Source organism: Scaptodrosophila lebanonensis, unplaced genomic scaffold, assembly GCF_003285725.1.
Source record: "Scaptodrosophila lebanonensis strain 11010-0011.00,11010-0021.00 unplaced genomic scaffold, SlebRS2 tig00000024-arrow-pilon, whole genome shotgun sequence".
Classification (NCBI taxonomy): Eukaryota; Metazoa; Arthropoda; class Insecta; order Diptera; family Drosophilidae; genus Scaptodrosophila; species Scaptodrosophila lebanonensis.
Genome location: NW_022060538.1, coordinates 21,428,287 through 21,550,182, shown reverse-complemented (window position 1 = coordinate 21,550,182; position 121,896 = coordinate 21,428,287). Strand labels below are relative to the sequence as shown.

The window sequence follows — 121,896 nt, the reverse complement described above, 5'->3', positions numbered from 1 at the left end:
TTTATGCTCTGAATTAATTATGCACGTACGTCAGATGCTCGTTTGCCAGCCCCCTCGACGGCCGCGAGCCGCCTGTTTGTCTGGTTAGTTTGTGTTGGCGGCGCATTTAAAATAATTGCGCCAAGTTGTCTGGCACAGCCAGTGGAAGAACTCGGAATTCGTGTGAAAAGTTTACACTATGCTTTTGGCATAAGCTTATAATGGATTTGTCAGCGGGTTGTTGCTGCTTGCCTCTCTGTGGCGGCCCAGATGAGCCGCAGAGTTCGGTTGAAGAGCTTGCGGGCAAGTGGTTGGCAAAGTCGCGGCTTAGTCTCTCGGCCATAGAACAGAATTGCAGAGATTCTAGCCCACGAAGCTGAGAAAAGATGGCCTAAACGGCGCAAGGTTGCTTAAGTGCTGTCCAACATTAGAGCGATGAGAGAGAATGGTAAACGTTACTGCGAGTGAGTGGAGAAAACTATGCAATAATGTAAGCAACGCTTGAATTAACTTTCCATTTTGTGCAGGGAAGAGAATTCATTTCAAAACTCATCCAAAATGGTTATGATTTCAAATAAAAGCTTACGCTGATTTGAAAAATACTCCAAAAACGAAAGAAACAGCACAATTCAGTCCTCATCCTTAAATTACAAGGAATTAGGTTTTGTTTTGAGGGAACAAGTTGTTGGAAACAAATTTCTAAATGTTACTAAAAAATCATAAATATTAAGCAACTGTTCTCTGTTCTTTTTAATTCCAAACTCCTTTGTAGAGTCTCAGTTTTGTTTTTGGAAACAAATTTCTAAATGTTACTAAAAAATCATAAATATTAGGCGACTGTTCTCTGTTCATTCCAATTCCAAACCCCTTTTTATTCTGAGAGTCTTTCCTAATTTCTGGAACAGGAAACTTCCGTGGGACATCAGAAAAGGTCTTATACTGTATTCGCTGTTGGATAGATCTGATCGGATAGATCTAATCGGAAAAATCTAATCCATTTTTCAGCCACCCAGAAGAACAAGTTACTTTTTAATTAATTTATTTATTAAATAGATCAATAAGGTTACGAATATTAAGTTATATTTCAAACTTAAATAAAAGGAAGCCTCAAAAAAACCTATACAATAATATCTATTAATGCCCCCGACATGTTGGGGGAGTTTTAATTGCCATTTGGCTCGACCATATGCCACAATTCACAGCCAGATGTTGGCAGAGACCTAGAAAATTAAAAAAAAAAAAAAAAATAGTAAAGGAAACAACTTAAGAGCTACCTAGATGAAGTAAGGCAGAAAAAGAAAAATGAACAGAAAGAGAAAAGGAGAAGGAAAAGGAAGAAAAGGAGGAAAATCTACAACCTGGTGTGGGGAAAAATTTGATTGCCAGTCCTGCCAGCTCCTCTACCTCTTCACACACCACAAAAGACTTATCCAAACCTTTATATAAGCACTCTTTATTAAGATAGTTTAGGATCCAATTGGTTTGCTTGAAATACTCGAAAAGAAATGATTCGTTTCTTCTCCTAATATGATGATATAGTACGAGATTAGAAGCATTGAGGATTAAGTGCTGTATTTTAATTGAGTTTCAGACTCTCTCCATTTTAAAGTGTCTTCGCATTGAGTTCGTTGGTAGAACTACTTATTCCTAATTAAATAGGACAATATTTTATATTGGAATGTACAGTTTTCTTTTCGGAAACTGCAGAACAACTCTTCCACAACTATTTAGTGAAACTAATTATTTCTCAAGCACGGAATATTTATTTCATGAAGCTGGGAAGACAAATCAGCGTTAAGCGTCGCTTCATGCTCTGGGGCGGGTGTAGAACATTTGCATTATATGTAAGTCAGTGTCAAGATCCGAAAGAAGCCAGTAACCAGAGCGACTAATGGGGGGGACGAGGCCACAACGCCACCACCATTGCCGTCGCACCGTCTGGTGGCAGCGGCTGTCTGTTCCGTTTATTTACGCCACTGGCGAAACGTTGAAAGCAAATTGATATCATGTGGATTTAGCTTTCACTTTGTGGAATCAATAGGAGAAATCCTTTTTGGTAGCGCAAAGCACGAGGCACGCCTGGCACCGCCCCCTCAGCCCCTCCCAACGGCACTCGCGAAAACGCCCGCAACTCGAGTTAAGCCAAGGATAATGATTATGTTGCGCAACGAAAACATAGAGGTTGGGATGGCTGTTGCCGAGCTACACAGAGGAGGAGCAGAGGAGGCGAATGCTTTTGCATACCACACTGACTTGAAGCTGGCAAGTGCGTAGCTTACTTAGGAGGGCTTGTGATAGACAGGCAGACAGACAGACAGGCAGATAAACAGACAAGCGACTAGCGACGTGCCTTGAACAGCCATACAGCCATACTATAATGGACTCCGGCCAATACTGACGAAGATACTCGGAGGCATTGCAACTAATTGGGTTTCGTTTAACGTTCGACAATGGCTCAGACAAGACAACCACAAGGCAGCGCAGGCGGGTGCTGGGAGGAGCAGCAATTATGTGCGTCGATGTCGACGACGCTGTGTGCCACTTGATTGGAAAATCAAACTAATTAAAAGATTTCAATTAAATGCAGACAATCCAGCAAGTATCTATGTAGCTGTAATGGCTTAGATGCTGCTGGGGCAGTGGCAGTGCCATTAAAATGGCAAATCAATTTCAACAAATTTCATTTCAACGCTCTGCCCCGACAAGGGGGGCAAGGTGCGCTGAAGGCGTGCCACGCCCACACGCTTCCATTTCTGACATCATAAAACAGTTACATGCTGACAAATCTGTTAATTGAATTGAAAATCCAATTAAAACTTCAATTTTGCGAAAAAGTTGCGCTTTCAAAAGTTCAACAACATAAATGGCCAACATGTGGTTGCTTGTTTGCCAACTTGGCTGGCCATCGGGCAGAGCCCTGTTGAGTTGTGTTGACGCTTTTGTCAATAAACATAGTTAACGCTTCGTGCTTGGCTCTCGCTTTGGTCGAGCTTGTTGTTGGCCATTTCGAGTTCAAAGAGCGACACACTTTCCGATCAATTTGCTGACAAAGTGACTGAAAGGGTTTCTTATCCTTTCAAAACTGATTCGCCTTTTCATTTGCTATTCTTTTATTTAAATGAAGCAAGCACCGAGTTATAACAAATCGTGTTGGCTTCCACGATATCGGATTGCTATGGAGACTTATCTGAACCGCCTTTTGTAGCTTCTCTTCCCAGAAGATGGATGGATTCAAGGAGAAAGCTACACACAGCTTTAACTGAAGAGTTCAATCTTAAAATGTCTTCAAGTCTTATCAGCTTTTTTTCACTTTAATTATACTGTTATTTTAATAAATTACATAAATAAAACTTATAGTTAAATACAAATCGCCCTTTGTAGCTTATCTTCCCAGAAGATGGATGGATTCAAGGAAATCCTGTGTTTCATTTAATTCAATCTTAAAATGACCTTAAGAGAGATGAGACAGCTTTCGTTCACTTTAATTATATTGTTATTTCAATGAATTACATTAATTAAACTTAAAGCTAAATACAAATCGCCCTTTGTAGCTCCTCTTCCCAGAAGATGGATGGATTCAAGGAAATCCTGTGTGTCATTTAACTAAAGAATTGTATCTTAAAATGTCTTCAAGTCTTACCAGTTTTTTTTTTCACTTTAATTATATTGTTATTTCAATGAATACATTAATTAAACTTATAGCTAAATACACATACAAGTTAAAGTGAGAGTTAAGTCCTATTTACAATTCTACATTTATAATTTATATAAATCTGTTGGCAAGGTCAATAGTGTGTGACGTCCTTCTCATTAAACCTCCTCCTTTAATGCTTAACGTTTCAGTAGACAAAACATTTACATAGGTTCGAATTTAATGCACACTTCGAAACTTTCTTTAATTAAATCGTTGTCCTAATAGAATCCTGAAAGAACAAACAAGAACACTATTTACGAAGCTGTGATTATGATTGAAAACCTTTATTTAATAGAAATTAAAAATAATTGTGTGTTTGCAGCAACAAAATTCAATTTTGACTCAAACACTTTAGAAAGCATTGAAAGTGTCTGTAACATCAATCGAATCATCAATCAATTATATTGCCAGCTTTTTATTGCCTTGCCTTCATTCAATGAATGAAAAGTTTGTTCTCAATATTGCACGCAACTCCATTAAATAGTCGTTAAATCAATCACTTGCGTGCACAGACATCGTGTTTGAAGAATATTTAATGAGGCAGCTTTAAAGTTGACAAATTTGCTAATTAGAGTAGAGGTCCTTTGAAGGACCCTCCTCCCCCCTCCACAAGTGCAGGCGAAATAGTCAAAGCGAAACCGCAAACTAACTCTTCTCCCGGCTCTGTTTTGACAAACCGCAGTGGCTGCAAGCGCCGCCCACTGCCCCAAAACTTGCAATGTATCTTTATAGTATATATAATGTATAGTATATACTATATAGTATATTGTATATATATACAGAGGTTAGGCAGCCCATTAAAAGTGCATTTAGTGAGAATTTATCTGCTTGTGGAAAGGCAGCAGCCGCAGGCGCATTCGCCACTCGGCACTCGACTACAAGTGTGCGTGCCCGTGCCTGTCTGGCTGCCCCGAATGTGCACTGCGGAACGCACCGGATCCGGAAATAAAATAATTTTGGTAGCACTCATCGCTTTTGCAACAACTGTGGCAGCAATAGAAACGGCAACAGCAACAGCAACAGCATCAGTGGCAGTGGCAGTGGCACTCGGACTGTGTTTGTTGTTTGGCTGGCAGCCGGGTCGGGGGGAAGCTCCGCTGCTAATGCAAATGTTTGGCTTTGTGTGCGTGCCTCTGTTTGCCGGCTCGTGTTTTTCGCATTTAGCCAAAACACTTTAACCGCATATTCACCTTGGGCCTCTGGGCCTCTGGGCCGCCTGCTCGTTTGTTGCCATTGAAATCGTCGTCATAGTCGTCGTCGCAGTCAGGCAGTCAGGCAGCCATGGGTGCCCCCTCCTCCGTGTTGCCAAAGGCTCGTAGACTGCCTTTGGCTGCTGAGCCGAAAAATGTTTCATTGCTTTGGCTCGGCCTCGGCCTCCCCTGCCTCTCCTGGCTCTCCAGCCCCAGACGTCGCCTCTTTTCATGCATGCATGGGTTTCTATTATATAGCATATCGTAATCTCACTTGAGCCAAAGGTTCTGTACGCGCCGACCCATACAGACACACAACAAACAAACAAACAGACGCACACATTCAAGTATACCCTTACATACATACACACATGTGTATCTATTTATGTCCAACACTTTGTAAATAGTCAGAGTGTTTATTACTCGGCGCCATGGCTCTGGAGTCTGCCTTTTACGAGCTTTACAATTTAGAAGGGAGAAGTTAGAAGTGGAAACGTGGGTGCCCCATCACTATTCCCAGTTGTAAATGCATTGTTACCGGAAAAGCTGACCTAGCACCGAAAGTTGTCTCATTGCAGGGAGGGGAAAACCCTTTACTCTGCCACTCAACTTCATTCGACTTCATTGCCATTAAAGTTCTGAAATGGGAAATTCATCTTCAATTAAATGCGGTTTCGTATTGTTTTTAGTCCACCTAAGAATAGCGAGCTCATCGAATATGAATCGAACAATTCTAGACTGATTAGCAATAACATTTTCATACTTGAACTCAGGTTAGATTAGACTACAAAGGCATCTCAACAGGATTCACTTATTTCAATCAGCTGACGTCGTTGAAAAAAAAAACATATGAAGTGGAAGAAAACAATAAATAATCAATTAGTTACTTTTAAACTTACCTTACTATTCGAACCGATCCTATTTGACTCTATACCGAAATATTTGGGTTTAGTTTTTTTTAGAAATACAGACAAATATTTCGTAGATAATTTTTTATAGCATTGCAAAATTTGTATATGCCTGCCTTTTGTTTTTGTCTAATGTGGTATCCAATTTTAATTAATCCAGAAATTATAAAGAAATATCTAATGGATATCCCCACAAAGACTCCTGCCGCAGTTTTGAAGATGGGGAAGGCATGGAAGGTATCCCACACCCTCTACGCGACTGCCTTGCACTTCTTAGAAAACGATTCTACGAAGACCTAGAAAGTCTGAAACTTGGAAACTGGTGCTCTTAATTTAATCCACAATATGGTTCCAAGATGTTGCGTAAAAGCCAATCGCCAAGCATAATCAGGCAGCACTATAGGCCTCTGGGTGGAGCCAGATATTGTCCTCTTATAAGATAATGTCTTGTGGAAGTCGAACCACAAGAAATCTCTATATATATAAAAAAGTTTGTCCTGACTGACTAACTGACTGACTGATTGGCAGTCAACGCACAGCCCATACGGTAAGAGCTAGGAAGGGGTTTTGGAAAATTCTAACTCTAAAGGGGGGAAAACGCGTTCCGACGTTTGTATGAAAAATCTACAATTTTCATCCGAATAACTTCAAACTTAGTTTGTATAATCTCATAAGGAATACAAGAAAAACTGTATACTTGGTTTATCGCTAGTAATAAATAAGTTCAAAGGTAGTAAGTATGCTTTCCCATATAGTCAGTTATTGCTTAAATATAAATACAATAGAATTTAATTTGAACGGGCATATGTATTTTCTCTTTCCACAACTTTGTTAGTAATGTAAAAAATAAAGGGGTAAAAGGAATGCAAATATAACGGGAATGAAAGTTTGCTGTTTAGCACGTCTTTTCTTTTTAATGTCGTGGGTTATTTCAATAGAAATCAGCAATATTGGGTTGTGGTTTTCAACATATAATTATTAATAATAGTTACCACTTCGATTTGGCAGTCAAGAACTGCTCTTCATTTCGTTTCAATGATGAAAGCACCATCATACAAAAATAACAAGTAATGCTCTTTTTCTCCGTAGCTGTAGCTTCCGAGTTGCTAGCCTCTGCCTGGCGATTAGTTTCCAAAGCAACCCTGCAATTTTGTCGCCTTTTCGGTTAATTAAAAGCCAACTGTCAAGGCGATCTCTCTGGCCCCAGAATGGCGAAGCAATTAGAGTGTGTTTGTATTTAATTTGTTTGAGTTTCTGCAGAAATAACAATGCCTTCCACTCATCTAAATGGGTAATCTCTATAGAAGTGTGCATACGAGTACAACTGTCTCCCAACTTTATTCGAATAGTCATCGTTATGCGCGGTGTTGGTTACAAATTTTCGAAAGCAAGGCTAGGAAGAACAGGACCGCCAACAACAAAAATAAAACAAACATTTTCTCTCACGAAATTTATCGTTTGCCTAAATTTGCTTTATTGCCAGGACACTGTTGTTGCTGTTTTCGCGGCCCAGCTAGACTTGTTTGTGGCAGAAGAAATGTATATACGTGTGTGTGTGTTTATGCTAGTAACGGAAGTGTAACTTTCGCTGTCAGGCCAACAACAACAACAACAAAAACATCAGAAACAGGAACAGGAGCAGCAACAACAACAACAACAACAGCAACACCGAAGACAGCACAAATGTGGCGAGCAAAGTTTTCCATTATTCAATTTTGCTAATGAAACTGAAAATTCATTTTACCACATTAACAAACACAGAGGCGGGCCGTGGCGACTGGTGGCGGGGCTGGGCAGGACGAAATGGGAGACGCGACTGCCGACAGGCAGGACATGTGTGCGTGCCACATCCTACTGTTGATGTTTAAGTTGTTGTTGTTGCTATACCCTGTAGTAGAAAAGGACTATGCGGTACATGGGTTTCTTGTCTGTATTCGGAACTGAGATATACAACAGTTTATAAAACCACCAATACCATAGGGTCCTAGATACTTTGTTAACCCATGGGTGAAATATTTTCCCGGTTTCTCTCAATCGAGCTCTGTTGCTCGGAAGTAGTAATGTGCTGTACATCGGTGTTTAGTTTGTATTTGGAAAACAATTAGAGATATACAAACAACACCCTAGGGTCCTAGATGCTTTGTTAACCCATGGGTGACAAATTTCTCCAGTTTCTTTTTATACTTTGGTGCTCGGACTATCAGCAACTACCAATGGCCAATGGTTTTGGAATTGTAGACAACGAGCTGAGAACCTTTCAGAATGCTTTGTTCAAAGCACATTATCCCCTTTGATCGAGCAAATCTTCATCGGGTTGCATTAACTCTAAAACTATTCTTCTCTATTGTTTTCTTCAATATTCTGTGAGTCGAGACATAGCTAAGTATTCCCTTTAGTTTTTAGTTCGCTATTATCTTTTCTCTCATCATTTTTTAGCACAGGGGTAGCTAAGACTCCAAGTACAATGCACACATTCGTTGCAGAGGGTATTGGACCTTCGAGTTCATTCAGCTCTAGTGTTCTCAGCTGTTGTTGTTGTTGCTGCTAGTCCTGCCATAGCTGTTGTCGTCAATGTTATAAAACGCGAAAATTTATATTTGGGGCCTGAGGACGACGCCACCCTTGCAGCAAATGTGTGGCATTTTAATAATTAAGCATATTTCGAGGCGTTTTCATGTCCGTTTGCCACGACGACTGGTGTGGAGTGGAGTGGAATGGAGTGGGTATCGCCCTTCAGCGAGTGGCTGGCTAGCTGGCTGGCTTGGTCTGGCCCGACTTGTTTGTTTTATGTTGCAACATTTGGCAGGAGGCAGCGTGCCAATGTCCGTTATAAATTATGAGCCTAACTGTGCTTTTACGAGTAGTTCATTTGCTTGGCAGGCAGCTCCCACACCCCACACTCCACACTCCACAGTGCCCAGTCCCCTAGTCAAGATTTATGCACGGCTCTTAGGTTTACGGGAAATTTTTATTGCTTTCATCAATTGTCGAGTTCAGGAATAGGCGGCCATTATTAAATAGGACGCGCTTTAGGTTGGAAAACGAAAGTGATTTGCATTCCATTTAAAATTGAATGCAATGTGATCCACTTGAATCGAATGTGTATTCTTTGATTGGGTCTGTGTGCGTGTTTGTGCGTGTCCTAGTCGTCGTCTTCATCCTCGTCGTCGTTGTCGTTGTCATCATCATCGTCTGGGTCCTCGTCATCTTCGTCGTCGACATCGCTGCAACTGCTTCCGCTATTGAACTGTCTTGTCCCGCCCAGTTCGTCGTCGTCCGCAGCTTCCTCGCCACCACCCACAACGAATTCCATGTCCGCTTGCGCATCCTCCACTACCCCTAAGCAGTCGCCATCAGCATCGATCTCGACATGATCCCCATTGCCCAACTCATGTCTGAGGAGGCAGTTGCCGTTGGGCACCCGAAGCTGCCCCAACGAACAGAGGGTGTTGTCGGCATCCTTGAGTGGCTCCGGTCCCGGGGTAGATGGACGACCACTCGACTTGGGGGTCTTGTCCTCGCCCGCCGCATTGCGTGGATTGTTCGACATGTCCTTCTGGCCTGTGGCCTGGCCCTGGCTGGTGCGAGTGCCCGGCATCAGGAGCGGCAACAGATTTGGTTCTATGCTGCGCTCATACTCTGTAAAATTGAAGAGCGGTGGCAGCGGGCGTCCGTTGGGGAGCGTTTGGTGCGGGTCTTGACGCAGTTCGTCAAAGAAGGGATGTGCGCAGGCCATGAGGGGTGAGATACGCGAATTGGGCGTATATACGAGCAGCTTCGACACAAGATCTATGGCCTCGGAGGGGGTGCGTATGCGGAAGACTTTGGCCCAGGGATGCGGCTTCAGTTGGGGCAGCTTGAATTGCTTGTAGTTGGGATTCATCTCGCGCAGCTGCTCATTGGTCGGTGTTCCCATGACCTTCACAATCTCTACGATCTGATCGACGCCCGAGTCGCCCGGAAATAAGAGCTGTCCAAGCAGCAGTTCAGCGAGCACACAGCCGGCGCTCCACATGTCTATTTTGGTTGTGTAATTGGTCGCCCCAAAGATGAGCTCGGGGGCGCGGTAATAGCGCGAGCATATGTAGGACACATTTGGCTCTCCACCGATCAGCTGCTTGGCGCTGCCGAAGTCGCACAGCTTGAGAATCGCGGACTCCGTGTCCAGAAGCAGGTTCTGCGGCTTGATATCCCGATGACAATACCCGAAACTGTGGATATAGGCCATGCTCCGGAAGAGCTGATAAATGTAGAGACGGACGAAGTTGATCGGCAGCGTCTGCTTGGCCCGCGCATATTGACGCTCGATCTTGTAGAGCGTGTCCGGAATGAACTCCATGACCAGGTTGAGGTAGACCTCGTCGCGCTTCTCGCCGCTCGAGTAGAAGAAGTACTTGAGGGTCACTATGTTGCAGTGCTTGAGCTTGCGCATGATCTGTAGCTCGCGGTTCTTGAAGCGGCGATCTTGGAGCACCTTCTTGATGGCCACTTGGTCGTTGCTGGGCAACATTTTGGCCTGGAAAACAACGCCGAAGCTGCCGTTGCCGATTACCTTGCTGTCCGTGTAGCTTATCTCGATCATGATGTCTGGACCATATCCGGCAGTGGCCACCACCGTGGTCACTTTGTTGTTGTTCAACGAGCTTTGGTTCTTGTTGGTGCTCATCGTGCTCGCACGGGGTTGCGGTCTGAAGTGTGGTTGGTGTTTGGTGTGCGGTGGTTGGTGTGTGTTTTATGTTTTTTGGGATATTTTTTTAAAAACAGCTTAAAGAGAAATATCGTGTGCGAGAAACTGACGTTACTGTGTCAAACCGAATCACAGGTCTACTAAGTACACTCGTATTCCGGCTCTTAATTTCGTGCTTGACTTCCTTGCTTGCTTTCCTCGCTTGCTTTTATTTTCTCAACGTCTCTGCTGAATGAAACCTCAAAGCTTGCTGCTCGCTGCTTGCTGCTTGCTGCCCGAACGTTCAAATTTCCATTGCTGCCACATCGAGTGTCAGCTGCCAGGGTTGTTGTGCTTCCCAACAAATGCTACAGTCACTCCTTGACTTTGTCTACAACCCTACTAATATACACGTAACAGGCTACTAAGTGATCGCTATCGCAGCTGACAATATCAATTCGATATATGGATGTAATCGATCAATCGATCAAATTTGTGAACTAGATCCGTGAACTCGCAGGTCGCATGCCAAGCTACTTCAAGTATAGTGCATATAATATTAAGGGATAAATTTCAGCTATAGAACTTGGCCGTGAGATCATTAATACATCAAATATTCAAAATAATTGTTGGCTAATGATTTGTGCTGCTTTGTGTGTCTTACGCCTGCTTTGGCTAATATTTAAACTAAATTTGAAATCAAATCAAATAGGCCTAAAGCTTCTTAGCTCGTTAAAAAAAAAAAAATTGATTATAAGCTTTATTTTTAACAACAAACTTATTGCATTGTCTTTATTCCGGCTCGAGTTTTATTTTATTATTATTATTAATCAAATAGGCCTATAGCTTCTTAGCTCGTTCACAAAAGAATTGATATTATTTTTAACAACAACCTTATTGCGTTGTCTTTATTCCGACTCGAGTTTTTTTTTATTATAATTATTAATTGTCGTTGAGCACACTTTGCTTAAGGCTTACGATTTTGGTAATCTAGCTGCTCTTGGCGTGAAGGACTTGCAAGGACTCGCTTTGGCTGGTTGTTGTCGGCTTATCGGCTAAAACTTTGACATCTGTTATGACTATTCATGACACACACAGACACACCCGTTGCAGCGACCCACACCAGTTAGAATGCGGTGTAGTGTACATTGTTTCGCACACTCTCAAGAGCAGACTCGAATCTGAATCTGAATCCGAATCTCAATCGCAATCACAATCGCAATACCAAGTTTGGCTGCAAAGTTTTGGGGTGCTCAGAGCTTTTGTCTCCCCGTCGTTGGGCCTGTTGGCATCGTCCTTTTGTCTTGGCCCAGTGCTTATCGGCCGTGTTGTGCCTTTTGTTATGCTTGTTACTTTTTGTTACACTCCGAAGTGGAAAGTGGCCCTGGGGTGGCATTTTTGGATAACCCAACAAGAAGCCGGGGTCAAACAATTGCTGCTGCTGCTCGAGAAGAAGGGAGAAAGAAATTGGACAGCCACTGACAATTTGCTTTGTAATTTTGTATAAAATGTTTTTATTTCGAGTTTATTCTTTATGTATATAGTACATTCAATATCATATATATATTAGATATATAAAAGTGACACCCATTGTAAAATCTTGTTAGACATATTCTTGAGTATGTATTTATGCGTGTGTTGTATAAATGTTTTGAGTTACACAGATATTCAAATATGCACGCATGTCTCTATGTACGAGTATGTATGTATATATATATATATCGTGTATGCACTAAAAATCGTTTAAGCTTACAAAGAGTGGAGTATGTGTGTATACATACTTATATGTATGTTATTGGTAATTTATTGCATAACACGCACACACACTCATGTTTGTTTATTTATTCATACTTGTAAAATGCTAAAATTTTCAATTCAAACATTGAAAAAACCACAATAAAAATTGCTATGCTTGCATAATAATATTAAGTTTCATAAAGTGGCAGTGTTTGTTTAAGTTCTTCCTTTTATTTGCATTGGACAATAAAATACAAATGCACACCCACACACACGCACGCAGGGTGGAGACACATACGTATGCATGCATGTATGTGTATATTTATTTACATATTGCGTATAACTAAAAAGTAAATAGATAGATACAGTCGTTACCATTAAATTAGTTGTAAACGCTTAAACTAAATTAGGCTTAAAATATGTATAGCTGCCGCATATATGTATTGTGTGTGTTGGTGTGTGTGTGTGTGTGTGTGTGTGTGTGAGGGTATCATTGTGTGCCTGCCTGCTCCTTACATAAATATTATTGAAATTGCTGGACGTTGTTGGCATAAGTAAGTGAGTATGTGTGTGTGTGTGTATGTAAATATGTATGCAATTTATTTTTATAGCTATGCTTCTATGTATGTATGCTTGTATGTACGAGTATGTATGTATGTTTGTTTTTCTATTAAAATTTCTATTTCTATATAACACACGCTACTAAAGTTATTTGGCTTTGTTTAGTTGTTGCTGTTGCTGTTGTTGTTTTTCATGATTTCTGTTTCCATTACTACTCTCCATTCCATATCATTCCATTTCGTTTCGTTTCGATTCGTTGTGGTCAACGCTGCAGTAAACTAGAAATTTTTACATGCGCCCGAAAGCATGCAACATTGTTTTTATGTTGGCTGCATGCTCGACTCGGCTTTTGGGGTTATTATTTAAATGCGTATCAAATTGGTTCTTAGTAGTTAATAAAAAAGTATATTTAATTTACTCGGCCGCAGCACGCGCGCTCTCACACGCACACGCACACACACACAAAGACACAGTCAAGGCAGCATAACAATAAAATTTTATATTTATCGCTGACGATTTCCTTAGGCCGGAAGCATAGCCTGCCAGTCTGACTGACTGTCTGCATGTGCGTGTCTGTATCTGTCTCTGGGGGTGTGTGTGTGTGTGTGTGTGTGTGTGTGAGTCTGCGTATAAGCATAAATATTGCGCTTCAGTGTGCGTGTGTTCGTCTAAGACGCCCGCTGGATGTTTGTTTGTCTGTTTGTCTGCAGCGCATATTTTAATAAATTTTATGTCGTTGAAATGCGCGCCGCTTATCATTAACGCACAATTTATTTTTGCTTTTATGCTTGCCTACGTTTGTTTTCGTTGTTGTTGTTGTTGTTGCTGTTGTTGCCTCGCCGTTTTTATCTGTGAATTACGTTACATTATGTGCGTTTGTGTTTGTGTGTGTGTGTGTGTGTGTGATTGTGTGAGTGTTTGCTTTTTGGCTTTTTGATTATTTGCTGTTCGTTCGCTGCTGCTGCTGTTGCTGCTTCTGCTTCCTTCACATCCTTAACTTATTTCGTTTTTCGTTTAAGACAGTTTGAATTTTTAAAGTGTTTCTGTTCATTTTTGTTTTTCTGTGTTTTTTGCTTAGCTAATTAGATTTTCGTCAATTTGATCTTTTGCTTATGCTGCTGTTGCTCTTGCTGTTGTTCCTCTTTTTATATGTACACTGTAGTTCGTTATCTATTTACATGTGGCATAATGTGCATTTAACTTGCAAAATGGGGGCCCGCAAACAAGCGAGTTGCTCCGAAACTTTTCCACAACTTGCCCGGCAGTCTAGTTGGCGGCTTTTAAATGTTGTTTATTGTTGATGTTGATGTTCGGCTGCGGAGCTACGTGTGCATGCGTGCATGCATATACATAAATACATGTGTATATATGTATACATATATATATGTGTGTATGTGTGTGTGTGTGTGTGTGTGTGAATAGACACGTATAGCTTGCTTTTGTGCGCGTGTAGTTTAGTTTAACTTTACACTTTACACGCATGCAGCCCGAGTAGTTTTGTTTGCTTACAACCAAGCCTGCTGTTGTTCATAGAGTTGCTGATGCTGTTGTTGTTGTTGCTGCTGCTGCTGTTGTTGCTGCTGCAGCCAAAGTTTGCAGAATGCTGTTGGCGGCGGTGCCGAGGCACACACGGAGGCGACTGCGTCGTCTACGGAGTAAGCGGGCCTTGGCTATTGCAAATTAAATTTAGCTAATTCTCACAATTCTGTGCTCATTTCGCTTACTATTGCGCTCTGTTGTTGTTGTTGTTTGTTGTTGCATTTGTTCGTTGGTTGGTTGGTTGGTTGGTTGGTGGTGTTGTCGTTGCAGTTGTGTGGTGGCATGAAAAGAGAAAAAGGGCACACACATATGTTAGAAATGTACAAAGGAAAGTTTTGTTTATTGGCTGCAACTTAGTTTTATAAAATGCGTGTGTATGCGCGTCGTGTATATTGAGCTAAGCAAGGCGCGTGTGTGTGTTATGTGGGTGTGTTAGTTTTCTACAGTTCAAATGCGTTAGTGCTACGCTGCGTATGCGTAATGTGCGATATACTTATTGGTGCATTTACATACTAAATAAAGCTTTAAACGAATATAAATAAACCTGTTTCCATTTCCAAGAACTTTTTATTAATTAAACGCAAGCGTTGGCTGCTTAAGCTGAATTTTGTGTTCAAAGGTAGTTCAAAGGACTAAACATAATTTTAAAGCTTAACTGAACTTAATAGACAAAGACACTTGCCTGTGAAATATATTGTTCTGAACAATTAACCAGCTAAACGACCCAAAATAATTAGTGTAATAAAGTTTGTAAGCCAAATCTTTAAATTTTCTAGGGTTTTACTTTTAGACACCACCTTTACCTTAATCAAGTTTTTCAATATTTATTATCCAAGCAATGTTTATAATGCGATGAATTATCAAATAGAAAAGTTTAATTCTAAAGGAAAAAATGCTATAAGTTGTCTATAAGTTGTTGAATTTTAATCTTATTCTATTTATTAACCAAACCACGTTGGATTATCGAATAAATTGAAAGAAATAATCAAATTGAAAAGCTAAACACAATATTGAGATTTGTTACAACTTTACCGCTTTTGCTTTTATTTGGCAGAATAAAAATCAAAAACTTCATAACTGTGCGAATGTCCGCAAAAGAATGTTTTTGCGAATAGTCGGTGGAATAGGTGGGTCAAGAATTTCGAAATTTACTTTTAATTGTATTGTTCTACATTTTACTCATTTTTTCCAAATGAACATATAAAGTAAAACAGAACGGAGCACCCAAATATTATCTACTCTTAATTTTAAATCAACTTTTTTTCCAGCAACTCCTTTCTCTTTCAAATAGACTGTGGATATGGAAACATTATACATATTATTGTGCATTAGCATCCTTAAAAATAAGCTCCTACAAAGTAAAAATGTAATATGTACTCTAGTTTTGAAATCCAGACCAACTGCCAATTCGAAAAAGGCGGAGGTTGATTAAAAAACAGCAATTAAAATTTCCCACAAAGTCCAATGTTAAATGCAAATAATAATGATATTTACGAAAAGTGTCATATTGTGTAAAGGGGAATAGCATTTGGTTGGTTTTCGAAGCCTGCAAAGGAATTATTGCTGATTGATATCTGTCAATGGGCTTAAGCGCTACGCTGCGTATGCGTAATATTTGACATATTGCCACGCATAAGTAGAGAACATGAAATGAAAAAACAATAACAGAGCGCTCGTATCGTTCATAAAGGAAATAAAAAATATGAAAACTTTATGCCCGCCGGCCATAAAAGTGCGGCCGGACGCCAACAGACGCCATCACTAAGCCGTTAAAATATCCCATTTGTACGAAGGGGCTTCTCGTACTCGAACATGTACATACAAACATACATACTTGTATGTATGTATGTATGCATGTATGTATTTGTATATTTGGTTGTTACTCTGTCGCTGTCGTTGTTCATGGTCGGGCACAATTTGATGGCAGAAGCCAAATTGAATTTATAGTTATGCGACAGTTATGGCGCCACTACACAAATAATTACTTAATTTAATCATAAAAAACAACAACAGAACACAAGAGAAGAGAACAGAAGAGAATGGATGGGGCGGATGGAGTGTCCAAGAGTTTTCATATAGCCATTCATAAGCTTATCTCTTGAAAAATGTGAGCCAAATTTACGAGTGCGTGGCGGCACTTTCAACATTTTCAGCACTTTTTTCTCTGGCTGTGCGAAAAATGCGTAAACTTTTTGTGGGACCTTTTTGTTGTTGTTGTTGTTGTTGTTGTTGTTGTTGTTGTAAGCTTGCCCCTTTGCGTGCGGCGATGCGTTGCCAATGAGTTCAGTCAGCTAGCCAGTTAGCCAGTCAGCCACTCAGTCTGACAGGCAGGCCAGGCAATGCGGGAGGGGAAGAGGGAGGGGGAGGGGGAAGGGATATTCTGACAATACAAGGTCGAACGCGCAGCCTTTCCTCGGCTTGCTTTTGTTTATTTTGTGGAACATTTAGAGCGCAAAGTACTTCTGTGATATGAAATGTTCGCCTTACTTCCATTTTGCGCCTTCTCCTCGTTGCTCGCTTTATTCTTTTTTATTTTGCCTCGTTTTTTGTTTTTGTTGGTCTGCTTTTCCTGTGGAAATTTGTATTTATGTTTGTTGCGTGCGTTGAAAAGTGTGCGAAAAGGGGCGGAGGGGTGTGTTGGCTGGGTTTGGGGTTTGGGGAAAAATATCATTGCCGGCTCGCACTCAGCACACGCTGACGTCGTATATTTTAATGTTGTTGCTTTGTGTTTTTCTATGGCCGTCATATTTTCATCTGTATGTGTGTGTGTGTGTGTTTATGTTTTTCGTAATTTCGTTGTTGTCTATGTGTTTGTTTGTGTGTGTGTGTTGAAAATTATGTATATTTTTAGCACTTTCGCTTGTTTTGTTTTCGCTTATCGAGTTTGAAGGTCATTTGCTTAGGTTGGGTCGAACAATATACGAGTACAAAGAGACAGACGAGCGAACGAAAGGTCCCAAATGGCTGCAGACAAACACACACACACACACACACACACTCACGCACACACATGAATGCCATGTGTATCATATTTTCATATACGAGCGAGCATGTTTGTTGGCTGTAGTTAATTTTTTGTGAAATTGCCATTTTGTTGCTTCAATGGTTGCGTGCAATGCGGCGTATGAGTAATTTTTGTTGCCAACCAAGCAGAGGCACAAATATAAAGCAGCCTTTTGGGCGCGCTAATGAGGCGCCCAAAACGAAATGTGTCATCAAGTCCAAAAGAGCAAGCAGCACAATTCGCAGACCCGAAAAACATATACACATGCTTTAAAGTCAATTTGTGAACATACATATATATATTCTCTATATATTCTGGGTCCTGGCATTAAGCTATTCGTTTGTGAATGGGCTGTCGAATTTCCCAGGCGCCCGGCATTTTCGTGCAATTGAAAAATTGCCCAATCGCGACACGGTGGAACACAAGCATTATTGTCTTCGGGCCTCTCCCCCCTCTCGCATTTCGCGGCGCATAAATATTTGTGTGCTTTTTGCTTTGTCGAGCGTGAAAACGGCAGCAAAGCAAACAAACTGACGGCGCGCACTCGAATCACATGTAAATCCCAAATAAAAGCAAGAATATTGAAATGAAAGCGAAAACGAAAGCGGAAGCGACTGCCTAGCCTTGTCGTCTATCTCGCATTGCTCGCATTGTTCTCATGGCCCGACTCCTTCCCGACTCCGACTAGCAATTGAAAATTGGCAGCTGGTAAAATGTTTTTCGACTTGCCCCTTGGATGGGGCATGAATGATATGCGGCAAAGGCTCCAAGTCGAAGGCGAAGTCGAAGCCTGTAGGGATCGTAATGCGAAGCGAAGGCCTAACGGGCACATTAATACATAATTTATAATGTTTTTATTTGATTGTGTTTTACTTTGCCTCGCTCTTAAAGGCAATGTGATGGAAATGGCAAAGGAGTCGCAGTCACAAAAACAATGCCAAGTGTCGGGGCTTTTCAATTTTTAAGCGACATTGACATTTCAGGGAATTGAGTTTAATTCTCCGGAATTGTTGTTTTCGAAAATACTGTCGAAACAAAGACAATGTGATATGGAATTTAGTTAATATTAATGAGGTGCTCTTAATCGAAAAAAATTGAGAATAGAAACACAAATATCGCATTTTAAATAAAAACGAATTGATGCGAATTTTTGTTTCTTTTTGTTAGAGTATAGCATAAATAGGGTATCTATGGAGTGCAAGCATTAACAGACGCAAATTAGAGTGTAAAGTAGATAAGATATAAGTATATAATATACAATGTAAATATACATTTTTTAATAATCACTTGTTAAGCGTACTGAGTACACTTGGTATTTAAATTTTTCATTTCTGAAATTTATGATTAGTTTTAAATTGTTTTGATTTTGGTTTTCAGAGATCTTTTAAAACCAATTGGACTGACAACCTTTGCTCTTCCTTAAATAAAATAAAGGCAAGAAAATGATGAAAACTGAGAACAAATTTTTATTTCAGTTGAAAGCAGAAATTTAGGACTCGAACTGCAATTGAACTGATTAATTGTAATGGGGATAGATGCACTCCCCATAGAACATATTTAAAGGATGCTTTTTCAAGTCTCTGTAATATAGATTATAGTCCCCAAAATAATGAGTTGCTTAGATATTGTACTTCAGTAATTGAAATATAATGATTATAAGAACTTAAATAAGAAACATCCAGAACTTAGATGGAGCGGAAAATTGTGGATATATTTCCACCTCCTGCAGGGCTCTACTTGCTTCTAGGTATGGACTAGATTGCTCTTGGGGTTGGGAACTCAAGGCCCATGCATTTATGTGTTTTGCAGACTACTGAACTAAATCGAACTGGCAGGAATTAGAAACTATGTCAAACATAAACTAAACTCAACTGAGTTTGTTTGTTGTTTTATTTTTTTTGCCCTACTGCAAGGCTCAATGCGCTGTTCAGCTACAATATGGAGTCTCGGCAATAGGGCAGAGACAATGCTAGTTTGTTGTATGTGGCTGTAGTGGCATGCAGGGGGGGTTTAACAAAAAGAAGAAGAAGAACAAGAGATTGACAACAAATGAAACTTGTTTACAATGCAGTACAAAACGGGCAGCTGGAATACAAGTAGATAATAAAGAACGCAACGGACGCAAAAGTTGCAGAATGGTAGAAGATACTGTTAGAAGGTAAAACGGAAAACAAACTTACCGGCGACTACTTTGTATAATTGGCGAAAGGATTATCTCTAAACTGGAGGAAATGTTTTGATTTTGTTGTAAATTCGAGTGCGTATTGGAAAGGCTGCGAATTGGATTCGAGTGCGGATTTGAGTTCGAATTGTTGGCAGCCGCTGATGTCGATACTGTCGATATTGCTGCTGCTAATGGTTGTGGCGGTTGTGTTGTTGTTGTTGGTGGTGGTGGTAGTGGTGGTGGTGGTGTTGATGATGTTGGTGGTGCGGGTGCAATATTGGAGGGGGCAGCAACTAGTACTAGTAGGGTATCGTTAGGCGCATTCGCATTCGCATTAACATTGGAGTTTTCATTCGGATTGGTATTTGCATTCAATGTGGGACAATTCAGCAGTTGTTCGTTTGCGGTAAATGTTGCTAGCTGGTGTTGTTGTTGCTGCTGTTGTTGCGGCTGCTGTTGACCGTTGTAGACATTCGCATTGCAATTATCGAGATTAATATTGGCTAAAGCGGAAATGGATGTGGTAGCATTTGCATTTGCATTCGAGTTCGAGTGCATTTTCAGAGCATTGCGCGACTGATTGTTGCTGCTGCTGCTGTTGCTGTTGTTGTTGCTGCTGCTGCTGGTGCCTATGTTGCTGATGATGCTGCTGATGTTGTTGTTGTTGTTGCCACTCTGATTGCCATTGTGGCCGCCTGCACTGCCCGTGGGCGACATCAAAGGCGCGTCGGCGTCAAACATGTCCTCGGCTTCTGCGGCCTCGTCATCATAAATGTCGTCGGTGTCTTCGGTTTCGTCATTAGTTGTATTTGCCTCATGTTGCAAGGCCTCCAGTGCGGCCATCGCCTCATCCTCGCTGCCTGACTGCGACGAATGCGTCGTCTGTGTAGTCGTCGGTTTATTTGGTTCATTGGTTGATTGGTTGGGGTTTTCGGTTGTTTGGTTGTTTGGTTGGTTGGTTGGTTGGTTTGAAAATACATACAAACAAGGTTTAGCTTTTTTGGGGGGGGCGGGGCTTGCTTGCACTTTCTTGCTACGACTTGCACAGGCAGGCAGACAGGCAGGCAGGCGGCAGGCACAAACACTTAACCAAACTAGGGTAGACTAGACTAGGACTTAACACTCATTAGGCACAATGGCACATGCAAGTTACTTACAACTACGCTTAAACACACAATATTGTTTTAGCCATAAAATATATTGTAATTACATTATCAACACAAACAATTTACTAACAACACACAAAAACATGCGACCACAGACTCTGCATACTTTGGCTTAATACCTATTTACCCATAGTTCACAGTTTCTCGTTTTTACCATTTTGCAATAACATTTCAATTGCAAAACACAACAATGGTTTATTTGTTTTCGCAAATTACGCTGCACGCACAAAAACAAAAGTTGCATGCGTTTTCCAATTAATCTAAAAATCAGCCACGACAATCAAAACAACGCGACACGCGCAAATAAATAAATCATTAGCCGGGAGGGGCCTCAAATTTTAATTACAATGAAATGCAATAACAGCCGCAATGGCGTACGCCTTTGTGCTGGTCAAAGGGAGGTGGCGGTGGGGGCGGTGTGGGGCGATGCGATGCGGTCCTGCAGGGCGTAATGGCTACAAAAGCTCGCTTGATTGCGCGCACAAAGGCCAAGGGCCAAACGGCTGGCAGGTTCCTGCCTCTGCCCCTGCCCCCGTCCCGGCCACCACACTCAGGTAGGGGCCTGAGAAATGGACCGAATGTTTGCCTCTCGGTTTATCGTGTTGATTGCATATGCAAAATGGCCGGAAGCGGAAGTTGCTGCTGCTGCTGCTCCTGCCGTTCAGAAACCAACCGGCAGGCATGCACTTTGAGTTTTGCGTAGCTGGATCTTTTTTGAAGCTCTAAGTCAACAGACATCGCCTGTCAGTGTGCTTATGAGTCTACAAGTGTGCGTGTGTGCGTGTGTGTGTGTGTGTGTGAGTCTCTCAATACACTTAAGAATTCATTCAATTTGGCGCAAGTCACGTTTGCAGCACGTTGCCTGCCATTATGATTGAGTTCTTAAGCAAAAATCACAAACAACACACAAGCGTTTCTAGCTTTGGCTTAAACAAGCAGCCCCAAAACAACAACAAACACCGACAGGTAAAGGCATATTGCAGGATAGTTATGTTCATTTGTAAATGAAATCAAAACGGCCTACAAGAAAGGCCCACAAACATCTCAAAATAACGGCAAGATTTTCCTACACACACACACACACTGTGGCAGTGTGATATTTTCACTATAAAGCGAGTAAAAAAAGCAAGCTCTAAGAGTAATTGACTTCAACAGTGCTCTTGAAAATTCCCCACAGTTCACTTTTATTTTTTTACTTTGAAACAACATGTGCTCGAAACGTGAACAAAATTTTGCAGCTCGAATTAAAAGGCGCTTTCAAACTGCCTTTTAAAATTATTTGTAAATTAGTTATTATTTTATTTGAATATCTTTAAGATAAATTCTCTAATTAATGGACAGTCTATTTCATCCCAACTCATTCACATGATATAAGAATTTGAAGGCTAGTAAGAATTTAAATTTCAATCTGAATCCAAGTCTTTTTCTCCAATATTGACTAGAAAATCGCCAGGATTGCTTGAATCTCACACCAGACTGGCACATTTCTAGGTAAAGTAGATGTGAGCGTACATTAGTTCAATGTATAAATGAATTATTATTTTATTTGAATATCTTTAAGATAAATTATCTAATTAATGGGCAGTATATTTCATCCTAACATACTCACTTGATATAAGCATTTGAAGACTAGTAAAAATTTAAATTTCAATCTGAAACCAAGTCTTTTTCTTTTATATAAACATTGTAAGTTGAAGAATAGTTGAGTGACTCTGACTAAAGAGACTTCATCAGTTCCGATCTTAATTCATTTCCTATGACACTGAACAAACTAGAATCATTTGCTTCTAATAAACCACTGTGCACCCTTCAAAATTGACCAGAAAATCGCCAGGATTGCTTGAATCTCACACCAGACTGGCACATTTCTATGTATCTACTCTACATAGACATTAGTTCAATGCGTGTGTGTGTGTGTTTGCCATCACTTAGGAATAAAGCCTGAACACTTATTGGCATATATAGCTTATGCTACATTTGCGCTCTAAGCTGAACTGAAACTTTGATACTGGCCGCATATTTTTGGCGCTTGTTTGGTTTTCTATTAATTAAAATTGCATTCAAGTTGAAAATCGTATTTGTTGCTCTATAAAGAGCTTATCTGGCAGCTTGTTTGTCTGGGTGTTCAGTCTGGTCCGCTTCCACTCTCGTAATGAACTTTGAATTGTGGCCTAATGGAAACACGTACGAGAACTTAAATAAACACACAACATTCTCAATATTCTCAACATTCTGAGCGTTCTGTGTGACTCAAAGAGGAAGATAGTCAAAGGACTATCGACTACTTGCCTTGGCTGCTTGTTTGATTTGTTGTTGGCTTGCTTGTTTGTTGTGTTGTTTGTTTGTTTGTTTATTTGTTTGTTCCTGCAGAATGGAATTTAATTAATTTTGTTTCAGTTTTTTCTTGTTTTGGGTAACGACAGCGCTTACTTTTAAGGGCGTGTGTCTGTTAATTAGGCACAAAGTCCTTGGGTAAACACACCCTCAACCCTCAATTCATAGATCAAATCGTCTGGCAAATTGCAGTCGCATGCACATACGTTTCATATATACAAGTAGGTACTGATTCATATGCGTATATATGTACTATATGTGTAGTATAACAAGATATACGCCCATATCATTAGGCAGAGAGCACTCGCCCACTCACTCCTTCAATGTCAGACCATCTGCATGACTGTCTGTCTGTCTGTCTGTCTGTCCGTTTGTCCCTCTGACTGTCACTAACAGGCGTGTCAACATAATTATTACCTATGTCTGCACATTTTATTTTATTTTGTTTTTTTTTTAAGAAAACATGCGGGTCCCCACTATACTCGCTACATATTTTTTTCCAAAGACTGCACACAAAAGCATTCCAAATGGAGTCTATGGAGCAGTTTGTCATGCACATGCATAAAATATTGTATTTTTGTCGAAAATAAAAAGGTATAAATGCAAAAATGACATATGCTGGACGCCGGCAGGGACAAAGCACCGTAGCTGGAGCTCTAAACGATTAGAGTTGCGAAGCAAACCAATCGGAAGAAGTGTGGCCTTCGGCTTGGCCGAATCACTGATCCGCTAGCTGTAATATATACATCATAATAATAATAATCATAATCATAGTAATAATTAACAATTTAGTTACAGAAATTTACCCAAGACTGAATATATTAAAGAGTACCCCGCTTTCGTTTTAATTAGTTAGTTATTCAGTTCCGATTTCAGCTTGTTTTAAAATCCGCCGATTAACAACTTGCAACTAAAAGAGCTCCAGTTCAAAAATCATTTTAAAATATAATATATATATAATATAATATAGTATAATATAATGTTAGAAACAACCGAAGAGGTTATAAATACTTTTTATATAGACTATTTTTTTCTTATTGGCGCAGAAATGCAGAAAAGGAAGCTAGTTGGAATCGCAGTTAGGAACTCTACAAGTTTCAATTCGAATAACTGAAGTTTCAAAATAACTTTAAAATATATAATTGAAACCTAAATGCTTTGTAACAGGAATCATTTTAGAAGCCACCCAACCAGTGAAAGATATTCTTCAAATCGCTTAATCTTCCTTATTGGATAATGATTGAGGAACGTTTTCGAAACCGTGACAGGAAAGCTTGTTCGAATGGTTGGTATTTATAATTGGCAGGACACTAGGCAGTTCGTCTATTAAAAATTGAATTTGAATTCACTTTGTCGGGCCAAATGGATTTCTGCTGGCTCTAGTCTCCTATCGCGTATTCTATGTATTTACACAGAAGAGAAATCCGACAATAGAATGAGTTGCCATTTATAAAACATGTTAAATAAAGTTGGAGTTGGCTGTCCATTGTCTGGCTTTGCATAATTAAAAGACCATGGAAATGGGAAAAAATATGAATTGTTAAATAAACTTTTTTGCTGCCCTTTTCCGCACTATTTGAAGCGCAAATGTTTTATGCCAACAAATCAATTGGCAATGGCATATGAAAACATACATAGAATGGTTTTCATTGTTTCTCCCATGCAGAGATTTAATAAAAAGTGTATTAAGAACAAATCAACGCTGTTGTTGCCTATGCTTTGTTTAAATATCGGCTAATGCTTTAAAATCTCAGGCTGGCTTTAAGGCAGGAGCCCCAAATGGCTGCTGAAGCGTTTGAAGCTTCAATTGTTGCCTGAGCCCGGGATGATGTTCCTTTTATTGTTTGCCAATTGTGTTAATCCAATATTTGTCAGTGTGTGTGTGTGTGTGCGTGTGTGTGTGTGTGTGGCAACCAGAAACAAGACACAGCTACATTGGACAATAACAATAACAACCAGGACAGCAATCGAAACTTTTGGCACATTAAATCAGCAAATTTATTGACTAAACTGCTCAGTGAGCCAAACGGCGACCGCGCCCCCAACCGCCCCTACTTAACTGTCAGTGTTTGTCTTTTGCCGTTGGCGCGCACTTTGCCACTTGGCCGGCCATCTCCAAGGATGCGTGTGTGCGTATGGCTGTGTCCTGATACTCGTATCTGGGTGGGTGTGCGTGTGAGTTCCTTGTGTGTCCCTTGCTGTGCTGTCATAATTTTTGATTTGCTTGTTTTATTTGATGTCCTCGACTGCTCGTGTTCTGTCCCGCAACGTTGGCGCAGTTAGCTGAGTTGCCAGGCGCCCCGCCCAACGCCGCCCAAGGTCTCGCCCCTCGTCCCCACAGTCCTTTCGTTCTAAGCTCGAGCTTAGGAAAAACAATTTTGCAAAATTTATTTTATAGCAAAATTATGCCAAACATTTTGGGAATGTTTCTGCTGCTATTCTAGCCGATGTTGTTGCTGTTCTTGCTTGTTTTTGGTCCACACACACACACACACGCACACACACACACACACACACACACACACAGATCTATGCAATATGTGTATGACTTGGTCTAATATTGTGACCCAGTCGCCTGTGTAGCTAAATTTATTTTAGAATTGTAAGTATTTTTCTTTGGGAAATGCTGAGCATGGCTGCGAAATTCTCTGCTTTATGCGTGCCTGCTTATATACGGATATATATACATATATATAAGTGTGTGTGTGTGTGTGTGTGTGTGTGGAAAACTTCTGTTGAAATTATTTGCTTGGCATTTCAGCGCACTCCTCTCCCTCGGGGCACTGCTAGAAACTTGTATAATGTAGCGCAAATAGTTGCTTATTATTTATGCTGTTTTATTGCCCTGCTTTGCTTCCTTCTCTCTGTTGGCATTGGCATTATGCCCTTTTGTTTGGCAATTTATTTGCCTGCTAAGCAAAAATTAGTTGGCGCATTTCGGCTGTTAATTAGGCATGCGTGAAATTGAGCAGCTCAAGATACTTTCATAAACTAACTCCAATGGCATCATAAAGTAACAGATACTGGATACAAATAATTTGATTTTGCTGCTCCCCATGCCTTTCCTGTTCTTCATTCCTATACTGTTTGATTCTTATCTTTTTAATTTCTCCCCCCATTTGATGTTAATCCATTGATTCCTAATTAATATTATTTTCAATATTCCTAATATTAATAATAGGTGCATAATTCGGATGCTATTTAATTTCTCCCCCCATTTGATGTTAATCCATTGATTCCTAATTAATATTATTTTCAATATTCCTAATGTTAATAATAGGTGCTATTTAATTTCCCCCCCCCCCCCCCCCCCCATTTGATGTTAATCCATTGATTCCTAATTAATATTATTTTCAATATTCCTAATATTAATAATAGGTGCATAGTTCAGTTGCTATTTAAGGAATTTATTGCAGCCTTGATTTCGGCAAGGGATTTTTAAAATAATTCATTGCTGATTGATATCAATCTAGGATCTTTTTTAGGGATTCACTTGGTCTGAAAAGATTTTAAGTTTCTTCTTTCTGCCTTTCTCAGATGGCTACGAATCGTATGTAGAATTTCTATCACTTGGTTTCCAAATCAATTTCTTTCAACTATGTTGTTGAGTGACTGTTTGCTACTCTTAATATTTTATTTAGCTTTTTTAAAACGTGCTTAAAGTTCCTCAACTGTAACAGAGTATCTTTCTATTGTTGATAATGTGCATATGATTTGTTATCTGTTGTTGAAGAATTCGACATGATTTGGGAATACAGAGGAGGAGTTGAACCAGCTGGGAGTTGAGAAGTTAAAGGTCATGTGTCAGCTACCCTCTTATGGTTTTGCGGGAAATATTTATATGGAAACATATAAAGCCAGTGAGCAGAAAAGTTAAGTTAATTAAATTCCAGTCTATGCGCCATGCAATCAAAAGCACAGCAAGCGAATTTGTATATGCCAATGAACAGACAGACAGACAGACGGACGGATATCCGGACAGACAGACAGGCAGACAGACAGACTGACAAGCAGTGTGGCGGTTCTTTTGAAGCCACACACACACATACACACACTTACAAAGAGCAGCACAAGTGTGTGTGTGTGTGTGTTGGCGTACAATGAGTCTTACAAAATAATCAACATAAAAGCTTCTTTTACTTATTTTATAAAATGCACTGAGCACGAAAGTCAAAAGAAGTGCTCTCGTATGTGTGCGGATTATGAAATTACAAAAATAAATAAATACATACATATAGTGTGCTATGGCATATAAAATAAAAACTGGCTGAAATATTTGCAAGAAAATTAAGAGCACGCCATGCATTGAGTGCAACACACAAAGAGGGGATCTTTTTCGACATATATACATACTATATATGTATATACAAGTACATACAGTAGATGGTAATGTAAATGACATGGCTAGGCACTTGGCCAAAAGACTGCGTAGCTGCTGGTAGCTGCTTGCTTTGCTAATAAAATGAAGTGGTTTATGCTGCGGGACTTAGCAGGCAGCCACCCGCAAAGTGCGATAATGCCAATAAAATACGGATTCAATTAAAGTGCCGCGACAACTGTGCAAGGCGACAGTGGGGGAGGCGACAGATTCGCACAGAAGCAGCGAGTTGCAAACCAAAGTAATTGAAAAAATTTAAGTTGGACACGACAAACAAACATAACAGAAGGAACACAACAAAGTTAAGGAACTAGCGATAAACATGCAACACAAAAAACACAAAACATAAAAAGGAGACGCGACGCATAACAAGACGACACACTGAGGTGAGTGGCATTGTGGACGGGGAACATAAAGAGACAAAAACAACATGCGACAGGTTTACGCAACATGCGAGGAGGCGCCGACTAGAGAGGAGCGATGTCTTTGTGGCCATTCCCATTTTCTTTTTTTTACTATTTACTTGTATTTTAAAATCCAACCATGATTGTTGCTGTCATTTGTAACTGTTAATGTGATGTCTAGAAATTAAGGAGGAAATTGCGATTCAACTAAAAAAGCTCCTAAACTTCCTCTTGACTTGCTCTTCAAATGACAAAAGTTTAAGAACACAAGTAGAAATTAAAATACTTGAGCACACTTTAAAGCGCTTCCTAATAAACTTTTCATCTTACAAGTACTATATATTACTGATATTCATCTCAGTCGAACTCGAGGGTTTGAGGCCACAATCGCAGGTTCGCTCATCCCTAGCCCATGGGCTGCAATAGTCGCCTCCTTGGGCCACACGTAAATCGTACTCACAGTTTGTTGCGTTGAGGTGACATTCGATGGCGCGACATTCTGGCCATGCTGTAGATAGACTAATGGGCCACCAGCCACTGAGGACTGAGGTTGTTGTGATTGGTGCTGATGCTGATGCTGATGCTGCTGCTGTTGCTGCTGGGATTTCGGTTGCTGCACAATTGGCGGTGAGCCTTTGCTACCGCCGTTGTCGAACTGATAGTACATGACATCGGTCGCAGGCGCCGTGCCGCCGTAAAGTGGCGGTGGATCGGCAGTCTGAGCGCCTGAAATGTGATACGCAGTAGGCTGTTGCTTCGGTGAGCCACTGCTGCTCGCCCCACCGCTGGCGCCGCCGCCGCCGCCGCCACCGCCACCGGCTCCGAGTCCAGCGCCCGCGCGCACAAATTCCGGCATCTGCGGCATCTTGTAGTTGTAGATGTAGGGACGCTCGTACTCGCCGCCATGGATGTAGGACAAAAAGAGATCCGACTTAGCTGGCTGCAGGCCATAGCCACCGCCGTGAATTGAGCGCTGGCCCAGCGCCCGACTGCTGCCCATATAGCCACTGGCAGAGCTGCCTGGTGCATAGGGAGCCGGATTCATGGGATAACAGCTGGCATTAGCCAATTGGCCGCCACTAAGCAGCTGCGTCTTGGTCAGGCTCTGGCCGGACAGACGACGCGTGGGGACGCCAATGTCTGACTTGGCATCACGTCTTTTGACATGCTGCGAGGAGCTGGGCGGACCCTGATAGTAGTAGGGGGTGGCCGGATTACTCGGCCACTCGACGAAGCTGCGCTTCCCAGCAGCTCCGCCACCGCCAGAACCAACACCAAAGAATGAGTTAGCATTAGTATTACCAGCACCAATGTTACCTGCACCGTTCGAGAGATTGCTGTTGCTGCTGGCAGCCGCAGAGCAGGTCGCCGACGCCGCCGACCCCGCTGTCGTTTTCCCCAATGCATTGTTCAGACTGAACTTATACTGATTATTCTCGAAGGTCGTGTAATTCAGAAGGCGATTGGCGGCGCTGGCGCCTCCGCTGCTGCCAGCGTTCGTGTTAGTAGCGGCGGAGTGGGAGGATGTGTGTCCAACTGAGCTGTGTACGGGCGCCAGGCTGCCGCTTTGGCTCTGGTTGGTGGACGAGGCGTATTTATAATTGGGTTTTTGATGTTGGTGCGCTTGTTGCTGTTGTTGTTGTTGTTGGCGTTGTGCAAATAGGGAGTTTTGGCGTTGCTGTTGCCTTTGTTGTTGTTGCTGATTACTCACAGTCTGCTGCATGAGGCTATTGTAGCCACCGCCACCTCCTGCTCCACTGCCAGTGCCGGCGGACTTCCGATGACTGCCACTGGAGGCGCCGGATGATTTGTTCGTTCCATAGCGTGTGCTGTCGCTAGATCTGTGAGATATAGAGAAAGAGATGGAAAATGGCCTTGGCCTGTGACAAAAATCCAAACTAGGCGGCATCTTACGCACCTCTCGGAGCTGTAGGCATAATCCTGGTCAGCACCCAGACCGGAGTCGGTGTGCTCGTGGGAAACTCGCAGTGCTGAGTTCTCCAATGGACTAAGGTTGGAGCCGGTGGGTGAGATGAAGTCACCCATACTCATGCTCGACATCATGCTACAAAACGAGTGAGAGAGTGTTTTATATAGTTAGAGTGAAGATAAATAATAATCTTGAATGCTTGTTCATATAAAGATCTTTCAAATCATCGTTCTTATGGTTTAGTGATCTGATTCGGTCTGTTCCCATAAATGATGCAGAAAAAAGAAGGAAAAAATTGTGATTGGAACAGATTCATCTAACCAAAAAGATTTCAGATTTGCCCCACCCTCTTCCCTTTAACACTAAGCTTCTAGGCCACTTACCGCACTAGTCCATTGTTGCGTTCGCACTCGCGCGAGGAAATGGTGCTAGCTGATCGTATCGAGCCATTCTTGGCTCCTCCACCGCCGCCACCATTGCCGTCATGTGGGTTCGAGCTTTGATAGTAAAGACTGCATAAGACAGCGGATTATGCGAAGCTAAGGAGAGATTTTTGGTCATCAACTTACCCTCGTATGCGATCTACGCGATTTTTGCCCTGTCCCGTACTGGCCGAACCACTACCATTAGTAATGGTGTTGCCCGACCCCGTGCTCTTAGCACCCACGCTACTCTTACTGTTGCTCTTGTGTATCTTGAGATTGGAATTCGAGCGCTTCGAATTAGTCTCCACCACTGTGTAGGGTATTTCGCGCAACTGATCCTCCGTCATGCCTGTAGTATCGACCAGATCGAATTGTAAATGCTTGGCCAGCTCGTAGTTCCACATGCGACTGCGCGACTCGGACGGTGACCTACGGATTACTCCCAAGCTATAACCAAAGCTCTGGACGACTACTGTTACGAGACTTACTTGTTCTTACGATGTCGGCGCGACTTGTGATGCGAATGTGTGTCCGAGTGGCTATCGTTGCTGTGAAGGCTGCGCGCTACCATGCTGCTCTTAGACACAGATGCTTGCTGCACCGAGCTCTGGCCCAGACTAGCCTCAGCCTGTCGACGCTGCACTTCGCGCCACTGCGAAGTGGAATCAATAAGCTCAGCGCTTCCGCTGCGCATGGACGAACTGCGATGTCCCGAATAGCTTCGACCGCGCGTGCTGTCGTGGTCCGAGCCACCACCGCCGGCTGAGTCGCGGCGATGCCGATGCGAGCGGCGATGCTTGCGGTGATGTGAGCGTCCGGAGCGACCAGAGCCCCGCGAGAGTTCGCTCTCATTGTCCGAGGTGCGACGATGACGATGCTTGTGTCTGCTAAACAGTGTTATGGGGTTACAAAAAAAGGGAGAAGGGTGTCGTTTGTAATCACAAGAATCGATCTTGGTTCGAAACCGATGTCGAGTTTGCTGTGTGGCGGACTTACCTTCGCGTCGAACGCGAGTCATTTGATGAATGGCTTTCAACGGAACTTGAACGATAGCGTTGTTGATGCGAGGCGGATGTGGAGGAGGCGCGCTGCTGTCTCTGTTGCGACTGATGGTGCGACGACGACGATGACTGCTGTTGCTGATGGCCATGATGATGATGATGATGATGATGCAGGCCGCCACCCGTGGTGCTGGCCGAACGCACCGAGCGCGGACTCGACGGATTGTGACCGAAGAGGGAGCGCTGCTGTGATCGCGGCCAAGGAGCGCTGCGCGTGCTGCGTGGCGAGTCAGGTGTCTGTAAATTGCTGCCATTGTTGTTGTAGCTGCTGGAGTTGTTATTCTGCTGCTGCGTCGTTGATGACGACGATTGCTGATGGTAGGGCCGCACGCCCAGACTGGTTGGTATGCTGTAAGTGGAGCGATAGGGGCTTTCGTAGTTGCTGCAATGGGAAGGGAAACAGAACAGAACAGAACAGTCCGTCAGCAATTGCAACGCTCTCGCATTATTTTGCCATAAATTTAAATTGCTTAACATAAACGTTGATTAAAGTCTGTGGCACTGGAAGCGATCCCAGCAGCGATCGCTGCCATTTAGGCTGTCGCAGTGTGCCACAAAGTTTGCGATCGCTTCCAGTGCGATCGCTCAAGGCCCGACGCCCCGACACCAACTGATCGACACAGACAAATAATGCGCGTGTGTAAAATTGAGTAATTGCCGCGTCGGCAATCAGCGGGCAATCATTTGGCTCTCAGGAGTCACTGACGTGCCAGGCGCGCCTTGTGATTTATGCTGCTGCCCGTTGTTTGTTGTGTTGTTGTTCCACTCGTACTCTTTTGTGGTGTAGTGCGGGCAACTTGATTGGCCTGTCCGGCTGCCACTACTGAGCCGGCTCGCACCATTGGCCCACAGTTCAGCTGATGCGCCTCGTATTGCTTTGGTTTCTTTGTTTGCAAATGATAAATGACGGCTGCTCTTCGCTATGTTCCTAAGCCTCGGAGGTGGACTGATTGGTCTGTTACACTGGCTTCTATTACCCCTTGAGTCGTGTAATTCATGCACAGCAGATTCTGAGCAGACGTCCGACGTGTCTTTGATGGATGCAGCAAGGCAGTGCCACTGTTGAGATTGATAGCAACTAGACTCTTGATGTTCCCAGGATTACAGTGAACATGAATAATGTTCAAGTGTGATCAACGCGATCAAAGGGAAGCAATACGAGTATAAACCTTTTTCGAAGAGCAATTGGATAGATTTTCGTATTAAGCTCAACTGAACATATATTAATTGTTGGCATTCTTTTCAATCAAGTTTTAATATACATTGAAAAAGTTCAACAAAAAAAATGCATTCTGTTAGGTCATGTAATCTCAATAAGCATTTAACTATGAACCAGTTCATTTATTTTCCAATTGCAATGCAAATATGTACATTACATTAAAATTCATATACATACATACTATATGTTATTGCTTATAGCTTTTGAATTAAAAGCTTACGGTTTGGACGTTCTATATGTCGTTGAGCGCAAAATTAAAAATGTGCACAAATCGTTTTTCAATTCCCAATTAAATACTTTTCGATTGACATACATACATAACAACCGTTAAGATCGGTGCAGCCAATCGTATGGCAGCACTGTTTTCTTAAGGTATGGGCAGCACTTCGGTAGGCGTCGATCAAAGCGTTAGTTGTTCGCAGTTAAGTTCTGCAATTCGCGATAATTGCATAGAAACAATGTGCGTGTCAATTGTTTAGAATACGAAGATAATGTGCAAAATTACTTTCAAGTTGTTGTACATGACCAATTGGTAGTGATTTGAGGCCCTAACGTACGCAAACACATACATATGTGCATACATACATACATTTGTGCGTGGCGCGGGAAAAAAACAAGAAGTGGCTGTGCGTTATTTTGTACGTTTTTAACGAATATCTCACATAATGCAGATTATACAAACAATGATGAATGTATTTTCAAGTGCAATGCACTGGTGCTTATAAGTATTTCTGTATATAATCGTACATAAAAACTTACATATGTATGTACATACATGTACACACAACCACATGTGTCCAAAGGAGCACCTCGCGCTCCAAAAAAAAAGGTGGTTGCTATAACCGGCAGTCGTTTGTTACAAGCAACACAATGTTGCAAAAATAAGTAATATACATATGTGAATACCGCGCAAAGAGCAATGATTTTCTTGGCAGTGATAATTACAATAATAATGAATCTAATAAGGAATCTATTTTCAAATGCAATGCACTGGTGGTTATGCGAATTTCATTAATTACTCATATATACGAACTTATATACATACATATCCAAAGGAGCATCTCGCGCTCTATAAAAAAGCTGGCTGCTATAACGGGCAGTCGTTTGTGACAAGCAACACAATTTTGCAAAAATAATGTATGTAAATACCGCACAAAGAGCAATGATTTTCTTGGCAGTGATAATTACAATAATAAGGAATCTATTTTCAAGTGCAATGCATTGGTTGCTTTAAGTATTTATATATATACTCGTACACACGAACTTAGATACAAAAGAGCACCACGCGCCTCGCGAAAAAAGCTGGCTGCTATAACGGACAGTCGTTTGTGACAAGCAACACAATTGTGCAAAAAAATATAAATACCGCGCCTAAAACCATTATTTTCTTGGCAGTGATTAGCAAAATAATTGCATAATAATGAATCTATTTTCAAGTGCAATGCACTGGTGGTGTTACTTATTTCTATACTCGTGCACACGAACTTACATACATGGATGTCCAAAGGAGCATCTCGCGCTCAATGAAAACAACTGGCTGCTACAACGGGCAGTCGTTTGTGACACTCTTGTGCAAAAATAATATAAATAACGCGCATAGAGCAATGATTTTCTTGGCAGTGATTAATTAAAAGACTAAAATCCTAGATCCATATTGCTGAATGAGTTAAATCAAGACTCATTGGCTAAGAGCGAATAACCGATAACAAATATGCCTTTGGGTTGGAAAGCACATACATAAATTGTAATAAGCTAAGGGTAAGCGTGTTTTATTTTTAATTGTTTATACTACATATTATATTCGAAATCCTCTAATCTATTCAATTTATTGAATTAAAACTTGAACCGATTTTATTTCACAAATTACGGCTCTTATACAAGTATACAAGTGGTTACCTATTCCTTTCTTTGTTAACTGCTAGATTGTGTAAGCAATACTGTGTGTTTTTTATACCCCATGAAGGAATTTCTTTTTATCGTATCGTTTGAATACATTTATAGATACTGAGCTAGTACACAGATGTTTTTGAATTCAGTTGTTTGAAAAATATCTAACAATAATAGCTTAACTACATCAGCATCTCATAATTTAATGTGACCTCTCACCTTCTGGAAAGATCTTTCCTTTGAGCTGCAAGTGTAAAAACGCTTGACTATAAGGTTCCAACTACTCTCCCAGAGTACGAGAATAGTAAAAAGTTAGTATACATATTATTCCCACACACTTAGCGAAGAAATTAACCTATTTATCATTCATTTAAGTAAAATGTATTAAAACAAAATAGTATATAATTCATTGAGAGACAATAAATAACCTGCTTGCATTATTGCCTCCATCGCAACGATTGTTTTACCCCAATAGATTTCCCCACCATAAATCTTTCATTCGTATGACTCAGTTGCCCTTCCTAGTTGTCCTTCAACATCCTCTAGCAGGGATCACAATTTCCGTTAGCTTTGTAAGTTGTTAGTGCCCCACAATATAATGGTCGATTTTTATTTGTCTATATAATTTGATGTTCAAAACCATAAAACATTTAATAAATACTGCGTCTAGACAATGTAACTGCCTTCAAATGGCAACTAAATGGATTTTGAACACGAAATCGACACAAAAGTACGGAAAACAAAAACCGAAAACCTCTCACATGCACTTCAACACTCAACAACAATACAATGACAAGGAAGCACGCGTTGCCAGCCTGTCAAACACAACGGAGATACACACACTCGCACACACCCACCTACATCCTGACACTCTTTCCTCTGGCGAGGACAGCATGATGAAGTGCTTTTGTGCAGTGTTTTTATATTGAAGTAAACGATACAATAAAGAGTTTTACTATTAAAAATACGCAGCACAGCAGCCAAAAAATGCCACTGCCTCGCATTCCCAGCCACCCAACCCCACTGCCCTTTTCCGGTGGGCTGCCAGACATTTGGCTTGCAGCGATCCCTCGTTGACTGGCCCTGTCGTTGCAATGCGGCATTCGCTTTTAGACTTCTGCCTAGTCCCGAAAAATAAAGCACCCGAAATGTGTTCAAAATTAAAAACAGATCAAAGGAAACGCAGACCCACATACAAGTACATATGTATATACGAGTACGTATGAGTCTAGTCTCTTGACACACGAGTGCACTGGCGGCGTAACTCTAAAAATTATTACTAGAAAAAAAAAAGAATAAGGAATTGTGTCCCAAAAAGGAGCAATAACTACGTCAAAGGAAGCGGAAACAGCAGCCAACACAAATACGAGTAGGTGGAAAAAATATGAGTGAGTGCTGGTGCTGGCCGCCGACCGGAGTTGGGTAAATCAAAACTTTTGTGCTTGAAATGAAAACAAATGATGGGCATTGGAATACTCACTTGGTGCTGGTCAGAGTGCTGCTGGTGTTGTTGGCATTGGAAACGTTGGCGTTGCCCGGCGCTGTTTGCTGTCTGCTGCTCATAACGCCGATCCCATTGCTGTTGCCATTGCCAATGCCAATGCCGTTGTTGCTGTTGCTGTTAAAAAAGTCATCAATCACGCGTCTGGGCTGGCGCTTGGAGGGCACACGCGTGAACGCAGGCGGCGCACGTCCAGCGGCAAGTGCATCCTTCTCCGTTTGCTTGTCCGTGCGACTGCTGCTCGGGCGGGACAGGCAAGAGCAAGAGCGATGGCGAGGGCGAGGGCATGGGCATGGACGAAGGGGGGCGTTATATAGTATGGTAGACATGCGAGCGAGGATTATCACAAGTTGTTGGCATTGGGGAACATAAAAGTAGGCATAAAGGCGTCCAAATATTAACAAAATAAGCGCAAAAAACGGAACGACAGCAGAAAAACAAAAGATGGCAAGCAAATATGGCTTGTTGGTAATAATGAACAGTGAACCATAAAAAGGTTGTAAAAACTTTCATTTGCTAGAAGCTCAGTGGGGCTGATGGTTCAAATTAAAAACGCAGCCCACGCGAACTTGTATTTTACTGCCTAGCAGTGGTGGTCGCATATCGTCCTATTCCAAATCTTCTAAAACTTGCACGCTTACATGTTTTTGCAAGCACGACACGATTTTCTTTTTGATATTTTCCAAAAATTGTCTTCAGAAACCCAAATATTTTGCATGAAACAATTTTCATTTTATATTATATTGCAAATTCATTTCACTAGAATAAACAATTTCGTGCCATTTCTCGTTTAATTAAAAAGCTTTAAATATAATAAAGGCACTATTGATAGGGTTATGTGTTTCTTTAGTAAAAATTGTTTAAAAAACAAAAAGCTGAAGCAAATGTTTCACAAGGCTTTGCAGCTTCTAATAGTTTTAAATTTAGAAATCTTTTTGCTTTTACAAAACACAACCCATTTGGAATGTTCGTCTGAGATTTATTTTCTTGCGTGTTTTAGCCGTGAAGAATATTTAGCTGGCTCTGATGCCCATCTCTATTGCTTGGAGCTGCTGCCCATAAAATGTGCACCCGCACATTTCCGAGAAAAATGTAGGCAGAAAACTTTGTTTTGGCCAGGAGGGGCAGAGAGGGGAGCAGCCATGGAGCTGTGGGGCTGTGGCACGCTAATAGTTTCGGTCAGTTATGGTTAGCCACGTGAACTCGATTTAGTTAAGTTGGCAGCTAGACAAGCTGGCAGGCTGCAGAAATGACGACGGCCCGCAAGAAAGTTTGCGCAGTAAATGGTCAGCCGCAGTTCACATGACGCCGCAAATGGCTGTCATAAACGAGGGCCAGCACCCAGGCTAGGGGCTAGAGCGGCCGCTTCAGCTCTAGCTCCAGCTCCAATTCCGACTACAGCTCTAGCTGGTGCCTAAAGGGGGGCCACATTCGTCATGCACAATTGCCTTGCATTTGGGGCTTAGGCGCATTTCACAAAAAGTCATTAGTGGCTGTGGCTTGCACTTGAGTTCGAAGCTCAGTCCGTGTGCTGCTTGTCCGTTTCGCATTCATGCGGACATTTTTATTGGACTTGCAATTAGTTGGGCAGCGCATAAACTTGATCTATGCAGACGGGACTTGCCGCTGCCTTCTCCTACTTCTCCTGCTCCGCCTTGGCAGTGGCTCTGCCTGTGGATGGGGATGTGGCTGCCACTGCACGTGTTGCGTTTAATGAGCTAATCAAATCGGGCCACATGAGCTGCGCTTGAAAAGGATTTCGAGTGCTGCTTGCCATTGAGTTTTGTTACGTTTTAATTGGCTGGACTTTGGGCGCAACGAATTGGCTGGCCAGACAGAAGAGGAAGAAGCAGAAGCGGCTAATAAATTCTACTCGCAAGTGTCTGACCCGTGTCTTTGGGTCTTCATGGTCAGGCAGTAGTAGCATCGATGTGGAGTTGGTTTATGGCTCTGGCTTTAATGTCTTAATATATGTAAGCAGTACCGACCTAAGCTCTTACAATGGACTGTCTGTCCACTTCGGTAGACAGACACACTCACAGGCACACACTCAGTCACACACCCACTCGGACTCAGGCTTCAGTGGACTTCCGACAGTTGTACTCACCTGTATCTGAAACGAGTGCCCAGCTGAAACAAATCACCTGCATGCGATTGCGAATTGGGCAGCGGTGCGACTCGCACCTGTCTGAAGAACGCATGATGCTCCACGCAGCAGCGCCAGAGATGCTTGCAGGCGGACTTGCGTGGCGTCTCGAAGCCATAAGTGCTGAGCTCATTCTGCAAAGGGCATGGAAATGGTTAAGTGTGTGATAAGCGCAAAAGTCAAGTCACGACGACGTCGACGACGACGAGGACAACAACAAAAGGAGCAGTTGCCAGTCAGCCATGCAGTCAGCCATCCATTCAGCGATGCCTTCAGAAACTTGAGGCAAATTGAGTGTGTTGGCTGCCACATGAATGCAAGCCAAAGTCGATGCCCGAATCTTCGCCTTGGCGTTCCTGTTCAGTTGAAAGTTTCTAACGCCCAGGCAAAGTAAAGTGTGAATTCTCGCGCGCTGCTGCTGCTGCCAAAAAAAATGTTGAGCTGAAGTTTTGCTTTTGTGCGACAACTTGCGAAACTTTCTTGATTATCCAAAGCGTTGACGTACAAAAAAGTATACAAGTTGCCAAGCTACTTATTGTCTAACGAGAGCCAGAGTCTCTAGTCAGGCTAGCTGCCACTTGATGTTGCTGACAGGCACGGCAGAACTTGCACAGTTCGTCTTGGTGCTCCAAAAAAAAAAAAAAAGAAATGAAATGGTGACTGTGGCAAAAATTGTGCGACAATGGCAAAAACTTGAGCGGTAGCGCCGAAATGAACTGTAAATTGTAAACGGGCACCCGGGAGAAATATTTATGGCAAGGGTCCTCGTTGTTGTCGCTATTGCTATCGCCATCGCCATAGCCGTCGTCCTCTTTGTCGCTATAAAAATTTACATTTTTATCGCTTATCCTGAGCATAAAATAGCGTCCTTTATAATAAACTTTGGCAATGCGCGGCCAATAGTAATGAGCCACCGTCGCCTTGTTGCGCAGCACAACAATCCCGCTCGGCGTCAGGCCCAGAAAGTACTCCACGCTGTCCTCGCCCTGTGAATGGAACACAAACAAAACAAAAGACAAGAACAGAAGCGGAAACTTGTAAGTAGAGGCGACAAACAACTAAATACAAGTAAGTAGATATGAACACTAATCGGCATAAGTATTTGGACAAAAGTAACTTTTTAAAATTGTTACATGATAACAAACTCTTTCTTAATTACTACCATAGACAAAGATAGGGTTAGTTGAGGTTACTTAATAATGTGTACAGCGAATTGTCGCAACTATTTTCATTTCTTATAACGATAATAACTTTTTGTGGGAATTTTGTTCTACTTGTATATTTTATGTGGTCTATAGCTTAAATCAAACTTAAGAGTTTATTTGCTACTAGTAAATAGTGAGGTAAATGAAAATGCATCGACTTTATTTTAGCAATTAATTTTTGTTAATCTCTACGATTGCATTTTGTTAAATGAAAAATTGCACCTAGTTCTGCGTCTATGGCGAAGGGTGCAGCCGAAAAGAATGTGCTTGACTGATATGGGAAAGGTAAGGGAAGATGTGACTAGGTTTATCGTTATGAAGTTACACTTTACTTAACAGTTGTTCAACATGGCTTAGTTTTTCAATATGCTGGCAGCTTTTAACTAATCCGTCTTAAAATGTATAGAATACTGAAAATGTACAATTTAATCCTTAGTACGGCATTCAAAGGTGAATAATAGCTGCCCAGCCTAGTCACGAACGGGTTCAGAATTATTCTCACATTGTGATTCTAACTTCTTCACTTTTGGCATTTAATTCTTTCTCGATAGGGTAACAAATGTCGCCACCTCGACTGACTGCATATTCTTAATTTAAATACAATTTAAGATTTTTATTGCTTTTGAAATGAATTCTGCAACTGGGTATATTGTTGCCAACAAAAGTCACTACAAACTAGTCTAATTTTGAATACAAAATAGCTTTAGTTTCTTGTCCTGGCTTCTTGTTCTAAAACTATATAAAATGTATTTATTGTTCGTTTTCAACTCGTTGGGGCTGCTTGTGGGAAATTTCTAGTATTCAGTGTATTCGACAGCATCTATTTCATAGAGTGGGGCATAATTTCTTTTGTTTTTTCGTCACTTGACCAAAAGTTTTTGCTGCCAGTGCCAAAAATTTGTTAACAAGCTGCTGGTGGCAAAAGTTTCTGGCCGGCCCGGCCATTAGCAACAGCAGTCAAGAAAATGGCGGAGCGTTTTATGGCCAAATGCTAACCCACTCGCCGTGCATTAAAAACGAGTGTAATTTTAGATGTTAATTAAATTTAACAGCAACAACAAAAAAAGAAAGAAGTAAAATAAGCGAAGCGAAGCAAAAGGGAGCCGCAATTGTACGCGAGTTTCCCGGCGCCCAGCCCCACGATTCCCAATGATTTGTGTCTATAAACATCGAGCCTGGCAGCCGACAGAGCAGGCGACGAAGTCGAAGTTCCGCACATACCACAGGCATGTAGTACGTGTACAAGGGTTCATGCTTCACACGCACACACGCACACGCACACAAATGGAAATACTTCGACACACATGTATACAAACACAGCTGGTGATTTATTGAGGTTTGATATCAAAGTAAAGGGCAATAAAAAATGCAAATGAAGTGCCAACTTACGCAGCACAAGCGCGCTGGCGGCTGAGCGAATGAGATAGACAGAGGGTGTGAGGAAGAGGGGCGCCATAGTTCAATGCACACACACACACGCACACATGCACACACGCAAAAGGCGTGGCACATGTTTTGGGTTAAATATGTGTGTGTGGCAGTAATCATTGCCTCGCTAGCTGAGCTCTGGGGTCGAAATGTAAGCAAATGATTTATAATATTTGCTATGAAATGAAATTAAACTTTTCCTTGACTGCCGATTCTGACCCCTTTTATGTGGGTGGTTGCATGCCGCATACGCGTCTATAGCCGGGGCAACCAACTGTGGCAACATAGCCGTCTGTTGTTGTTGCTGGGGTTGAAACATTATGAACTGATTTCCTAAAAAGTGTAAGTGACATGCATAGCTGAGCGATACCAGCTAGAAATTACATAGAAATTATTGGCCTTGAAATGTGAATCTGCTTTGATTTTGGGGAAACGCAGGCGACATTCCCGTCTTTGGCTCTTGGCCTTCGGGTTCTCTTAAGTCTGGAATAGAGTGGGCTTATGGCATTTTTAAATGACAGTCCCCTCTCCAATGTAATACACCTTTTTAAGAAAAATTCCATTTTTAAATTTTAAAATCAAGCTGGCTTGCGACGGTTTAAACTCTGATCGCTTGAGAATTTAAGAGCCTAACAGTCTTAAATTAAAATCTTTAGATGTAAGGCAGTAAGTACATAACATTAAATAGTAACTTATACTATAAATACCACAGTTTGTGTGTTTATGAAGTTAAATATTTTCCTATCAAGAGTTATAGAGATGCAGTTTAAAATTTTTAAACATTATTATAAAATCCAAAATCAGAAATGGACTAGAAATTGAATCCTAGTATCTAAATAGTATAATATTAGAAGAGATGCTGAAGGGATGGGTGTGTTTCTAAAGTCGACTAGGTTCTTAAATAAAGTGGCGAATGGAGTGAAACGCGAGATATTATTTATGGCTGTCAACACAAAAGATTATTTATGTTTGTGCTCCACTTTTTCAAATAATGGATTTTGTGCTTCGACTCTACATCTAAGCATAATGTATTTTAACGGTCGGGGTGGCTTTCAAATCTATGAACGACTCATTAAAATACTAACACTAAGTATAAATATACAGTATAGTCATAATCGCAAAACAAACAGAGACTATTCGAAAGTTTTATCTTAAGTTGAATTCTTAATTTGCTGCGATTTTTTTGAACTTACCAACACTGGATGCAAATCAACGCCATACATGTCGTGCCATTTGACTTTGTCCAAATAGTTGAGCTCGGCGCTGGCCGGCGACATTCCCTTGAGCTGTTGATGGAGTTCGGCCACGCGCGTTTCCAGCTCGCTGCTCTGATTGGGCAGCAGACGGAACTCAGAGACGTAGCCCTTGGAGTGCCGTCGCTGGTCGTAGTCGCCCAACTCGGCTGCAAAACGGAGTGATAAGAGATTGGAAGCGAGAAAAAAACGGCTGCAGATTCTTACATTGCACCACAAATGCGCCCAACTCGGCGGCCAGCTCGAAGGCCACAGGTAAACGTCCTTGGAGCACATCCTGCTTGACTTGCAGGAAAAGTTGATACCTACAAAATGTGACAATACATTAGCAGAGAGTTAGCGCGACAACAAGGGCAGCAACAACCGTAAACAAGGAGTGCAACAGCGTGGCAAATAAGTTAACAAGTTGGCAAACAAAATTTAAGCATAAAATTAGTTGATCCGGCTTCCAAGTTTGTCCTCAACACACACATTCACACACACACACACACATAGTTTGCATGCAAAACTGTTGACATTGCGCATACGATTTGCCAAGTACATTAGTCAAACAAATAAACAACAAGAACAGCAACAACGTCGCATCATATTTCACAATTATTTACGAACAAACTTGAAGCTTGAAGTTTGTGTTTGCATTTGCCCCTTCGGTCGGTCTGGTCAGGGACGTAAATCAGTGGTGAAGCTGTCCACACTTCGTACTCATAGTGACCCCTTGGCACTACTTACTTAGCTCTTGGGGCTGTTGAACTAGTTCATTTCTGATTACAAGTTATATTCCCTTTTTCTAATCCAGCCTGAGAACTTGATAAAAATTGAAGAACATTTGTGAATTTATCGAATTGTATTCCAATTTCTATGCGGGAGCGAAAGGATCTTCATATGAAGGTACGAAAATAATTCTCTTTGTATAAATCGGAACTGAAGCTTTTCCCGTGCGTGTGGAACTAGTTACAATGGACTGCCTAGCAGTTCCTAACTGAAACTTAAAGGTATTGCTGCATATATCATATGTCAATATTATGAGCCATCACCTCTGCTGTCCCTCAGGCCGTTCGTCATCGCTGGCAGCACACACAAATGTCCGGCAAAGTCAATTGCCGCAGACTTTGTATAGCTAAAATAACAAAATTCCTCAGCCGGAGTGCACTCCAATAACGCATAGACCCTGACCTCATCTCAGCCCCGCCAGCTCCTCGATAGTAGTCCTGCCAGAGTGCAGTTCATTGCATTTATATGCGCCAATATTAGCGCACATGTGATGCAGCCTGGGCGCTGATTTTGATGATGTTTGGCCAGCGACTGGCGATGCTATCCATCCCGACCCATCCTTCCCACATAATCCAATGTTCCCACTGCTGTTCTGGCCATATCGTCACTGTTGGGCATGATTATGGGCGCGGGCGACAAATGCGCGTGTCGATGTTAAAATGCAAATATTTGCTCACACAAAATGCTTTATAAATGCAGCAGACACCATTGCCATGAGAGCCGCGTCGCATCCACATACATATACTATACACATTCACATCCACATCAAAATCGACAGCGTAAGCTATAGCCATAGCCATAGCCATAGCTAACTGCATTATGAGCTATGTTTATACTTCGTAGAGCGCGACATTTGGTGCATGCAGTTTTTCTATCCTACGGGCATTTCAATTTTCGCGCTCTGTTTGGGCTTCATTAAGTGCAGGCAAACACACACACACACACACACACCCACACCTAAATATATACTAAGTATATACTATATATACAAGTAGATTGCAGCTGCAATGTTAGGGTCGGGGGTCATCAGCGCCGTCTCTGGGCCTCATTGAGTTATTTTAATTAATCGCATTCTGCTTGAAATGCACGCATAAATGCATTAATACATTATCCATTAGTTTGCGCTTGTTGTTGCTGCTATTGTTGTTGTTGCATGTCCGTAAAATGTACGCTGGACTAGCTTCATTTGTTGTTTATTGAATTACGTGCAACATTTAACAAATTAAATTGAACGCACATACTTAAAGCCCAGAGTCCCGCTAAGCCACTCACCTGGTAATTTCCTCAAGCAATTTGCACGGATCGGCGGCATAAAACTTGACACCGAAGTACAAGTTGTAGGGATCCGCTTTGGGCTTCAGCTGGCGTGAAATGCGTGAGGCAGGATCCAGCCAGTGCTGTCAATGGGAGAACAAACATGAACATGAATAAGGATAAGAATAAAGTTGAGTTTTAAAGCCATCGTGTTCTGCCTGATGAGCTACGCATTTTATGGCCGTCAGCTGCGGCCTGTCCTGGCACCAGGTGAGGCGAAAGCGCTCAGACTTTGAATTATAAGCGTTTGGCTTGTGTGTAGGTCTGTGCCACAAAAAGGCTTTTCAGCAGGCGCAAGGACATTAGTGCTTGGGGCGGCATAAAAGTGAATTTCAATGAAGGCGACAGAGACACAGCCCAGCCAGCAGTTGACTTCGTCCTGGCCCTGGCTATCCCCAGTCTTAAGGTCTCGGCCAAAGCGAAAACGAAATTGTTTAATTCGTTGCCTTTAAGCATCGACCGACCGACCGCCCAGTCCTTATTCCATCCTGAGTGTGTGCCAACTCTTTTGCCGCTTTGTCTTCATTTTTCCCGCTCAATGCGCCTCAATGAATTTCAATGAAAATGAAAATGAATTTCAAAAACCAATATGTTTGCACGAGCGAGGTCGGTCGAGCAATGCACATTGGTCGGATCTAAAATATATTCGTTCTTAATTCTAACAAAAATACCTACATACCCAAGTTCTATAAGTTTTCACTTTTTATCAAAAGCTGTGTCTACTAATAGGAACAACTAGGAAAATATCGTCCATAGATTTCAGATAATGGAAACTAAACAGTTCCTTGGCTATTCACTTAATTGGAGCTCCAAATAGATAATTGGCAAAGTTAATGTGCCAAAACAACTAGAAAAACATACAAATTATTTTATTTATTTATTTTTCGAGCCGCATCAGGTTACGATAAAATGAAACTGATTGAAATGTTGAAAACGTAATGTATCTGTGCTGGGCTGATTGGCAATTGGTTTGTGCCTTTAAACATATTCCTAACAACAGTAACGCTCGTTTTCTGTGCCAAATAAAATGTTAAGCTCGTTAAATGATAAATTTGCACAACAGTCTATATTTTAATACACCTTCTTATTCGTTTCCAAACTGAGTAGGACCATTAAAACTATATTATTATTAGTCAGTGAAGCTTGTCTACAAAAATCGGAATAAAAATGAAGCTAAGTCGTAGGTAGAGTCATATCATCATATTTGTAAATTGAAAGCTAAACCATTAATCTAAATTTTAAATTTAGAACAATCTAGGAAAATAATATTTTGGCGCTGACTGGCTATCTAGCTGCGGATTAATTTAGCTTCCTTAATCAATGTCCTTGCTAACATCGCTTTTCTACAAACAAGCACAATTTGTGTTGTGCCGAATTTGAATTGCAGCTGCTTTTCGGTTTCAAATATGAACTGTTGACCTTAGCACCCAATTAGCCGCCTCGTTGCGTCTATTAGGCGTGCTAAGAAAAATTTGTCTCTTTCCTAGAAAGAACAATCTTTTTGGAGTATCAGACTCATACTCATATAAATTAGATTGTACTTATCTAGATTGAAGTGGCTGTCTGAAATTTTTATTAAATACGAAGGCATTGCAAGCGAAATTCCATTTTAGTCTAATACCCATCGAAAAAGATTTGTGTTATTGCATGGCAACATTTTCCGAAACCAATACCAATGTGCAATATACGAGTATGTACTCGTGGAGATGGTGCCTGTTCGTCTGTCCGTTCGGCTGTGCACTTACCGTTTGATTCTCCTCGTCTATATAACGTATGCCAAAGTATGAAGTCTCGATTAAATTGAGCCTGGCAAAAACGACATCCAGCAGCGCTTGGCCTGGCAAATCATCCTGAAAATAGACAAGAAAATTGCTCTTAAAACAAAAAGTTACACTGAGAGATACACAGACAAGGATATAGATGGGGAAAGACGAGGGGCGAGTGTGAGGCAAAAGAAATCGCTGGCAAAGGCAAAGGAAAAGGCAATGGCCAGCCATTCAAAGGCAGAGCAAACACTGCCGGCAAACTGTTGCAAACTGCCGCCGACAATTCAACCGTTGAATGGCCTCGGCCTCGTCCCCGGCCTCTGCCTTCACGGCAGCTCGTCCTGATCGTCCTGCTTGGCTGGTGGCTGATGGCTGTTGCCTGTAGACTGCCGACTGCGGACTGTTGGGGGCCCGTTTGGCCGGCCGGCAAAAGTGAAAACTTGCCGCACAACGAAGCGACAATTATTCAATTGGAAAATTGTGCCTTTTCGTGTGTCCCTGTCTGTGTGGATGTGTACTTGTATGTGTATGTGTGTGTGTGTGTGTATTTGGGTGTTTCTGAGCGGCACTTAAAACGTTTTGATAAAATGAAACGCCAAAGCAAATACGAGTAACAAAATGTGCGCTAAATGCCACACCTACACATCCTTGTTTAAGGAGGGCGTGGGGCAGGAATTTATGGCAAATCGAAGTCCCAATCGCCCTCCATAAACGCCGTCCAATCAACAATTTTTGTGTGTAATTTAATTTGTGTTGCGTTTTAAATTTGCCACACTTTAAAATACCCAACAATTTTGTGTATCTGTATATATATGTGTGTGTGTTCTTTTTATTCTGCTGCCAATAATAAATTAAGTTTTTTCCCTCGAGGCCTCGTCTATGGCTGTTGTTTTTGTTGTTGTGGGGTTGCGCAAAGGTCGCCAGTTGAAACCGCAAACACCAAACTATGGCCCGGGGCGCACTATTGTTAAGTTTTTTTCCCGTTTTTTTCGATATACGGGTACATACATATATATGTATGTACTTTTTGACCATTCAGCAGCAAAGGAAAAACCGCAGCAACCCCCTTTGGCTGTGGGGCCGCATCTTCATTGTCTGGGCCGCGCCAGCTGCTATTCATGGGAGGCGCAGCTGGTCAACATGTTTGATTTTTGGCGCGCAGGCTATTATAGGCCAGACAGATGGAAAGATGGACAGCGATGGACTGGCATCCGGATTGTGAGTGGGGTTCTGTTTCAGTCGGACTTGCGATTTTTGTTGCGCTTTTTGCTTACAACGGCGCGCTGACCGCTGCTATGTTTTATTTATGGCATGGTATTCCACTTGCCACAACATCCCTTGGTGCCCTACACACACACACACTTATACACATCCCTATACATACATATACGAGAGTGTATGTAAGTATATGCGTCCCTTTGTATTGGCTTGTTTTATTGTTGTTGCGTAATAAACTTAATGGCCGACAAGTGTGAACAAAACTTGCATGTTCATGTATGTGTCTGCGTGTGTGTAGTCAGTAGTCAGTCAGCCTTGTGTTAAACTTTCTGCTGACCAACAAAGGATGAAAGCGAAACGACAGAGAAACAGACAGACGGAAAGACAGACAAATGAATGAACTAGCGAGCTGACAATGGACCGAGAGTAAGTTACGCTTGGGGACTCGAAGCCCTGGAAAATGTGATAATCTTTATATGACAGCCCGAGCACTTGCACGTGCATATTCAAAAGGTCGAGCCAATCCAGCTGACTCGGGAAAACACCGGCATTTTTGCATACTCGCATCCCTTGGGAGCAATAGATCCTTGCGCGCTCGACTCTCATAAGCCGTCAACGCCCCACCAACTAATTACAAAATAACATTCAGATGACATTAAAGTTGGCTGCTGTTGTTGCTGATGTCGCATGACACACTGACAACCGCATCGGAAATGTGTTGCAGTCATGTAGAAATTGCATTACAAATGACAGCAGCGTGCAAGGACATCACATAAAGCAATTAAACAATGGCTCGTAAAATTTTCAAAACGTGCTTTTGCCGTCATTCGTCTGTTCTCCTTAGTTGTTGCTGTTGTTGGTTGGTTCGTTGGCTGCTGGCTGCTGTCAATGCTTTTAACATTAATAGGTTTATGTAGAAAAGTGCATTTTAAAAATGCATGAAACTGCTGGCTGACTGCATATTTGATGTCCCAACGAATAGAAGACATCAACACACACACACATACTTAGCTCGAGTTGTAAATGGATCGCTAGCTGAGTGCATAGTTTGTAATAATTCAAAGCGACTACATTATGATATCATTCTCATACTAAGTGAGTGCGGTCACAGCTCTATCGTAGTTAAAGCAGCCAAGGGAATAATACTTGTAGTTCATTAAGAAAAGTGTTTTGTATCTGGCAAAGGCATTTTACATGAACTGCACATTACCAGCATGATATCTTTAAAATGAGTTCGGTATTATTAATCTAAAGATAATTTTTTGTCATGTTTAATATTAGCTATTACTGCTCCTTTTTGTGTAGTTTTGTACCCGAAAGATGTGAAGTAGATATCAGAAAGCAAAAAAAATATATTTCAGTATTATTTGTTTACCCTTAACTAATAAATTAATCTTCTAACCAGTTCCAATTATCTGCTATTTGGCGTAAACATCAAATAAAGCGAATTGAAAGACCTGGAAAGAACTTGCGAATGTCGAAACGAAATCAGAAATAGATGGGAACTGACCCAATAATATTTATGACGCAAGTAAAAAACAAAACTCATATTGAACGAAATTTAAGCTACAATCTCGTCTGGTAATAAAATTGTTTATTTAACATTCAGAATGTTTCCTATAATTATAACGGAATATAATCGACCTCAACCAAAGTGGATGAAAAGATTAAGCAGTTTTAGCTTAAACTGCAATGAATTGCATATTTTCTTAAATGCCAATAAAATCAAATTCTACACCATACTTGGGTGTGCTTTGAAGATTAATAAGTGAATCGAAGCGTGAAAGTTATTTTTTAAATAAACGCAAGTGTTTCAATTTAGAAAAGATAAGAAACGGTTCAGATAAATCAAATGAAAGATATTTATAAAAACATCCTACAGCTAGAGCAGAATCCAACCAACAGAATCTAAAGAAACTAGCTAAGAATTCTGCCCAACTTGTTCTTTAAATAAATGAACACCTCCCGAAGCAAGAAACGTCACTTAACTCTGATTTGGATAAATGTGCTCATTCTCTTGGACTGTTTAAAGTTGTGCCACAACGAAAAGGGAATATAATTAAAATAATGAAACAATGCTTCGAATATTAAGTCCGAAACGGAACCACAGATAAACAAACGTACTCTATTAAACTTTTTTATTTAGTTTCCTTTCTGAAATGGGTTTTTCGGCAAACACTGGAAACCCAAAATTCGCTGACTGCTTACACACGTAAAGGACATTTCCATTAGGGCTACACGAGCAAGAAAACCAATCGAGCTGCAACTGAAATCTAAATGAACTGCGTCTCTCCTTCCCCCACAGAGGCTAGACTGTATAAAAGCAAAGTTATGGCCAAAAATCAACGTCGATGTGTGCGTAAAATTGAGTTTCTCGATAATTAATCACACAAACCCAAACCCGGAAAGACTTTTGCAAACAAAAGTGTTTAGTCCCAAAAGGTTCGACGTGCAAGCGACCCCAACCAGACAGACGTACAAACAAACCGGGCACGCCCCTTTTTTTGCTGTTCGATGATACAATTGCTACCCCAAGCCCCCCTCACTTGGGTGCTCAGAGTTCAATAAATTACGACCGCCCCACGAAACCAATGACGTCGACATGTTGGGCATCAAAGGCTGCCCTGACAGCTACGAGACGGCGTAATAAGTTGGCCAAGTAAATGCTCAGCCTCAGTCTCAGTCTCAGCTCCAGACGAGGACTGTCGATGATTACGTTGATGCTAATGATGATTAGGCCTTTGGCTTAAATGTCTTAATCAAATTATGCTTACTTTGATGTTTCTGGGGTGGCTGACTAGCTGACTGGCTGACTGGTTGACTGGCTAAGGCTGCTAGAAGTTGCCGTTGACGTCGATGTCGAGGCAGTGAAGTGCGATATGAGGCGCCTCCAGCTCTATCATGCTATGCAACTTAATGAACTTACATTTTTAGCCCAGTTAGTAGTTAAGTTTGAGTTAGTTGCTGTACATATTCTGAGCGTTCTTTCTGTCAGCTGTCGGCAAAGAACTTTTCCATGAAACTTAATTAGTAACAGCAAAGTGGTAAACCGGAAAATATAGCACAAGTCGCACATGTGTGCCCCCGCCTCCGCGCCCGCCCCCGCCTTAATCCTCACCATCGTCTTTAGCTTCTACTTCCGCACACTCTCAGCCGCTGTTAAAGACACTTGCGTCTCAAGTCGACGGCGACGACACTTTTGGCGGCCTTTTCAAAGCGAAAATCCCAGCAGCGCCTTTGGGAACTTAATCAGCGCTATCGCCAGCTCAGACTACGTGACTAACCCACTTTTTCAGATTTTTGGCTGGGAATTGGGCGCCGTGTTGAAGCTGCGAGGCGTGCAAATCTGTACGCTCAAGATAACTGAAGTGCATGTCTGGCTTTAATATAATTAACCGATTTTTGTGTTAATAAATGTCATGCTCTAGAAACCACAAGAGAAATGCTAAACAGGCGGGCATAACACGCTTTTCTCTCAATCCTCACTCCGCACAGCCCTGACAGCGTTTCGGCTCTAAGCGCATCTCTTGTGCCATCTCCCTGCTCTCTGCTTACTTATGTCAGCTTATTTATTTTGCCATTTAGTGCCATTCCGTATTCTAGCTGTTGATTCTGCTGTTGTTGTTGCAGTTGCTGTTTTATCCGCTTGGCTTAAATGCGCTTCGCAGCATCTAATTTAAAACTGCATGGCAAACTTCTGTGCCAGAAATGTCAGCGCAACGCACACTCAAAGAAAAATACATAAAAAAATATTTGTCCTATAATAGCCATGAAATAATTGGAGAATGTTAAAATTCCGGGAAAGCTGTAGAAATATGTCCAATATTCTGTTGAATGCATTACCCATTGATGTACCTTTGAATCCATCTAATATTAATTAACTACACCTAATTCTGTTTTTACACGGTAGATTGTAAAAAAATATGTTGATCATATGCAAAAATATGTGATTGGTTCCTTATCTCTAAATAAATATATATGCAATTTTTAATTTTCAAACCGTGTTATATCAAAATCCTGTAAAAACAGAATTAGGTGTATTGAAATAACGCATTGTCGTTTCTTAATTATTCCAATTAATGGCCACAAATATTCTTGTTCAGGATGTCAAGACGGGTTGATAAAGTCACCCTGGTCTGGTCCTATTTTCTTTAATAGTTATACATTTTACAAATATTTAAAAATATATAAAAATAATGTATTAACTAATTTCGTAGGTAGGGATCAACAAATGAATTCATTAATTATTCAACAGCAATTACAATATTTCGTAATTTTTCGGGTTGATAAAGTCACCCTGGCCTGGGCCTTTTTTTAAAAAAGTTATAAATTTAACAAATATTTAAAAATATATAAAAATAATGTATTAACTAATTTCGAAGGTAGGGATCAACAAATGAATTCATTCATAATGTTTTTCGTTCAATTTCAAATGCATATATATTATTAAAATTTTTTGATAAATTTTAAATATATTTCCTGAGTGTATCCACAATGTTTTATCTCTTTTAATCTCGCCACCTCTCTCTCTCTCTTTCCCTGCTCCTCTCGCTATGTTTCTCTGACCACTCTTCTGACTGCATTGTGCGTCTAATTGCGCTGCTTGGCTTAAACGTGCGCTGACCTTTGACAAGATGCGCACTCACACACACAGACACACATACACACACATATAAAGCAGGCATTCGTTTATGTTTATAACGGCATTATGAGTTTTAGCTGTTGCCATTCGACAAAGGCGGCAGAGGGCACAGATAGAAAAAATGGAGAAAACAAACGGGGAAAACAAAACGCAGAGCTTTGCAATGTCACAGACAAAACGGCGACAAAATGAAAGAAAAGCTATGGCAGCAACATCGTGTTGTTGTCGTCGTCGTCGTCGTCGTTATGCAGAAACAAGCCAAAATGCTAAAGCACATTTGCTCATGGACATACACGGATCTATGGATATGGGTGTATGTGTGTGTTCATGTTCGTGTTCGTGTACATTTGCATGCTGCAATGCCTAACTGACTGACTGACTGACTGAATGCCACTTCAACGGCGCATCTTCGCCTAACAGGGAACAGGGAACAGAGAACAGAAAACAGAAAACTGAAAACACATTCTACAAACGAGATTTGCGTAATTCCTGCAGCAACGCAGCTTCGTTTGGCTTTCGTTGCTGTTGTTTGAATACATGGCAGCAGCAAAGGGTATTACGGGCTTATCCGGAGGCTTGCAACGCATAATATGAACAAGGCTGTTCTCCTAACAGGGCTTAGATTGTTGGCCTACTGAACTCTTATATCCGTTAAATGAAACAAAAAAAAATCAGTTTTGCTGAATGATTGTTGTTGAATTATAGCGCTTTAGACAAAAGAGTAAGTCGACATAATAGCTTTGGATAAGTAAATACTATTATTGCTGACAACCATTCAGAATTCAAATTTAATATTCCCTAATAAGTCAAAAATATTAGCAACAGTAAAAGTGATTTTCTTCTCTTCCTCACTCAGCTCAGTTAGTTTCTGACATATTCCTAACTACAAGTATACCTTCTTGATTTCATACCAGTGCAAGCTATGAATAGACTTTTTCTCAAATCAACAGATATATCCATACACTTTACTCGTTTTGAGGCCACTTTGAAGGGTATATGCGTTTCGTGCTGCCGTTTTCCTTTGCTTTTCCTTTGCTGTCATAAGAGATGCTGGAGCGCCCAGCTTGTCCCTGTCTGTTTAGTGGCATTTTATTTCGCCAAGTCAGGCCGTTCTCGACAATGCAGACGACCTGAGCTGCTGGAACAGACCGGCCTGCTGTTTCTACTGCAAATATGCATTATGGTTTCTGTTTGCTTGACTCATAGCGGCACTTTTTTTTGTCTCGGTTCTAGGCTATGTCACAGAGTCAGAGCTGGTCGTTGTCCAATGCCGGGCTGTATCACGACTGCTGATCTCTGCTCAGTGTTTGCCTGACCTGCTAATCAATATTCATGGTCTGTACCTTGAAATATTGCGCATGCAACCGTTTAGCTGTCGTTTCGAGAAGTTGCAGATGCAACATCGGAGGCAACAGCTTTCCGGTATGCGTTGCCTGACTAGCTACAACTTCCGTTGCCGTCAATGCCGCACCCTTCTGTTGCCTGTCAGCAAATAGTCAGACTCGCACTCGCACTTGGAGTCCGAGTCAGAGTCATTCACTTGCATTTTCCGCAGTCGCAGAAAGAAAAACACAAAGTTGGAAGACGCCAAGTTTGCGGGGAGGTAGAGAGGCAGAGAGGCGGACTTGAAGGCAGACAGATGGAGCTTTAGAGGCGGGGAGCAGACACGCAGCACAAATGTTAGATATCATTGTTTGGCTGGCAAATATTTTGCGCTTATCCTCAAACATAAAGAAAAAAGCCAGAGCTTGGCAGGCTCACCTTGAATTTCTTTGCACTGCAGTTGAGGCTGTGGCTGCCTTTTCTTCTTATTTTTGCTTTTGTCGTTGGTGTTGTTGTTGTGTTGCGCCATTCAAACGCTTGAGTAAACAAACGGCACATACAGAGACAAACACGCTTACACACAGACGACTTTTAGAAGAGATACAGAAACGTCGATATCGGACAGAGTGCAAAGAGTCCGGGCAGTGGTCCAGGCCAGAACGGAGCCGAGCCGAACCGAGCAGACTAAAGACCACCAAGTGAGTGAGTTATCTGATGGCCGTCAAGTTCGCCTCGATGCTGTCTGCTGTATTTGCGTTTAAAGTTTTTTGATTGAATTGTTGCAAATTGTTTGCAAATCTATTTCGTTTCCCCTTTTGCGCAACGTCAACAACAACAACATCAACGGCAATGGCAACAGCCACAGAAATATCAACAATTGCTTTTTGTCTTGTCTGCGTGTGTGCGCCTTGTGGCTTGGGTTTGGCATTTTGAGTTTTACAAATAGTCAAATAGACAGATAGACCGACTTAGCCATAGCCATAGCCATAGCCATACAGATGCCCATATCTGCATGTCCCCGTGCCCGCTCAGACTCGGCCCTGCGGCCAACATGACACTGAGTTATGGTTCTGACAGCTCCAAAGTCGCGCGGAGCACTGCGGTCTGCCTTTTGTTGGCCGCATTGGTCGAAACTCTTTGAGCGGCTTTCGGTGTTGTTTTTTCGTCTCCTCCTGCTTGTGTTCTGCACTTTTGGCTTGGGCTGTGGGCCGCACAAAAACGTTTGCTAATCCTATTAGACGGCAAAGCGCAACTTCAGCAACAGATAGAGTAATTACCCAAAAAGCGGATCGGCGTGGAGCAACAGAAATGCTTCGTTGACTTTTCACAACGGTTAAATGGTGAAGAGCGGCAGGCCTAACCCTTTTATTAATTATCCCTTTTTATTGAAAACTTTTTTCATCTGCTGCGCCCGTGTTATTTGCTTAACGCTTTGCTGATTTGGCAGCTGCCCGGCCCACCGTCCTTAAAGGGCTAACTGACTCCCCGACAGATGCCTTATTGAACGACAGACTCTAATTCGAACTCAGAGAAACATTTTTATTTCCGGTAGCGAAAGTCAACTTAAAGTTGTGATACAGGTGTGGGCGCTCAGCCCCAACCCCAAGCCCAGCTGTGGAAACGGGAACAAAAATCTAGACGCCAACTTTTATTTAGCCATTAAACACGCTTCATAGGATTTTCTTATTTTCATTATCAATTTGGACGCGCGGCAAGGCTGTAAAAAAGCTTTTAACTTAATTATGTTGGCCATAAACTGCAGGTTTATTTGGCCAGCAATGACGCGACACAGCGCCATGCCAATGCTTAGGCATGTCCAAGGTCTTAGCTAGGACAGTGGTAGGGCGAGGCATGGGCGGTGCTGGTCTGAGGGGGAAGGGGGAGTAGACTCTCTAGCAGCTTGGCGTGTGAACGCTTGGACCGCAGAGTCTAATTAAATGTCGCTCGGGGGTTTGGGGCCACAAAATGTGTACGACTTTGACGTTGTTGCTGTTGTTGTTGTTGTCGGTGTTGGATATTGTTAACGTTCACGTTGTCGTCGTCGAAATGCTGATGTTGTGATATTTCTGCTGGTATTATTTATAATTTTGCCGGGCAGCCTCGCGTTCAACTCAAGTGTTTGCCCGTGAAACACTTCAAAATAGCGCTTTTATTTTTCTTCGCTGTTGCCCTCGCTATTCGAGGGGGGAGAGAGTGTAAGGTGGTGGTTGGAAAGAGGGCAGGAGGGAGGGGTGGGGGGGGGTCGAATTGAGGTGTCGATTTTTGGCTTGTCATTGTGGCCAACTTCAAGTGCTGCCGCATATGATTTACATAAATTCTCAATTGAGAGTAGGGGCACCCTGTATTGACAGAATTAAGCGCAAGGCAAACAAAAAAGCGAAGCACAGAAACCCCCACACACACACACACACACGCACTCAAGTATAAACAATGAGCAAGTGGTCAGCATGAGCGGTTGGTCAGCTTAAGTATTTTAACCGTTAAGAAATAATTATATAACCTCTTGCTATGCCAGTAACAACAACAACAACAACAACAACAAAGCAACAATAACACTACAAAATGAGTTTGTACGGAACCCCATTTCGGTTGCCTTAAGTGCCGCATTTGAGGTTGTTGTCGAGTAGGCGGCAGCGTCGACGGCGGCAACGTCAACTGTGGCGACACTTGAAGTTATGAAGCTTTACCAGCTTTGCTGGCCACCACCATGTCGGCTAACCGCCTCTCCGCCTTTCCGCCCGCCCGCTAGCCACTGCCAGATGTCATTAGCATGTAAGCATGATAAATGACAAAAATGCGCGCTCATAAACTAGACAAAATGTTGTGTGTGCCTGCAATGGTGTGTGTGAGTGTGTGTGTGCGAGCATGTCTGAGCATGAAGTCGTCAAAATCATTTGTCACAGTTTTGCCAGTTCTTAAGCTTAAAAAACTGGCAACATTTTACTCGAGTGGGCTCGAATATTAAATACACTCGGAAAGGCGCCCTCTTACGTATAACTTATATATTTGTAATAAATTAAAAGTATAAGCACGAGTCTATTTAAGTGAAAAGAAGAAGGGCTGGAATCCTCCATAGGTTCACCTAAGTAGAAACATTTGAATATAACGAGAAAGCAGATAATTTAAATGAAAATGAAAAATCGTTTAAAACTTGCGCGAGACAAGCACTATAATTTTAGAGAGTACTTTTATTCGTTTCATTTCCACATTACTCTCATAATGGCATTTGATTGCAGGGTACACAATCATCATAAAACGGACTTGGTTTCGGTCATTTTTCAATGTATACTCTCGTACATGTATATTTTTGGACAGGCTGTTAGCCGTAGTGGAATTTAAAACATGTTACTTGAGCTGGGCCGGGGCAAGTTCCCTGTCAACGAAAGTTGACATGCAAGCAAAATCACTCATACGCAACGTGGGCTCAGCGATGCGCGCGCTCCACGCTATAAAATATCGATTACGACGACACGTTGAGGACACCAGCAATGCGCTCTGCATCCTCTGGCTGTCGATCTGCCTGTCTGTCTGTCTGTCTGTCTGTCTGTCTGTCTGTCTGTCTGCTTGTCTACCTCAGTCTGTTGCTGGTTTTTGTTGCCGCAATGAAATGCAAAACGAGTCAACCACAATGCCGACTTCATCGTCGCCGTCGCTGTCGCTATCGGTATCGCTGCTTTGGTCGCAGTCGCCATCGCTGCTGGCGTTCAGTGTCGTGTCATTAACGCGACAACGTCGCGCTTTTAGCTTTGGCTGCCACCAACAACAACGACGACAACTGGATTGAAGTACAACCTCGGCGGCATCTGCGGCTTTAAGTGCGTGCGTTTAGTGCCATCAGCAGCCGTCAAAATCAACACAGTCGACTATACGTACGAGTCTATAGGTATACTTGTACTATATAGTATAGCCGGACCGATGTTGATGGGCGCACTTTGACAGACAGTTAGGGCAGGAGCGCGTGTAAATAAAATTACGCTTTGGCTCGCGGGCAACTCGCGGCAGTTGCCACACGCATTTTTCGTTCAATTTTTTCGTTTTTTGTGTTTTTTTCTCCTTCTTCTTTTTGCATATCTTGTGCTCCGGCGGCGGCACTTTAAATTTTCATTCATGGCTGCCTCTTAGGTATTTGCTTTCAAGCGATGTGTGTGCCCGCGCGCTTTTATCAATCATATCATGCAGCTGGCTGGCAAATGGATGTCGTGAGCTCTGGTGGCCAATAATTACATGCGATAACTTGTCTAACAAAAGCCGCCACACACACACACACACACACAGATACACACAAACACATACATATACACACTGTCAAACAGCAACAAGGCGACACTCTCGCGCCATCAGCGCACTTGCCGCCTGTGCTGTGTTTGTTGTTGCTCTTATTGAAGGCACAGTAAAGACCCCACAAATGGACGTTACAGACTCCGAAATCAATTATATTTTGTGCCTAACCTGCGTACATTTTGAATTTTGTTTAGAAAGCTTAAATAACAAGGAAAGTATTGCAAAATCCAAAACTTATTAAAATCAAAGTTAACATATTACTTAATTCGCGATTTCCATATTGGAATAATTCAGAAGCCGCAAGACAACTCAGCTGAACCTGTTTCTAGTTCAAAAGAGAGTGTTAAAATATTCTTGGTGCGAGGTTTGCTAAACACTTTGCTCTTAAGAGAGTGTAAGAAATTAGGAGAAGACCTAACTTAGTTTTCTGAAGAAAATTGTGAAGACCCAACATATAGCCACCAATTGATCAGGCAATTTTCTGCCATTCTCTTATCAAAACACTTTTAGAACCAAATCAATGAAATACTGGAATGTTTTGAAAAATCAATGTAAAGAAAAGTGTATTGAGCGGAGCAGGATTGGTGGGAGGATAATAATACGCGACAAAGTTTTGTGGATGAATGAACAACGTCGATAGCTCGACTGCTTTATTTATATATAAATTCTTATCCTAGTTCTTATGCTATCGCCTACATACTATCATCGATTCCTTATCTTCTACCATGTGTGCGTACTTTATCAGGTAGCTCATGTTAGCCAGCCGCAGCATGCTCATCCAGCGCGGTGGCGAGCCTGAGCTAATGATTTGTGTACTTACACATCCTTATCTATTAAGCTGGCGCCTGCCAGCTACGAAAATGTTGGTGTTATGTTCGGCATCTAAGGCCGAACTCATTATTATCTGTATAAGAGAGCATGTCTGTTTATCGAGGTTTTATCTATAACAATATGATAATGTACCATTCGTGGTCTAGACAGAGCAAATCTAGCTTATCAATTAATTTACATTTACTTAGGATCTCGTTAGAATTGAACATGCTCCCCACCTTGAAAGGACTCCCTTTCAACTAGTATTGTTTCTTAAGTTTAATTTTAATTATACACGATTACATATATTTTCTTAGTTTTTAGGATAAACGTGGTAAGGCAAATGTTACGGGTAGAAATTGGGTAGAAAGTTGGCACATCTTTTTAAAGATGATAACGATCGCCACGATGAGACAAAATCCGACAATCCAGGAGGTGATGCTGATACCGTAAAGTGCCATTTGATGCGTATCGAGATGAATCGGGAAATCGAAGATTGTTTTGATCCTTGGGATATCGCGTACCTTATATGTTTTGATTTCACCCTCTACCTGCATATGGCTTATTTCAGGCAAATGGCTGGACAGATTTACTGTTGGTAGACGGAAGTTAACATCCATAGTAGTATCCTCGTATGCCCACAAGTTGGCTTCTTCAGTTTGTAGGAAGCATCCTGTATTAAGTTGAAGGATCCCTTGACCAAATATGGTGAGGCTTGTGATATTTTCCTTGCAATGCATTTCCGCTGTTATTTTATTTGGCAGTGAAAATATCCAGGAGTTAGCCTTGTGAAGTTGAGCCCAATAATTTCGCGGGTTCATCACGTTTACCTGGCAGGTAGGCGGTAGCGTTTTTGTTTTTTGTAAAAGTAATATGTCGCAATTTGTAGCAGCGTTAACGTTGTATATTGGGTGGATTTGCGGACATAATAGCAGCCTTTCCATCTTTTGGCAGTAATTCAGATTTCCTTCTGTTAGTCCATAGAAACTGGCTGAGTTGTCATCGACGAGTATTTGAGTAAATTCGGGCTGAATACTGACGAATTTTCCATCGTGTAATGTGGGATATGGATAGATTACATAAGCTCTCATTTTATTGTGATTTATTAATGGGATTCTTATGTTAAATAACAGTGAGGTACTTGTAGCCCTCGTCGTTATTTTTGCAATTTTACCCAGCTCGACGGGATCCGTATCTGGTAATTGGACGCCCTCAGGCATATTTAGAGCCATGACTTGAATCTGCTGCTCAAATTGCTTCAACGGCATCAAGCTCCCCAGAAAATTCCCCTTAGTGTTCCAGACTACTGCGATGATGTCCCGCTGCAACTCTTCGAAGGCATCCATTCCAATTGAAAAGCTTTCTAATGCGGAAAGAATGTTATCGTTGTCTAGTTTCTTATTTATAGCACTTGACAACGTATACATCGTGTTGTTAATAACTTTGAAATTGTCCCAAATGACTTCATTCTGTTTCCGCATAATGGTTATTGTAGAATCCTGCACTGATGACTGGTTACGAATTAGGTCCCGGAGATACTCCTCGTTGTCTCTGCTCTGGTTGATTTTGTTGAGCAATACGTCCGCATGGTCTTCATCCATTAATCCAAATACGGCGTGGAAAACGTTGCCCATGAAACTGAGCGGCGCTCGAGGTTGTCGTTCTTTCTTGCTCCTCTGATTTTGAACAATAATGTCATTATTTTGTTCTAGCCTATTGAATTTGTTTTCTAACAGCTTCATCGTTGAGTCTAGAGTTGTGTCTTTTTGAATCTTCTCCTTAAGATGTAGTAATACGGACCAAGATGCTTCTATTCGATGCTTAAATGCCCAATACTCATCCAGATTTGCGTGAATAATTATATTCCATGATGTCCGCGTTAATCCCACGTCGCCAACGTTCTCAAAAAATATCCCTGCCTTATTTTCTAAATATTCTATTTTTTGACTCTTAACATTGTTAAATATCGACAAAAATGTTAAAATATATAAAATTACATTCTTATTTTTTAACTTTACAGGCTTGGGTTTATACTGTTCATTTTCATAACTATTTTGTATTTTATTTGGGTTACTTGTTTGTATTGCGGTTGTAACTACCGCAGTTGACGAGTTATCCTCGTCTTCGGCAGGAAAAGGACAAACATTGTGCACCGACCTCAGCGATATTCCATTGCTTGTCCTTACTTCTACCATTCTACAAAGGCCATCTTTACCTACAATGGTCTTTGTGACCCTGCCCCTCTTCCAATGCATTTGGGCCAGATTTTCTTCATTTAATAATACAAGGGTTCCCGGTTTTAAATTTGGCATTACTTTATCCCACTTGTAACGCTTTTGCAATTCGGACAGATATTCTAACGACCACCTTTTCCAAAACTGTTCTTTGTTTTCTTGAACTGCCTTCCAGTGGTCTCGCAACCCTTTATAACTTTTACTGTCTACTGAGTCTACTATTGTAGAAAAAGACTCTCCCAATATAAAATGCCCTGGGGTTAGAACCTGAAGATCATTTGGATCTTCTGACAGCGGAGTTAATGGTCTTGAATTTAGTATCGCTTCTATTTCTATCATTAGTGTGGTCATTTCGTCAAAGGTCATTATTCCTTCTATAGAACGCGTAAAATGTTTTTTAACGGACTTCACGCATGCTTCCCAGAGTCCCCCAATGTGGGGAGATTTAGCAGGAATATTTACCCATTCAATTTGCCGCTCCACACAAAACTTGTCTATTGTATCTATCTGAATTTGGTCTTTGAATAATTTATATATTTCATTCAGACTATTTGCTGCGCCTATAAAATTCGTTCCATTATCGCAGTAAATTTTTTGTGGACAGCTCCTTCTACCTACAAATCTTTTCAGAGCCCCTATGAAGGCTGCAGAAGTCATATCTGACACAACTTCTAAATGCACTGCCTTCGTAGCAAAACAAACAAATACACACACATAGGCTTTGTCAACTCGTTTTCCTCTGATTTTATGATGAATGGCTATGGGCCCGAGAAAATCTATTCCAATATTCAAAAACGGACGTGTTCGAATTACTCGATCTTCGGGCAGGTTTCCCATAAACTGATGTATCTGTCTTGGGTGTGCCTTAAAACAGCGGATACAATTTTTTGTAATTTTGCTGACTATTTGCTTCCCTCTCAAGGGCCAAAACCGCTGCCTGATTATTGCAAGTAACCCTTGAGGTCCTATGTGCAAATGTTTTTTATGAAGTTTAGTTCCTAGGAGCTCCACCCATTTATCTGCATACGGCAACAGAACTGGATGCTTGGCTTCAAAACACAACTGCGAATTTTGAATTCGTCCCCCTACTCTTATTATCCCTTTGTTATCTACGAATGGAGCCAAGGACTTGATATTTGACTTTCCTGGCAACTCCTTTTTATTCTGCAGAAGAGATAACTCCTTTGGAAAGTGGTTTTTCTGCACAATTTTAATTATTAGTGTTAGCGCTTCCTTTTTATAGCTTATCCATGTTTTTACTTCTGTTTTTCTGCACTTCTCTGTAAACATTATTATCATTGCCAGCACATTTTGTAAAAAATCAAAGTTGTTTTTGTGGTTGATCTCATGAAATATGGATCCTGTTTTAACAAGTAACGCATTATATGTAATTTTTTTTATTTCCGGGATTTCCTTTAATGTAACTGAATTATGTCGAACCTGGTGATTATTACTTTTTAAAAATAATGGCCCTTGAAACCACAGCTGGTTTCCTATTAACTCCGATGGGTATTTACCTCTAGCCACGATGTCCGCTGGATTCTGCTCTGACTCAACAAACTGCCAACATGCAATTTTTGTTTCTGTTTGAATAAAGTTAACTCTATTTGCCACAAATGTTTTTAATGACGCTGGGTCAAGTTTTAACCAGCTAAGCACAATCTGTGAATCGCTGTAGTAGAAAATTTTGCTGAATTTGATTTTCAAACTATCTCTAACCTTTTTCGTTAACTCAACTAAAAGTACTGCGGCGCATAATTCAAGCCTTGGTATTGTTAAAAGTTTAATTGGCGCTACTCTGGATTTGGACGCGGCTATGTTAATTCTAATTTTATTGTTACAATCTATTGATTTAATATAGATTACTGCACCATATGCTTTCTCAGATGCATCACCGAAACCATGCAACTCTATTGTTTTGGCGTTGTTTCCAATTAACATTCTGGGTATTTTCATTTCATTTAGTATTGGGAGTTCTTTTTTTATTTTTTCCCATGCCTTTACACTTTCTTCTGAAGGCGCTTGGTCCCAGTCTAACTTGGATTTCCATAGATCTTGCATCAGAATTTTCGTTGTCACTGTCACTGGACTTATTAAACCTAAGGGATCAAATATTTTCGAAATGTCTGACAGAATGCTGCGTTTGGTTACCTTACTATCACATTCCCAGTTGCATTTAATCGAGAAGTCATCCGTTTCTGGTAACCAGGCAACTCCTAATGCTTTAATGGGATTAGCTTGCTCTATATTAAATTCTACTTTCATCCCTCTATCTGCTACTGACATTGATTTTAAAAGGTCTACGCTATTTGAACACCATTTCCTTAAATGAAATCCATCTTTTTTAAGAGTGCCAGTTATTTGTTTTTGTACTTCTTTTAGTTCTTTTATTGTATTTGCCCTAGTCATTAAATCGTCCATGTAGAAGTCATTTTCAATTGCTTCAGCCGCCTTAGCCCATTTATTTTTTATTTTTTCTGCGGATTTTTTCAAACATTTTACTGCTAAATATGGCGCAGCTTTTGTTCCATACGTTACTGTTTGCAAAGCGTATGTATTTAAAGGCATTCCCTGTTCCCATCTCCAATATATAAGCTGATACTTTTGATCCTCTGGCTTAATCCAAATTTGTCTATACATTTTTTCTATGTCTGCTGTAATGACATAAGTGTGTTTTCGGAATCGAAGTAATATGTTAAACAAATCTTCCTGCAGTCTTGGACCTGCATGCAATACGTCGTTTAATGCTATACCATTAGACGTTTTGCATGATGCATCAAACACGACTCTCAGCTTGGTAGTAGTGCTTTCCGGCCGTAAAATAGCGTGATGAGGGAGATAATATTTTGATTCCAACTTTTCCGCATTTGCAATTATCTTCATATGCCCTAATTCGATATATTCTTTTATGAAATTTGTGTATTGTTCCTTTAGGCTTGGGTCTTTATTGAATTTTCTTTCTAATGCCGAAAAACGTCTTTTTGCTTGAGATTCAGAATATCCTAAGTTTTTCGGTGTATTTTTAAATGGCAGAGCAACAATATATCGTCCATCCGCTCCTCTTGACACATTTTGTTCAAATTCCTGTTCACATTCTACCTCCTCCTTTGATAATGTAATGTTTTCTGTCATTTTTTCTTCAATTTCCCAAAACCTTTTAAGTTGATGTTCAATTCCAACTCCAGAATAGGTCACTACTCGACCTTCTTTTGAAGGACTCTCTAACTCTATTTTACCGTAAGCAGCCCAACCAAAAAGCGTTTCTCGTAAACGCAATCTTCCTTCGTTCAATTGAATCTTTCCGGATTTTTCCGTTTCATGCACCAGATCTATACCGAGAAGCATATCAATACCTTGTGGAATGTTGAACTGTGGATCCGCTAACTCTATGTGATGTTGAATATTTCCAATTTCAAACCTTTTCTTTGGCATATTAGATACAATTTTTTTACTAATTAATACCTCAATTTCGGTGTTGAATTCTGTGGTTTTCGATCTAATCTGAACACTCATACCTTCGTTTATTTGAGAAAAGTTATCTGAAAACCCTTCAATTGTTTCCTGTACCTTTTCTGCCTTTAATTTTAATTTTCGCTTAAACTCTGTAGTGATGAAATTTACTTCTGAGCCACTGTCTAATAATACTCTACAGTTTTGCCATTTGCCTTCTCCATCTAATACTTCAACGACTGCTGTTGATAGCAAAACACATTTTTTCTCCTTTTTGAAACATTTTGAGCTAGTCACTACTGAATTGTCTATGTGTAAAAGCATATGATGTGGACCGCTGCATGTGCGACAAACCCAATTACAGGTAGCAAAGGAATGTCCCATCTGCAAGCATTTTCCACAAATTTGGTTCTTTTTTATTATTTGCCATCTTTCTCTTATTGTTAGTTTTTTAAATTTCTGACACTTATATACGGGGTGACTATAATTGCATTCCAAAACACAAGTCTTTTTTTCTATTTTGTGATATAAACTTGGCTTTTCATTTTTATTCTTCTGCGCATTGCTGTTACCATCCATTTGGCAAGCTTCTAATGCAGAACATTCATGCTCTAAGAATTTTAACAGGGGGTCAATTTTTTGAACAGTTTTAGGGTTTTCCAGGGACTTTTCATATCTAGTTCTAAGATTTTCGTTCATTTTTTTTACTAGTAATGTGTTAAAAAGGCTTTGTAGGATGAGTTCTTCAGACAACTTCATTGCTTTTATAGCCTGAATATTTTTGTTAATTATGCATAAAAATTGCTTTACGCTGTTTACGGACTCACTAACCGAGGGAGCTTCAATTATGTTGTTCAAATAAATAGCCAATGTTGCTCTAGGGTTGGTAAACTTGCTATCTAACAGGGACCATGCTAAATCAAAATTGTTCTCTGTTGACGGCAAATTTTCTATTGTTGCTGCAGCATCGCCCTTTACTTTGGTTTTCAAGGCACACATTTTTTGTGTGTTCGAAATGTTTGCTGAGCCAATCAACTGCATAAAAAGTTCCTTGAACGTATTCCACTCTGTATAGCTTCCATAAAAACACGGTATTTCAATTTTTGGCAAGTCGAAGTTCATATTTTCCTTTTTTAATTCCGGATTCATATCCAATTCGTAATATTGGTCTGTTAACCTCTCAAACTTTTCTTCTAACTCTCCTATACCCCATTCATTTGAATATTGATAATAAAGATCATCTGCACGGGTTTTAGCTGTTTTGATTTCACTTAAATCTTTTCCATCATATCTTTTTAAGGACATCTTAAAACATTTTAATGCATGTTCTATCTTTCTAACAGCCGTACTTTTTGTATTATCTGGGCCTACTAATGACTGCGATTCTAGCAAATCAGCATTCCTATTTATCTGTTTATTCATTTGCCCCAATAATGAGTAAGTAACTGTAAAAAGTTCACTTACCTTTTCTCCAAATTTTTCTTTAAAATATGGTGATTTCAATATTGTCGCTGAAGGATTTTGCAGTCCGATTTTATTTGCCTCGAACTGGATCCTCAGCTCTTCTACCTTGCGGTTCCACTGGTCCAGCTGCTGACCCGATCCATCCCACTTTGCCGCTGCATTGTAAATGGCCTCCAAAACTCTTCCAATGCCCTCTTGCTCTTTTATTATTTGGGCTTCGTTTGCCATATTGATTTTTAGTGCAGTACTTTTAAATTTCCGCACAATATTTAATAATTTTATATTGGTATAAATGATTTTATTATTATTTTTATATATATATTTGGTTGCTGTTGGTACGGGTGCTGGGTGTTTAAGTCCACTATTTACTTTTTAGGGACACACGGCAGCACAACACAACACAACACTTTTTAATTTTTTGGCTGAAATTCGCACGGGTGCTGGGCTTATAAGTCCTTCTTTTGATTTTTAAGGACAATATAAATACACACCGCACAACACAACACAACACTTTTTAATTTTCTTTGAGAGCTGGATGTTTTAGTCCACTATTTTAATTTTTAGGGACACAACGCAGCACAACACAACATAACACTTTTTAATTTTCTTTGAGAGCTGGATGTTTTAGTCCACTATTTTTATTTTTAGGGACACAACGCAGCACTTCTTACACTTGTGTCCTTTTTATTTTTTAAGGACAATATATTAACACAGCACAACACAACACTATTTAACTCGCGTGTACTTTTCGAGGGGTCACCAATGTATTGAGCGGAGCAGGATTGGTGGGAGGATAATAATACGCGACAAAGTTTTGTGGATGAATGAACAACGTCGATAGCTCGACTGCTTTATTTATATATAAATTCTTATCCTAGTTCTTATGCTATCGCCTACATACTATCATCGATTCCTTATCTTCTACCATGTGTGCGTACTTTATCAGGTAGCTCATGTTAGCCAGCCGCAGCATGCTCATCCAGCGCGGTGGCGAGCCTGAGCTAATGATTTGTGTACTTACACATCCTTATCTATTAAGCTGGCGCCTGCCAGCTACGAAAATGTTGGTGTTATGTTCGGCATCTAAGGCCGAACTCATTATTATCTGTATAAGAGAGCATGTCTGTTTATCGAGGTTTTATCTATAACAATATGATAATGTACCATTCGTGGTCTAGACAGAGCAAATCTAGCTTATCAATTAATTTACATTTACTTAGGATCTCGTTAGAATTGAACAAAAAGCATTTATTTTATTTTCCTTTGCCATCTTCTTAAGTGAATTTTTGATTTCAAATGAAGGAAATAGCTTATAAGTGGTTCCCATTGACGCTCTTCTGTCTATGTTAGGTTCAAGAGTACTTTCATTCAAATGCAATTTAAAGGAATGTATGTGAGTCTTTTTAAAATGAAAACGCATATCTGGAGAGAATCCTGGATGGGAATCTTACTCAATTTTCGTGAGAAATTTCATAATATTCATAATAATAATTATAATAATCACAATCTGTGATGTGAGCTAATTGCCCCATGTGTTAAGATTTAAATACTAAATCAAATCGTATATAGTCAATTATTTCGTTGCTTATTAGAGATATATTATTAAAATTATTTTTTCTGGTGCCATAAGTAAAGATATTATTGGAAAATGCACAAATCGGATAACTTTGGAGAGCAAGATTTCACTCTCCCTGGCAGCTTTTCAGCTTATGTGGTATTTACTGTAATTGTTGTTTTAGTTGTTGTTGCTGCTGTCGCTGCAAGTTTAAACTCATTATTAATGACCCGAGGCGTGTGTGATGGCGATGGCGACGGCGGCAGTAACTTGGCAGCCTGTCCGCCCAAGTCGCCATTGTCAAATTGTGCCACGCCCCCTCGGTACCAGAGTACCAGAGTCTGGTTGCACTCAAACACATGTCTAATGTGCAATTTATGCATGCGCCGTTTTTGGCCAACGGGCAGCCAAAGCCATTCAGTCATTCACTCAGTCTGTCCGTCAATTCGTCGCTTGTTTGCAGTCGATTTAGCTTACATCGGCTTAAAGTCTCAGTCGACTAGGCTGATGCTGATGCAGCTATTGCTATTGCAGTGGCAGTTGCTGTTGTTGTTGTTGGTGTTTGTGTTTTTACTGACTGTTGGTGCATGTCCGTGTGCTGCGCTTGTAAAATTATTATAAATCTCTTGTTGATGAGCTGTGATTATTAGCATTTACTCGTACGTGCTCCAATTTGGGGCTGCAAAGGCATAAAAAGCGCAGCCATCGCAACATGCAAGTGTCATTAGGCAGTTCCGGGAAACGCTAACCAGCCGTCGAGTACTCCAGTTCAGCGATCAATCAGAGCGCTGCCGACCGTTCTGACCGCCTTTTACTGCGTCTGTTCTTGCATTTGTTATTGCTGCCGTGGGCGATTGCGCCGAACTGGTTATCATTCGCTTGGGTCAAGCTGGCGAGTGCATCTGCATCTGCATAAATTGCAGCAAGTGGGCCATATACTATAATTAACCACTGGCTATTTAAGTTGCTGCTAATTATGCTCCATAGACAATATAATTGGTTGACAGCTGCCTTCGACCATTAACGTCCGCACCTTAATGGCACGGACACAAAATAATTGCCATACTATCTACCAATAGCTTTGCCAATAACTACAAACAGCATCACGACTTTCAATCTGATGTGATTGGGAATCACAAAACACTGGACGCTACATATATATCAATCAATTAATTTAATAGTTTATGGTGTCTTAACGAACAAATTCTACACATACTACTTATTTAATACAGACTTCCAAATGATTAGAAATAACAGAAAATAAGATGTGCTTTTGTCGTATATACTTGTACCTTGATAGGATAAATTTTAAAATATAAAATAAAAATATAAAAATAAAAAGATAAGCTAATTAAGCTACTGGGCTCATACCCCATTTATAAGGGTTTTAATCCTTTTCTTTATAATTTTTAATAATTCTTCTAAAATTTTATTTATAATAATAATAATAGGAACAATAATTACAATCACATCTAATTCATGATTAGGAGCTTGAATAGGACTAGAAATATATTGAATATATTATATTTATTTCTTGGACTAGGTTTTTTCAAACTTTATTTTTGAAAATAATCGAAGCCATTTTGTCGGATGATTAGAATCGTTTGATAAAAATGATCTTTGACTATCACTTCTGAGTAGCAGAAGTTGCAATTATAAGCTTAAATATTTTGTGTGTTGGCCAAATTGATTTCAATAGTTTCAAAATTGAGAATTAGGGCCATTTTGTTAGAAATATAACGCATCCGCCATGTTGGCCAGTGGACTGCTTTTGAAACCTATTGGCATAAGCATATTTTTAATTGCATTTTCAATTGCGCCTGCTGCTCGCATTTACATTTCATGTCATATTGTTGGTTATTGTTGGCCAAAAGCATAATGAACTTACACAAGTATACACATATGAGTATGCACATTATTGTAGTTATTCCTGAATTATTTGTCAGACGAAAATTGCATGGGCTGTTTTTGGCAACCCCACAGTCAGTGTTCGGTTGGTTTGGCTTCCATTTTATGGTCTTTTAATACAATTCTATGTGCTCGCTCGATTTATGGTACGATAAAGCCAATTTGGCCTAGACATTTCATTTCAATATCTTGCCTTTTGACAAATAAAATATTTTTCAATTAAAAGCCAGAGCCAGAATATGGGTTTCTGAAATTACAATAAAACGTTTTCCGCTTCGGTTTCATTGAATATGAACTTTGGTTGGGGAAATTTTGTGCACACGTCGGCTGAAATGGCCAACACACACACACACACACACACACACACACAAACATACACGAGCACTACTTATGCAGAGGAAAAGAAAATCTGAACTATTTATTTGATTTGCCGTTCAACGACGCCAACTATGACAACGTGCGAAATCAGCACAAATTTCTATGCTAAGCACAAGTGGGCGGGTGAAGGCGAAGGAAGCGTGCGACGTGAACTGGAGTGGAGTGGAGGCTGCGATGCAGGGCGCCATTGCCTTTTTGTCATTGTCAAAGCAACGAGCAACCAACAACCGGCAGCCAGCAACGAGCACCGCCAAACGACGACGCTGACGACCCATTTAATTTGGTAAACGTGCGCAATTTTAAAGCAAGCGCCAAAACAGCCACAGAGCGGGGCAAGGAGTGCGGCAGCGAGCTCAGCCAAAGAGCCAAAGAGGTGCCAAAGAGCAGCAGGCAACATGTGACGTGTGAATGATGACACTTTGCATGTTTGCCAAGTCACAAGCTGCACTAAATATTGATGAGGGTGCCTGGTTATGTGTGTGTGTGTGTGTGTGTTTGTTGCCCAACGAGGATACAGAACAGACGACAGGCGACAGATGACACACGTTGAGGTTGGAACAGTCGGACGGGCAGGCAGGCAGACAGGCAGCCAGTCAGGCTGGCAGACAGTCAGTCGTACGTGCAAAGTATGCAACACTTTTAGTGAATTGACATAAATCACAGATGTGTGAGTGTGTGAGTATGTGTGTGTGTTTGTGTCTGTGCGGGCAGGCAACGAGTTTGGGTTTGTTGTTGTCGCCCGGCTGCTGCTGCTGTTGCTGCCTCGGCTGCTTATGCGGCTAATGTTGACACTAAAAGGCGCAAATGATGCCACAAATTTATGCTGTGACATGCGGCGCCATTTTTCAAGCACCGTCCGCCCTCACAACTCATAATCACAACATGGAGAACACAAATTTCGAATGCTAAATAAAATGGCGTGCCAGAACTTGAACAACTGTCATGTTTTGACCATGTAAGGTCATTAAAAGGAGTATTGCAAAAAAAGGATTTCATTGGGGGTGTTAAATTTTCGTTTACAAAAATAATTCCATTTGTAACAGAAGAGTGTTGGAAAACTTCATTCTTTTAGCACAATTCTAAGTATAAGTGTCTCTTATAGCAACACTAATAAAATGAAGTAAAAACAAAAAAGTTTAACACTTGCCTGAGTTACACAAACTTACTGTCGAATATATTTGTGCGAAAACTCGACCATCCACTATGTTTATCAAACATATGCTCATTATACTGTCAGGTCCGAAAACTTTATCGTACTTTACGAACTATCTCAGACTATCAAGTTACAAAACTATAACTCCCCTCATCTACTGCCTCCAAATCACATAATTATTCAACACTCTATATAAGACAACAGATTTCCTCTCTATACAGCCTCTTTATCGATAAAAAGAGCTTGTAATCTCGAAATTTGAATAAGTTACATCTTTTGTATATCTGTCTATCTAATAATATTATACTCCCAGGGAATAAAGTGACACCAAAATGTAAATTCATTTTTGAGAACAATTTGAAAGTTTAGTTAAGTTTATAATTGAAATAAATGAACCGTTTCTTGAGTTTACAATATTGTTCTAAAACAGACAATGTTTGTAACTTAGAGTGAACAGTTTGTACGAATCAGAATAGATATCAACAAATAACATATATGTATATCTAAACAAACATACCTCTATACAAACATCACATATTTTTAAGCCTCTATATCGATAAAGGGAGCTTGTAATCTCGAAGTTTGAATAAGTTACATCTTTTGAGTAAAGGCTTTTACAATTTGTATGTCTCTTCCACTTCTTAGTAAAGTTTATAATTGAAGTAAATGAACCGTTTCTTGAGTTTACGATATTGTTATAAGCCATACAATGTTGTGAACAGTTTGTACGAATCAGAATTGATATCAACTATGGTATTCCTAGCTTAAACAGACAAATGAGCTTTTAGGCATGGCCTTTCCAGCTGCTAATGGAGAGCATGAAAAGCAAGTAACTCACCTTGATCTCGTGTATGAACTCCGTCTCGTCCAGCAAATTGATGCGCACGGGCATTATCCGTGATGGTCGACAGAGGCAATTCATGCTGATGCGTTTGTAATTTATGTCGCTTTACTTTATTTTTTACTTTTTTGGGATTGCGTAATCGCGTGCGAGTGGGTTAGAGTTTAGTGAATCGCGTATACGCCACTTTGCACAACATCAACAGCATTTTTAAATGGCTTTTAACGCTTAATGCACCTGCCCAGTGTTTAGCTGTCATTGCTCAATTACGCAAACAACAAACATAGTCATTTGAGTTCGTTTTCACGACCATTGACGGACTTTATGAAGATGTTGGCGCTCAAGTTATTATTGTGCTTGCACTGCAAATAAAGAAAGAGAGGTGGTCTACATAAGTACTATACAGTATACGAGATGTAGAAAGCTGCAGCAATTAAAATGTCTACATAATTAATAAATAGTTTTGCCTTATCGTAGATGTAGATGCATATGCATATATGTACATATATGTGTGTCCATATAACCAGTAATTAACTGAAACTGCAATTGCAACTGGTTTGAATGGCAACAGCGGCGGCGTGTCAACAACCCGTCCAACAAACTGGCAGGCGGTACAGGTAGGCGTCGAACCTCTTGTTTAATAACTCTCTTTGTTTTGACTTGGTCTGCACACAACAACAACATAATTTAGCTGCTTAAAGTTGTCTTTTATCTCCCAGGCTGATCACAACAACAACAACAATAACAGCAGCAGCAGCAGTTGGAGCAGCAGCCAAGCGCAGAAATGACAACACAACTGTCAGCAATGTGGCAGTTACTGCTGCTGTTGCTGCTGCTGCTTCTTCTTCTTCTTCTTCTGCTGCTCCCCAGTTGGAAATTATCATTATAATTTTATAATTGCGGTTGTGCTCGTTGCGAGCGATAAGTTTTATATGCGCCGCAGCAGCGAAAACAACAAAAACAACAAAGTAAATAATTAAATTCTTCGCCGCTACACTGTTTGTCGTCAGCGCCAGCATTTCTGCTGCCACTGTACTCTATTAAGAGGATTAGTTGAGGGGCTTCTGTTTTAGTTTGTGTCTCTGTTTTGCCCAAAAGCAGATTAAGTCATTAGTATCTTAGACAAGTGACAGCAGCAGCAGCAATAGCAATAGCAATGCTGATGCGATGCTTTAAGTTTGCCTTTAACTTCAAGATAAAAGTGTACGCGTGTCTTCTGTTTCTGTCTCTGCTTCTGCGAGCTATGAAAGAAAACTATTTCACTTTGACGTGCAGCCTGTCATCAAAAAGAAAACATGTCATATTCGCACAGCCATCTGCTTTGCTTAGCAAAAAAAAAAAAAAAAAACAGCAACAAAAACAAAAAAAGAAAATAAATAGTGTGCATTCGCATAATGAATAGCAACCGAAGCAACAACAACCGCCGCTCTGCCAGCCACGACATGTTTACTTTTCACACATTTCGCACGCCCCCTGACGCCCGCCCGTCCGTCGTCAGCTGTTGATGCTTGCCTCCTCTATTTTGCATAGCTTTGGCTTGGCATTAGATAGTGCAGTTGCGCCTTCATACTCTACCCTTTGCGGAATGCAGAGTCTCACAATTGCCACAATGCTTGTAACATTCCCCGAATTCGCTGTCAAACCCATCTTACCCAACTCAACTTCAATTACAGTATAAATGTTTCGTTCAATTATCCTTCTTCAATGCAGCTCTTGAATGCTACTGAAAATTATTCAATGAAGCTCTTGAAATATTACTGAAAATTATGTGAAAAATTACCAATTTGTCACTAAAGGAAATGAAAGCCTTTGAATTTCCACTTGACTATTAAATTGGATTTAAACAACAAATCTCCGTCTCTTTCTGACTTACCTAATTTTTTACATCCTCTTACTTTTGTATTTAATAATTTACCATAAAGTTAGTCCGAAAATAGACGGATAGATCACCTTAGAAACAAGATCCTAAAGAAAACCTTCTCTTGTGTTAAGTTTTTAAACACTGCACCCCTAAAAATAGGTCTAGGGCCCAGTTCTCAAATAGAAGAATCTATTATCTACTATCCAAGCGTTTTCAATTTATTTATATATTTTAAATTAAAATAAAATACATGCATCTTTATTGTTCACAAATGTTGGTAAGCAAATTCTGTTCTCGTTTAGAAGCGAAAGAAAGATAATAAGAAATCGACAGACTCTCACAATTCCTTAATAAAATTATATGACAAGACATGTCCCTAAAGAGTATTGCTGTCTCGAATTTAAAGCAATCGGTTTTTTTTTTTGCTACACTTTTTGTTTTGGCATCTCTCCTTTATGGTGCAGTTTGGGTTGAGTTGGGGAGAGCAGGTGGCACATTTCGCAGTTGGCTCATTAGGAGCTGTAAGCCACATGCATATATTTCGCCTAATTAATGAAGTGCTCAAATGTTGTGGCACCTTCAGCAACAATCCTTTTCTGCAGACACACAAGACTGTCTTTAACTTGGTCACTCTGTCAGCGGCGTCAGAGAGTTGCGTCAATTAAAACTCAAAATACAAAATGCGCGCACACACACACACACACACACGAGTGTTGGCACTCGTATGAATGAATGGCAGCCACTATGAATGCACCACACATGTAATTTTAATTGCAACCAAACGCACGCACCACAAGTTCATTCAACTCCAAAGAAGCGCGACGCCGCTCCTGGAGACGGCGCTCTCGCAGCTGATGCTGATGACGATGACGTGGATGCTGGTGACGATGGAGAACATACGTCTGCCTGCCACCCACAGCAACAACAGCAACAACAATCTTGCCAGCGGAAATTACAATTTACATACATGTGTGCCTTTTGCAGAAACACATTTTTATATTTTAATTACTTTAATGCCGCTGCTCTGCATATAAACGAGTGCCTACATATGTAGGTGGATCATCCAGTCAGACCGAAAAGTGTCGCCTCCTGTGCTGAGCACAAATATATTTAGCATTGGTTAGATTTGCATACTATTTTATTTATTTATTTATTTAGTAAATCAACAAATAGTGCTGTCGATACAAATACAAAAACTATGATTTACAATGTAAATGTAAATTTTACATTATAGTATAATATTATAAAATAAAATAAGGATATTTAATAATACAACGTTATAATTTCAAATTAAAAGATAGGAAACCCTAAGAAAAACTATACAATACCGTCTACTAATGCCTCCTTTAATTAAAGAAACAAAAGAGTTATGTACGTAGACTCCTTCAATGGTTTTTAATTATTGGTGTGCATCCACTTTTTATCGTCAGTTTCCATTTCAATGTCGCCTCAATTTAAAAGGCTCTTGGACTAGTCCCAAAACTTTAAATTGTTGGAAAATGTTTTGTTAACTTCAGTATAAAATCTTTTTGACATAACTAGCCTACCTATCAAACGATTTTTAAGAGCGATTTTGTGATCTGCAAAATGCCCAAAAATACAAATATTTATGTTTTCAACAATATCCTTTTTGTTACCCTTTCTTGTGATTGAAGAAATTTTGAGAACATATCTAAAATATTTTGGAATAGAAAATAAAAAGTCGTTGTGCGTATGTCTACAATAATAATTTAAAGGAAATTCTATTGAAAAGAGATAGGAAATTAATATTTGAACATGCATTATCTTTTGAAGGAAATCATCAAGATGGCTGATAAAAATGTTGAAGCTTTTACGATTTCAGTTTGTTTGGGGTTCGATTATCCCTCCAGCTTGAGTGGCCTTACCTTTGAGTATTGTTTTATAGAAGAGTATTCTTTTGCGAGAACTGTACTCGAAAGAGAAGTGGTATTCGAAAATGTGAGATATCTGCTTATACCTTGAGCAAACTTGTTGACTTTAAAAACACAATGGCTATCACTAATCCGAAACAATCCTATATATACACACACACACACAGACATGAACACACATGGATATGCGATAGTGCTGATGATAAATATGACATTGATCGATTTTTGAGCAGCGAAGCTAAAGAAATTTATCGCTGTCGCATATTTATAGCATCATCATATCTTTATGTGACGTCGTTCGTTCGTTTCATCCTTGTCGTTGGGCTTGTTTACAGGACATCATCAGTGTGGCAGTGGCGGTGGTGTTGGTATTGGAAGTGGTAGTGGCATGGCCAACATCCTCATAATTTCTTGCCATGAAATTTATCACACAAAACCAGCAGCAGCAAAGTGTTTGGCATCAGCATGCGGCCTTTGGGGAGGGGGGGAGGGGCGTGATTTTTTGTTGGCCAACCCTCGAAAAAATTGTAGGAAAATATAATGTTGGCTTGATTTGTGATAGAGTGCGTGGCAGGGAGCTGGGGGCAGGGAGCAGGGAGCAGGCAGTAGGCAAACGGCAAAAGGCAGCAATCAGCAAACCGGGCGGTCTTGCTATTTATCTGGCACAGCAGCAGCCGCTTTCAATTTCGTGCGGATTTTACTACTTTTTTGCCTTTTCGTCGGCTTTATTATTAATACAACGCACACACACACACGCACACACACACATAATGCACACTCACAACCCACACAGAGTCGTAAACTGTGCTGCATTCATTTGCTTTCTGTGGGTATCAATAACTGAAAATGTCTCAAACAGCATTTTGTCATATTTCAATGAGCGCCTCGTCTGTTGACTCGGTCCTTCGTCTTCGTCTCCGTCTCCGTATCCTAGTCTTGGCTGGCAAGTACGAGTAGCAAAGCAAACTTGGAGCGCAAGCAAACAAACTTTTAGCACGGGCCACATGTACAAACATACACGGATCCACATCTACATCCACAACCACATCCACGTCGACATTGACTCGTCGAGGCCCCGACAGTTTAGGCAGACGTCTCTGCCAGCATTTGGAGCGTGTTCCAGGAAGTTTTCTTGCTAAACGAAATTATTTATTACTTTCGGCACAAATGGCTGGTAACGTTGTGGGAGCTGCTCTTGATGTTGATGCTGATGTTGTTGGTGTTGGTGTTGTTGCTGCCGCTGCTGTTGCTGTTGCTGTTGTTGGTAATGATGATGAAAAACGTGAAAGCATCGAAAAGTGCAAATGGCCAAAGGTGAGAGCAGAGGCAAAGAAGGATTACCTCTGCCTCTGCCGCTTCCCACTTTAATGATGATTAAATGCGCGCAGAGTTTTCTTTTAAGGGGAGGTGGGGGGCTGTATTTTTATGAGACCAGTGATTTGTTTCGGGCTGGCTGATTTGACTATGCCATGCTGTCCTGTCCTGTCCTGTGCTCTGCTCTTCTCTACTGTGCTGTGCTGACAGCCGGAGGAGTGCGGAATGCGGATTGCGGAGTGGGCAGCAGTCTCAAATGAGCTGGAAAATCAACTGAGCATGGTTATTTATTTGTGACATTTGCCACATAGCTGAGCATTGACGTGATAAGCACCAGAGATAGACTTTAAGCTGCCTGCCTGCCTGCCTGCCTGCCCTGCCTGCCCTGCCGACTAGCACATAAAGACGAGCTCTGTTCTGTTCCAGCAAAATTACTTAATACTGTCAGTTGGAGCTGCTGAACTGCTCGGGGCCACGAGGCCGTGCCATAACATTCGTTTTATACATTTCCACGCCAGCGCTAATTTCCAGGAATTGCTTATTGCTGACTGCACATGGCAGACAGCCGCCGGGTGCAATGTGCGTGGCTGCGGCTCCGACTGGGGCTGGCGCTGGGGCAGCGGCACGGACAGTGGGAGTAACACTGAAAGTACGAGGATTGAAGCGAGCACCGGGCAGGCATAAATTTCCAGCTTATGGCCCAGCAACAGCACAACAGCAACCACAATATAACATATGAGTATGCGGCATGCCAGAGCAGCCAAAGGCATCGTTGCATACCTTCGGCATTTGCAGCAATTAACACGGTCCACGTCGACGTGACGTGAGTTGCAGGTTGTGGTGGCGGCGGTGGCGGTGGCAGTGGCATGCCTTGGCGCCCACTTTGGCCCATCGCTGGCTTTTTTGGCACGTAATGAGCACGGACAGCCCCAGAGCCAGTCATTCAGCCCATCAGGCACACATGCAACTACCTCTAATTGCATTGACGCACTGCACTGACGTACACTGGGTATACGATAAGGGAGCTGAAATAACTCGCACAATGGATGGCATTTCAAGCCACTAATAATGCCTCAAATAATATGTTATTAAATTATATACTTGTGGCCTTCAGAAATGTTTCTCTTCACATATCCTTGATATCCATTCGAAGTGATTGAAATGGAATTTAATTTACTGAAGGATTTCCTTAAGGACAAATAACTTACAGAAAGTTCAACCCTTGAAGAAATTGATGTGCATTTATTTATTTTGTATATTGAAATAGTATCTGAGACTTTTGACTTTTATTTTATTTTCATTTTATTTTATCAAAATAGTGCAGCAATATTTCATGGAAAACCGAATCTTTTTTAGCAATTGTATAACATATATCTGTATCTATAATATCAAGTGCCAAAAAATATAATCTTGTTAATACTATACTGTGGACTAGCATGATGGAACGAGTCATTCTTTACATATCCATCCTTCTCTCTAACTCACAAGACTGAGAAATATTGTATAAATATTTGGTGTTATGAAACATTTAATATTTTTGAAGAATAGTCGATACACATATTAAAAAATTGAATCAATTCTCTTGTAAGATTCAATGAAGATTTTAATTGAAAACTGAAATCAAAACAAAGAGCTTTAGATCTGAATAGAATTTGTCTTAGCTTTATTAGATTATGTTCATCAGTTGCAGATCTGTTCTAGTAATTCGTTCGTCGATTGTCACTTTCCTGAAGGCTGTTTGGTTGTCATTTTTCTAGTGCAGTGTATTCCAGAGAAGGAAAGAGAAGCCATTTCTTTATCCCACAACAGTAATAAACTGTAGACAAGTGCGGACATGTTTGCATTATTGGGTTGCAGTTAATAATGCTTCGTTGGCATTCCGATGATTTCAACGATTTACTTGTATAGCGTAGCAAATATTTTGCTTTTGCACGCGCCAGAAATTCGTCTTGCGCCCAATTTGCGGGCCTTCCTCCTGGCTGCTGGCTGCTGACTGCTGTGGCTCTGGCAACCTGCTGACATGCCACCACCTAGCTCCAGTCTCGGTCTCAGTCTCGCTTCCAGTTCCCGCCCAGCCTCATGCCACGCCGCAACATCAACGTCAACCATCAACATTGTCGAGTGCAATGACACACAAGATTCTTGTCCCGTGTGTTGTATGAGTATTTATTTACAGTTGGCAACATTGGCGGCGGCTGCTGCTGCTGCTGCTTCTGCTTCTGTCTCTGCTGCTGCTGCTGCTACTGCAGTGACGATGACGCCAGTCTCCTGTGTGAGGGTGTGCGTGTGTGTGCGTTAATATTTAAGCGGTTGCATGGGAACTTGTTAACACCAACAAGCCAGCAGTGGAGAGCGCACTCCTCTGACAGTTGCGGGTGTTGGCAGCTGCATCTGCCGCAGTCAGCGCAGACGTTGACGTTCGGATGCTGCTTGCCGGCTGCTAGAGATGGGCATCGACCGTGTTCTTGTTTCTTATACCGATTCCGTGTATGGTCGTCTTGATTCAAAACAGAAAAAAAGCCTCAACATTCTCCGCATGATATGGAGTCTCAAAAGCCCCAGACTAGTACATTAATTTATAAGAAATCTTCTTGTCGTACTAGGAATTAATAAACAAACAAATAAAATAAAATATTTCATCAAAAAAAATTGTATGGTTATGCCCACCCATAACATTCATTTATTTCCATACGTTCAACCAATTTCTCGATATGTACTTAAATGTTTCATAAAGAGTTGATTGATTTTGTTGGAAAACGGCAAACTGGATGGGACCGAGGCAGAGATAGGACTCTCATACTTGTAGGGATATTAAGCTTTGGTCAGATATGCAAATAATTTGCACATCAATTCATCACAATTCACAAGCAAGTCTGGGATATAATGTTAATTCCACTGACACTGGCAAGTATTTAACACTAAAATAAAATGTTTTTTCCGGAAAACATCATTGAGATTTACTTTTCAAAGCGTTTTAGTGAAATAGCAGCCAATTTTTATGTCTGAACGTGTCATTAGGAATTACACTCACGCATTTTCGTTAGAAACGTTGCATTAAATTTTGAAATTCAATTATTTCAATCTATCTATTATTGAAGGGGCATGCAAATTAATATTCTTCTTATAGCCGTATTTTCAATAATTTTGTCAATCAAATCTGTGATATTGATCGCACGTGGGGGTTCCTGGCCGTGTTGTTGCAGCTCGAAATCAAAGTCCATGTCCAGCTCTAGCTGGTGGTTCGTGGTACGTGAGTGATTGTCAAGTGGTTGACGCTGCAGACAAATGAAATTCACTTAAAGAGCGCCACTGTCGCTGTCGCTGTGGCTGTTGCTGGCGTCGTCGTCGCCGCTGATGTCGCAGTCGACGTCGGGAGGCACGGCAGCCATGTCTAGGACAACTTGACTAGCGGTCTGGCTTGCCATATGGCCATGCAGCTTGTGTTTGTGAGGGGGCGTGCCTCTGCCTGTGCCTGTGCCTGCTGCTTGGTGTTGTTGTGGCGAAGGCGACGCGTCGTTGAAGTGCGCTGCATTGTGACTTGCACGTTTGGTATGCATTTTCATATTATTTTTATAAAAATTGCTTTCTTCTTCTGGCATTTTCTGGCTTGTGAAACTGTAAAACAGAATAAACTCATTCGTCATGTTGCGGAAAATGCATTATATTTTCTATTTTGCTTGGCATTTGCAACGCTGTTGCATGCGTGAAAATTACTTTGTTTTTAAAGATGATGATAACGATGATGATAATGTTGATGTCTATGTTGATGCGCGACGAGGCATGCTCAGAGACAAAGACACCCACTCACATAGAAACGCTCCCAAGCCCCAGCAGTCATGACAAAGAGTTGAAGCGCATGCCACAGTGGGGCTAGTCTAGATGGAGCAGCAATTACAATTCTTGTGACAGGCGTTTCATTTATAACTAAAAGGATTAACAAAACAATACCTTTTTTGAAACGAAAATAAACATACTTTCGATTCGTGCATTTTTATTATACATATGCGAAAAAACCGTTTAAAAAGATGTTTGAAAGTCTGCATATTTAATTTAACTTTGGTACATTTTAATCAGTGTTTTTCATCACCCTCTAGTTAACATCCCAATCGAAGAGACTTTTCTGTTTTTGTACATCTTAAGCCATAGAGAACCGAACTAGATATATCGTATTGTGAAATACATGCAACGTAATTAGTTTGTTAGATTAGAATGCATAAAGCTTCACTACCAATATTTTCATTAATATTTCAAAAACGAATTAATTACAGTTTATTATTAGGTAATTGAAAATAAAAGTAGAATCTTCATTAAGAAGTGCTGAGCTTACGATTACAGCTAAGCTTCCTATGAGACCGCAACAACAAACTCAATTATGTTGAGCATCTTAGACTTAAGCGAAGGGCTATTTTTATGCCCACAGCAACAACTAATCATGTAATTATAATTATTTCGTCACACTGTGCTCCATTGTACTTGGGTCCAAACAAGCAAACATTTTAAGGCACGCGCGTGTTCGACGCGTTTCCCATGTCATTAACTTTATGAGTGTTTAAATGTTTGAGTGCGAAACAAATGCCAGAGCCAAGGCTGCAGGAAGCAAGCGGCAGGATGTGGAATGCAGGCAACTAAAAAGCACTACGGAAGCTGCAATTTAAGCCTAAAATCGTAACCTCTTTTTAGCAGATTGGCAGTTTGCTGACCTGCCACTTGCCTCCATTTAAACGAATGAACAATTTAATTTGCAGGTGTTGCTGACTTACTTATACGTGCCAGTGGGGAAGGACACACGTTCGATTGACATTTACACAATGAACTTCTTCCTATCTAATACATACACTGTGTGAAAAATATTTGTGTGTGATGCTGTGTGTCTGGGTTTGTGGCAGCAATTCTCCAAAGTGTTTCACTTGCCGCCAAACAATAAACCTGATATTGTGCCTTAGAAACAACATAAATTTCCAGCCCGGTAACAAGGCTGACGATGTCGAAGACACCGGCAATGGCAGCCAACCAGCCGCACACGTGCTACAAATTTTATATGAGCGAACAATTTTCATGCAACAGCCACAATAGCAACAGCAGCAGGCAACATAACACCCAAAAAATAATATAAACGCACGACAGATAAAAGGAAATACACAACGGAGCGACTGACAGTCGGCGACTATGACTACGACTACGACTATGTAGGACTACCACTGTAGCTGTGGCTATGGCTGTGGCATTGGATGGGATTTGGAATGGGTGTGGGTATGGCTATGGGTATGGGAATGTGGCTGTGGCTGTAGATGGAAGCTGGCGGCAGTTTTATATATGCGTACAGGAAAAATGTCGTAAAAAAGTTTTACGATCAAACATTGCACTTTATGTGCTTTTATGTAAAATTACGTACAGCATTGGCAACATTGTCAGCAGAAGCTGTAAAAGTAGGAGAAGCGCAATATCAGGAACGACCCGAGCTGCACCTTGCCTTGCTCTGCCCTGTCATGCCTTGCCTTGCCTTGCCTTGCCGGAGCAATCAGGCAAAGATGCTGGGCTATGACTTGGAAGCCACTTGGAGGCCACCTTCTGACTTGAGCAATTTGCTTATTTGCCTACGCAAGATTAAACTTTCGGGCGACTTATATGCGTAATATATTTTTGGTGAGTGCAACTGGGCGTATGCTTAATATGCTCAGAGCATCCCTTAGAAGAGCAGTCGCAATTAGTTGGAGCGACTTTTATAGTGGAGGAGAACTCTCCTCTCCTCTCCCTTGACTTTAATGGCATAACTTTATGCGAGCCATCGCACATCGTTTTGCATTAAATTTTATCGCGGGAATTCACACGCGTTGCATTAACAACAATTTATGGCCAAAATGCTATTATCTCCAAGCAGCAGCAGCAGCAGCCAACAACAGGGCAACAACAAACTTTACTGGTCGAATCGAAGCTCCGCTCATAAATACACTCACTCACATATGTATCTGCACACTTACGCACATAAAATTTATGCCAAAAACGTTTATGGTTTACGCTCCTCTTTGACACAATTTTGCACGGCCATTAACACATTTATGCCGCCCTATTAGCAAGAAATCAAGTCTCTGGAGAGCGGCTGCCAAATGACAAAGCCCACTAAAAAGTGTCAAATGGCCCAGAATAGCGTCTGTGGCTCATTTGCACATTCATAAGCCAATTATTCAAATTTCTGGGTGCGCTGCCAACCACCTCAATTGGGTATTGTTATACAACAAATGATACATACATACAAGTATATATACTAGAATATGCATATATCGGTTATAGGAGTAACAGGTTTCGCTTCTTATTGACCCATTTGTGACAGAAAGCAAGGCGAGAAAAGTGTGTGAAAAGTTCACTGAACCAAACGGACCCAATTCCAAATACATAATCGCTCTATGCTTTCGCCGCAATTTGCATAATTAATGGGCAATGTAAACAATACCACGTTCTGTGGGCCAACATTGAGAACCAGCGGGCCTGTGGGTCACTGAGCCAGCCCTTCGACGATGCATTTCAGTGACGTTAACGCTTAACGCTTATTGTCACAGAAATCTGGGAAAAAAAATTAATACAGTAATGCTGCCGAGTAACGATGGAACGATTTAGAAAATGCACACATACAAACACTTCCATTTTAGTCAAAAATCACTTATATTGCTATACGTTTCTAACCACAAACCTAGGGGTATAGTTGGATAAATTTGTTTAAACATTGTTTGCCATTCTGAAGGGTATCAGCATTTCCTTGCTCTAATAATTATGAATTGTACAAACTTTAAATGCATTTCAGAAAATGCAATTAGTTCTGATTTCGAATGACTAAAACCCTAAAACCAAACAAAACGTTGGCTACCTTTTGCTTATTGCCTTTCAAAAATTAAAACAATCCAAGAGTTGCTGCCTCTTTTGTTTGGTTTATATCGAAAGAAAAGTTCAAGCGAGCCATAAACAAATTATAATTACGAATCTTGGAGTTCAGATTCTTTTCAGCTGTTCTTGTTTTTTCGATTTGGCCTTTCTGTGTAATTGGGCCAAGCATTAATTTATTAGATGCTTTTATTTGATAAAGGTTGAATTTAAGCAGTTTTGACAGAAGCTAACTGGTCTCTTTCTAAAAGCTGATGCAGAAATGATTAAACTGCCACGATTAGTGTTAACATAGTTTTAATGGGGCAGAGAACAGAAAAGAATATTATCTTAATATTTAAACTAACAAAAGTATTTCTACTTTTTTAAGGAAAAACATTTTAAAATTGTTAGTACGCATATATTTTAAGTTTTCTTATAAAGATGAAATTCATTCAAATTTGAGTCCACATCGAAAAGTGAACCTTCAGTGCATATTTAAAATATTTGTTTACAATTATGTATATAAAAAAAAATTATTATTTCAACAAAATATGTTTCAAATTTTCTTACTGTTTGTCTGCTGTTCGAACGCATTTTTAATTAAAGATGCTTAAAAAGCTGAACAACAGTATGATTAATGAATCGATTATGCAAATAGCTGAGCTTATCGAGTGTCCTCTGTTGCACACTTGGCGTATACTTTTTTATGCATTAGCAGCCATTTGTGCTGCATAAATCCAGCTTAAAATTCAAATGCTTTGCCATTTCTCTCCTTTTTCGAGTCTCTGAGTCGAGGTGGCTTTTTGCCGGTTTTTGCAACGTGCGAAGCATTTTTTGGACTCTTAACTATTTTTTTTTTTTTTTTCGCTAGAGTAGGAGCAACAACAACAGCAACGACAATACGGGACGGCTATGGGCCATAAAGTTTGTGGGCTTAGAGCAGTTTTAATTGGACACGTGAACGCTGTCAAAGCCAGATTAGAGTCTAGCTGAGCTGAGCAGAGCAGAACACAAGTTGCGGCTTTGTGCAGCTATAAAAGGTTGTCCCCTCCAACCAGTCAGATTGATAGGCTGCGATATGATTTTTGACAGTTGACAGCGGCTTATTATTTCGAGAATCTACTTTTTGGTCTTGCATAAGACGGAAATCTAACAAAACTCTTCAAACGATTTAAAAGGAAAACAGGAAATCGAGCATTAGGCATGCCATGTGCGTTGCTGTTCGTTCATTAGTCGGCAGTGGAAACAGTTAGGGCACCAGCTTAAAACTGCACTTCCGACTAACGGCAACAACAATGGGGCCTAGGCGTGCGTTTGTCTGTCCTGTCTGCCTGTCTATCTGTCTGTCTGTCTTTGCAGCTCCCTAGTTGCTTGCTGCTATCTTCAACGTTCCATCAACATTTTTAGTATGCCACGCAAAGCGCGCCGAGCAGAGGCAAAGTGTCTATGGGGAATCAGGTCAGCAGACAATGTCAGCAACATTTGCCACAAATTTGCATTGCATTAATTTAGAGGCTGTCGTGCGGCAACGTCAACATGCCTGCCAGACAGACCGCTATCCATCCGGACGGACAGCCATCAACAGACCGTGGCCCACGCGCTAGGTGCCAAAGTGACAGCCGCAGGCAATGGGACTGGGATTGGGATTGGCACTAGAGCTGAGCACGTGACAATAAATGATGTCACGATCACGCAAATTCACGAATCAAATGTATGCTGCCGTTCACTAAATTCAAGAAGTCTTTTATTTTTGATGGATTAGCAATTTTCCAAAGGATTCTGATTCTTAATTAAAACTTGTCGGCACTATGCGATTATCTAATTGCCTATACGAGTATTCAAATTCTGACAAATTCTGATTTCAATTTTGTGTCGAAGTCGAGTTAAGCCTGTGAGACTTTAGGAATAACAAATTCGTTCGCTACGTAACGAAATTTCTCTTTAAAAAATCGGAGAAATATCGTAGGTTTCCATAATTATTGTTTTGAAAATTCTTGAATAAGTTATCTGTTTCTCAAATACATTATGATTTGTGTTTGCAATAAAAGTGCTTCGCGAATTCTTTACGTTGATAGATCAAGCTTTAATACTTGATTTCATCTAAAGCCACCTTTAAGTAATTTATTCCTTTCTAATACTTTGTATCATCTGTGATAGGAGGTCATCAACTTTTTGTCGTTAAATGTACGTCCTTTCTTGGCCTTTCACGCACGCCTCTAGCCGGGTCTGCGGCAGAGAAAGAGAAAGAGAGAGAGAGAGAGAGAGAGAGGCTGAGGTGGCGACATTGGATTTGGGATTGGAATTGAGTTTAGGGACTATGACTGGACAGATGCTGAAGGAAGTGAACCGCACTGAAAACCTAATGAACACACAAAATATGGAGTGTATGGGCCAAACCGAAAGTGCTTGGCATTTACTTAACTCACTTCCCGGCTTAATTTGCGACCAGAAACCGTAATGGGTTAAATTTGGAAGCCGCATGACGCGAAAAATGTAGAGCAATGCTCAGTAGATTGGAGTTGGTTTTGCTTTTGGTTTTGGTTTCGATGTTCTTTACCTTTTGGCTTCCAAATATAAACAGCAAAGCTAAGCGTTGGTTGTTGGCTGTTGGCTGTTCTGTGTTATTTGTTGTTTGTTGCTGTTGTTGCGGTTCAACGGTTTCGTGGCACAGGCCCAGGAACAGGCCCAGACCTAGGCTCTGGCGCTATGCGATAATGAGCTGCGGCTGTGGTCTCTGGCTGGTTAGCTGACGACGTTCGATGAATGGGACGACGGCATTGCGGCAATTTGACGACGACTCAATTACAATTTGTTTGCCTTGTTGTTTGTGTTGCATTTGCCGTTGCCGTTGCCGTTGCCATTGCCGTTGACTGTTTTTTGCTGTTGCTGGTGGCGTTGCCAAGTCGTTGGCCCTGTGCTGTATGGGGCATGTGTTTGAGTTAAGCGTTCGTTTGCGGTTATTCAATACGCGCCAAAGTAGTTTGCTTTAAAAAGGAAGTGCTCTGCTGTGCAGTGTAAGTGAAACCAGTTAACCAACAGACCGACATACCGACAGACCAGCAGACTTGCTGCCTGATTGACACACTCAAAGTTGAAGTTGAAGCTGACGCTGACGCTGCAGTTCACTGTGCCGCTGCAACCACGGAGTGTAAATAATCAACTTACTTTGGCTGCCTCACTTTGCGGTTTTGCATGTTTTACTTAATTACTTATTTCAATTTTTATGCCGTTTGATGTGGCTCTGCTGTACGAGTATTGGTGTCATTTCCTTTGGCCGGCCTTTGAAGTGGGCGGCCGATATTGTCGAATGCTTCCTGTCTGCTCTGTCGCGTGCTTTTTTCCCTTTTTATGGACATAAATCAAAATGCAATTTGTCGTTTGTTGCTTCACTAGCTGCTGCCTCCTCCTCCTCCTCTTCCTCCTCTCCCGCCTGTCTTCTTCTGTGGCTCGGCAAAGGGCAAAAGCTAAAAACTAAACAAACTGCGGGCCACTAAATCACACAGACGACGCGAAGCGACGCGCACGATAAAAGCAACAGACTAGACAACATTTGCCCATGATGATGCTGATTATGATGTACCCTGTTTTCTCCTTCTTCTTCTTGTTGTTGTGGTTGTTGTTGCCATTATGGTTGCTCTGTAGGTAGGACTGTGTACGACTAGGGCAGAGCGTGATGGTCATAATTTATTGGCTGACAAAACAAATTCATTATGAAATGATAAGCGGCACAAAGACGAGGCACAAAGCCAAGAAATTGTCATGTCCGCTGATGACGAGGCGGCTGTGAAAAGTGGAAAGTGTCTGTTGGTAGCGGCCAACTAACGGCCCATTCCGACGGCCAACAAATGAAGCTGAACGTGAGGCCAGCCAGAAAAAAATAGTGGCACATGTAAAAAGGATGCGGATGCAGGCCCAAAAACTTCAATTACAAAGCGCGCGGCCATCAAACAATCAAGCAAAGGCCACGACTCCAGCTCCAGCCTCAGTCTAATGGGCAGAGCGTCAGCTTTCTAAGTACCCAACAATGACAGTTAACCATGGACGTGGCTGTGGCTATGACTGTGGCTATGACTATGGCAGTGGCAGTGGCAATGGCAGTGAATGTGGCTGCCAGCTTTGCAGCGGGCGCAACAGCTCATAAAATGCCGGAATGACATGAAGCTGACAGGTACATTTCGCTTGAGCAGTAAGCGGCAAGCTCAGGCGGCAGTCGAGGGACGACAGACGACAGTGGACAGATGAGCTAGACAGCAGGGTCTGCTCATTTTGCGGTGATTGCGGTTCCCTACATCGCCACATCTGCTGCACATCAACCAGAGATACTGAGGATGATGCTGAGACTGAGTCGGAGTCGGAGTCGAAGCCGGGCGGCATTACAAGCCTTAATAGACAAGCGCAGCAAGCGGTGAATAAGATTAATGAAGCCGTTTAAAACGCTTCGGTTGTTTATCATCAACGCTGCTGTTGCTCCTAATGCGCCCGCTGCCGTAACTCGTCTTAGCCATTAGTCGCTGTCTATGAACTCTGAGGATGCGGCCTGGGCATTGGGCACTGAACACTGAACACTGAGCACTGAGCATTGGGCAACAGGCTAATAGCTGACGTTGCTTATTAAGTCGCCATAAACCATAAGCTCACGTTCACACCACAGTGGAGCAAATCTAAAGCCGTTGTGGCCCAAATACCGAATAACTGACTCGCAAGATAAAGGCTCTATAAATTGCTATTATGTGCCGATTACTTCCTTAGATATCATATTATTTGGGTAGCTTTGATATCTAATTCAGGTTTAAATTTAAGTGTAGATGGAAAAGAAATAATAATACTTAGAGGTAATGGTAATAGCTAGCTACCAGTAGACAGTTACTAGTTGATGTAAGCTAATAATTTAGGAAGCTAGCAGTTAGTAGACAGAATAGTTGCTAAGATTATTACGATGATCTTGGTCATGATTTTTATGCAAAATAATATCAGAACATCTTTGCAACAAAAGCAACCGACGAGATGTAGATTTATAAAATGTGAAAATTCATAGCGAGACAATGCAATCTAAACAAGCATTTTAAAAGAACGAGTTCTTGGTGCTTTTATTAAAAGCTAAAGTTCCATGACATATTCTCTTGTGAAATATCTGAAGATTTCTCCAAGATTCTTAAGAAATTCATCAAAAAATATCAACTATCGTAAAAAAAAACTTACTATATCTAAATTCTTATAAAACATTCCAATAAACTTAGGACTATTGTTTCAATAAGTAAATAAGAATAGTATATTCTTTGCTTAGCAGAGGAATTACAGATACCTAAGAAAATAAATTATAAGGCTTGGAAATAAGTGCTTCGGTTACACAATTCGATGACCCGACTTTTGATAAGTATAGTGCGAATAATGCTCATATACTCCATCGTATGTTGTGTATAAAATATATATGTTTATTAAAGGCTATTCCGCCCATTGCTGCCATTCCATTGCCTGATAAATGATGGTGGGCGTGTGTACAGAAATTCGAGATTTGACGCATTTGCACGGCTGTGACAGCTCACAGTTGAGTTGCCGCCAAAAAGGGGTTTGGGTTCGGATTCGGGTTCAGGTTCTGGGCCGCCTTTGATTAGCCAGTGCCAGTGTGGAGCCATGAGAGGAGCTTCCTTGACATGCATGACCCACAAAGCTGCGAACATGGCATGCCAGGCCGCCCATTTCGTGCTGCTGTTGATGCGAGTTCAAATGCTCAAATGACATTACAGCCTATGCAATTAAAATTCTGAAATTGAGGCAACAACTGCCGGCTGTTGCCGACTGCTGCCGACTGGCTGTCTATCGGGCACACATCATTGGGCCGTGCTGATGAGGCGTGTAGCATTTTTATGGCCAAACACGTAGAGCAAACATTTTGCGCTTGACAATTTTTGCCAGCCAGTGACGGTCGTACCCTTTTTTTTTACGATTTTCTAGCCAGCAACAAAAAGACGTTGACGACAACGGCAATAGCAACAGCAAGAAGAGAGATGACGACGTCGAGTTCGACTTTAGTGCAATGGCCAGAAAGGCAGGTAGGCGTTTGGCCCCAGTTGAAGTCGTCTGGTACTTGTCGTATATTTTATTGGTCCTAGAGATCTTTTTGGAACGATAACAAGTTTGATTTGTACGGCAAGCGAAACGGGTTATGATTGACGGACTGACGGGCAACTTGGCACCGCTTTGCTGGCTGGCTGGCTGGCTGCCTGCTTCGTCGGTCGTCGCTTGGCGACATTGACAGGCGGATAAGCTGAACCAAGCCAAGCCAAACCGAACCGAACCGTACCTAACCGAACCAAGCTGAGCCAAGCTGGGACGGCGCACTGGGAGACGACAACGCCACTTGCACGTACATGTAATCCAACTGGCTGTCCGTCCATGCTATCGAATGTGCGTATGTGTGTGTGTGTAGTTTGTTATAAAATTAATGACCCTCATTTTGTATTCAAGTGTTATCGAAATGATTGCTGAACATTCTTGGCAGCAGGCCTATGAAAAATATGGGCTTGGTTTAATATGCTTACAATAAAATAAATTTCTTGCCTAGGCCTGATATTTTTTCTTCGATGTTTGTATTTTTTCCTCATATTTTGTTTACATGCGCACTCTTTGTAGTTGGTTATTTATTTGCTGGCTTGTTGTGATTTGGCAGCCAATTAAAATAAAATTATGCGCGCTTCATTAATTTGATTTATTTAACGCGCTGCTGTGACAGCGCACAAGGTCAACTTCAGCTTCAGATTCAGATTCAAGCTCAGTCGCAGACACGGTTCGATTGTTGGCCTCAAGTTTGCAGGGTGGCAATGCGTGGTAATAAGTGTATAGTGTGCTCTTAATTGTCAGGCATCGTATATCTTGGCTTGTGTACCACAAGGCGTATGAGTGCTGTCTGTCGCCCTGTTTGCCTGCCTGCCTGCCAGCCTAACAACCGTTTCGACACCTCATTTTTTTTCATGCACATTGCCGTTTGAAAAATCTCTTTCAACTCACACTCACGCTCGCACACCGACTGACTGGCTCACACACAGGCTGTGGCACTTGTTGAGGCGTATCCGAACGCAAGTTGGTCATGTAATTTGCTGCTAGATAAATGTCTTTGAGCTTATCACGATGTCTTAAACTGCCGAGCAGTCGAAGCTGTGGCTGTGTCTAAGGCTGTTGCTGCTGCTGCTGCCTTTCTTGCAGCTGTTGATGGGAATAATTTATGCCAAGTTTAGTGCAAGCTCACACGAAATTGTAAGCACGTGGGAGCGGGCAACCATCCCATGCAGCGGGCTGCTGCCGGCGGAGGGATGGGGCAGAGCTGCAAATGTGCAAGTGGCACGTTTACTTTCACAAGTCAGCACGTGAGCCCCAAGGCTGTGTGAATGGGAATATAAGTATGTGTGTGTATGACCTCATTTATGACCGCAATTCTGTCGACTGCACAAAAATCTGTAGCAACAACTCCCACAACCCGTTCATTCATTAGCAACAAATTGTGCCCGAATTGTGCATAAAATACAATTTTATGGCCGCCACACAAAACACAATCATTTCCTAAGTCCGCTAACATGCATCCACCTATTTACAAATTGATACCCCAGAGTATGTGGAATTGGCTCTGAACCTGGTGGCTACTAATATTAGGCGATCTACCATCATCAATTTCTGACCAATATTTAACGAAATGAAAAATTAATGTGGACTGGTCCAATGGCAAAATGTTGTGCTCCGATCTTTGGAGAGGCTGCTTGTAGTTTGATATAAACTTGATGTGCACATAGATGCGACAAGTCTACACGCCATGTTTGGGGACACTAGCTGTTATGCTTTAGAAGTTCTTGAGGTTCATACGGACGTACAGACGAACAAACGGTCAGACCAACAGAATAATATGCTTGCTTTTGTGTAATTGTTTTCAACAACAATCATCTACATCAAAAATCTCAAACAGCTATGAAGTCCATTATTCATTCTGCAGGAGTAGTCCATTATTCATTCATAGGAAGGAATAGCACCAGCAGTGGTGTGTTCACCACTTGTGGAACTGCAGGGTACACACTCTTGTTGCGATATGCATGTGTGAGCTTAGTAATTTTCATTAGTTTATTTGCTGTTTTTCGCGTGTTTTGGTTTTGGGTTCGCGTTTTTTGCTGGTCAAGTTGGCAATTTGGCAAAGCGTGAAATGGGTTTCAGGCCATAACACCGCACCAGATAGCCAAGCGACCAAAAAACGAAACGAAACAAAACCAAACCAAACAAAATAAAATGGTAGAACATGCCCGCCGACTCTCAATGAGTATGTAGGTGCAATGCTGCGCAATCAAAATGGCGGCAGTGCGGCCATAAATCTTGACAATGACTGCCCATTGCAGCATTGTGGTCGCTTTTGTTGCCTTTGTGGAATATAACTTCATTTGTGTGTCGAGATTTGCACCAGAAATGTCAGTGAGCAGCAAAGTCTTGAAGTGGAAACATTTCACAGTCTCTGCAGTGGCCGTGATTCATGCATGGGAGGCTTGGGCTTGGGCTTGGCCGTAAATCACAAAGGTACTACAAAAACTGAACGAAACGCCAACAGAATGAAATGCGCAAATGTCTGCCCATTTGCCCCGCCCCAACTCCTTCTGCATCGACTCCTTCACCCCCGTCCAACACCCCTGTCTCCCACAACATGCCACTTGCTCATTGCATGCACAACTCCAGTAAACGACGACTGTCGCATATTGACAAGCAACTGCTGACTGACTGCTGAGTGTCGTTTTGGGGCTGTTTGTTTGGCTAACGCACCTGTGCCCCAATAGTGAGCTAACAGGTAGCCAGACAGGGGAGGGGAGCGGGGGCGGGGTGGGGGCGACACAGCTCCAACCAGCATACCAACGAGCCAGCCAGCCCAACTCTGTGGCAGTGGCAGCTGCAGCACGTGCTTTATGTTAATTATTTGTTCGGAATATGGGCGTGTGTTGTGACTTTAATTGAAGCAGAAACAAAAAGAGTTGGGCTTAGATACGACTACGCGGCAATATAGTGGCCGTGCCAGAAAGGCCGCACACTCAATTAATCGTACATTATCTGAATTTCTTCACATTCGGTAGACAAAGCAGAGTCGTGGGTACATTATGGACCCATCTGAGTCGAGAATGATGTTACGACTTTGTAAATATGCCTGTGGAATATAAAGAATGCTTGAACAGCCTATACTTACATTCACTTTGTTATCTGTTTAAGCTTTATCTGAAATTAGAAAACAATTAAAATTTAAATTAGAAACGGATATGACATTTGACAAGTATTGTAATAAAACTAAGTATTTGAAGAGCGCTTTTTGAATGAAAGATTAGCAATTTCTAATACAATTATCATATAATGCACATAATTTGAAAAAAAAAAACCCACCTCACAGCTACCAAAAAGATGTCGAGAAACGACTACTACTTCAACCCAAAGGTGAAAAGTTTGTACTAGATGGAAATAAATAATAATCGGGTTAGGAAAACGTACTCAGAAAATGCAAATTATTGGTAAATGTGAAATTATGTAGTTAATATAATTAGCTCCAATTATTCATCAAATATTTCTGCGGCTTTATGGAGGCAGTAGGCGTCGAAGCCATCAGCTAAAAAGCTAATAGCTTTGTCCCTTGCAAATAAAACACTCTATTTTCTTTCAATTCTAAGACAATGTTTATAAGGCAAAGTTTTAAAATTTCGTTGTTAAATTGTTCAAAATAGAATGATTGCAATGAGAAAAGCTGTGAAGAGCACTTTAGAGTCGGCGTGCCTTGGAACCAGTTTCGTTGCTTGCGTTTGCTTTTTATTGCCGCGTTGCCAGAAAATCAGCTTTAATTTCAAATGCAGCTCTAAAAAGTCATTCAGAAACGCATGCACCGCAGTTTAATAAACTCAATTAATTGAGTGTGTAATAAATTTTTATGTATTTTATCTTGTTAAGTGCGCAACTACAAGTTCATTTGTATGTAATTGAACGCATGGCGGCGAACATGGCGTATGCGCAATGTCTCACTGCAAATTAACATCAACTGTCAGTCCGCACAAGCTATTGTCGCTGTTGTTGCTGTTGTTGTTGTTGTTGGCAGGCATGCTGATTAAAGTCAGAGTGTGCAACGAAGTGGGGAAGTGTTGTCAGCTTATGGGCAATAATGTGCAGCTCAGACCTTGCTGCCGAGACAGACCTTCTGAGCTACGACTCCAGTTGAGCGTCGGATCTTGGGCGAATTGGACACAGTGGTGGTCTTTGTCGCTCAACTGCCCCTAAACGAGTTCAAGTTTAGGCATTCAGCAGGCAGCAGTGGGGCAGGCAGCCGAGCATGTGGAGCGCATTTAAGCGCAGGCATAGCTTTTAATTAAAAGTAATGCGCGCCAGTTAGGCCAAATATTTTCCCCTTCTACTCTGGCCATTACGGCTCAGCTCTTTGCCATTTCTTCTACTTCTTCTAATGTCTTCTCCTGCCGCTGTCGCTGCTGCGTTCTTTCGTTTTGGGGTGGCGCACCCATCAGCCTTAGATTCTTTTCCCGCCGTTCTTTCACTCACGTTGCGGGTCGTGGAGGTTATTTATTTGATAGCCATGCCAAACAAGCCACCAAGCCACCAACCGACCAACCACCAACGGGCGCTGGCCAAAGCCATTTGGTCAAATGTTGCGGCCAAATCACAGCGGGCGGTGCGACGGGCAAGAAACAACAACAACAACAACAACAACAGCAATAACCGAAAATTCAAAAATGCCAAAAAACAAAAAAAAAACAGCACATTGATTGTTGTTAAAAACTGAAAGCCGTGCCTGAATTATGCGCAGAACAAAACTCAGCAGCCATCGTCGCGAGTTTAATGCTCGAAATATGCAAAATCATGAGTCTGCGTTGCTTTTAAATTGTATCATTAAAATGTGAGGCAGATATCGGGGGTCGCCGCGTGCGGCAGCAACACTTAAAAAGCAACAGAAACTACAGCAGCAGCAGCACCACCAGCAACCACAACAACAACACCAACAACAACAACATTGCGAACGGCACACAAATTGTAGAGAGAATTTGTATGTTTAATTTTTTTCCGGCTTGTTCATTACAAATTTTGATTGAACCCAGACGGATGCACGGACAGCAGAAATAAAGGGCGCGGGAACGAACTCTGTGGCGGATCAATCAATTTTTTCTCGGCTGCTAATAAATTTTTTGATATGTTGTACATGTAATAAAAAATTTTGAAAAACAAAAAAAACTCACAGCAAAAAGAAAACCACAATTGAACTATAAATAGAAAAAAATACAAAGTGCGGCTCTGGTAGCAAAAAATATATACATATATACGAGTATACTTGTATATTTGGGAGTTCAGTTTTTGGTCATGCTGTTAATTTAATTTATTTTGTGTGCTTAATTAACGATATGCCGGGTCAGCCAAACACTGATAGGCCACGTCTAGGCCCGCTGGCACCAGCAAATACCCACACAGAGCTGAACAAAGCCAATAGATGGGATTAGATTGAAATTACAACGAACATATGCCCACCTATTGTATTGGCCCTAATGATATGGCGATACCATAATTGAGTTATATTTTCAACCACACTATAGAGTAATTGAGAGCAGAAATACACTCAACAAAAAGACAAATGTTGCAAAACTAGTTTTAAAAACCAAATAGACCTTAGGATTTAAACTGTTCGTTTTATTCATCAAAGGATTTTGAAAGTCTTTTCTAAACTCGAATTACTTAATACTTTAAAAAAGAGCTTCTTGTTCTCGAACATGCTGATCATAAGAAGTCTTTTATGGATGGGATTTGCGACAGAGCTTACATTTTCTTTATAATGTTTTCTATTTGCATTTTTTTCTTATTTTAGAATGATGGCTTTTGGCAGTATCGTGGATAGGTTATTGGTTGTAGTGGAGTTGCGTTGTACAATCGGGGGCTGTTCCCTAGAGACAAGTAGTGGTGTTTAGATGCAGCTTACTCGTCACCAATTGCCAGGTGCCAATGGGCTGGTAGTTGTCACTTGGGGCGCAATGTTTTAGACTCGACACGCAATATGAACATTTGAATATACTGTGGGGTATATGGGTTTTCGAGAGTAGTACAAGTATGCCACGCTAATAGCATAAGTATGGAGAGGTCCGTTTTGCAGTCCTCTTTAGTTCAGTTTAAACAAGTAAAAAAGCTAAAGTCGGGTGTCCCGACTTTGAAATACTCTGTACATATGTTTACAATAATTATAGAAAATAAAAAAAATTAAGAAAATAAAAAAAAAATTTGATCGATTTTACCTCTCTCGGTATTCGAACTCACGTAAAGGGTGTATAATTGCACATTTACATAGCAATTGCGTCTGTGTGAGTGTATGTATGCCTATGCGCATCAATTCGTGTCTGTGTAAGCATTTTCGCAGTCAACCAAACAGCAACATCGACAACAGCCGCGGGCAGCGCTTGAGCAGCGCTGCAGCAGCAAATATATTTATGGCTATAACTTCTTGGTAAATCGGTAAATAATTACTAACTGGGGGTATTTGCAAAATTTTAGTTCGAAATTCCAAGAATTACGGGAGTTAGAGAAAATCGCATTTGCGGGGGAGAGGGGGGAGGGAGGGGAATTCCAAAATATACATTTTCTGCGTATTCACACAAGGCATCTTGGACTAAAATTTGGTGTGCCTAGGTCTTATAGTCTCCGAGATATAGGCGATTATACGAATGGAAAATCGGGAAAACCCCCATAGGGGGGAAGTGGGGGGGAAAATCAAAAAAATAAAACAAACTCGTATAGAATACACACATAACGCATCTTTGTGGAAAATTTGGTGTCTCTATCTCTTATAGTCTCTGAGATCCAGGTGTTCATACGGACGGACAGACAAACAGACAGGGCTAGATCGACTCGTCTTGTCACGCTGATCAATAATATATATACTTTGTGGGGTCTGCCACGCCTCCTTCTGCCTGTTACATTTTTCAGCTCCCGCAAACCTAATATACTCTTGTACATTTCATGTACAGAGTTTACATATGTATATGAGTATATGTGTGTATACCTGCTAGTTGTTGTTGTTGTTGCTGTTGCTGTTGTCGTTACGAGTGTTTTGTTATTGTTATGGCGTTTTATGCAAACGACAGTTGTTACAATTTATGGCCAGCACCACAAAAGCAAAACTGCAGCAATTTCGAAGACTGTTTCTTTCGTTTTATTTTTTATTTTTGCTCTCCTTTTTATGCGCAATGCAAATGGAAATTGTGCAAACAATCGCAAAAATAACAACGGCAACTGCAACAGCAATGGCAACGGCAACAACAACAACAACAGCAACAAGAGCAAGTCACATGCGATTCAAATTACTGATATTTCATTCGATGCATTTGACACTTTTGACGCGCAAGGCACACTATACATACATACATATATTCAAATATATATATTCATATTTTTATATATACAAGTATAGTACTAGTATACCCGTATATGTGCGAAGTCAAAACCGGAACCAAAAGGCAGTGCGGCGCGTTAAAAGCTCAACAAATGCCCCACAACACGCAACAGCAGAGAGGAGAAAAAAATCGACGCAATAACAAAAGTTGCCAGGTATTAGCAACTTTTATTGTTGTTGTTGCTGTTGCTGTTGTCGCCGTGGCAGTTTTTCACGCCGTTAAGTCATTCTTGAGATACTCGATGCTGATTTTATAGTCGAGTATGGCTGGCAGCATTGTTGTGTTTGTTGCTGTTGCTGTTGTTGCTGCTGCTGCTGAAGTCTGCCGCCTGCCGTTGCAATTGATTGCTTGAGTCATAGCCCCAACCACAACGGGCTTTGATTGCATTGTGCATTGGGGCAGCAGCAGCAGCAACAGCAACAACAACAACAACATGCATTTCGAACCATTTTAAGCGCGCAGTATGCTTGTCGCCAAACAGGGCAACCAGCAGCGCCAACAAATTGCCACTCCAAAGGTGTTTGGAGCTGTTGCTGCCGATTGCTTGCTGCTGTTGCTGTTGCTGTTGCTGCTGCTGCTGCTGTTTTGCCATGTGCCGCCACCGCCAGCGCCACCGTCTTCGTTGTCGTCATCGCCTTCGTTGTGGTCGTGCTGTTTGCTTTTGGTTATCGCTGACACAACAATGGCCCAAAACATATTTGTACGAAATTTGCAGCAGGCTGGCGCATTGCTGCTGCGACGTATACGTAATATTAGTTTGCTTTGCATTTAACTTCGGGTTGATTGAACCGTCAATACGGCCTGCGTCGAGGACAATGCGCTATAATTTGGTTAATTCTCTGCATGCCTCATTTATGATATCCATTTACCTAATTAAAATGCCTCCAGCCTAATTAAATACACATGTACGGCTCAGTGTAGTTCGCATTATAAATATTTAAAATGATTTGCTTGCCTAATGGCTAACGGAGAGCGTTGTCCTCTTGCTCGCAGGTAAATGACATTTAATTGGCCAGCTCGCCGACCAGAAATTGACCAATTGACATACATTTTTAAAAAGACCCAGCCATATGCAGAGTCGCACACAGCCATCGCACTTAGTGCGAAAGTAATTGCACTTCATTGGAAACAATTTATGTTGCAATTGAAGTGCCACACTCGCTCTCCATCTGCCACATGCCATCGCAAAATGAAAGCCACTCCCGAGTTGATTAAATATTTAGATGAGATGGGGGCACTTGGGAAAGGCGCGTCTTGATAGTGTTCCTGTAATTTATGATTTCTGCGCAACTCGCAAAAATTCGCAATAAAAATAGCGTCACGTTCTATGAGACGGCAAACTATAAAACGCTGCTCTACGACAAACAGACAGAGAGACAGACAGGCAGTCTAGTGAAAAAATAGAAAACAAAATCATAAAAATAATAAAAAATGCCGCTCTTTTCAACTTCTTTGTGCTTTGTGCTGCACAAAAAACAATTTTGCAATTTATTTCATTTAAGTCGTCATGCCCGGCAATTGTGTGAGCACAAACAGCACAAAATGAAACAAAAGCGAGCCAAGCGAGATTCGCAATTCAAAGCAGTCGAGAGATAAAGACGAGGAGGACGCGATAGAGGGGGGAAAGACAACTTTTTTATGACTTTAAATCTAACGGCAAGCCGAAACGACCAGCCGCACTTTTGACTCTAACGGTGGCGACTCAGACTCAGACTGAGACTGAGACTCGGACTCAGATTCAGATTCCGAAGTACACTCAGCTGCGGTGTCAAGGTTAAGCGTTTGTCGGCACGAGCGTGGCCAAAAATACTGAGAAATCGGGTCAAATGGGCGGTTGCGACTGCGGGGGGCACAAGTCGAGCCCAGGCAGGAATGGGGCAGGGGCAGGGACGGGGACGGGGGCAGTCGGGCAACAGCTGACAAATGTCTTTTAATAAATTTTGAAATTCAATTTTCGTGGCCATAAATGTTGCGTAATTTATATTCATTAGCAAATGAGCAAGGAATGCCAAATTTACAACACCTGCCCGCTCCTCGCCGCTCATCACACAGTGGTTTCGAGTCCGAGTCTAAGCGACACAAAAGCATCAATCAATTTTCAAATGTCAGTGAATTATACTAGAGATTTGGAGACTCACTGAACAACAGTGACTATTGGCTGTTGGATGATTGAAATTGATGGAGCTGATCGTCATTTTTCTAATCAGGCCCGTTCCTATTTCCGAATGCGATGCAAACCGAATTGACTGCATTTCCCAATAATTGCAAAATGAGCGAATTTTGGAAATTAATTTCTAGCTCGTAGGAGGGTGAACATTTCCTCAAACTTTCCATTATTTTAATATTCGGGTCTATTCTTTTTTTTGAATTCGGCACTAATTTGGTTGAAAATTCCGAAATATATTTGTAGGCAAAACTTCTCTCTCATATAATATTTAAAAATGTATTCTAAAACGTTCAAACAATCAAGGTATTTAGATTTTAAAAAATTTGATCGAATTTGAAAACGTCAAAAGCTCATATTTTATGATATTCATAATTAAATCATTACATATGAGTATTATCTTCAAGACTAGCAACAAATAACTTCAAACGTCTTCATAATTAATATTGGATAGATTTGGTCGTTATTGAATTCGAAATATTAGTAGACAGGTGCTGCTATTATTTATAATATCATTAGATCGAAAACAGCGGATTAAAAGTGGCGAAATTACTCCCTAAATTGTCTTCATTTAGGTTAATATTGGGCGGTGATAATATTTTGGAAATTTTTTTGAAATACATAAATAAATAGGTACGATTTTTTCAAAACATCCTATTTCTATGGCAGCTTTTATTGAGGAGTCTTTCATTTGAATACAAAATAGCAATAATTATAAGAGCACCTCAATGGGATAACACAGTCCAAGACGGGTTGGCACAGAAAAGATGATTTACAGGTTGCCGGAGAGGAGTGAGACGATGACGCCTGCTTTGCTTCATCTTCGAAATCGGAGTGTTTGAGAAGCTTCGAAGAAAGCGATCTCCAGATTAAGCATTCCCGCCTAATGGTTCTCAACAGAACAATAGCCATTCTTTCCATGAGTGACAAAAAGAGGAATGAAAAAATGAAAGTTGCAAGTAGACAAGCCAGAGTTTTGAAGGTTCCCAGAAAGTTGTCGTACACCATTTAGATTTATGATAAGTAAAATGTTGATACAACCACTGTGCCTCTAACGGTGCAATGGGATGGCAATGAGCCATAGACCGGCTCCATTAAATGGTCCAATAAAAATGATTGAACAAATCTTGTCCGACTTTGGATTTGTTTTGTGTGTGCGTTGATTGCTAATTTGAATTTATGTTGCCCGTAAAAAATTATAAACTCCGTCTGTCGTCTGGCCGTGGGTGGGCAGCAGAAATAAATCAAATCTGCCGCATAGATAACGGCCAAATGCTTTAAATAACAGCAACGAGGGCTGACTTCATTGGCCGAGCTGTCAATGTTTGTTTTGTTGCCCGCTTGCTGCTTGACTTCATCTGGAGAGGCAGTCCGCCCCTCATCATCCATCATCAATCATCGAGCTGAGGCTGCTGGCTGCTGACTGCCTGCCTAGCGTCCAGATGAATGTGTCTGAACGGGTCTCACCTTCCACTCGCATGAGGAAGAGGGTCGGTAGTAAGCCATGAAGTGCTGCTAATTGATATTTCATTATTGGGTTGCAGATGAGCCACTGGCCAACAGATTCTGACAGTTTCCTTAACAATTTGTACGCTTTACACTTTTAATTTCATGTCTGTGTGCGGAGCCGCAAGCGAAAGTATTTCGACGACTTGGAAGCGGTTGCGTTTTTCTTTTTCTTGGGAATTTGTTCGTGGCAAGCTGCGCTTATGAGGCAGCAGCGAAATGGCAAGCGCCATTAGCGATTTCAACAAAATAACTTAATGAGTTTTTGAGTAGCTGAGAAATTATTGATTGGCTTTTTGTGAGTGTTTGTTGGCTGACTTTTTGCTGTTCGCCACTGCAAGTTCGCCAAGCTCCGCTAAGCGCTAAGGTTTCTTTTTTGGGTTAGTATGTCTGCTTCAATTGGGTCAAGTTTCAAATACTTGCCGGCTTGTTCCGTTTCTTGTGGCACTTAAGTGTCATTAAGAGCTCTAATTTATGATACGAAACACTACGTATATATATATAGAAAAGTGAATGTGGGTTAGTTTTTTGAGGAGCTTTTGCGAGTGTGCTAGGATTGGATACTAGAAAATTACCTCAGAATGTTAACTGGTGTAAAAAAAAGTGCGGTTGACTTAAGCGGCAAATTGAACTCAAATCATTGCGCTGCTGTTTGTAACTATTTAAGAACTTTATAATATCAAATAAATATTTTTAAAAATATCGACAAATTGTTGTTAGTGCACTGCAAAATATTAAATGTGGCTCGACGATTGTGTCTGAGTGTTCATATATATTTAAATATTATGAAAATATTCAATAAATATATGTAAGGGGAACCTTTTCCTGAACTTCTTCAAGTTGTTTTCGTCGTCAAAGGACTATCATAGTTTTCAATTCTATTCCATTTTATTTTGTTAAACATCAATGCAGATTGTAAAATTTTGACAAATTAAAAAAAGAAATGTTATCATTAAGTAAAATAATTAGATCTGCCCAACTACCCATCAATGACTGGAATGTCTGCTTTTATCGTATATCCTGAAATGTCTATAAAGTTAATTACCACTATATACATCAGTATTATTACAGTCTATTCCAAATGACATTGGCCAACTAAGCAATGCTTGGTCGATTGTTCGATTCATAATTCTCATCACATGCGTGTATATTCCTAAATGTAAACATCAGACAAAGTTTGAAATAACATTTTCAGAGCTATACAAGCATTTGTTCTTGTTTCGAATCCGAAATTACATGCATTATCACAAATCTGAGAGAGACCCTATTTATAGTATCTAATGAGTTTCGGAACCTGCCCGCGTCGGTTCCAACAGCTATATAATGATACTCTAAGCACAACAGCTCTTCTCTTTCGATGTTTCGGGGAATTTTCGTTACATGTTCTGCACAATTTATGAGGAGCAGCCAATGCCCCTGTCCCATTTCACTTACATGGCTATAAAAACGAAAAACGAAAACGAAAAAACACAAACTTTTCCATTTAGTTAAAAGTCAATGCCGCATAATTTAACAGGAAATCATTAAGCGTGGCATGTTTAAAAATATTTCACGCGGGCAACGTGCAACGCGCATCGTGCAGCGTGCAGCGTGCAGCGAGCGGCGGCACAGACACTGTGGCATTTAAATGAAACGCGTCTAGAATTAGAACTGTAAACAACAACAACATGTGTTGAAATGCCTAATTGATTGACTTGACTTGACTTGACTTGATGGTGGTCGTTGCCAGCCGCCTCGCCTCGTCCCGTCCCGTCCCTTCCTTTCCTTCCCAGACGGCCACTAAATACACAAACACAGCAGACCAAGAGCGAAAAAAAGGCCAGTTGCCGGCCACCGCGTTGACTAGAAATTATGGCGTTGGCATTCAATCGGCTCGATTGAGCATTTGATTGATCTGCAGTGTGCGCTTGATGGATGGCCAACTGCCGATCAACTGTTTGTTAACCGCTGCTGGACCGACCTGTCTGGCCACTAGATTAGCGCGACGCATTCATTCATGCGCGGCGATCGCGGAAGAATGCAATTAAGACATTTTAATGATGCGCAAGTAGTGGTGTTTAGATGCAGCTTACTCGTCACCAATTGCCAGGTGCCAATGGGCTGGTAGTTGTCACTTGGGGCGCAATGTTTTAGACTCGACACGCAATATGAACATTTGAATATACTGTGGGGTATATGGGTTTTCGAGAGTAGTACAAGTATGCCACGCTAATAGCATAAGTATGGAGAGGTCCGTTTTGCAGTCCTCTTTAGTTCAGTTTAAACAAGTAAAAAAGCTAAAGTCGGGTGTCCCGACTTTGAAATACTCTGTACATATGTTTACAATAATTATAGAAAATAAAAAAAATTAAGAAAATAAAAAAAAAATTTGATCGATTTTACCTCTCTCGGTATTCGAACTCACGTAAAGGGTGTATAATTGCACATTTACATAGCAATTGCGTCTGTGTGAGTGTATGTATGCCTATGCGCATCAATTCGTGTCTGTGTAAGCATTTTCGCAGTCAACCAAACAGCAACATCGACAACAGCCGCGGGCAGCGCTTGAGCAGCGCTGCAGCAGCAAATATATTTATGGCTATAACTTCTTGGTAAATCGGTAAATAATTACTAACTGGGGGTATTTGCAAAATTTTAGTTCGAAATTCCAAGAATTACGGGAGTTAGAGAAAATCGCATTTGCGGGGGAGAGGGGGGAGGGAGGGGAATTCCAAAATATACATTTTCTGCGTATTCACACAAGGCATCTTGGACTAAAATTTGGTGTGCCTAGGTCTTATAGTCTCCGAGATATAGGCGATTATACGAATGGAAAATCGGGAAAACCCCCATAGGGGGGAAGTGGGGGGGAAAATCAAAAAAATAAAACAAACTCGTATAGAATACACACATAACGCATCTTTGTGGAAAATTTGGTGTCTCTATCTCTTATAGTCTCTGAGATCCAGGTGTTCATACGGACGGACAGACAAACAGACAGGGCTAGATCGACTCGTCTTGTCACGCTGATCAATAATATATATACTTTGTGGGGTCTGCCACGCCTCCTTCTGCCTGTTACATTTTTCAGCTCCCGCAAACCTAATATACTCTTGTACATTTCATGTACAGAGTTTACATATGTATATGAGTATATGTGTGTATACCTGCTAGTTGTTGTTGTTGTTGCTGTTGCTGTTGTCGTTACGAGTGTTTTGTTATTGTTATGGCGTTTTATGCAAACGACAGTTGTTACAATTTATGGCCAGCACCACAAAAGCAAAACTGCAGCAATTTCGAAGACTGTTTCTTTCGTTTTATTTTTTATTTTTGCTCTCCTTTTTATGCGCAATGCAAATGGAAATTGTGCAAACAATCGCAAAAATAACAACGGCAACTGCAACAGCAATGGCAACGGCAACAACAACAACAACAGCAACAAGAGCAAGTCACATGCGATTCAAATTACTGATATTTCATTCGATGCATTTGACACTTTTGACGCGCAAGGCACACTATACATACATACATATATTCAAATATATATATTCATATTTTTATATATACAAGTATAGTACTAGTATACCCGTATATGTGCGAAGTCAAAACCGGAACCAAAAGGCAGTGCGGCGCGTTAAAAGCTCAACAAATGCCCCACAACACGCAACAGCAGAGAGGAGAAAAAAATCGACGCAATAACAAAAGTTGCCAGGTATTAGCAACTTTTATTGTTGTTGTTGCTGTTGCTGTTGTCGCCGTGGCAGTTTTTCACGCCGTTAAGTCATTCTTGAGATACTCGATGCTGATTTTATAGTCGAGTATGGCTGGCAGCATTGTTGTGTTTGTTGCTGTTGCTGTTGTTGCTGCTGCTGCTGAAGTCTGCCGCCTGCCGTTGCAATTGATTGCTTGAGTCATAGCCCCAACCACAACGGGCTTTGATTGCATTGTGCATTGGGGCAGCAGCAGCAGCAACAGCAACAACAACAACAACATGCATTTCGAACCATTTTAAGCGCGCAGTATGCTTGTCGCCAAACAGGGCAACCAGCAGCGCCAACAAATTGCCACTCCAAAGGTGTTTGGAGCTGTTGCTGCCGATTGCTTGCTGCTGTTGCTGTTGCTGTTGCTGCTGCTGCTGCTGTTTTGCCATGTGCCGCCACCGCCAGCGCCACCGTCTTCGTTGTCGTCATCGCCTTCGTTGTGGTCGTGCTGTTTGCTTTTGGTTATCGCTGACACAACAATGGCCCAAAACATATTTGTACGAAATTTGCAGCAGGCTGGCGCATTGCTGCTGCGACGTATACGTAATATTAGTTTGCTTTGCATTTAACTTCGGGTTGATTGAACCGTCAATACGGCCTGCGTCGAGGACAATGCGCTATAATTTGGTTAATTCTCTGCATGCCTCATTTATGATATCCATTTACCTAATTAAAATGCCTCCAGCCTAATTAAATACACATGTACGGCTCAGTGTAGTTCGCATTATAAATATTTAAAATGATTTGCTTGCCTAATGGCTAACGGAGAGCGTTGTCCTCTTGCTCGCAGGTAAATGACATTTAATTGGCCAGCTCGCCGACCAGAAATTGACCAATTGACATACATTTTTAAAAAGACCCAGCCATATGCAGAGTCGCACACAGCCATCGCACTTAGTGCGAAAGTAATTGCACTTCATTGGAAACAATTTATGTTGCAATTGAAGTGCCACACTCGCTCTCCATCTGCCACATGCCATCGCAAAATGAAAGCCACTCCCGAGTTGATTAAATATTTAGATGAGATGGGGGCACTTGGGAAAGGCGCGTCTTGATAGTGTTCCTGTAATTTATGATTTCTGCGCAACTCGCAAAAATTCGCAATAAAAATAGCGTCACGTTCTATGAGACGGCAAACTATAAAACGCTGCTCTACGACAAACAGACAGAGAGACAGACAGGCAGTCTAGTGAAAAAATAGAAAACAAAATCATAAAAATAATAAAAAATGCCGCTCTTTTCAACTTCTTTGTGCTTTGTGCTGCACAAAAAACAATTTTGCAATTTATTTCATTTAAGTCGTCATGCCCGGCAATTGTGTGAGCACAAACAGCACAAAATGAAACAAAAGCGAGCCAAGCGAGATTCGCAATTCAAAGCAGTCGAGAGATAAAGACGAGGAGGACGCGATAGAGGGGGGAAAGACAACTTTTTTATGACTTTAAATCTAACGGCAAGCCGAAACGACCAGCCGCACTTTTGACTCTAACGGTGGCGACTCAGACTCAGACTGAGACTGAGACTCGGACTCAGATTCAGATTCCGAAGTACACTCAGCTGCGGTGTCAAGGTTAAGCGTTTGTCGGCACGAGCGTGGCCAAAAATACTGAGAAATCGGGTCAAATGGGCGGTTGCGACTGCGGGGGGCACAAGTCGAGCCCAGGCAGGAATGGGGCAGGGGCAGGGACGGGGACGGGGGCAGTCGGGCAACAGCTGACAAATGTCTTTTAATAAATTTTGAAATTCAATTTTCGTGGCCATAAATGTTGCGTAATTTATATTCATTAGCAAATGAGCAAGGAATGCCAAATTTACAACACCTGCCCGCTCCTCGCCGCTCATCACACAGTGGTTTCGAGTCCGAGTCTAAGCGACACAAAAGCATCAATCAATTTTCAAATGTCAGTGAATTATACTAGAGATTTGGAGACTCACTGAACAACAGTGACTATTGGCTGTTGGATGATTGAAATTGATGGAGCTGATCGTCATTTTTCTAATCAGGCCCGTTCCTATTTCCGAATGCGATGCAAACCGAATTGACTGCATTTCCCAATAATTGCAAAATGAGCGAATTTTGGAAATTAATTTCTAGCTCGTAGGAGGGTGAACATTTCCTCAAACTTTCCATTATTTTAATATTCGGGTCTATTCTTTTTTTTGAATTCGGCACTAATTTGGTTGAAAATTCCGAAATATATTTGTAGGCAAAACTTCTCTCTCATATAATATTTAAAAATGTATTCTAAAACGTTCAAACAATCAAGGTATTTAGATTTTAAAAAATTTGATCGAATTTGAAAACGTCAAAAGCTCATATTTTATGATATTCATAATTAAATCATTACATATGAGTATTATCTTCAAGACTAGCAACAAATAACTTCAAACGTCTTCATAATTAATATTGGATAGATTTGGTCGTTATTGAATTCGAAATATTAGTAGACAGGTGCTGCTATTATTTATAATATCATTAGATCGAAAACAGCGGATTAAAAGTGGCGAAATTACTCCCTAAATTGTCTTCATTTAGGTTAATATTGGGCGGTGATAATATTTTGGAAATTTTTTTGAAATACATAAATAAATAGGTACGATTTTTTCAAAACATCCTATTTCTATGGCAGCTTTTATTGAGGAGTCTTTCATTTGAATACAAAATAGCAATAATTATAAGAGCACCTCAATGGGATAACACAGTCCAAGACGGGTTGGCACAGAAAAGATGATTTACAGGTTGCCGGAGAGGAGTGAGACGATGACGCCTGCTTTGCTTCATCTTCGAAATCGGAGTGTTTGAGAAGCTTCGAAGAAAGCGATCTCCAGATTAAGCATTCCCGCCTAATGGTTCTCAACAGAACAATAGCCATTCTTTCCATGAGTGACAAAAAGAGGAATGAAAAAATGAAAGTTGCAAGTAGACAAGCCAGAGTTTTGAAGGTTCCCAGAAAGTTGTCGTACACCATTTAGATTTATGATAAGTAAAATGTTGATACAACCACTGTGCCTCTAACGGTGCAATGGGATGGCAATGAGCCATAGACCGGCTCCATTAAATGGTCCAATAAAAATGATTGAACAAATCTTGTCCGACTTTGGATTTGTTTTGTGTGTGCGTTGATTGCTAATTTGAATTTATGTTGCCCGTAAAAAATTATAAACTCCGTCTGTCGTCTGGCCGTGGGTGGGCAGCAGAAATAAATCAAATCTGCCGCATAGATAACGGCCAAATGCTTTAAATAACAGCAACGAGGGCTGACTTCATTGGCCGAGCTGTCAATGTTTGTTTTGTTGCCCGCTTGCTGCTTGACTTCATCTGGAGAGGCAGTCCGCCCCTCATCATCCATCATCAATCATCGAGCTGAGGCTGCTGGCTGCTGACTGCCTGCCTAGCGTCCAGATGAATGTGTCTGAACGGGTCTCACCTTCCACTCGCATGAGGAAGAGGGTCGGTAGTAAGCCATGAAGTGCTGCTAATTGATATTTCATTATTGGGTTGCAGATGAGCCACTGGCCAACAGATTCTGACAGTTTCCTTAACAATTTGTACGCTTTACACTTTTAATTTCATGTCTGTGTGCGGAGCCGCAAGCGAAAGTATTTCGACGACTTGGAAGCGGTTGCGTTTTTCTTTTTCTTGGGAATTTGTTCGTGGCAAGCTGCGCTTATGAGGCAGCAGCGAAATGGCAAGCGCCATTAGCGATTTCAACAAAATAACTTAATGAGTTTTTGAGTAGCTGAGAAATTATTGATTGGCTTTTTGTGAGTGTTTGTTGGCTGACTTTTTGCTGTTCGCCACTGCAAGTTCGCCAAGCTCCGCTAAGCGCTAAGGTTTCTTTTTTGGGTTAGTATGTCTGCTTCAATTGGGTCAAGTTTCAAATACTTGCCGGCTTGTTCCGTTTCTTGTGGCACTTAAGTGTCATTAAGAGCTCTAATTTATGATACGAAACACTACGTATATATATATAGAAAAGTGAATGTGGGTTAGTTTTTTGAGGAGCTTTTGCGAGTGTGCTAGGATTGGATACTAGAAAATTACCTCAGAATGTTAACTGGTGTAAAAAAAAGTGCGGTTGACTTAAGCGGCAAATTGAACTCAAATCATTGCGCTGCTGTTTGTAACTATTTAAGAACTTTATAATATCAAATAAATATTTTTAAAAATATCGACAAATTGTTGTTAGTGCACTGCAAAATATTAAATGTGGCTCGACGATTGTGTCTGAGTGTTCATATATATTTAAATATTATGAAAATATTCAATAAATATATGTAAGGGGAACCTTTTCCTGAACTTCTTCAAGTTGTTTTCGTCGTCAAAGGACTATCATAGTTTTCAATTCTATTCCATTTTATTTTGTTAAACATCAATGCAGATTGTAAAATTTTGACAAATTAAAAAAAGAAATGTTATCATTAAGTAAAATAATTAGATCTGCCCAACTACCCATCAATGACTGGAATGTCTGCTTTTATCGTATATCCTGAAATGTCTATAAAGTTAATTACCACTATATACATCAGTATTATTACAGTCTATTCCAAATGACATTGGCCAACTAAGCAATGCTTGGTCGATTGTTCGATTCATAATTCTCATCACATGCGTGTATATTCCTAAATGTAAACATCAGACAAAGTTTGAAATAACATTTTCAGAGCTATACAAGCATTTGTTCTTGTTTCGAATCCGAAATTACATGCATTATCACAAATCTGAGAGAGACCCTATTTATAGTATCTAATGAGTTTCGGAACCTGCCCGCGTCGGTTCCAACAGCTATATAATGATACTCTAAGCACAACAGCTCTTCTCTTTCGATGTTTCGGGGAATTTTCGTTACATGTTCTGCACAATTTATGAGGAGCAGCCAATGCCCCTGTCCCATTTCACTTACATGGCTATAAAAACGAAAAACGAAAACGAAAAAACACAAACTTTTCCATTTAGTTAAAAGTCAATGCCGCATAATTTAACAGGAAATCATTAAGCGTGGCATGTTTAAAAATATTTCACGCGGGCAACGTGCAACGCGCATCGTGCAGCGTGCAGCGTGCAGCGAGCGGCGGCACAGACACTGTGGCATTTAAATGAAACGCGTCTAGAATTAGAACTGTAAACAACAACAACATGTGTTGAAATGCCTAATTGATTGACTTGACTTGACTTGACTTGATGGTGGTCGTTGCCAGCCGCCTCGCCTCGTCCCGTCCCGTCCCTTCCTTTCCTTCCCAGACGGCCACTAAATACACAAACACAGCAGACCAAGAGCGAAAAAAAGGCCAGTTGCCGGCCACCGCGTTGACTAGAAATTATGGCGTTGGCATTCAATCGGCTCGATTGAGCATTTGATTGATCTGCAGTGTGCGCTTGATGGATGGCCAACTGCCGATCAACTGTTTGTTAACCGCTGCTGGACCGACCTGTCTGGCCACTAGATTAGCGCGACGCATTCATTCATGCGCGGCGATCGCGGAAGAATGCAATTAAGACATTTTAATGATGCGCCGCAGTCGGTAGTTGGCAGTCAGCAGTCGGCAGTTATTAAATCAATTCTTTGTTATGACGATGCTGCTGCTGCTGTTGCTACTGGTTGTGCCTAAATTTATTATTTAACTGCACATTGTTTGCCATATTTATTACTTTGCATAGTGCACTCAAGGCTTGCCAATTACAGTTAACACAGACAATGGCACATAAAACATTCTAACACCAATACTTGCCACTGAGTCTGAGGCTGTGGCTGCGACTGCGGCTCACTGGCTGACTGCCTGACTGGCTTTCTAGGCTCCAACGTTACATTCTATTCTGTTCTATTCTATTCTATTCTTGTGTTGGCTTTCAACTTTCCAATTGGCAATAAAGCATGCGAAACCAATAGCACGCTGCTCCTCCAGCTCCAGCTGCTGATGCTGCTGTTGCTGCCGAGTTGACCACAAAATGTTGATTACCGCCGCCAGATAGATAGACCTAAGCCGCAGCTAAAGCTGTAGTTGAAGCGGCATTTTCACGCGCCCTCAAAAAACAACAACAACAACAACAAAAACAAACAGAACAACGACAACGTTGTCGATGTGGATGTGGATGTGGATGTGGATGAGGATGATGACCGACTGGACCCGAACCGAACCAATGGACCACAATGGCGCAGAGGCGTTGTAAGAGCCAAAAAAGGTATAGCGCATGCAGTGGCCAAAAAGTGGAGACGAGCCGTGCAATGTTAAGAGTGAAAGAGGCTAACGGTATTCCAAGTTAACGAGCTAACGTAAATTAAGATCGCTTGTTCTTGGTAGCAACAACAGCCCCAACAACCAACAGCCAACAACCAACAGCCCGAGCAGCAGCAGCAGCAAGTTGTTCGAAGAACAAAACCCAAATGTGTTCTGCTACACAAAAAGTAAACAAAGGCGTCCAAAAAGAAACAACAGACCACCACACACACAATAAGCTTAAAAATGAGTCTTACGCGTTTGTTTTCTTTTTCTTCGTTTTCTTTTTTCGTCGTGTTTTTTTTTTTTTTTTTTTTTTTTTTGGGTAGCAGCATAGAAAAGCTGCCCAAAAAAGGCCAACAGCCATAGACAGAAAAAGCGCAGAGTTTTCCGCAGCAACGCCAACGCACAGAACGCACCACATGGAGCACAAGACACGCAAGTGCCTCCAACGGCCCCGCCCCCTCATCTAGAGACGAGTTGAAACGAGTGGGTAAATGGGCGGGAGAGTCTGGACGGACAGCGACCATGTGTGTGTTTGTGTGTGTCATGGGAACAGTGGGCAAGAAGTGATTGCAAGGCTATCTAGATCTTGGCCAGGCGACTGCAACTTTGTGTGATTCCGACATGCAGCATCCCACTGTGATAAAGTGCACTCAAACCCCCTCCCCCCTCCCCCGTCCCCCACTGCCTTGCCAGCACTGCCCATTGTCTTTAGCATAAATACAGAAAAGTCTTCATCAAGCGGGTGCAGCAACAGCCGCACATGAAAAACTGTAGACACACAAATAAAACCAACAGACACAACAAAATTTGAAACCAGAAGAAAAAAGTGCTCCAGATTCCCACCGAAGCTACAATGCTCTTTGCTGAAGCATGCAGAGCTTAAGCAATTAACTCGAAGAAGTTTTCAAATTGTTAAAATATTTAATATAAATATTAAACACTTTCTGATAACCTCTCTTTCCGATTATTTCTTCTAATATGAAGAAGAAAAAAATTAAACATTTGTAATGTAGATTACAAGCCACAAAAACAAAATTATTAAAAAATTTAATTAATTTAATTAATTTAATTAATTAAATTAAATATAAATATTAGGAGAATCTGGATACCAAGTTTGGTTATTCTACCTCTTATACTTTCTGAGATCCTTGCGTTCATACAGACAGACAGACAGACGGACATGGCTATATCGACTCGACTTGACATCCTGATCAAAAATATATACTTTGTGGGGTCTGCCACGCCTCCTTCTGTATGTTATCTACATTCGCATAAAACTAGTATAGCCTTTTACCCTTTGGGTACAGGCTATAAAAAGTGCTCCAGATTCCCACCGAAGCTAAAATTCTCTTTTAACGAAGCATGCAGAGCTTAAGCAAATAACCCGAAGTAGTTTTCAAATTTTATACATATATGTATATATATATACATGTAATATGAATATTTAACAGTTTCTGATAACCTGTTTTTCCGATTATTTCTTCTAATATGAAGAAGAAGAAAAAATTAAATATTTGAAATGTAGATTAATAGTTATTCGGCCATCAATAGTTTTACGTTATGCTTTGAAACTAGTGTGCATATTTCTCGGTATAGAAAAAATAATTTAACGACTTAAGTAATATTGAAATGCCTTTAAAAAAATATAGAAACGAAACTAAGCTTTAAATTTACAAAACCTTTTTCATGCATATTCTTCTAAAATTCTATATTTATTTTATACTTTCGCCGTCAGAAATTTGTGCATCTAAAGAACTTGGGAAAAAATATTTGTATCATCATTACTATAACCGTTCTTTAAATTTGATTAAAAATTCAGTTGTAGCGTCCGCTTTATATTTGTTAGGCTTAGTCGTTTCTCCAACTAAGTTTTCCTGGCCTTGCACACCTATAGTTATAATAAAACCCTCAGTAGGAGGAGCACCTCCAGTCTGAGAAAGAGTTACATATAGGCTTTGGAGGCAGTATCTCAGTTCAGTGCGATAGGAATAATAGACCCCAGGGGTCGCAGAGCCCCCAACAAATACTTATTAATAACTAGCCACTAAAGAAATCTCGCATCGCAATTGAATAGCGTTGGGGAGGTGGGGAGATGGGGAATATTAAATACCCTATGTGGTCTGTACTCCATGCGTTGCAACCTGTCATTATAAAAGCAGCACAATGCGCCATTGTGAGGGTATAGAATAGAAATAAAGACTACAAATCGATTTCACCCAGTTCTTTTACATGTACGAGCATTTTCTCGACAGCCTTTGTTGCTGGTCGCTGGCTCGCTCGCTCGCATTCTCGTTCTTTGGCGTTTGACTTCCAAAGCCATAAAAACTTCAATGAGCATGAAAATATTCTGTCATCCGATGCTCAGATGCTGATGATGGTGCCGATGTCGACGGCACACAAATCCCACTGTTGACTTTTCGTCATAGTCATTGCGAACGTCATTATCGTCAACGGCTAGAGCGGCAACATCGTTATCATCATCGACACAATCCTCCATCATCGGCATGGCGCGTCCATTTCGCGTGTTTTGCATTTTTTCTCTCTCTATTTTTTTCTTCAACATTTTCTGTTCTGTGGCAGAGATCGCGTGCAACATTTATTTAGTTTTGTTGTTATTATTATTGTTGTTGTTGCTGTTGGTCGGCCGGTCGGTCGGTCGGTCATAAAAGTTTTGCTCTTTATGACTTACTTTGAAAAACTGGCAGTCATTGCGGAAATAGACTTAATGATCAATTAGCTTTGATCTGGGCTGTTGACGACGTTAGGGTCGGGTCCGTTAGCTTCCGACCAGGGAGTGTTGTGGTGCGACAGCAATCGCTGGGAATGGGGAATCGTATCGCGCAATGGCAGCCAATCTAACTGCTGCCTTTGTGTGTGCATGGGTATATATATACTATATATAATTAACTAAAGTCTAATTGGGCCGCTAGTAGGGGCATAAAGTGTGTATTTTAAGGCCATTACAGATCGCTTCCTGTGCGACTGAATGCTGAATGCGCCGCATCTTCACAGCCTTGTAACGCTTAACGCTTACATAAGACATGCCACAGATGACAATCACGATCACGATGATCACAACGATGATGATGGTGATGATGATGATGATGACGAGCAAAGAGTTTGTCTAGAGGAAGAAGTTGCCGTATGATTGCGCAAGCGGCACATAACTCCAGAGTCCACTCACACTCCAGCAGCAGCACTTTAATTGGAAATTGCTGCCTGCCCCGTTCAGGTAAAAGCGCAGCTCGCCTAGTTGTTGCTGTTGTTGCTGTTGCAGCAGCAGCAGCAGCAACATCAGCAGCAGCCGCAGCAGCAACATCAAGTGTTCTAGTTACGTGGCTGTCGTTGCTTTCAATCTTTTGGCGCATTGCTGGCAATTGCATCACGCAAAGGCGACTACGACTACGACTAGGAAGGTGATGATGCGAGCAACATGGTTGCCAGGCTACTTTCTAAAGCAACGCAGCAACAACAATTTAGCATTGCTGCTGCTTCTTCTCCATAGTGCCTACGTTTCAGTTGGTTAGTGTGCAGATTTTGCTTTTTCCTCTCCACAGATATATTTCTTTTTTCGTTTGCTGCTAGCTGCTCCCGCTATAGCCCAACTAACTGTCCAACTTCTCAGCTGCATTTTGTGAACTGGGAAACTGGTGCAAGCCACCGTCTTTCCACAGTTGCTGCTGCTGTTGCTGCTGCTTATGTTCTATTCTTTTTCTCCTCATTTTTTGCGCTGCTGCAAATTTGCAGTTAGTTTTACGGTTTCAGTGTGCGCGCCAGTTTGCAGGCAGCATGTTCAGCTGAGCTCAGAAAAAAGTTCTACATTGCACCGATTTTGTTGGACCATGTATGACATTAGTTTCATTCTTCTCTGCCTCTGAGCTAAATTGGAAATTAACGGCAACTAGTCGCATCGTCTAGAGTGCGGCCGACAAGCCCTTTGTTTGTTCCAACCACAGTAGAGCTTCTCTCTGGCAGATTCACACCTGACGCTCAAAATCTAGCCAACAATTGCCCCAGTTAGTCACAATCCGATTGCATTTCAACTAAATGAGATGCAAATTGGTGGAATGGTTTGTCGAATTGTGATTGTTGCATAAACAATTTTTTATTTATAAAATATAAATTAGATTCAAAGCAGATTAAATCATACAACATGAAATAGAGAGCCCCTAAAATAAACATAATTAAATCTTGCATTTATCTTTTTCAATTTTATTTTTCACAATCTTACGAAATATTTGTATGTAAGAAAGACATTAAGTTTTCTTTACACAAACAGCTGAACGATTGCTGTTTGCATAAATGTAAGCAAATCAACAAAAAATCCAGAAAGCGAAAGTCGGTAATGATGGAAAAAACGAGCTAATTAGTGGGGTAAAAAACGGGCAATCACGACGCAACTCAACAGCAATTATATTTAACATGAAATTGTTTAATATCGAAAGAAAAATAGTGCAAACAAGGTTACACAAATGGAAGAAAAATTAGCGTTAAATGAGCGTTATTCGTTATTTCGAGAAGTGTTCTCTTGCTTCTAAATTTTTGTATTTTTTTTGGGAAAATATATATTTTACTTTTGGAAAAACATTTGAGAGTCTTTATAAAACCTCATCATCTCACATCTCACCAAATTTTTAACGGATTTCTATGCAATTCGTCGGAATTGATTTTCGGAAAGTGCATCAATTTTTCAAATTCATTTCATTATCAAATATAAGTGAATTGGAGTAAATATATTATAAATCGAACAAATTCAAGAAATGGATATGGAAATGAGAACATGATTGGTAGAATTCTTTTAAAATATATTATCCCAAAAATTTATAGAAAAATCGAGAAGCAGAGCACAATTGAATAATAAGTAAATAAAAAACTCTGAAGACTTCAAAATCTAATAGAAACCATTAAGATGTTTGAAGAAGCTATCATAAAAGTGAATTTTTGGAATCAATTCGTCCACTACCAAGTGAGAAAAGCATACAAAGGAATATAATTTAAAATAAAGGTGTCACAGAAATAAATATTTCTATATTACAGATAGTAGAACTGAATGATGTGGGTTATAAAGCAGTAGCATTAGCAAATAAGAATCGGGAATCAAGTTGACAAGCCACGGAGAATGGAGTTGTTTGTATTGTATTGTATTATTGTTTAGCTTAACAGAAATAAACTACAAAAGAGTACCAAAGATAATACAATCAATCCAAGTTGTGAGCACTTTTAAAATTATTTCTATATCTTGCTGTACTCAGAGCTTCATGTTCTTGTTATCGATTGCTCCAATCGATAGCCAAACAAACTACTTGTAGATGCAACAGAAAACACAAACCTAGAGCCAAAAGTGTTTGTTCACGTTAGAGAAGTCCGCCTATTTTTGAGTTGTGGGCTATTCTAAAAGTTCTGACATGGCTGTGGAAATTAATTAAGTGCCTGACTGTGTGACTGTGAAGTACAGAGATTGTTAGTTGTTGCTAAATTAACGAGTTTGCTGTGCCACATGCAATTTGTTTTCAACAATTTTCTACACACACAAAAGTTAATAAGCTGTAAAAAAACTGAGTAAAAATTTTGTCATAAACCGTGCTCGTAAACCTCGTACGTCCTTACATATCAGATGCTCACATATACATACATAGGTATGCTATAAAACAAGGCAATGAGTTTCAGCTGTTAATTAAAAAATGCGGCTACGAGCGTCAACAAATTGTCGTTGAATTGGCGGGGAAGCCCCAAAAGCCGCCACTCGAAGATGAAGCCAATAAAGCGCGACTGATTCGGCAACACTTTGTCAGCGATTATATAACGTGTTGTTAAACGATTTACACGATTTGTTTTCGCTAACCCTTTGCCGCTGACACGTTGATGGATATGCCAATGCGGCACTGGATGTGGCACTGGCAGTGGCAGTAACAGTGTGTTGCACAGAAACCGAGAAACCAAACCGAAGCCACCCAAACGGCGACACGTTGCCGTTGTTGTCGCTCTTGCTCTTGCTGTTGCCCCTTATCAGCAATCTGTCAGGCTTGTAGCGAGGCAGCAACAGCAACATCATCATCATCAGCAGCAGCAGACATTGTCAGAGGAGCAGCATCAACAACGACAGGCGGCAGCTTCAAAGGCCCCCCCTTTGCACCCCTTCCACCACTGCCTGCCTAACTGGCTGTCTGTCTGACTGTCTGTCTGTCTGACTGTCTGCCTTTCTGTCTCTCTGAATGTTCGTCTGTCGGTCTGTATGGCTGCTTGTGTTTGACGTTGAATTTACAAATTACAACTAATTAAAAGTTGATGAGTCTGCGTGAGTGAAATCATGCGCCGCTTGCCGCTTGCCACTTGCCTCTTGCCGCTAACGCGGTTTCTCCAGCTCTCGATGCGGTCGAGGCGGCTGTGATAAGCAAATGAGGAAGTTGCCAAAGACATGGAGGCAAGCAGCACGGAAATGTTGAGAAATTCTTTTGAAAAGTGTGCTCTGCCCCTATCAGCACTACTTACCGATGTTTATCTATGAAAGGGGAGAGAAGAGGTGGCAGTTGCAGAAATCGCAATCGCAGCAACAACAACATCCGTTGCACATTTCAGCGAATTCGTTGTAGCGGAAATGTTTGAAGTTGTGATAAAATGGCACAAAAGGTGCACACAGGTTCCCAAATAGATAAATAATGCGAGTATGCAGATAAGAAATAAAAACATGTTTCAAAAATGCATGTGCCGGTTGCGGAAATATCTTTGCATTCTTGCCAATTTCTAAGCCAATCTGTTCAGGTTTTTAGTCGCAAAATTATAATACTAGTACGAGAAAATTGTCGAGCTATTCCACTAATGCGGAATACTTCTGCTAAGAGTAGGGAGTTGGAATTTAGAAAACTCTACCAGGGACGGTCGACACAAAAATAGAAACAAAGACGATAAGACAGTCTTATGATTTATAGAACATTTACGGGGCACAAATTAGAAACTCAGCAGAGAAGTATGAAATAATAATAAATAATAATATTTGATGCTTGAAAACAAAAGAAATGGCAGCATTGCTGTGTACTATATGACTAAGTTTAATTTTGGAATCGTAAAGGAGTGGCTGCTGTTTTATGCCAGCTTTTATGCTGCTTTAATATTCCAGTTCAAAACACATTTTTCCATTCTATCGAATAAATTATGCATTTATTTCTAAAAATATTTTATTTATTTAATTACTATTTTTGCAAATGTGTTGTTTATCTGAAATTTATTCGCTTCAGAAGATACTCCTATCACTGACAGATGCTGTATGAGTCTGATTTGAATCATTCGACTACTGGACTTATGTCGCATTTCAGGGACCTGTCTTTTGTGTACAATGATTATAGTTTTGACTAATTATCAAGAACTGTCAATTTACGAAATGATTTATGTTTCTGAAGACGCGTTTATAATCGTTTTTCCTTAACTTGTTTGTCTAACGAGTTTGTGAGGTTTCTTGAATTCGCGTTGAAGCACAACATTTTGTCAAAAAAAAAGGCATGGAAATGAACTAAGGTCGATGTAAGCCTAACTTCAGAGCTCGCTGATTGAATAGTGGAATGTAGTGGTAATTCTGTTTTTACACGGTATTTTTAAACGTTTTTGATATAGCATGGTTTGAAAATTTAAAATTGCATATACCTACTTCAGACATAATGAATCACCTTTTTCTGTATATGGTCAATGTATTTTTTACACGGTTGTTTCTGGAACCAATCTACGAATTCAGTCACGCAAGGAATACTCTTTTAATTTATAAAGAAATTCTAAAGAAGCAATATTTTTTTATTTGTTGGCCCTGTTTTTGACACTTATTTCTTTTCTTTCAAATATTGCTTCACCTTTGGACAAATCAGTTAAGTCTGGACCGTCTTAGGCCATCTCCACTGTATGTACATTCATAATAGTTTTATTGCTTCGCAGAGCCTTTTTATTTTGCTGTGTGTGGGAAACGCAAACAATATTATGGTGGCAGCGCAGAAGTTGTGCGGCAGTTGACTTCTTGGCGACAGTGGCTGTCCGATCGGCCCACAGACCTCCGACAATAACAACAACAACAAGCCCAATAATTAAATATTGTCAACATGTCCGCGTCGCAGTTGCTGTCGATGTTGTTGACTTTGTCTTTATGATTTAATTCTGCAGTGGAGCTCAATCAGAGCAAGTGCCTCAGCGATGCAGTGATGCAGTGCTTCGAGTGCAATTTGATGAGCCTCCTGTTTACGCTTGCGGTCTGATGTTGCAACAACTGCATCGACAGCAACACAGGAAGTGCGAAAACTATTAGTGGCACTTATTTATTCATTAGAGGCAGTTAGAGACTCCAATACAGGCAATAATGACTGTACACTTAGACACACACACACACACGCACATGGCAGCCTTTTGAAATTTTGCTCTAATTATGTGCTTGCAACAACAACAACAATATCAACAACAGCAGCACTGACAAAGGATGCAAGCGGGGAAATGGCAAGCGACGCCCTTTATTTGTAAAAAGCGCTTCACATTATTTGCATACACGATGTCAATGCCCTTTGTAGCTGTTGTTGCTTCAAAGTTAGCTTCTTCAGCATCAAAAGTTTTTCAAAAGTTAGTCATTAAGGCATGATCGGACTTGCAAATAATCTGCAGCCAAACTTGTCTTGGTTTACAAATGGGCTCTGTATGTAATGAAGTATCTTGTGGGAGAAAACTAAGCTTTAGGATAGACTTTTTATAACAACAAAAACCTTGTTTCTGGTTCGACAAATGACTTGCATGTCTAACCATATCTATAGCGAATCACGATATATTTTAAATATTTTAAGAAACCCATAGACTAGAGTTTGGACTTTGAAAATAGGTTTCTTGTAGAAGAGAACTATTGTTTAGTATCAAATTCGTATTAGTTTAAATTGAAACAAAATTATAAATATTATAATTCTAAATGTTTGTATGCAAATTATTTGCTCGTCTAACCAGATATTTATCATTTATTTTAAAAACGTTCATTTGTTTTGCACTCATCAGATAAGTATAAGTAAGAAACTTCGACATTGTTGGAATAATATCAGTGTATTGCTTTATCAAAACAATCTCTTTTTTTTACCGACATTCGACAGGGATTCTTTTGTTACTTGAAAGCTGGTGCTTCCCGTGTGGTCCCATTTCAATATGATATGATCCAGTTCTAACAATGGCATCCATGAAAAAAATACCTTAAACATACCTCATTTAGTCCAAATAGCTAATAATTCTATTCCTGCACAGGATGCTTTTAGAATTCTGCTAACGCATACTTCATGTGGTATTCCCATGAACTAGAAAAATATGCCTCAAAACAAAACACTTCCCAATCAGCAGAACTGGGAGACCCGAAATATTTGTCATTCAATTGAAGAAACCAATATAATTTAAATCAAGAAAAGCCATTTTAAAAATATAGTCAAAATAAAAAATGCGAAAAGCTATTGACTGGTCGAGGACTCTGACGCGATTGAAGGAAAACGAACTGAGCCCTCCTTAGAAATCAAATGACAGATTCGAGAACGCACCGCCTACTAGCTGTTCATAATCGTGGGCCAGTCTGGTTTCTGATATTAAATGTTTTAGATCCGAATTTGGTGTTTTTTTGTTAAAATTTTACTTTTTGTCACGATTTCATTATAATTTATTATTTAACAGCAAGTTATTTAATTGTCTTTCTTCTTACACATTTCACATACAATGTTTAAAGAGTGAATACAAATTTATTAAATGCAAAACTGGAAACAATAATTTTGTATTCAGGTTGTGTTAAACATTATTTTTGTGTCCCCAGAACGTCCAGGGGTTAAAGCTTGAGTTCAATGTTCCCCCTTACACATTAGTACTGTTTAAAAAGTTGGAAGCGGGCTTACCTGTCTATATATTGTTCATATATACTTATTTATGTATATATAGTATATGGGTATTCGTTTGCTTATTCACTCAGTTCGGAGGCCAATCACTGTCCCTGTTGCTGTCCCCTCCCTGGGCAGCGCAAATCAGATCGGCCCAGATATTCAGCAATGATTATAAGCGAGTTGCGCGTATTTAGATGTGCGCCGCATGGGAGCGATTTCCGCAGAAATTTTAGCAAACTGCACAAACACAGATACTGGCACAGATACAAGCACACAAACGCACACACACAGATACACTTGTATAGGATATATAGCAATAAAGGCTTCGGCACAATAATAAAAGCGTAAATGCTTATTTATTTGCAAGTCGTTCGCGAAATGCTCCTTTATTATTTATGAAGGCGGAGCACACAACACAGCGTCGCAGGACAACGGCACAACAACAAGAACATCAGCGAGGACGGAGAGGACGACGACGACGACGATTCCGGCGACAAGACGGCAGAAATAAACATTTTGAAAGACTCGCTCGAATTGAACTTTTCTCCAGTCTGTTTGTTTGCTTGTTTGTCTGTTTGGTTTGTTATGGTTGTATGGTTGTAAGGTTGTATTGTTGCTGTAGTTGTTGTCGTTGTTGTTGTCAGCAGGCGCTTTAGAATGGAACGCGTCAAGGGACCGCAATAAAATCTGCACACGAATTGATTGCCGGACCCGCGAAAGTGAAAGCGCTTTTACGGCACGCGAAACGAAATAAAAACGACAAACGCACACGCACAACAATTCTACGATTTTACAATTTTACGTAAATATAAAAAAATTTGATGGCCACCCGTAGGGCAAGGGTTACGGCACCTTTCCGGTTATGGCTCCGATCGACGCTGAAAGTTGAGAGTTCGCCGCCACATGCGCTGAACTGCACTGACCGAGACCGAGTCGGCAACTGGTGAACTGTCGTCAGTCAATCAGTCAGTCCATCAATCAAAGTTGCAGCCGACTACACACATACTCGTGCACTGATACACTGATATGCACACACACACGCGGGCGCTAGAGACGAGCCGAGAAACCGTTGTACTTGCAACCAAACGACGAACGATGCAGATGACACGACGACGCACACGATGCGTGCATTCCGCACGACTATACACCAGCAACTGTTCGGCTTGGCGCTTGGAGCCGGGCCAGCAAGCCAAAAGTCGTTTGTGGAACGCGTCTCGTGTGGATGGTGTTGGAGTTGTTGCTGCTGTTGTTGTTGTTGCTATTGTTGTTGCTGTGGCTGCTTGTGGCGCTCGAGTATGTTTTTGACGCGAGCGCGTTCTGGAGAGTTGGCCCAACATGCCGGCTAACTCTTAGAGAGAGTGTGCAATATGCGAGAGAGAGAGAGGAAGAGAAGGAGAAGCACGTGGAAACCCAAACCATGGCTTAACCCAAAAGCTGAGCTTGCAACAAGCCCAGAACTAAATGAATGCAAACGAAGTAGAAATAAAACAGCATTAATTCTAAATTTATTAATTATGTGGAATTAAAATTGATAAATCCCTTCTTCTTTTATTTCAAACGTGTTGCCTTGGAGCAAGTATTCTACTAGAATTTTGAATTTTGAATTCTGCAAAATTTGATCGTATTAGGATCAATCAGACAGGGATTGGCAAAATGATTGTATATACATATATATTTTTTATTTTTATTTTAATGTATATACAATTTATTAAACCAGAATTCTGCTACCAATACGGCAGCTTAAGCTGGTTGAAAATGTTAATATTTTGAGCTTCAAAAGTCTCATATAATTTTTATAAAAATGTTCAAATATAGAAATTGAGGAATTTAATTTGAAGAGAATTATTTTTTTTCACACACTATTGATGAAAATTATCGTACCAAGCTACTAAAAACATTAACCGGAAATGATTTGAATTTACACAAACAAAAAAGTCGATTTACGCTAGAGTTCGAGTCTCAAAAATTATGTAAATACTTAGTTTTAGATACCATTTTCAAATAAAGTATGAACGTTTGATCGAAAGCATTCAGAGAATTAAGTACTATTTAACGGATTCTGAATAATTTAGGTATTACAAAAGTTAGCATGTTTTCGATTTAAAATAGGGAACAGCCTGAAGGCAACTTTTAAAAAATTAAATTTAAAATATAAGAAAAAA

At 40.9% G+C, this 121,896-nt stretch overlaps 2 protein-coding genes across 2 annotated transcripts; both read right to left on the bottom strand.

Moving 5' to 3' along the window:
• Nucleotides 1-8,720: 8,720 nt before the first annotated feature.
• On the bottom strand, nucleotides 8,721-10,625 carry LOC115620514 (putative glycogen synthase kinase-3 homolog). The gene has a single exon (XM_030513779.1). The coding sequence runs from the start codon at nucleotides 10,435-10,437 to the stop codon at nucleotides 8,914-8,916; it is 1,524 nt and encodes a 507-aa protein (XP_030369639.1). The 5' UTR covers nucleotides 10,438-10,625; the 3' UTR covers nucleotides 8,721-8,913.
• A 7,632-nt stretch (nucleotides 10,626-18,257) lies between these two features.
• LOC115621010 (hornerin) lies at nucleotides 18,258-119,942 on the bottom strand. The gene is made up of 18 exons (XM_030514529.1): nucleotides 119,750-119,942; nucleotides 92,012-92,040; nucleotides 70,885-71,249; nucleotides 45,610-45,714; nucleotides 43,823-43,947; nucleotides 41,987-42,084; nucleotides 41,720-41,928; nucleotides 38,727-38,879; nucleotides 37,855-38,027; nucleotides 35,727-35,984; nucleotides 31,076-31,522; nucleotides 30,568-30,966; nucleotides 30,224-30,508; nucleotides 30,038-30,166; nucleotides 29,643-29,789; nucleotides 28,185-29,565; nucleotides 19,459-20,324; nucleotides 18,258-18,303 (listed from the first exon to the last, which is right to left on the bottom strand). The coding sequence occupies exons 3-18, from the start codon at nucleotides 70,966-70,968 to the stop codon at nucleotides 18,258-18,260; spliced, it is 4,905 nt and encodes a 1,634-aa protein (XP_030370389.1). The 5' UTR covers nucleotides 70,969-71,249; nucleotides 92,012-92,040; nucleotides 119,750-119,942.
• Nucleotides 119,943-121,896: the final 1,954 nt, after the last annotated feature.

What these genes read in the sequence shown, in the direction of transcription:
- LOC115620514 (XM_030513779.1), bottom strand. Translation starts at nt 10,437, where the DNA reads ATGAGCACCAACAAGAACCAAAGCTCGTTGAACAACAACAAAGTGACC.
- LOC115621010 (XM_030514529.1), bottom strand. Translation starts at nt 70,968, where the DNA reads ATGAATTGCCTCTGTCGACCATCACGGATAATGCCCGTGCGCATCAAT. An exon ending in CGCGTAGATCGCATACGAGG is followed by an intron (nt 30,167 to 30,223) that starts GTAAGTTGATGA and finishes TGTCTTATGCAG; the next exon opens with TCTTTACTATCAAAGCTCGA. An exon ending in TCACCTCAACGCAACAAACT is followed by an intron (nt 20,325 to 28,184) that starts GTGAGTACGATT and finishes ACGACTACACAG; the next exon opens with ACGACGCATTCGTCGCAGTC.